We start from the raw sequence: 144,179 nt of genomic DNA on the forward strand, positions 1-144,179 counted from the left end.
GTTAACACCCCTCCCTGTTTGAGTGTGTTTCTATTATATTCTTGTCCTTGTCACTCTAAACCGCACAAGTCCTGACACTCCCTTTCAGGACAGTCGGTCCCCAAACCTTTACTAAATCCCATATCCTACCATTTCTGTGTTTTCTGACTACTCATTTGCTTAATCCATTGACCACTTCGTGTTCATAGACGTTAAATCAATAGTGACATTATCAACCACCCCCTGTTAACGACTTACTCCCATATCCCAGATGTTCACATAATCCAAACGGTTATGGTCAAAAGTAAATAATTCAGAAAACGTATTCACTCACCACAAATTCATGATCTCTAATACTTTTATTCAAACACTCATACAGTAGATACCTGTCCCTCAAGATCAGAAGTAATGCCAGATCACCGATCCTCACCTTAAGTTCCTCCTACACCTATCAATCCTGGATTCCATGGACTGTGATCTCAATACTTTCCTTGGAATAATAAAAAATTCCTTACCACTCATTTATGTTGTAAACCTCCAAACCAAGACGTTCCCAATTATCTGCCATGCCGTAGCTACTGCTGGTCTTATAACAAGCTGAAGAAAAAGCACAAAACATTATCTTTTGGTACCATTGTAAAAACAAAACCATCTGCATCAACTGGGAAGCACCCATAATGCCTGAAAATTTTGTTCTCTTTTTTTGTGTTGGGTCAATAACAAAAAGAAAAATCAATTAAAAAATGGGCAATGGACCAAAATAGACTGTTTTCCAGTGAAGACATACAAGGGACCAATAGGTGTATGAAAAGGTGTTCGGCATCACTAATCAGGGAATGCAAATCAAAACCACAATGAGCTATCACTTCACACCTGTTAAGATGGTGATTATCAAAAAAACTAAAGATGGCAAATGTTGGTGAGGATGTGGAGAAAATGAACCCTTGTGGGAATGTAAATTAGTACAGCCATTATGGAAAACAGTGAGCTTCCTCCAAAAATGAAAACTAACATATGATGCAGCAATCCCACTTCTAGTATATACCCACAGGAATTGAAATCAGGGTCTCAATGAGATACCTGCACTCTAATGTTCATTGCAGCTAATTCACAATAGCCAAGACATGGAAGTAACCTAAATGTCACTGATGGATGAATGGATAAAGAAATGCAATATTAGTCAACCTTGAAAAAAGAAGGAATTTCTGCCATTTTTGACAACATGGATGGACCTGGAAGACATTATGCTAAGTGAAATAAGGCAGACAGAGAAAGGCGAATACTCACTTATATGTGGAATCTAAAATAGTCAAACTCATACAAGCAGAGGTTAGAATGGTGGTTACCAGGGGCTGGGGGGATGGATAAATAAGGAGCTGATGGCCAAAGGATACAAAATTTCTGTTATCAAGATAAATAAGTTCTGGAGATGTAGGACAAGCATAGTGCCTACAGCTGACAAGACTGTATTGCATACGTCACATTTGCTAATAGAGTAGATATTAAGAGTTCTTACCACAGAATAATCGTACAAAAGGAGTTGAGAGAAAACTTTGGGAGGTGATGGATATGTTTGTGGCCTTGATGGTGGTGACAGTCTCAAGGGTGTATACTTAGGTCCAAATCCATCAAGCTGTATGTGGAAAAGTAAGACATAATCGTTGATTCCTCTGCACCTTGAAATACACCTTGTCCTCATCACAAGAGAAAAAAATTTGTAACTATGTATGGGGACGGATGTTAACTGGACTTATTGTGGTGATCATTTCAACATATATACAAACAATGAATCATTATGTTGTACCCCTGAAACTAATATAATGTTGTATGTCAACATTACCTCAATAAAGACAATATAACAGAGAAAACCATTTGAATATTGTAAATGAGTTCAGCGAATCCCTGAAACTGTCCCATTCCCATATGAGAGTTACTGGAAGCAGAGAGGATGAGGTAAGATGGAAGAAAGTTGTACAAAACAGTAATCAAATTAAAATCATTTAAGTTTCTATGAGCTCCTTGTGGCAAAGTTCTATGAGCACTGATCATTCACCTTTTCTTGGAAAAGCATACTTTCAGATCCAACCCATAATAGTTTCATCATTTGCTCTAATAAGAAAATTTCAACTTAATAAATAAAACCAAAAGCATCCCTTATGTATGAATAAAGTTAGTGAACTTTACAGAGAAAAGAGCATATTTGCACAATCTCAATAAAGGAAACAGAAGAACTGAATGATGATTGATTCTCATTCAAGCTTATCTTTGAAAGCCAGTAAAACCAGGTTGTCTTTTCAAGGATGTGTGTAGAGCTGTCAGCCTTGGAAGATAGAAATAGTGACCTCCTCTGGAGCAAAGGGCAGGCTTGCTTACTGCCCAGTATAATAGAAATAACACCCCTCCCTGGGGCGAAGGTCAGCAGACTTCCTGTCCATTATCAAAGATTTGAGTTCCTTAAGCTCTGAGTTCTTGCAAACCTCTGCATGTCACCCGGCCCACTGTGTATCACCCTGTAGGAAGTGGGATTTAGTGAACCGGTGCAAATGCTGATACTCTGGCCACTGATATTGCTGTGACATTAAGTCCTTTGTCTCTGACCCATGGGTCTCATGTCTTTTGCCAAGATCTATAAGACCATGGTAGGCTGACTTATTAACTTGCAGGTAAGGTAAAATATCAGGCCTTTCACAGTTCCTGACAAGCGCTTTAAGTAACTAGTAGTCCTAGGAACAGAGAGTTACCCAGAACAATATGCATGGATGGTCTTCATAGAAGACTTCATGCAACCAAAACTTTAATAAGGCTCTCTGACCTCTTTTATTTCTACCCCAATTAGAAGGAGAGGCACCAAGCTATTACAGACCTAGGGCTTGTGCAAGCCACCTGGAGACCTAGTGACCAGAAACTTCCCATGGGGAGCGAAGACAGATGGGCATATTTCCAAAATGGACCCATCTGCCTCCCTATCATCCAAAAGACAGTACATTATCTTAATTTATGATGATTTCATTCATTAAAATCTTGTGATGGGCCAAAGATACACTTCTAAGAGGAGTGAGGCACATGGCAGTTGTAAGTAGATTAACAGATTTGGTGAATATGAAACTCTAAACTAAACAGTGTTCTAATCAATTATAAGGTACAACAAATTTAATTAGATCAATTAAATGATATTTAATGGTATGCCTGATTATTACTCTGCAGTAATGATCAAGAAGCTCATATAAATAACTATAATTGGTCTTACTTTAAAATATGATAGTCAAGACTTTTTGAGATAAGCTGGAGAGAAGGAAGGGGAGAAATAGATAGCTGCTCTAAAGCCACTTTCAAGACAGCTGGATCTACATGTAACCCAGGAGATCGAGGCAGATGGCTGTGTGCCTAGATCCTCCCTGAACTGTGGTTCTCAGGGATGTCACGGGGCTGAAGCAGCTTTCTGAATCATGTTTACATGTCCATGTGTACAATACCCCTGACCATGAGGATGAAACACCATTCAATCATCCCTTACACCCCTCTAATTTACAATTAGATTTCAAAATCATTGTATCATTACATGATCATTTATTCCTCAAACCTGTAGGATGGCGAGCTAAAAGAAAATCAAATTTCAATGGCTTCTTTTCTTTCAAGGACCAAGACGTTCTTTCACAGTTGGAATACGGATTAGAGGATAAATCCAAGTCAATGGAAACAACTTAAGAAGTGAACAGAGGAATATTTCATTCCTATATATACACAGTTTTCACTGTGGCAAAAACAGAGTTACATTTTAAAAAATGAGAATTTTTTGAAATTTTATAGATATTAAAGACATTGTTTTGCTTATATTCCCTTTGGTTTACCAAATGAAACTCACTCTTTAATGGGCATTTCTAGCATTGAGTGCTAATAACAGCAGCTTTTTAAAATTCTTATTTTTCCCCGGTCAAAGACCAAGGGCAGAGGTCATCAAGAGGTCAAGTCTAATCTACCTACGGATGTGGCAGGCTTAACTATGGATGTTCAAGCCAGACATTGCCAGCAGAACCAAATCTCTTCACCCATAGGTGAGTTTTTACTAGTAATCACAGAGACTTAAGAATATCAAAGGAAATTCTGTTGGTTTTTTTGTGTGTGTGTGAGAAGGACCAGTCCTGAGCTAACATCCAATGTCAATCCCCCACTTTTTTGCTGAGGAAGACCGGCTCTGGGTTAACATCCGTGCCCATCCTCCTCTACTTTATATGGGACATTGCTACAGCATGGCTTAAGAAGCGGTGCATCGCTGTGTGCCTGGGATCTGAACCGGCAATCCCCGGGCCGCTGCAGCGGAGTGTGTGCGCTTAACCGCTTGTGCCACTGGGCAGGTCCTCAAAGGAAATTCTTTATTAAGAACCAAAGTTATAGATTCCTATCTTGGGTTCATTACTTTGAATTTTTGACCCAAATCATATATATCGATTGGACCATGCTCAATTCTATGATCTTTGGAAGATTCAGCCTACAGCCGAAGAGAAACAGATGCGACACCAATATCTTATCCTCTCTGAAGTCCAACTGAGAGCCCCTGGAGTCAGAAGTTTTCAAGACAAGAAAAAGTCATCCTTCTGAACAGAGAGAGTAGAGGCTATTCAAACATTCAACTTTAAATTGTTAACATGACTCGTTAGAATGTGATGGAGCAAGCATAATACCTTCTAAGTTTCAAGATTTTTCTCCAGAATACTGAAATGGATGACCTTGAAGGCCAGTTTCCCCATAAATGTATTTATTCAGTGATAAAATTAATTTCCCTATAAAATAATTCCCATAAAAATGTTAAAAATATATCATAGTCTCTCACTAAAAGGAAACAAAGCAAACTGAGCAGTTGAATAGCAGTGCAATAAATTCCATACAATGATCTTACTGCAGCGTTATGTACAATAGTGAAACTGGATGTAATCCCATTTCTATCAAAGAAGAAGTAAACAGATTATGATATTCCTGTTCTTTGGAATACCTCTAAAACATTTAAAATGGTAAGTTAGAATGATGTGCACTGATAACGGGAAACGTCTATGATATATGGTTTGGGAAACAGCAAATTGCAAAACGATGTAGTTATGTAATTTATGTTAAAAAACTTTATGTGTGTTTATAAATACATAGGAAATGTCCAGAAGAATAAACCCCAGCCTGTTAACAACAGTTACCTCTGAGTAGAGGAGTGAGTTTTCAGGGAAGAGGATGAAAGTGGAGGGTTTCGCTTTCTATAGATCTGTGTAATTTGACATTTTTAACAGGATGTATTTCTTTCATAATTAGAAAAATGAGTGATGTGGCCATTTTGTGCAGCGCAACAGTATGATGTTCACCAGTCTCTGTACTATATGTTACTGCACAGCACGGACTGTAGGAGAAAGCCCAGGGGAGCAATGAAGACAAAGAAGACATGACACCCGCAAAAAGAGTATTTCTACATAACAAACCTTCCAGGCGAGTGATGGTCAGTGTCCACTGCTCCAGCTCTCGCAATAAACCTAGAACCTTCCCAGGATAAGCCGGAGGACCACGCCCAACTAGTCCACTCCCTGCCCGGGGCCTGTTTGTGCAAGGTGACTGCCATCAAGCAGATAATGGACTCAGGAGGGGGTGAGAGGCGGAGTTCCAAGTGGAGATTCAAAATGTACCAAGAAATTTTGTGAAGTGAAGGAAGCTACTCGACCTCTCTGAGCCTCAGTGTCCCCCCCTGTAGAATGGGGATCACAGGTCTACTTCACAGAGCTGTTGGGGAAGATACATAAAAGTGCCTGTGACAGTCAGTGTCACATTATTAACAAAGTCGTATCCGACTTCAGAATAATCGATGGAAAGAATAATGTGATGAGACCAAAGACGAGATGCCCAGCTTCATAAGCAGCATGAGAGTGAGAGGAGCTCCGAGTAAGCAGGGTTCTTCACAGCTCCACTGGAGAGGACGAACACGGGCTACACCTGGATAAGTCAATGTTGTACAATGACTCGTGTAGTGAGGGTGGGTCCCTAAAGACACTGCGAAATACAGTTACACACAGTGGCTCCTAGGAAACAACTACAAAGCAATCAACACAGCAGATAGGAATAGGAAAGGGGCAAGCAGAGGAGGGTAAGAGCCACAAAATCTGATGGAAGACACTGAACCACGATGAGCACCCAGCTCTGTCAACAGCTGCTGTGGTTGCGCCAGGAGATCAAACTTCTGAGAAAGCCATTGTGGGGACGCTGGGAGCACAGTGGTCATTGCAGCCACACCCCAACAGCAGTGCATCGGAGCACACACACCCCAAAACTTTCCTCTCCATTAATTCTTGTTTTAAGATGATGAATATCCTCATGTTACAATGTCTCCTTCCAACCCTTGTGGACGAGTGTTGTCAGAACCCCCTGAAATATGCACAGGCCAGAGTAGGATGGAACACTGGGCACTGGGGGAGCAGCGCTGCACCTGACCACACGGACTATCACCTGGGCCTATTGAACACGAGAGAAGAATCCGAGAATGTGGTCTAATGAGAATTCCCTGTCTTGCCACATTCAGAGACACCACAGAGTTTCTCGTCCATTTTACAAAATAAAATTTTACAAAAATGTTAGAGAATTCATGTGTCATTTATTCATAAAGAGGCAAATTCTTGACAAAGTGACAGGGTCTAGTTTCCATGACCAGGTTTTTCAGTTGTTTTGATAATATCCCACATTCAGGAATCGGAAATGTAACCTACTGGGATGTGTAATATAAACAAGGACTTTTTTTCATGTAGATCAATGCCCAGATTTTTGGGGAGGACATAAGTCGTGAAAGCTGCTAACCACTCCTCCACAGGTTTCAATAGATCTTTTAAATTAATTTACCAATCTCAGGAAAAGAGATTTTGGCCATTCAAATTTTTTATTTCTGCATTCAAGTGTACAGTACAGCCAAGAGAATAAACAGAAAAAAATTGACAAGAAGATCTTGCTTGCATTTCATCTTTTGCAAATAAGCAAGCTATTTTATGCTCTGTTCCTTTCACTATTCTAATCAATTTTTAAAGAATACGGTACATCTGACTAACCCTGGGCGTGTTTATCCGGGAACTTTGCCGGAATCCAAAGCAGAGATGTTAAAGCTGACGAATTTCAAATGCTGCCCAAGTGCTGTCTACCTTACACATCCGTCTCCCAAAGGTGGACCACCGGTCTCTTCCTGAGGGATCAGAGTCGTCACCTGTGTCTCTGAGAGACTGGCCACTCAGGCCTGAGCTGAGATTAGGTGATCAATCTAAAGGGCAAAATGCTTAAGCTATTCTCATCTTAAGGATGCTGTTTCAGAGGCCTCTGCACTGGAATAGGTTGGTGAAAATGGCCTACTAGATACTTTCCTGGGAATTGGCTTGTTCTCCTCTGCTCATAGCGGATCCTGGGGAAACCAGTGATTAACCTCAAGGATGCCTCAACTTCCACATCTGCAAAAAAGGCAAGCAACAGCCAATGTTACCACCCTGCAAAGCTCTTAAGTTGTGCTTGTAAGAGGGGCCACAAGGGCGAATTTCTCCCAAAAGCTAATGAAATGTTGGCACTTTGGCTGGAGAAGGCAGAGGGCAACATGCAAAGTGGAAAGTTTCTGGGATGTCAAACCAGTTCCCATAAGCATTTTAGAGAAGCACCTGGCCCTGGACTAGGTAGGAGGCTGTGAAAAGACCCACAGGCATGCAGGTGGGAGGAATCAAGCCACGGAGGGAGGCGGTGTGGAAGAGGGATGAGTCTGGCTTCAACTTTGGACAAAAGCAGTTGCACGCTGCAGGCCCGAGGCTGCCCATGCAGCCGCCACACCCTCCTAACTCCCTGGTCCTTCTCGTCCCATCACATCCCTCCGGGGCTCAGTCCACGTGGAGCAGGTGCAGGACAAGTGTCTGCAGCCAATGACAGTTTTGCCCTCAGCCAAGAACACACCACCCTGTTCCTCCCCCTAGGGCTAGGCACCGCCCTGTGCCCAGAGCATCCTGGGAGTTGTAGTCCTACAGCCCTTCAGGCTGCCTGCTGGGAGCAGTTAAGAGACAAAAGCTCCCAGCATGCACAGCTAGGGGCCCCAATTCCTGCCTCGTCCCTCCGTCCCTGAGCCCCAATCCTCTGCTTCTCCACCCCACTCTCTACCCCGCCTCTTCTCTATACCACACCCACCCTTCATGCCCTGTGCACCCCCCAGAGTATGCGCAGTGAGGATGGACTGCATCCCTTGAGCCCGTTTCTCAGGTAGGGGTGGTGCTCACCAGACTAGCTGTTGCTGAGGATGCTTGCAGCCCTATTGGAAGCACCCTGGTCAGTATTTGAAAAGTAAATTCAATATCTAAAATGGAAATACCGGGTGCCTGGGATCCTGGAATTTGCCTTTTCAAGGCCACCTGTCCTACCATCCCCTGCATCCCTCCAGGCTGCCATGATCCTCCCTCTGGACCCCGTGGTCAGGGTCGCTGCAGAGATCCTCCTTTTGGACCCCACCCACCTGAAGGGCCCATACCTTGGTCAGGCATCTTAGAAGGACTGCCCTGAGACATGTCATAAAAAGGAGAAAACATCACAGTGCACAGCCCCAATTCCTGCATTGTACAGACAGGAAACTCAGATGCACTGGTAAGTGATCCCTAAGCCACTTTGGGTAACCACACTCATGTCCCTTGTCCGACGCTGCACACAGGCTTGTTCACTGGACTTCTTTATCCCAGTGTGGACCTCTTGGCCTCGTTAACACAGGCAACAGCACCAAAACTTCTCGTTGCTCTTTCCCACTATGTTAGGCAAGTTTGTGTAGGAAGGTAATATGCAATTTCTGCTCTACTATAGGGCTGGCTCCTTGGCAACCAGTTTTAATATCTCTTTTTAAATATACCCTCACAATCACAAAATAATTAAGCAAAATAATTTGTTGCTGTTGGGGGTTATGGTGATAATTCTCTGAAGTCATTTTTCCATTTAGCTACTCTGACTCCAAATACTACAGCACCACATGCTTCTCAGACTGGTGGATGCACAGCTCCACTTCTTTGCAGAGAGGATGCACAACAGCAGAATATCCGTGGCCCGACTTTCTGGAGCATCAGTATTACTACAAGATTTAGAAGAAGCAAAGTTATGTCATTTCCGAGGTAAGGAGTTAAAAACTTAAAACTAAGATGAGGTGGGAAAGTCATATGCCATTAATAATTGTCAGTAATCTGTGCCTGAAATGTCAGACTGTCTCTGAGAAAGAACTCTGAGACCCTATTTCCCATTGTTTTCAATAGGAAAAATTAGAAAGCATAGCAAATCTATCGAAAAACCCTACCAATTTCCTAAGTCATGATATGGCACCTAGACATAAGTTACGAACATCATGTTCTCCTCGTTTTGTTCCTCATTCAACCCAGTCCCACAGGTCTTGAGTGCATGCTGTGAACACTGCACTGTGCTAGGTGTCGAGGCCTCGGTGAGCATCATCGTGGGAGTGGAACTTGCTGGAGAAAGATGACATCATAAAATCTCAAAACCATGCCGGTTACCAAATTGAGGCAAGAATGGAAAGACCCAGGGGACCACACAGGGTGAGGGCATTAATAGATACTTGGGAGTATTAAAATCCATCTGATGATGTCATGAGTGAATGTGTTCCACTTTAAAACAAAACCCTGCTGTTATTCTGAGATATTGAGTTAGGATCTTTGTGCAAATATGCAGGATTTAAAATGTTTATTGATGTATAACATGCATACAGAAATATATGCAGAAGTCATCCATGTAAACCTCAAAGAATTATTATAAAGTGAACACACTTGTGTGACCAAGAACTAGCAGCAGCTTCACTCAGACCTGGACAATCCCTTTCTTCCTCCTTCCTCCTCAAAGGTAACCAATATCTTACCAAAAAACACTGTATATCAAGTTTGTCTTCTTATACAAGTGTTTTATTACAGAAAATTTCTGTTTTATTACAGAACAATATCTGAGAGCATTCTGCTCTGTGGATGCCAGAAAAATTTAAACAATATACAAAAAAATAAAATAGCATAGTAGGCCCATCACCCAGCTTCAACAACTACTAATCATCTGCCATTTTTGTTTCATCCACACTCCATCCCATTCCCACCTCACTTTATTATTCTTTTAGTCTTTTGTGTGTGTGTGGAGGTAAGATGTACAGTGAAAGGCACAAATCTCAATTCTACAGTTTTGGCAAATAAACATGCCCATATAACCTTCACCCCTTTAAGAATAGAATGTTTCCAACACCCCCGGAAAACTCCTTCCTGTTCATTCTCAGGCAATTTTTTCCTTCCCCTGAGGCAACCACTGTTCTGGTTTTTTCACCATAGGTTCATCTTGGCTGAAATCATCCCACGTGTATTGTTTTCTGTCCAGCTTGCATCCCTCGGCACGAGGTTGATGAGACTCACCCAGCATGTGTGTGTCAGCGTTTGCTCCTTGGCACGGCTGAGGGCGTTCTGCTCTGTGGATGCCCGCAGTGCGCTCATCTTCCTCCTGGGGACTTGCAGGTCATCTCCTGCGAACATTCTTGTACAAAAGCTTTTTGTATGCTGTTTGATTCCTTTATTAGCATTTAAGTGACACACATTTTGCACTTTTTAGTGGTTGTTCCAGATTACAATATACATCTTTAACATATCACAGCCTACCTAGACTTAATAGTGCACCAGTTTAATCAATGTAAAATATAGAAGCCTTGCTACAGAACAGTTCCACTTAACTCTGTCTGACCTTTGTTCTATTGTTTTCATAAATTTTACATCTACCCATGTTATAAATCCCACAATACAGTGCTATAATTTTTGCTTTAAATAGTCATAGGACTTTTAAATAAATTAAGAGAAAAAAGTTAAGTATTTGGAGGTAGATGCTTTGAGGTTCTGCAAATGTACTGTTTTTTCTTTAAGTTTCACCCACAGTTTTTGCATTCACCAGTCAGTCTTGCCCACAGTAATTATTACTGTGGTGTTCTAGTGGCAATTTTCTATTTCATGCTATCCAGCTGCAGTTATTATTTGGAATTCTGTGAGGAAGATTCCCCTCCTCTCTCTCCCTTCCTTCTTCCTCTCTTTCTCTCTTTCTTTCATTCTTTTTTTCCCCCTTTTTTCTTTCTTTCTTATTTAATCTTTTTTATATCAGTATAGACTCATGGATATTTATTTTATTCTCTGGGTAATAATCCAATGCTACCATTATTTATTTTGTTGCTCACAGTTTTCCAACTTGAGCCATTGGGAAGTCTTTCAGATTGATTGCTTTTGACACATCTCATCATTTTCTGTGTTTTTTTTTAAAGCACTTTCAGACATCCTGGCACTACAAGATGCTCCAGGCTTATCTTGTATTTTCCATCTCCAGCCCCAGAAGTACCCATTTCTCCAAGAAAACCTGCTTATTTTTATTGGAAAATGATATTTAGAAACCAAGATCTAGGAGCTAGGTGTGCTCATTGATACTAGGGTGTCACTGCTTCTAGACCCTCTCAGCAGAGCTTGGAAATGTATGTATGAATATAAACTCAGGTATACACATCTGTCAATCGATCTATCAGTCTATCTATCAATCTGTCTATCTGGATAGATATATTAAAAGAGACATGGATTCATACTGATAATTCCAACTCCAATCCAGCACCACAGAGTTTATTCTAGCATTCTCCTTTTGCTTATTTGTAACTTCTTTCACCAACAGTGAGAAACTTAACTCCAGTTAGCTACAATATATTTACTAATGTGTCAACTACTTTCAGAATTGCTAATCCATACCCTTATGAAAAACAAATTTACCACCTAGAGTACAGTGTTTGTGTCGAGTACATTAGTTTTACAGTATCCCATCAAAACATTGTCTTCCACAGTTACTCAGGTCAGGACCTTTCATCTCCACACCTTCAGTGTGGTTATGTCACATGCTTATAATACAGTGAGATTCATTTGTCACTTCATTCCATCTGAGTTCCCTAGCATCCTGATTGATTTTTAAAATTTGCAGAGTAAAATTCACTCTTTGTGGTGTACAGTTTATGGGTTTTGACAACTTTATGGTCGTATATCCACCCCCACAGTACCATACAGAGCTGCTTTATTCACTCCCAAATTTCTCTCATGCTGTCACTTTGTAGTCAACCCCTTCCCCCACTCCATCCGTTGGCAACCACTGATCATTTTCCATCCTTGTATTTCTGCCTTTGCTAGAATGTCATATAAATGGAATCATATACTATATAGCCTTTTGAATCTGGCTTCCTTCCCTTAGAGAAATGCATCCAAGATTCATCCATGTTGTTGTGTGAATTAAGAGTTTATCCTTTTTATTGCCAAGTAGTATTCTAATGTACCGATGCACCACAGTTTCTTTCTCCATTCACCTTATGAAGGACATTTAGTTTGTTTCCATCTTTGACAATTACGAATAAAATGGCTATGAAGATTCACACAAGGATTTTTCCTTAAACATTAGTTTTCAATTTGTTTCACTAAATACCTAGGTGTGGGATATCTGTGTCATATAATAAGTATATGTTTAACTTTATAAGAACCTGCTAAACTGTTGTCTGAATGCAACTATCACCTTGCATTCCCAGTTCTAGTTGCTCCTAGTCCTCACCAGCACTTTGTAGTTGCAATTTTATTGGTATTTGCAATTTTATTTTTTTATTTTAGCCATCTAATTGGTGTGTGGTATCTTGTTGTGGCTTCTGCTTCCTTTGTGAAAGTGAGTTCTGCTAAATATAGGATCCTGTGTTGACTTTTGGGTTTTCTTTCTGTACTTGAAAGATGTGAATTTGTTGTTGATTTGTCTATTTTTTTTTTTTTATAATATATCATCCTTCATTCACGTTATTTCTCCTTCTATGTAATGTCTTCCCTGGTATGTATGTATTTCCCTGAATGCTTTCAGGATTTTCTTTTTATCTTTGGATTTTAGCAGCTTGACTATCATGTGCCGAGGTATGGTTTTATTTTGTATTTTATTTTGTGGGTTTGTTAACTTTCTTAGATCTAAAATTTTAGATTTTCCACCAAATTTTGGAAGTTTTATGTTATTACTTATTGATTTGCCTTTCTGTCTCATTTAATTTTTCTGTCATTCCTCTCTCTGCTGGGGACTCAATCATCTCACAGGTTGTAAGGCTCTCTTCATTTTCCTTCAAAAATTTTACATTCTTTTCTTCAGACTGGATAATTTCTATTGCTCTGTCTTCATGTTTCTTCTACTGTTTCTAATCTACTGGTAAACTCGAAAGTACTTTTTTTTTATTTCATCTTCCTATTTGGTTCGTTTTTATAATTCCCATTTCTCTGCTGAGTTTCCACATCTGTTCATTCATTATGAGAATATTTTTCTTTACCACCATTATCATCTTTATAAAAGCTAATTTCTTATCCTTGTCTGCTAATTGCAACAACTTGGGGATAGTTTCTACTGCCTGCTTTTGGTCATATATGGATTACATTTTCCTATTTCTTCAAATCTCATGCTTTTTTAAATTGTGTACTGGAAATCATGTATGATAGTTATAGAGACTTTGGATTCTATTGTATTCCTCTGAAGAGTGTTGTTATTTTTCTAGCAGGGAGTTAACTTGGCTGGACTGAAACTCCAATCCTATCTCCTTTACAGTGGGCATAGCTGAAATCTTCAATCAGATCTTTCATCTTCCAACTGCTGTTTTTACAATAGTCCCTCTGGGACCTACCCTGCATGTGTGTTGTTCAAAGATCTGCCAATTTGGTGTGTGTGTGGGGGAGACTTTCATACATATTTTGAGATTTTCCTCTTAGTGGCTCCCTCCTTTCCAGAATTTCTCCCCTAACTTTCCAGCTACTCTGGCAGCCCCAAAATACATCCTCTAACATTACAAGTAAGACTGTAGTTTCTCCCCTGTCTGGGCCACGTACAGATTTTGGAATGCTTTGAGTTAAAAGCCTCAAGCTTGCAAATATCTCCTGGTGCAATTCCCATCATTCAAGGGAAGACTCCCTCTCAGTTCTGCTTGCTTTGGAAGAGATTTATACATACACACATATACACATTTATTGTATGTATATTACATATAGATACATGAGTCTATGTAAATATATATATATAAAGTATATATATATACTATATATATACAATATGTATATACTATATATATATATACAATATGTATATACAATAAATATATAAAATATTTTATGCAGATTTTATCACTGTTATCTGTGAGAGTGTTAGTTCAACAAGCTACTCCACCATTACTGGAAGCCAGACCTCGGTTTTGTTTCTTTTTTGGATTTTATATAAATGGAATTATACAATACATAGCCTTTTGAATATAATTTCTTTTATGTATCATTATGGTTGTGATATTCATCCATGCTATTGCATGTAGCTAGTGTTCGTTCATTTGTTGAAAATAATTAATTATTTAATGGTCATAAAATATGCATAACATAAAATTGACCATTTTAACCATTTTTATGTGTACAGTTCAGTGATATTCAGTACATTCACATTATTGTGTAGCCATAACTTCCAACCATCCACAGAACTATTTTCACCTTGCACTGAAACTCTGTGCCCATTAAGCAACAACTCCCTGTTATCCCTCCCTCTTGCCACTGGGAACCACCATTGTCCTCTCTATTCCTATGAATTTGACTTCTCTAAGTACCTTATATGAGTGGAATCATACAGTATTTTTCCTTTTGTGGCTGGCTTTATTTCACTTAGAATAAAGTCTTCAAGGTTCATCCATGTCATAGCATACGTCAGAATTCCTTCCTGTTTTTTTTTTGGTTTTTGGTGAGGACTATCGGCCCTGAGTTAACATCTGCCAATCCTCCTCTTTTTGCTGAGGAAGACTGGCCATGGACTAACATCCATGTCCATCTTCCTCCACTTTATATGGGAAGCCGCCACAGCATGGCTTGCCAAGCAGTGCATCAGTGTGTGTCCATTATCCAAACCGGTGAACCCCTGGCCACCGCAGCAGAGCGCACACACTTAACCGCATGCACAACCGGGCTGGACCCAGAATTCCTTCCTTTTTCAGGGTGATTGGTATTCCATTATGTTATAAACCACATTTTTTTTTTTTTTGTCAATTCATCCTTTGATGGACACCTGGCTTACTTCAAGCTTCTGGTTATTTTGAGTAATGCTGTTAAGAACACGGGTGTACATATATGTCTTTATACCTCTGCATTCACTTCTTTTGGATGTATACCCATAAATGGTGTTCGAGATTCATTTTTTCACATGTGGGAGGGTTCCCCACACCTCCAACAAGAAATACTTGGAATGGCAACTGGTCATCAGATAATTCAACTCAATTTGATGCTGTCAACCCAGAGATACATCCGATTCCACAGGTTGAGGGCTCAGTCCTATAAGACTGCACACCCACCCAACCTCACTTCAACTTCATATGTTAGTTAGAAGCCCAGGCTGTTTCCTGTACTTCTGACTGACTGGCTGTAAACCAGAGCTTCCCACAACCTCCTCCTTGGGTTTGATTAATTTGCTAGAGTGGCTCACAAAACTCAGAGAAACATTTACTAGATCACCAGTTTATTATACAAGGATATAACTCAAGAACAGCCTGATGGAAGTGGTGCATAGGAAAAGGTATGTGAGAAGGGACACAGAGCTTTCATGCAATCTCCAGATGCACCACTCTCCAAGCACTCCTTGTCATTGTCAACCTGGAAGCTCTCTGAACCTCCTTCTATTGGGATTTTTATGGAGGCTCCCTCATGTAGGCATGATCAATTATTAACTCAGTTTCCAGCCCCTCTACCTTCTCTGGAGGATATGGGGTAGGGCTAAAAATTCCAAGCTTCTAATGAGGGCTTGGTCTTTCTGGTGACCAGCCCCCATCCAAGAGCCCACCCAGAGTTGCCTCAATAGAACAAAAGATTCTCCTAGTGTTCTTATCACTTAGGAAATTACAAGAGTTTTAGGAGCTCTGTGTCAGGGAATGGGTCAAAGACAAATATTAGAACAAGAGATGCTCTTAGTGTTCTTATTGTTTAGGAAAGTAAAAGGTTTTCAGTAGCTCTGTGCCAGGAATTGGAGGCAGACACCAATAAATATATTTTCTATTATTTCAGAACCCATAAGTGGAAATTCTAGATCATATGGTAATTCTATTTTTAATTTTTGAAAGAACTGCCATACTGTTTTCCAGTTTTATATTCTCACCATCAAAGTATAAGGGTTCCAATTTCTCAACATCCTTACCAACACATGTTATTTTCTTATTTTGTGATAGTAACTATCCTAATGGGTGTGAAGAGGTATCTCATTGTGGTTTTATTTTTGCATTTTCCTGATACTTTGTGATGTTGAGCATCTTTTCATGTGTTTATTGGCCGTTTTATATCTTCTTTGGAGAAATGTGTATTCAAGTCCTTTGTGCATTTTTAAATTGGTTTTTTTTTAATTGTTGAGTTGTAGGAGTTCTTTATATATTCTAGTTATTAATCCCTTATCAGATATGTGATTTGCAAATATTTTCAGCCATTCTGTGTGTTACCTTTTTACTCTGTTGATTTTATCTTGTGATACAGAAAACCTTTGCATTTTAATGAAGTCCAATTTGTTTTTTTGTTGTTGTTGCTTATGTCTTTGGTGTCATAGTAAAGAAATCATTGTTGGCAATGGCATTTGGACCCAATGACATGCAGCTTTTTCTCTGTGTTTTCTTCTAAAGATTTTATAGCTTCAACTCTAACATTTATATCTTTGATCCATTTTGAGTTAATTTTTAGATATCGTGTGAGATAAGGGTCCAACCTCATTCTTTTGCATGTGGGTATCCAGTTTTCCCAGCACCATTTGTTGAAAAACTTATCCTTTCTCCAATGAATAGTCTTTGCACTCTTGTCAAAAATCATTTGACCGTATATGTAAAAGTTTATTTCAGGGCTCTGTATACTACTTCGTTAGTATATTGTGTTTATTTATGCGAGTACTACACTGTTTTGATTACTTTGTAGTAAGTTTTGAAATCAGAAAGTGCGAGTTCTCCAAATTTGTTCTTCTTTTTCTAGATTGTTTTGTCTATTCAGGGTCCCTTGAGAGTCCATATGAATTTTAGGATAGATTTTTCTATTTTTGTAAAAAACATCATTGGAATTTTTACCTCCTTGTGTAAGTTGATTCTTAAGTATTTTACTCTTTCTGATGTTATTGTAAATAAAAATATAATGATTGTAAATTTCTTTTTCAGATTACTTATTATTAATGTATAGAAGAACAACTAATTTTTTCATGTTGATTTTGTGTTCCACTAGTCTGCAGAATTTATTAGTTCTAACAATTTTTTTTGTGGAATTTTTAGGGGTTTCAATGTATAAGATATTATTTGTAAACAAATATAATATTACTTCTTCCTTTCCAATTTGGATGTTATTTCTTTTTTTATCTTGCCTAATTGCTTTGGCTAGATCTTCTAATATCATGTTGAATAGAAGTGGTGAAAGTGGGCATTCTTGCCTTTTTCCTGATCTTAGAGAAAAAGCTTTCAGTCTTCGCCCATGAGTTCGATGTTATCTGTGGATTTCTATATATGGCTTTTATTATGTTGAAGTAACTTCCTTTTACTCTGAGGGTTTTTTAGTGTTTTTAACATGAAAGCGTGTTTACTTTTGTCAAACACTTTTTCTGCATCCATCGAGATGATCAGGTGTTTTTTTCCTTCATTCTGTTAATGTGGTTTATTACATTGATTCATTTTCGTATATTGAAACATCCTTGCATTCCAGGAATAAATCTCACTTCAAAATGATGTATAATCCTTTCAATATGCTGCTGAATTTGGTTTGTTAATGTTTTATTGAGGATTTTTGTATCACTATTCATCAAAGATATTGACATGTAGTTTTCTTTTCTCTTAGTGTCTTTGGCTTTGATGTCAGGGTAGTGCTAACACCCTAGGGTGACTTTAGAAGCATTCTCTCTTCTTCAACTTTTTGGCATAGTTTGAAAAGGATTGGTGTTAGTGAATTAAAAGAAAGTCTTTGGGCCCAGGAATAAATTCAACATAAAGTAATATAAATATTTTTTTATTGTGAAAAATTTTTTTCTTAAAAAAATTAAAAATTAAGCAAGAACATCACTTATCACTTTATTTCTAAAAAGATTTTTTAACCTAATAGTAAGCATAAACAAATCGTTAGAATTAAAATGACTCGTGTTAATTTTCTTCATTGCAAATTTTCTGACAGGAGTATATGATGCCATCATGTATGACATCTTTTACGAAAAAATGGTCATTTTTTTGTAGTATTTGAGAACACTATGAATTTTCCCAGTGGCCTCTGACAATACTCTGATATGCAAAGTTATCTTTTCAACATGTCATATCATCATCCTTACCAAATTAACAAACTCTGTCAGGTGGTAATTAATCAACTACTTTTCATATGATTCAGGTTCTCTGCCATCAACTTCCCCAACCAACCAGGAAATTCTACAACTTCTGCAAGATTAACAATTTCAGCTTACACTGTATTTGTCTCATATTGTTCAAAACATCCAAAAATCATTGATAAACTGACCCTGCCCAAACTAATGCATGGTGAATTATAAAAGATGGTCTCTGTTAAGTGGGGAGGGATTTCAGGTTGAACTTAATTTTATAAGTGGTCAATTTATGACAGTGTATTGTTCTGTTATGTATTTCACTTTTTTAAAAAGAGTGATAGGGCCGGCCCCGTGGCTCAGTGGTTAAGTGCGCGCGCTCCACTGCTGGCGGCCCGGGTTTGGATCCCGGGCGCGCACCAACGCACCGCTTCTCCGGCCATGCTGAGGCCGCATCCCACGTGCAGCGACTAGAGGGATGTGCGGCTATGACATACAACTATCTACTGGGTCTTTGGGGGGAAAAATAAATAAATAAAATTATAAAAAGAAAAGAGTGATAGTTGAGGCCACTTAGATAATCAAAAGTTGAGAAAATAAGGAACTGATATACTCTGTAAGCTTCAAATATTTTCAAGTATAAGATACAATAAGAACTAAAACTAACAAAATGGTAGAGGAGATAGAGATAAGAGGATGAAATTGCAAAACTGAATCTATGATAATATCACAATGGCTAGCGTTGCGGTGCCAAGAAGGTGGTGAAGTCAAAGAATTCGTAAAGATGATAATAAACAGACTGCAAAGAAAAAGACTAAAATTTTTATAGAGAGAATTTTACAGCGATATTACAGATAGAGAACAGGGAAGAGAAGTTCGATTAAGAGACAATCTGCTTCTTAAATTACTTCCACTGTAGAGAACAAAAAATCAATTTGCTGAAATATTTATTCCCCTCTATGACCCTATCTTTATCTGCAAAATCTCAGCCCTGGATCAATGTCACAATCCTCCTTTTCCATCCCTGTGGAACAGAGCAATTAAGCTCATCTGAAACCTCAACTGCCCAGCCTGTGAAATAAGGCCGGCCATCCATTCTCACAGAGAAGCCAACTGGAGGTAGGATTTTTGCTTCTGAATTCAGCTAAACATCTTCAAAGAATTGTATCTGACCTTCCTTATCCAGGACTATCAGTGAAGGGCTGGCTGGCTTTCAGAGAAGAGCAATTCACAGTCAGCTGGGACATTTTCTGGTGAGGTCTCCAGAGAAGGCTGTGGGGCTTGTCAGTAAGAGTTGATTTCTATACAGGTTATAATTTTTATTTATTCAGAGATTAATAAAGAAATTTACATGGTAAGTATTACTTGTTATAAAGAACAAATGTTGTCTGTTCTCTGGTCAGTTAAGCAAAATCCTCCTCTCAGGGCCCACCCATGGACAAAGCCCAGATTTAATCTCCAACTGTCTGCCAGGCACTCTGTGGCCCGTGGGAAGGCCTCAAGTTGGCAGCCTCTTCCCTTGTGTCCCATGCTGGTGTTTAATCTTCCATCTCTTCAGGGTGAAACTAGACAGAGGCCTATCAGATCCTCAAGGGACTTGACATTGGAGAAATGTACTTTTCATTATCTTTAGATTTCTACACTTTTCAAAAAGACTCAGCATTTCCAGTAATTGTGCAGCAGTTTACCCAACACTAAGGTTCTCACTATTGAAAATTAAAATAAATAAATTTTGTAAAGCAAAAAAATGATCTTTGCAATTTTGTACAGAATCTATGTAATGGGTGCATCCTTACAAATGGAGGAAAGATAACAAATTTAACTATTTTGGTTAGTTAACACAGTAAGTAATATACTTTATATATTATCAATTTTGAGATTATTTGTATTTAAAAATACTGCTTCAAACCCCTAAATCATTGTAAGTTGTAGAGTCTGCCATCTGCTTTGGCTGAACAGTTATATACAACAAGTCAGCCAAAATTCCTCCATTCCTGTATAATCTTGTATGTGGGTGGTAATGGTTAGTTCTTATAGATTGTTCGAACACGTGCATATCACAAAACACAAGTGCCCATTAAAAATTAAAATATTCACCAAATACAAGGTTATCTGATTCTCAGAAAAAGAAAATATTACTGTAACATTAAGGCTAAAACTGTCAAAAAGGAAGCCAAGATACACTCAAGTAAAGCTTTTGCTGAAAAGTTAATTGTCTCATCTTTGAAACTTTATCATGTTTATTATGTAAGCAAGATACTTTCAGAGCTTAGAATATAGAAAATCATTATTGGTAAGTCAACATTGTGATTATTTATTTTGTAAATGTTAATGTGAGAGATGTAATTCATTTTCTACTATATTAGGATTATCAAGTTCCGCTAAATCTGAGGCCATGTTACTGGCAAGTTGGGATACCTCTAGACCTGAAAAATCTGAAAAATATGAATCCTACACAGAAGCTTATACATTCTTTATTCATCAGGTTCTAAATTCTAAAACCTTCTAAGGTTTTGGAACAAACCAATGGCATTCCAAATTGACAGTAGGGCATACATGATCCTATAGGAAGAGAAATTCAGATTTTGTTTTTTTTTTAATTTTATTTATTTCTTCATTTTTCCCCCAAAGCCCAAGTAGATAGTTGTATATCATAGCTGCACATCCTTCCAGTTGCTGCATGTGGGAAGCAGCATCAGCATGGCCGGACAAGTGGTGTGTCGGTGTGCACCTGGGATCAGAACCTGGGCCACCAGCAGCAGAACACGCGCACTTAACTGCTAAGACACGGGGCCGGCCCAAAAATCCAGATTTTAAATAGAGGAGCTTGTGCACAAAAATAAAGTACGTATTCAAGTCTGAAAGGGGATTTCAAGAAGGAAGGGACTCTCAGAACATGTGGCAAGTGGTAAATAACTTACCAAGGGCTCTCTAAAGGAGAACATATTGTAAACAAAACAGCTTCACAGGCAGAGAGCTAAAATGGCATCTCTGGAACCCTTAAAATGAAACAGACGCTAAACTATTTTTTCCTAAAACTTAAAATGCGTCTTATCCTCCAAACAAATACCACCTCCCTGCCTTGCGGCTTACCTGGGCATGGTGACGTGTTGGAATCATTTCTTTAATTCCCTGGCTCTTAAACTTGATGGACACCAGAAGCACTGGGAGGCCTTGTTGAAACCCAGATTGCCAGGCCCCACCCCAGAGTTTCCAGTTCTGCAGGTCTGCAGCAGCACCTGAGAATTTGCATTTCTACCCAGTTCCCAGGTGATGCTGATGCTGCTGGTCCAGGGACCCCACTTTGAGAACCACAGCCTAACTTACACCCTATATATGGTTACCAAATCCATTATTTCATCCTTTGGCTGCTACTTTTCATTTATCACATCAACACCTTAGCTCTGAATCTCCTCACCTAGCAATGGGAATACTTGGAGAGTTTCACAGCTGGTTCTCCTTCCTGGCTCAGTTCTCCCTCTTCCTCTCAATACTACATTCTCTTGCCAGGTAATTGTTCCTTAAACATCAGTTCATCATAGTTCTTCTTTGCTCAAAAACTCATGGCTAGGGGCCAGCCCCGTGGCGTAGCAGTTATGTGCTCACGCTCTGCTGCTGGCAGCCCAGGTTCGGATCCCAGGTGCACACCAATGCACGCTTGTCAGGCCATGCTGTGGCGGCGTCCCATATAAAATGGAGGAAGATAGGCACAGATGTTAACCCAGGGTCAGTCTTCCTCAGCAAAAAGAGGAGGATTGGCCATAGATGTTAGCTCAGGGCTGATCTTCCTAACCAAAAAAAAAGAAAAAATTCATGGCTCTTATGGTGAGCACAAGACATTTTAAATTCTCTACTTGGCTCATAAGGTCTTTAATAGCCTTACTTGAATAGTAAAATGTGGACACCCTGTTCCCTACCTATCTACTATAAAGGAGTATGTGAGGATTACATAAGATACAGTCAGTTCTCATTATGCACAGTGTGACATTCTATAAATTCACTAAATTCACTGTGAACACTGAATCAGTGAATATGACACACTGCTCCTACGGGAAATGCAGGGTTAGGTTCCTGCAAGCTTTAGTCACATTTTCTTCAACTGATCAATACATAACTTTGTTTTCTGTGTTTCTCTTTAAAGTCACCTTATTTAATATATATTGTTGATATATTAACATTGAACTCACACCAACAGCACTGTAACTCGTGACTGAAAGAAGCTTGTCTAACACACATACTTTCTCTGTAAAGGCACGTCACACCCTCTTGCCCTGAGGAACACCAGGCAGCATTGCAGCACTACACATGGGGGACATATTAAATAGCAAAGTCACCAACACAACGCACAAAAAGATAAGAAATGGGGCACTAAATAGACTGCAAGAAGGACACTTGTTTACCGTATGGGCTGAAACAAGAGGGCAGAGCGTCACCTTGTTCCCCTCAGCTGGGAACATGCACGTCGAGTGAATCAAATTTTTCAACACATTGTGCATATCTACAAATGGACATGAAAGCCCTGAGAGTGTTGATTTGGGGGCTGCCAGTTCATTTTAGCTAGTGGGCAAGTGTGCAAACCCGGAATCCACAAATAATGAGGATCAACTATATTATGAAAGCATCTTTTCAAAACCAGAGTATTGCTCAGAAATAAGAGCAATAATGATAACATAACAGCTAACATTTAAGTGCCTACTATGTGCCAGGAGCTCTTCTAAGCACTTTATATTAGTTAATGCATGTAAATCTCACTAAAACCCTATGAGACAGGAGTTATCAGTAGCCCCATTTTATAGATGAGGAAACTAACGCTCAGAGAGTAAATATTTTGCACAGATTCCCCAGTTAAAAGTGGAATAACTGGGATTGGTGCCCAGACAAACTAGTCCAAAGCCCACAGCCTCAACTACTATGGTAGGAATGTGAGCGAATTTTCTACCACTCCCCAAAAAGCCCCTTCTGCTCCACCAAGTGTGGTCTCCCACATACTTATTCACTCATCAAACATTTTCTGAGTGCCCCAAATGTGTCAGGTACTGTGTTTAGATACGGGAGGGACAAATAGAATGTCAATGCAAATAATCTATAACCAATATATAAATCAAAATTGGGTTGAGTTTATTATGAGCCAACCTTTGAGAACCATATAGCCCAGGGGAGTCCTTTCATGAAGAATGGGAGCACTCCAAAGAAGTGGGGTGTACAGAGTGCTTATATACCATCAAAGAGTGTGTACCACATGTGATTGCAATGTCCCTTTTACAATAGCCACGACATTGACCTGTTGGCACGTTGATTGATGGACACAGTGGGTATCAGGTCTGCTGTCTCCATGGGCGTGGCTGTTGTCTCAAGTTGGGTGGTCAAAAGATGAGCACAGCAATCAAATCCTAGCCTAGGGAGAAATGCTTATCCTTAAGGAAATGCCAATGTGGGTGAAGTTGCATTTACATCTTAAGGGCATTGTTCTTGTCTTTGGGACATGTTAATTGTTTAAAGTGGGTATATAATGGATGAACAGAGGCTACAGGCCCCTTTTGGAAAAAAAAAATGGTCAAGCCCAAATAGTTTTACACTAAATTGTTTCCTCATGTGCTCCAATATATCCTATCACTGGCCATTTATTTATCATTTTCCCCCTTTTGATGTATAATCTTTCAATAGAAAGCATTGATGATCAAAATATTGTCCCTCAGAGCCAGGGTGGTTCCTGCATGCCCTGGGTCTATCATATCCCTCAGTGCCAGGCTTTTATCTCGTCTATTTGCCCAGTTGTTCACGTTGGGTGGAATTAGTTGGATATTGTGGACAAGCAAAGAGGTATATATATATATATATATATATATATATATATATATACATAAACAGAGGAAGCATTTCATGGGTTTTGGATTACTTTTAGGTTGTTGCATAAACATTGTATATGCACTTTTTAAAAATATTTTTTATATTTTATATTATATTTATTTTTATTTTATATTAAAAAAATATATGTTTTTAAATATATATAGCCCCTTATGTTACATTGTGCACAATTATAGAACAAGTATGGTAACAATGATAATAATTAAACATTTTTTTAAAAGATTAGTTTAAAATGAGTTTTTAGGCATAGTCCTTATCAGAAAAGGATATTTGTCCAGGGTTATAAGATTGATTGGCCATCTCAAGTCACTGAGCCACCATTACTCTAGTTTGCATGCCAGTCTTACAACACTAAGTAAAGAAAACAATAATCAGTTTGAATATTATGATTAGTACAAGAATTCCAAGAAGTAATAGAAATAGGAATTGCAATCCAGTTCGAAAAAGGGAACCAATACCAGGAGGGAGCCAACCAAACAAATCAAGGCTGGGTATAGGATCGCTTAAAGCATTCACCTGTTTTTTCATGTGCTTTAGTAGAGATGACACATTGGAAGACTCGTCAGGTATAAACATACAGCATTCAGTTTGAATGATCGCACGTGTACCACCTTGGGTTGCTGTAAGAATATCTAAGGCCATTCTATTTTGAAGGACGGCTTTTCTCATTAAAGACATTTCAGTATTTAAGAAAGCTATTCTTGCCTGACTATCGTTAAGGGCTTGTTGAGTAAATTTTGTCAGAGCCTCTATATGTGATATGACGTCTTCCAGCACCAAGGAAGGAGCAAATATAGATGCTAGGTGGTCATACCAGTGGAACACTGAATGAGCCAATCTGGCCTTAAGGAAAGGCAGATTGGCCACAGATATTAGCTCTGGTCGAATCTTTCCCTGTATCCAAGAGAAGCCAAGAATGCAGCGCCCTAGCCATCCTGGTGGCAGCCAAGGCTAGAGATTTGTTCCACATAACCATTGAGTTCCATTAGGAGCCATCCAATAGACGCCTGGTCTTCGAGACCAGTCTGTTCCAAACCAATCACTTTTTTTATGTATAATAGTATTCTGACATTACTCGGGGGATATCCAGCCCATCTTTAGAGTGTAATTTGGTAGATTTTGTTTGGAATGATTTCTCTGTTCCCAACATAAAGGTGCTGGTATGTTTAAAGATCCATGGCTAGGAGTAAGCCAAACATACCCATCCAAATTTGTGTGAAACCTTCCATAGTTTTTACTGTAATGTCTGGTTTCTTTTGTTTATCTGCAATTTGTTCGGATAATTGGATGGTTTGAGTAACAGAAAAAGAATAACCGTGTCCTGTATTATTAATAGTATGGGCTATTGACCATGTTTCAGGATCATAATTAGTAATATCAGATGAACTGTGAACATTAGAACTAGATCTTTCTATCACAATAAATTGCTTTAGAGCTTTCCAATCTGTGCCTCGAAAGGGAAAGACCCACCAAGGCAACCCAGAGGTGTTAGAAAGCGGAAGTTGGCCACATAGCCAACAATTGGACTGATTTTTGTGTGTAGCAAAGAAATGTGCCCATTGCAGAAAAACATTGCCATCAGAGGGCCATTCAGATGTAGACTGGAAAAACAAAGAAGTAGGGAAACCTTGAATGGCATATTTTTTTTTTTTGTAATCAACAAAAGGTTTTGTAATTAGGTTCTGATCTATCTTATAAAGTTGAAGCGTAAAGCATTGGTGTAGGAAAATGGTAAGGCAATCTAGAAATTGATTATTTTAGCAATTACATAAAGCTTAAACACTACAAGGGTTTAAATGAGGAGATATAAGGTTAGGAATACGGGCCTGGTCCAGAGTCTCGAGACAGCTGTCTTCAGCAGATGTCATCTTCTTCTCATCATGGTTTGGAGATATTCGTCTTGCTCAGTCGAAGTTGGGTGTCAGAGACTGGAGTTGAAGTCCATTCAGGTGGAGAAGACTATGTTAAATGAGAAATGTGAATCCATGAGTCTATGCCTTTTAATTTTGCAACACATGGATTGGTTAAAAGCACCTGACATGGTCCTTTCCAACGGGGCTGCAAAGAGTCCTTTATCAGGTGTATTTTCCAATAAAGAAAATCTCCAGGTTGTAATCCATGATCCTTAAGGTCTTCGTCTCCCGGGAGCTTACTGTGAAAAGAATTAGCTACCAGTTTCTCATTTCTTTTAAGACCCTCAATGAGACCTTGACAATAATGTAAAATAGCTCCTTTAAGTAAAGTTGGTTCATACATTTCTTCATCTAATTGCATAGGTCGTCCAGTTATTATTTCAAAAGGAGACAGTCGATATTTACCAAATGATGTAGATCTAAGACTGAGGAGCACTAACGGAAGACCTTTTGGCCATGAGAGATTAAATGCTTCTGAAAGCTTTGCCAATTGAAGTTTGATCGTGCTATTAGTTCTTTCCACCAATCCTGAGGATTGGGGATGGTAAACGCAGTGGAAATGCTGCATTATTGGCCAAATATTACAAATAGATTTAATTATTTGTCCAGTGAAATGAGTTCCCTTGTCACTATGTAACTCGGTAGGAATTCCTCAAGCAGGAATTATTCTCTCTAATAGTAATTTACCTACTGTTAGAGCCGTTGCTCTTCTGCAAGGAAGGGCCTCAACCCAATGTGAGAACATACAGATCATTACCAAGATGTATTTATATCCTTGAGGTGGTGGCATTTAGACAAAGTCCAATTGCCATACCTCAAAGGGTCCCTTAGGAAGGGGAAAGTGACCTTGTGACCCATGAAGTGGTTTCCCTGGATTCTACTTTGGGCATATAACACAACGAATATAAGTTTTATGGGCCACTGTGGGAGAAAGTTTCCAAAAGTATTGTTTTCCCCATAAAATCATCTTTTCAGGTGCCGAGTGGGTTAGTTGGTGTATATGTTGGAGCAGGGGCAATTGTGCTCCAACAGGTACTATGGGTTTCCTATTGGGCCCAAACCACATCTGTGAGGGGGTGTCAAAATTTCCCCCTTTCGACTGCCATATCTGTTTTTCTTCTTACGTGGCCACTTCTTACACCTGTAGAAGGAAGTCTTTTACTGGGTTAGCAGAGTTACTAGGAAGCAGCAGGCATTCTCGAGGCTGGGTAGGGCAAGACTTCAAGGCTGCTTGTTTAGCAGCTACATCAGCAAGCCTGTTTCCTTTAGCTTCCAAAGTATCAGATTTGGAATGCCCTAGTATTTTAATAATCGCTAGTTGTCTCGGCAGCTGTATAGAATGTAACAATTCTGCAACCTGTTTCTCCGTCTTTATAGGCTGATCTGAAGAGGTTAAAAACCCTCGTTGTTTCCACAGCATTCCAAAGTCATGTGTTACTCCGAAAGCATAACGGCTGTCAGTGTCGATATTTGTTACCTGGTCTCTGGCCAATTGACAAGCTCGAGTTAAAGCAATTGACTCGCCTTGCTGTGCTGACTTTATCTCTGGTAAATTACGTCTACTGAGGACGTTACTGCATATCCAGCTCGATAACACCCTTGTTCATCCTTTGAGTAAGATCCATCTGTAAACCAAATTAGATCAGCGTTATCAATGGGAGTTTCTTGCAAATCATTCCTAGGAGTAAGTAGGTAATTAGTTAATAAATGTTGTAGTGGGCATCTTCTTCTTGTGATGCTGGAAGTAAAGTTGCAGGGTTAAGATTATTACACCGGGCTAAGGTAATATTAGAAGCAGAGAGCAACAGAGCTTCATAGGAGGCTAGTCAGCTGACAGAGTAATGCTGAGTGTGATGAGATTTTAGGAGAGATTAGACTGAGTGAGGAACATAGATAGTCAAAGGAGACCCCATCACTATTTCTTCAGCGGTCTTGCATAAGAGCGCTGCTGCTGATATGGCTCTCATACAAGGCGGAAGCCCTTTTGCCACTGAGTCTAACTGCTGACTATAATACCCTATAGGTCGACGTCGACCTCCGTGTTTTTGAGTTAAGATACCTAAAACATTTCCTTTATCTTCATGTACGAAGAGGAAAAATGGCAAGCTGTAATTAGGATGTCCTAAGGCTGGTGCTTGGGCCAAAACAGACTTAAAGGTAGTTACTGCCTTCTCTCCTTCTGGTGTCCATTCAATTACATCAGGCTGGTCAGACTTTAGTAATGTATATAAGGGCTGGGCAATAAGTGAAAAGTTAGGTACCCAGTTCCTGCAATATCCAGTTAGTCCTAGGAATCCTCAACTGTTTCTTTGTCTTAGGGAGAGAAAAAGCCAGGATTCCTTTAATCCTTTCAAAATCAATCAACAGTCCATCCTTAGATATCAAGTGTCTAGATATTTTGCAACAGGCAGACAAAAATGCAATTTGTCCTTGGACACTTTATGCTCCTTAGATGCTAGCTGTTGCAACAGATAAATTGTGTCCTTCTCAGAATCCAACTTAGTGTTTGAACACAAGAGAAATCATCCACATATTGAATTAAAGTGGAGTCATTAGGGTATTCTATATTCACTAAATCAGCCTGGCTTATCCGGGAAAAATAAGTGGGCGTCTCAGTATAGCCCTGTGGCATAACTGTCTAGGTATACTGGCGATCTTCCCACGTGAAGGCAAAAAGATATTGACTATTATTTTCTACGGGAATGCTGAAGAAGGCACTGCATAAATCAGTGACTGAGAAATAGCGGCTGTTAGTTGGAATGGCCGAGAGCAAAGTGTGTGGGTTAGGAACCACAGGATGTCGGGGAATCACGATGTTATTTATAGCTCTCGGATCTTGAACAAATCTCCAGCCTTTCCCATTTGGCTTTTTACAGGCAAGATAGGTGTATTACAGGGACTAGTACAAGGAATTATAAGTCTCTTTTCAAGAAATCCTGAATGATAGGGTTTATCCCACTTAATGCCTCTGGTCTAAGTGGATATTGCCGAATATTAGATAGAGGCTTAGGGTTGTCAACAGTCACCTTAATAGGAGTGGCTGATTTAATTTTCCCAATATCTGAAGAGGATGATGACCAAAATTCTCTAGGCACTTGTAATAACAGGTCATCAATTTTCTCTTTTATTTGAGTCATTGATTTCACAATCATCAACCTTTCAGCAATTACAGTCTGGTCAGCATCCCGATTTTCTGAATCTAGAATCATTTTGCCCTTTTGTGAAAAGGCAATATGGACGTTGTATGGTTCTAGAAGATCTCGTCCAATCAAATGAATTGGAGCACATTTAACCAGGAGAAACACATTTTTCCTGTGATGGTTCTTAATTGAAAAATTATTGGTTCTGATTTAAAAACCTACATTGGAAAAGTCGAAACCTCTACCATTTCAACTGCCCGTTTACTCCGAGGGAGAGGGCAATGAATAAGGGTAGGGTTGAGGACAGATAAGGTAGCCCCGGTATCTACAAGGACCTTTAAAGTTTCTCCTCCATTATTTATCTAATTTCCCCTAAGGCATTTGTGAGGAGGAGGGGAAATGCCCTCTCGTAATCCTTGGAGCAGCCCTATTCCTGTGTTTTGTTGTCACCCCCTAAATCCCATTTGAGTTTATGGCAGTGTTGTTTGAAATGACCAGGATTTTTGCAATAGTAACAAAAACGGTGATTTCGTTTCTGGTCAGATTTTAAAAGGATGGCGTTTGTTGGGCCACTAAGCTGTTGTAGCTGTATACTCATAACCTTAGTGGCCTTTTTTTTTTGCTGGAGGCTTTTAAAGATTTTATTTATTTATTTTTTCCCTCCAAAGCCCCAGTAGATAGTTTATGTCATAGCTGCACATCCTTCCAGTTGCTGTATGTGGGATGCATCCCCAGCATGTTCCGGAGAAGCGGTGTGCGCCTGGGATCCGAACCCGGGCTGCCAGCAGCGGAGCGCGTGCCCTTAACCGCTAAGCCACGGGGCCGGCCCTCTGGAGGGTTTTAGATAGTTTATCTGTAATAGTGACAAGAGCACTAGTGTGCATTAAAGTCCAATCCAGTTCATGTCTCTTAACTAATTTTGCTAATTCCTCATCTAATCCTTCCAAGGAAATTGAATTGAAAATTGAATCATTTTAATGATCCTCAAAACATTCGGGAGCCGCCCCAGAGTGCTGTTTGAAGGCTTTCTCAAGCCTTTCGAAATAATCAAAGATAGAGTCCTCGGGTCTGTGCTTACATTGATGGACTTTAGCCCACTCTATCCTCCTGGGAAAAACTACTGGACTGGCTTTGTGTAAGTTTCGAGCAATATTCCTACACTCCTTAAGGTGGTGAGCCTCATGCTTATGGAAATCCTCCAGGGGGTCTCTCCAATCTGCCCCTTTTATCCATTCATTTGCTTTGTTCTCAGACACCAGCAAATGCACATGCTGATATAAATCTTAATATCCTGTGCATATGTTCTAACAATAAAATCAAATTCTTGAGCAAACTCTAAAGGATCTTGCAAAGGGCCTGGGAAGTCCTTCGTCAAATTCTTAAATTCAGTTCTAGTCCAAGGAGTATACACAGAGCAGGCTCACCTCACCCAGTGACAGTTTTCTCCTTAAAGGCAGCCACTATAACTTTAGGACTTTCAGTATCTGCTCCCTGAGAGTTACTTCTTGTTTTCTCTAGGGGTGGAGGAGGAGGGGAAGGTGAAGGAGGAGGAGGAGGTGAAGGAGGAGGAGAAGGTGACAGAGGAGGAGTAGGTGAGGGAGGAGGAGGAGAGGAAGGAGGAGGAGGTGTGGGAGGAGAGAGAGGAGGAGGAGGTGAGGGAGGAGGAGGAGGTGAGGGAGGAGGAGGTGAGGGAGGAGGAGGTGAGGGAGGAGGAGGAGGTGAGGGAGGAGGAGGAGGTGAGGGAGGAGGAGGTGAGGGAGGAGGAGGAGGTGAGGGAGGAGGAGGAGGTGAGGGAGGAGGAGGAGGTGAGAGAGGAGGAGGTGAGGGAGGAGGAGGTGAGGGAGGAGGAGGAGGTGAGAGAGGAGGAGGTGAGGGAGGAGGAGGTGAGGGAGGAGGAGGAGAAGGAGGAGGAGGTGAGGGAGGAGGAGGAGGTGAGGGAGGAGTAGGAGGTGAGGGAGGAGGAGGAGGTGAGGGAGGAGGAGGTGAAGTGGATAGGTCAGGGTACGGAAGCTCAGAAAGGAAAGGATACACGGGTGCTGAGGGAGAAGGAGATGAGCTCTGAGGTGCTGAAAGCGGCGGTGGTGGAGGAGGTAGAGGAGGTGAAGGGGGTGGACAGCTTCTGACTTCTTATCTCTCTTTAATTCAGAAATATTCTCAGTCAGTTTATGGTTAGTCTCCTGTAAAGAGGTCATTTTATCATTATTACACTTTGAAGCCTCTAAATGCCAATCGTAATAATCTTCCCCTTCTTTTGTTTTGGTTTTATCGCCGGCTTTTTCAACATGGGCGCGCAAATACAGTAGTTTTCAGAGGTCAAACGTTCCCCATTTTGGCCATTTACGACCTAAGTCATCCTTAGTTAACCTTTCCCATTTAGTTAAATACTTGCAAGCATTGTTTCCGTCTGCAGTATACGTGAAACCCGCGGGAGTCCCCGTCGGGGGTTGTCCATCTGGAAGCTGGCAGGCTTTTGAAGCACAGTTTCCCATTTTTAGTTCCGTTTGTTCGTTTGTTTTTTCTAAAGTCTGAACAACTTCTCGAACTGTGTAGTGGGTCACAGGTGTGCTGCTTTGAGTGTTATTCCCTAAAGGAATGTCGTAATCACTGTCTTATTTGTCTAGGTTTCTCCCGCTGGCAGTCTAGGACCACTGTGGCGGTTCGGAGCTCGGGTGACCAACCCTCATGCGCGCATCCCCGGACGAAGCTATAATTAATTAACGTGAATGATAATGGAATGCCTCATAGGACGGCTACACATCGTGAGGTTCACCTCTGACACGCCTACTGAGGTTTTCCAGTCACCTGTAAAACGCCTTTTCAGCCGGGAGGAGCCATGTCTCTTTTCTTCATAGCTGAACAAGATCAGACTCTCATTTCTCTATCAAGCAGTTTTGTTCAGACCTTATAAAGATAATTCTTTCCAATTTTAAAGCCAAATTAAAAGGACAACCAACCCAGTTTACTCCAAGCTTCCCCTAAAGTTCCTTGGCCTGGGAAATTCCCCCTAGGTTTTTCTCCACCTAGGAAATGTACTGGTACCCTTCAAAGCCTCTAGTCTTAATATCTTAAAACAGCTCAAATAAACTCTTGGACTATCAACTTAAAATAAAGAGGTCCAGGATTCAGGAGAACTCACCAGGGTCACCTGAAGAATGCAGTGATCTGGGTGGGGCTCAAAGTGCCCCTGCGGTACCAACTGTCTGTTCAGTGTAGATTCCAGGTGGTATCCAGTGGGTTTCTCTGAGATCCTGCCGCAATTACACCAAGAAATGTCAATGCAAACAACCCATAACCAATCTATAAATCAAAATTGGGGTGAGTTTCTTACGAGCCAACCTTTGAAGACCATATAGCCCGGGAGAGTCCTTTCATGATGAAATGGAGCACTCTGAAGAAGTGAGGTGTACACAGTGGTTATATACTATCAAAGAGCATGTATCACATGTGATTGCAATGTCCCTTTTACAATAGCCGTGACATTGACCTGTCAGCACTTCAATTGATGGACACAGTGGGTATCAGGTCTGCTGTCTCCATGGGCGTGCCTGTTGTCTCAAGTTGGGTGGTCACAGGATGAGCACAGCAATCAAATCCTAGCCTAGGGAGAAATGCTTATCCTTAAGGAAATGCCAATGTGGGGGAAGTTGCATTTACATCTTAAGGGCATTGTTCTTGTCTTTGGGACATGTTAATTGCTTAAAGTGGATGTACAATGGATGAACAGTGGCTACAGGCCCCTTTTGGAAAAAAGTTATAAAAAAATAGGTCAGGCCCAATTAGGTTTACACCAAATGGCTTCCTCATATGCTCCAATGTATCCCACTGTATGCCATTTACTTATCAAGAAGAAGGATAGTCTCAGCTTGAAGGAGCTCACTGTCTATGAGACATGAATAAAACAGCAGTTATGGAAAAGCAGATAAGTACAGGGTCCCAGAGTGAGGACATCAAAAGGAGTCTCTAGATGGAGACCTCTCAGGAAAAGTGTCCAAGAGGAAGGAACATTTGATATGAGTTTAGATTAAGAAATAGGAATTAAGTTGATTAAACAAGGGGTAGGAGTGCAGTAGACACACATAAAAAAGGCAGATATAATGGATGCTAAAGCTTTCAGAATATGGGGGTATTTTTAAGGCTGGAACAAAGCGAACATGTAGGAAACAGTGGGTGATGAGGCTAAAGATGAGGACAGCAAGGGAAAGCCTGTGTGTCCAGCTCAGGAGTCTGAATGTTCTCTCCAATGCTCTGAGCAGTCATTGAAATAGTATAAGCAGATGTCACATTTAAACAAATTTAGATTCTAGAAGGTAACTCTGGAGGCATTGTGGAGGAAAGATTAGAAGAAATTAAGACTGGAAGTAAAGGGTCCTGTTGGGAGATTAGGCAGTGATCCAGATAAGATAGGCCTTGGCTTAGGCGTGGGGTCTGCAGGTGGAGGAGGCCAGGAGGTGGGAAGCAGTGCTGGGCTCCTGAAGGAGGAAACTGAGCTCCCTCTCAGTCACGGGAAAACTGTGCCTGTCATGGCCTCCCCACCCCCGTGCCCAAATGCCATGTTCCTTTCTATGTCTGTACCTTTCCTCTCTTCCCCCATCTGAAATCCTCACACTTTCTTCCCTCCACCTGCCCAAAAGTGGTCCCTTTGAGGACTTGATGTATTCCACCTCTCCTAAGAAGCTGTCCTTAATTACAATTTCTCGATAACATTCCCATTTTTTTTAGGTTCTCTAATACAACATACACTAAATACCTTGACAGAATCAAGTGACATCTTGCAAGCCGTGTCATGTATGTGGAGGAGCTTGGAACCTTATAATTCTTTGTATTTCCTTCAATACCTACCACAAATACCTTGCACATATAGGTCATGCTTTTAGATTAGCTGCTTGAACCATTTGTCTTTCTCCGCAGGTCAACAGTGTTGCCCAGAACAAATGAATTTTACACCTTCTCAAACTCAATAGAGCCAAGATGGAACTTCATTCCCCCCGCAAGTCTTACTGCTCTAGATAAAAGCAAAAACAACTTGTGACATCTAATTCTTTCTCCACATTCTGATCTCAAATTGCAACTGTTTTCCAGATGCTAACTGGTTTTCATTCCTAAAACTGACAGAAAATTTTCTCATTATTTCCTTTTCTTTCTTTTTTTGTGAGGAAGATCAGCCCTGAGCTAACTTCTGATGCCAACCTTCCTCTTTTTGCTGAGGGAGAATGGTCCTGGATTAACATCTGTGCCCATCTCCCTCTAATTTATATGGGATGTTACCACAGCATGGTTTGACAAGCGGTATGTCGGTGCGCACCAGGATCCGAACCTGTGAACCGGGGCTGTCACAGTGGAGCACGGGCACTTAACCGCTGTGCCACAGGGCTGGCCCCTCTCTTTATTTCTAAAGCTGAAATGTCTCAATCGTTTTCTGGGCTAGTTGGAGTTTCCATAAAATGAAAATGTACATTCCAGAAAAATCCTTAACTTTCCAGAATAATCCATAATATATTATGGTAAACACCTTGGCAAAATGTCACTGATTTTCAATGTCAGTGCCTCCACAAGGGTATCCTTGCATTGTCTCCCCTCCCAACCACCTCTCACTTTGCCCCTCCCCAGGCTCATGGGCTCAAAGTGTTTACTGAGCACTAAGAATGATCAGAGTCTGAGGGAGACTTCAAGGATGACTCAGCCATGTTTTCTGACCCCAACCATCTCTCTCCATCTCTTCTTTAACCTCTATTTTTCTTATTTTGGTTTCTACTTTAGTTGTTTACTTGTCTTGTGAATTGTTGTTTTGTGGTTTATAATTACCATGTAAATTCATATTACATTTGTCTTAGAGTTTAGAAAGAACTTACATTAAACAAGGTTTTCTCCCAGCCCTTTGATGTGTCTAATATCTTCCAATGCAATTCAAGTGGCTTCTTGTTTTTACGTCTCCATCATTATTCCTTCAGAATTATGTTCACCCCACACTTTTGATCTGACCAATGCTGCTTTACTCTTTAAACTTTTCTATGCTGAGACACGTGAAGAATCCCTCAAGCACCATCAATTAGGCGAACCCACATTCCTCACATCTGTTTCCTTGATTTGTTCCTAAAGATGTTTCTCTTTTTTTGTGAGGAAGATCAGCCCTGAGCTAACATCCATGCTAATCCTCCTCTTTTTTTGTGTGAGGAAGACCAGATCTGAGCTAACATCTATTGCCAATCCTCCTCCTTTTTTTTCCCCCAAAGCCCCACTAGATAGTTGTATGTCATAGTTGCACATCCTTCTAGGTGCTGTATGTGGGATGCAGCCTCAGCATGGCCAGAGAAGCGGTACGTCAGTGCGCGCCCGAGATCAGAACTCAGGCTGCCAGTAGTGCAACGTGCACACTTAACCGCTAAGCCACAAGGCCGGCCAAAGATGTTTCTGAAACTCATAATAAATTGTACCAAGTGGTCATTGTATAAAAAGCACTATCACAGATACCTTATAGAGAACAAATGGAAAAGAATATTCAATTCCTCAGATAGGTTTGCAATCAAATGAGACATTGAGGGGACCAGGGCGCACTGATCAGAGCAGAATCCTAAGAGAAGAGTTTTAAGTCAATTTCAAATGAGGTTCAAACTGGAATGAGATAGTATTTTACCAGTTAGCTGAAATCATAAGCATTTTCCTGACCTTTGAGAGTTTATTTGCATATAAACTGTACATGTGGGGTAAGAGAAGGCTGATATTGTTTAATTTCTTTTTATTATTCAGCACTTTGTAATAGATGTGGCTATTCACAATTAATAAATATCATAATGTGGAGAGACCCAACTTTCAACTGCTTGATATTATCAATTCTTACACAAAGCTAGAGTTTTAAAGATCAAATTTCATTCTAGTTACCTGTCAACTAGTCTATTTATATCGGAAATTTGCTGAGTTTTAGGAAAATACTTCAAAACACAAATTTTATATGTAATTTCAAAAGCAAAAAATTAGTTAAAAACTGGGTGGTAACCCGTTTTGCTACCATATATTAATCTTTAACATGGGAGCAAACATTTTTAGAGAATATAATTGATATTTGCTTGTTTGTATATTGTAGAATGTTAAAGGAGTTACAGTTTTAATAGTATTTCAAATACCAGAGAATAAAAAACAGAATTGTTTCAGTTTTATGAAATAGTTTCTTAGACATAGCAGATTTTCACAGCATATTACTTGAAAATAAAATAATCAGTTAGTGAAGTTTAAGCAAAGTGGTTTTATTTTAAACTTGCTCATTCCATAGGAGCATCAATAAAAGCGCTTCAGGTGTAGCTGACTCTCTTTCCCTCCATATGAGCACCAGCTGCGTTTGCTTTAAGCATCAGACTCTCGGGCAGCACCATAGGCCTCAACTCCATTTAGTTGAGAAAAGGCTTTATGAGTCGTGTGTTTTTCTAGGGGTATGGATCTCCCAGACTTATTAACTAGAGGGTGAGAGTAAGAGTCAGAACGCATTCAATAAACTCCAGTGTGCTCAGGTGAGAGGGTAAGTGCCTGAACTCACATCTGAAGAAGAACTTAGAGGATGCTTTCTGACTCTGCTTCATGCCTCTGACTAAGCAGTCCTGGACATCCCAGTTTCGGTCACAGAATAACACAGGCAGCCTTGATGGACCAGAAATCCTCCTATGTCCATCATTTGTACAGAGCAAACTGGTTTAAGACCTCTTGTTTCCTGCTGCAGTGGTAATTTACAGACATACAGAACTGCCATCTAGTCACTAAGAAGAAAACAGCAAGGTGTTTTACATGGAAAATTAAATTGTGTTTTAAAAAAGAACAGTGAAGCACTAAAGTTGGTAAAGTTGACACAATGTGGCACAACAAAGTTATAATAAAACTGAAAAATGTGTAGGAGAAGTAATCAGTTGTTCTCTATGCCTCTAAAATATGACTTGACATTTGACTCATAAATAGTATAGTTTAAATATAATAGAATAACTTTGGAAGTAAACTTCTCATCTCATCTCATCCAATGATGTTGGCAGGAGCTGGTATTAAATAGCCAGATGGTGAGTACCCATGTTGAAGTACCATTTTTATCACAGTGGAGAGAATAGAGGCATAAAACCCAACAGACTGATGTTCAGATCTTCCCTCTACCCTTGATCAATTTTGTAAACATGGTCTTTTTTATTTTTTTTTGTGAGGAAGATCAGCCCTGTGCTAACTTCTGCCAATCCTCCTCTTTTTTTGCTGAGAAAGACCGACCCTGGGCTAGCATCCGTGCCCATCTTCCTCCACTTTATACGGGACGCCGCCACAGCATGTCTGGCCAAGCAGTGCATTGGCGCGCGCCCAGGATCAGAACTGGTGAACCCCAGGCTGGCGCAGCAGAGTGCATGTGCTTAACCGCTTGCGCCACAGGGCAGGTCCCTAAACATGGTTTTGTTTATCAGTTAAATATGAATTATAATAGTTACTTTAAAGGATTACTGTAAGAATTGCATGAGGTAATATATATCACTCCACAACCGGTGTGGAGTGATAGTTAATTCTCCTGCCCTGTCTCTCTTCTATGAAACATACACAAATCATCTAAGGAGAGAACTCGTCTATACAATAAACTTATGACAAAGAGTCAATGGCTCCAGAAGTAAGGGCCACCATTGTTGAGGGCTTAACCTCAACTGCTTCCAAATACTCTTAACTCTCAATTAATTTTATGTGCTTTCGGTCTTCCAGACACTTCACTGGCTACAAGGAAAGCAGAAGGTGTGAAATTTAAATTGATCTATTTCAACCTTGATTGGCCAAGCTGTAACATCAGGTGTTTTAAATCACCTAGTTCATCAGGTTTTCTGCTTATTACTATATATTTTACCATGGTTCACGGCCTGAGAAAAATAGAAATTCATTATAATTTTACTCACATGAATATATATCTTAACTATTACAGCTGGAATCTTAATATATAGAGCAATGTTGTACATGTTTTGTCCTTGTTGATAGTACAGAATACTTTTGTCCAGGTTTTCTTTGGCATTATCTTATTTAATGAAGAACTCAGTAATATATGTCCTGGAGATAAGGATTTAGAAAAATCTAACATACTATCCTAGTTATGCCTCAAAAAAAATGCTATAAAAATAATGAGAGGATATTTTGAAGGCACTATTTTTCCTAATTATTTCCAACTTTATGTCCCTTTAACTCTTTTTAATCATTCTGCATCTTATTTGCTATTGGCTAATCATCTCACAGTAATTAAATAGCCCTCAGCTGAGTCCACCATGCCTCTTCAAGTGCCCCAGGCTGATGTCACTCTCATAGTTGACAAAAAGAAGCTGGGAAAACCTGTTTTGTGGCACTATTCTTAAGGATATCTTTACTCTTACAATAATAAAGCTATATTTTTGAAAGGCACCAGTGGATTATAAAATCAAGTACTTGACCAATGTTGTATCCTCATTTTCCCTCCAGGGGGAGCACAACTTTCATGTGTAATGCAGGGCTGCTGCTTTATTGTTTTTTCCTTTCAAGATATTACTTGTAAAACATGTCGACGTAAATAATCTATAATCAATCTATAAATCAAATTGGGGTGAGTTTATTAGGAACCAACTTTTGAGGACCATGGCCCAGGGCCTTCCTTCCCTAAAGAAGGAAGGGTACCAAAGAAGTGGAGTGTACAGAGCTGTTATATACCATGAAAGAGCATGTATCACATCAGATTGCAATGTCCCTTTCACAATAACCACAAGATCGCCCTGCCAGATTGCCCTGCCAGAATAGCTATTGATGGACACAGTGGGGAGGGCGTGGCTGGTGTCAGGTCTGTTGTCTGGAGCTGGGTGGTCACAGGATCAGTGCAGCAGTCAAATCCCAGCCTAGGGAGAAATGCTTATCCTTAAGGAAATGCCAAGGAGGGGGAAGTTGAATCCTTATCTTAAGGGCATTTATTCTTCTCTTTGGGACATGGCAAAGCAGATACACAACGCAGGTGACAGGCCCTTCTGGAAAAACAAACCCAGGCCAAATTTGTTTTACCCCAAACGGCTTCCTCATATGTTCCAATATATCCTATTGCTTGCCATTTATTTATCATTTTCTCCCTTTTGATCTATAATCTTTTGATAGAAAGCATTGATGATCAAAATATTGTCCCTTGGCCCCAGAGTGGTTGCTGCCTGCCCTGGGTCCCTCATGTCCCTCGGTGCCAGGCTTTTATCTCATTTATTTGCCCAATTGTCCACCTTGGGGGGAATTAATTGGATATAGTGGACAAGCAAAGAGGTATATATATATTAATAGAGGAAGCATTTCAAGGGTTTTGGATTAATTTTAGGTTGTTGCACAAACATTGTGTATGTGCTTTTTATGAATCCTTGTATTTACACTATTCACAATTCTAGAACAAGTACAGTAACAATGATAATAATTTAACATCTTTGAAAAGATTAGTGTAAAATGAGTTCTTAGGCATAGTCCCTATGAAAAAAGGAAGTTGGTCCAAGGTTATAAGATCAATCGACCACCTCAGCTTTCATTACTCCAGCTTACATGACAGTCTTACAGCACTGAGTATAGAAAACAGCAATTAGTTTAAATATTATGGCTAGTACAAGAATTCCAAGAAGTAATAGAAATAGGAATTGCAATGCAGATGGAAAAAGGGAACCAATACCAGAAGGGAGCCAACCAAACAACTCAAGACCGGGTGCAGGATCGCTTAGGGCATTCACCTGCTTTTTCATGGGCTTTAGCAGAGACGACACATTAGAAGACTCGTCAGGTATGAAAACACAGCATTCAGTTTGAATGATTGTACATGTACCACCTTGGGATGTAGTTAAAATATCTAAGGCCATTCTATTTTGAAGGACAGTGTTTTTATTAAAGACATTTTAGTATTTAATAAGGCAATTCCTGCTTGACTGTCATTAAGGGCTTCTGTATGTGATGTGACACCATTTAGCCTTAAAAAAGGAACAAATATAGCTAGCTGCTCGGTGGTCATACCAGGGGAACACTCAATGAGCCCGTCTGGCCTTAAGCAGCGGCAGGTTGGCAGCAATTGTCACTGTGAATCCTTCGCTGCATTTAAGGGAAGATCGGGTGCAGAGTTTTAGCCATCAGGCCAGTAGTCAAGGCCAGAGATTTGTTCTATATAACCATTAAGTTCTATTAGGAGCCACCCGATAAATGCCTGGACTTTAAGACCAGTCTGTTCCAAATCAATCACTTTCCTTAAGTATGATAGTATTCTGAAAATCTTAAATGTAACAATTATAAAATAGGTATACAGTTTAAGCATAACAAAGGTTTAAATGAGTGGATGTAAAGTTGGGAATACAGTCCTGGTCTGGAGTCTTGGGACAGCTGTCTACAACTGATGTTGTCTTCTTCTCATCCTATTTTGGAGATATTTGCTCTCTTCCTATAAGGAGGAAGATACTAAACTTATTAGGCTTACTCAGTATGTTAAACTACATGGGAAGCATTGTCAGACAAGTGATGATAAACCTGCTTAGGTGGTAGTTTGGGGGTAAATGTTATTGATATAGGCGTTTTAAAATTGTATAACATTACTGAAATTCTGATCTGTCCTGGTTATCAGTCATAATTCTGGTTATTATTATTTTAAAGTGTCGTATGTCACAAAATTAACCAAATTTCTTTGTCAATTACCATTTTGAGGTCTTGTTTGCAGACTTATTTCTTTGCTCTAATGCTTTTGCAAAATGTTTCAACTTCAGAAAAATTCATGGAAAGGACTGTGACAGTTACACTGGAGTACAGGCTTCTGATAAACTTGCTGATCATAAAACTGAATTGGGTAAGAAATTACAGAAATATGATGGAGAAACTGATGACTTCATGAGGCCACTAACAAAAAGATTGGGATCAAAAATGGATTACACAGGACTGAATGAACTGATAAGGATGATTATAATTTTTATGATTTTTTATTTGAAGTATTGTGGAATTTTTAATGTTTTTTCAAATTTAAGGAAAACTTTTTCTCTTTTCTCCTGAGCTAGCTATGACTTATAGCAATTTGCTAAATGATACTTTTGTAAGCAATATTAAATATTTCTCTTTTTCTCTCTACCTGATCCCTCCAGAATTTAAAAACTCTTAGTAAGTAAGTATTGTTGTTTTCATGGCAATATAGTTATTCGCATAAGTTCAATAAGAATCTGTTCTCCTTGTAACAGGACACAATTGGAAACACTGGTTATATTACCAAGGCTGTGACTGGAACATCATATTTGCGATATAGCCATACAGTTTAGAGGAATGAAGATTGGACTTTATGGAATAAAGCCATGTGGAAATATTGGCCTGGTACCTTATGTTCAATGTTCCAAGCAGCATTTACTGGATAAGTAAAGAATGTCACTTATGTAGCAGGTACAAGGAACCTCGAAATATTTTGGGGGAATCTCGGAAGAGAGGAATTCACCCAAATGTGTAGGTATTGCAGGTGTGGGGAGAGAGGGAGAATCTCCCTCTGCCCTTTTCCTTAAGGATTTTATGGCTGCCCAAATAATCAACAAGACAGGTTAGCAGGAGAAAATAATACCAAGTTTAATAACATGTATACATGGGAGAAAGCAGGGACACTGCGTCTCTCAACACAATAGCAGAAATTCTCGTTTTACATACCATATTGAGCTAATGACAAAGGAGGATGTTGGGGGTGGGGGGAGTCAGTTACAGGAGATTACCACTAAAGCACAGTAAACAAGAGTAAGGCTGTTATGCAGATTTAAGGCCTCACTTTTCACATTGATAAGTTTCTAGGAATGAGTTCATCTCCCCTCTTCCCAAATACAGAGAGGGAGACACCTTTACAAATGGAGATTTCCCTTATAAATGTAAATGTCTGTCTGGCAACTCCTTGCAGGGCCATACAAAGAGACAGTTCTGGAGACAGAACTTCTGATAAGATGGGCTTGTTGGTGCCTTTTCTATTGTAACATCTATTTTACAATATATTACAGCCATCAGATAGAAGATCTGTTCCAGGAAGGAGTTACCACGTCAAATTCTTTAGGCAGTTAGTGGGGGAGGTCAAATGTTCTCAGAGAAAACAACCAAGGTAAAGAGATAGATTTCAGGGTGGCCAAATCTTGATCTCTCACATTATGAACTACAGTCCCTAGATTAAGCGTCACTCTTTATGTTGTACAGTTCCATGGGTTTTGACACACATATAGTGACACGTAGCCACCATTATGTACAGAACAATCTCACCACCCTAAAAATCCTCTGAGCATCAGATTAGCTCTTAGTGGCTTTTTAAAATATTAACAGTTGTCAGAATGACGTAAATTTTTACGACGAAAAATGTTCCACAGGTGTTAAGTTTTGTTAGTCTCACTATTATGATCACTATTAGAAATAATGAAAAAAATGAACCCCTATATAAATAGCAAAAATCACAGAATTTTAAAGATAAAAAAGATCTGGAAGTTTAGGAAATCCTACATTCTTCAAGACCCTGCCCTCCAGTCTCTCAGCTTTCTGTGTCATTTATCTGCTGACTCCGCTGAGCAGAAAGAAAGAAATCGATAAAGAAAAACAAAGCAAAAAACAAATTTTGGTTCTAAGAAGTCCTCTTGAGCCCAAGTTAATCAAGCATGGATTCTTTTTTACTTCCTATTTGCATCAGGAACATAATTACTAGCTAGAGCCTAATTTGAGAATATTCATTAGAAATGAAAGATGTCATATTTAAGAACAGAATGGAATTCACTGAGGCTTTATTCTTGGGATATTTGTAGGATTAAGTCAGGACATGCTGCGAGAGTGATAAATAAGTTCTATATATTTTTCTTCTCCAAGACCATGGATTTCAGACACATTTTATACCCATGTACTTTGCAACAATGAAAAACAATTGAACACTGACCTTGAATATTTTGCCCTCAGATTCATTAGTCTTTAAAATATAAATTGAGCAATTTTATCTAGATGAGTGAAAGACTATGGAGACTTCTAGAATGTCACGTTAGGTCCTTTAGAAGTGAAGAATTGACTTTATAAAGCATTTCTATTCCTTCTCATACCTTGACAATACTGCTACTGTGACTCTGTTTTAAAGAGGATAATGGCAGGCTTTACTTTGATTTGCACCTTTTTGTTTTAAGTACATTTACTTAACATTTCTCAGCCTCTTTAAAACTTTTATCATTAAGCTCAACCTTCATTTAAATCACCAGACCTATTTGATGAAGGTGTCGGGGGAAGAGGGAGAATCTCCCTCTGCCCTTTCCCTTAAGGTTCTTCTGGCTGGCCAAATAATCAACAAGACAGGTTAGCAGGAGAAAATAATACCAAGTTTAATAACATGTATACATGGGAGAAAGCAGGGACACTGTGTTTCTCCACACAATAGCAGAAATTCTCATCTTAAATATCATTTTCAGCCAATGACAAAGGAGGATTTTGGGGGTGGGGGAGTCAATTACAGGAGATTACCACTAAAGCACAGTAAACAAGAGTAAGGTTTATTATACAGCCCCAAGGCCTCATCTTCCACATTGATAAGTTACTAGAAATGAGCTCACCCTCCCTCTCTTCTCCAAACAGAGAGGGAGATACCTTTACAAATGGAGATTTCCCTTATAAATGTAAATGATTGTCTGGCAACTCCTGCAGGGCCATCCAAAGAATGTGGCCAGAGAGACAGGACTCCGGATAAGATGGGCTTGTTGGTGCCTTTTCTATTGTAACCTCTATCCTAAATTATCTTTTATAGCAGTCATGATAATAACCCCTTCCTAAAACAGATTTTTTTTTGGTTTTAAATTCTTTAGGCAGTTTGGGAGGGGAAACTCAAATATTTTTCCTGAGCTCTCTGAGTCCTTATTGTCTTCAGCTCGAAATAATCCGCATACCAGAGTGGTGCTTCCTGGGGCAGCTTGCCCTGAGCACCATCAAAGGCGACGTGAATATTTACTTGCAAACTCCTCAGAAATTACTGATTTAACCTTACTTCAGACGATCCATTGTCAAACTCAAACTGGATTTCCCAGGCCCCTCAGAACAGCTCATAACTGTGTGTTTGTACATTTATGTGGGAAGATATTATCCAAGGGTAATTGTTCTTCCCAAATGCTTTCTTTACCTCAAACAGCAATACTTCCAAAGTTTTAATGAAAATGTGGCCAATTTGGTGAAAACCAAGTGACTTGTTTGTTTTAGCATGCCAATGAGATTAAGAAAATAAGTATTTTAACTATTGTTATTGATTACTAAAATCAGATATTAAGAAAACAAACTTCTTTGTCCAAAGACATTTCTGCAAGTGAAATCGTCGGCAAAACAGACAGCTAGCCTCCCGTTTTAACCACTCAATCATAAGAAATGTAATATGGTGGGCAAACATGTGAGCGTTGTCACCTGCACGAGTCCCCAAAGCTGTGTCCCCATCACGGGCACAGATCAGGGGAAGGAGCCAGCAGAGGGGAGACAGCTGTGCCCTCAGTGTCCTTCCTTCCTAGGTCAGAACTCAGTCCCAGTTGCTCGCTGTCTAGTCTTCTGGGGAAGCAGAGAATTCTTCTGGGGACACGACACGACACATCAGGTGTTAAGGATGTCATTCTTTTTTAAACAAATGTTAGATCGTGTAACGTGCTTCTCAGGACAGGAGGAGCCGCCTCAAGGGAAGGCAGATTTTCTCCAGGAGCTGATGGTCATCTAGGGAGAGCAGAGTCAAGGACTGCAGAGAGCCAGCCCGCTCCCGCTCTCCCTCTCAGGGACACCTTGGACCCCACACCCCCACCCCCCTCCCGGTGCCCCCCAGAGGTTCCCATTGTATCCTTGGAGGCTGCGCATGCGCAGGACTGGCTCTCAGAGCGGCAGAGGGGATGGCGAGCTGGAGAGCCCCGGGGAACGTGCACTGGAGGCGGGGTCCCTGGTGCGGAGGTGGCCTCCTCGGAGGTTTGTGTGGGGGGATGGGCGGCTTCTGGATCCTTCCTCCAGGATTTTCAGCGCTGGGGAGCTCTCCTTTCTGCAGTGTGGAGGAGCGCTGGGCAGGAGGCAGCGCTGAGGTAGGCGGTGGGCGGCGGGCTCGGCGTGGAGATCTCCGCCGCAGATGGCGGGAGCGCGGTGGGGGGTCGGCGGATGGGGCCGGGGGCCGGGGCTGCTGGCGGGCTGCCCCAGGTGGGGGAGCCCAACTCTGTCCCTTGGAGGAGCAGAGGAACGCCGCCTGGCCGGCGGGCCCCTCTGCCTTGGCGGGGCCCCACCCCGGCGGGGCCTCCTGCCCACCCAGCGGAGGTGCAGGGGGCGGCAGGGAGTCGCCAGCCCTCTGCTCGCGCCCTTGAGTTCGTGCCCCCGGGGGCCCGTCTAGGCCAGGTCTCCGTATCCCCGGGTGAACACTTTCCTTCAGAAGATGGACTGTGGTCTGCGATCCTCTGCCTGACTCAGCTCAGGCTATTCGACTCCTCATTGCGTTCTTTAAACAAATAAACGTTCCTGCTTCCTTGGGACCACCTTTATAGAAAAGCCTAATCCCATTAATGGTTTCTGATAATTGACTCTATATTTGCAAGGCGAACTTTGAAGCCTGTGAATTGTTGTAAACTGCATTTAATGAAAGGAGCTTTAAACAGTCTTTGGTGAAAATTATGTAGCTTCCTAATAATAACTCACCATATGTTAACATAGACTGATGACTGATCAATTGATGATTGACATAATGTGTACGGAATTTTGTTTTCAGTGGAAAGGTTTTTCTTGGCAGTTGGTGCTAAATTTAAAATCGGATAAGGAGGAGGTTTTTAGAAGTAGTATATAGTGTGTGTTTTGTCTCCATACTCATTTAGAATTGTAAGAATTTAGATTTGGAAAGCTCATAGAACAAGAATTTTCAAATTTTGATTTGGCTGAGAGGGTGAAAGGTTAAAAGGCCAAATACGGTAGGATTTCATTTATGTGATATTCTAGAAAAGATAAACCATAGGGAAAGACAACAGATCGTTAGTTGCCATTAGTTTTAATATTTAGTTAATCATTTAGTTTAATAGTTTAATCATTAGTTTTAATATCTCTGATTAATAAAATACATTTTATTGATAGCAGCCTAATTATAGTTTTGGATGATACCAGAATTTAACAACCTATTAAATTCTGCAGTAGGAACAAATGACATGTTGGTTATAGGTGTCTTTGAAGTGTAAGTATTGTTGGTAATGAATCTAAATAAGCATTTTTGGATTGTGAACTACTGATTTTTTTACTAGATCCTGTTGTACATGGCATATTACAAGTTTCAAAAGGCTCTTTAAATTACTGTAGCAGGCTGAAGCTATTAAATTGTAATGTAAGATCTTTATAGATGAAACAGGCAAAAATACAAAAAGCCATTTATCTTTTTATCTTTGTTAAAAAATCAAGTAAATCTTACCATATACATGAATGACTTTTGGCTAGACAGACCTGAACTTGACAAGATGGACTCATTAGTATGGTGAATTTGTTTTGGAATGTTAAAGTGGGAGAGGACATATGTTTTTCCTGAGGGTGACCCAAGTCAATATGGTAGGTTTCGCTGTTTATATGCTCTTTCTGAGTTACAATCTTGATTAAACAGCTTGTCATAGACATACCAAGAAATTTGGGCCATTTTATGTATCAATATTTTAAGATATCCTATTTCCCTGATAGTTTCCAGTTTCAGGGTATCTGGGAAAAACAGTTTCTGAACATAGGTACTTTGGAATATAATTTTTGATTGTTGACTTATTGAATCATAGAATTGTGGAGTTGGAAATAATTTTAGTGGTTGTCGAGCCTAACCTCTTCATTTTCCAGGAAATGGAAAGTGAGGTTTCTCAAGTTAAGTTGTCCATAGTCTGACTGCTACTTAGTGGCAGAGTTGGAACTATGTGCTCAGATGCTTGTCTCCAGATTCCTAGTACAGTGCTGTCTGTGCTACGTACTATTAAGTAGACAAACCAGTGAGTTACCTTCCCAGATCACATATGTAGCCAGCAGGGTTGATTCTTTCCCATATGCATATTTCCTTTCTTTTTTAAATAACTACTAACCACAATTAACTCATTCCCATACCATGTTTAATGACTATACTTGTGTGTGTCTCCTCGAGCACACGTGGATTCCCTAGAATGGAAACCTGCCTGTGAGTGGATTGCTGGACAAGGGGCTGATGTGAATCTGCAACTTGACGAGCTGCAGCCAAATCATCCTCTGAAGTTTTAACAATTTCCATTCCCGCCAACAGTGTCTGAGTCATCCTTGCCCTGGGAATTGTCAGATCGGGATTGTCAGATTTTTAAAGTTTTGCCAATCTGATGAGTGAGAAATGATGTATTTGTTTTCCTCTTTGTACAACTGTTTTGACAAAAGCATAGAGCTGTGCAACTACCAAAATCAAGACACAGAACAGTTCCAGCACCCAGAACTCCCTTCAGCTGCTCTTTTGTAGTCAACTCTTCCCCCACCCTTAACCCCTGGCAACTGATGATCTGTTGTCTTTCCCTATGGTTTGTCTTTTCTAGAATATCATATAAATGGAATCCTACAGTATTTGGCCTTTTGAGTCTGGATTCTTTCATGTAGCACAATACATTCATTTTAGTGTTCATCCATGTTGTTGTCTGTATCAGCAGTTCCTTGTGTTTTATTGCTGAATGTAGTATCGTGTGAATGTACCACAGTTTATCCATCCAGCAGTTGTAGGACATTTGAGTTATTTTCAGTTTTGTCTTTTTTGACTATGAATAAAGCTGCTATAAATCTTTGCAAACAAGTTTTTGTGTGAGCATTAGTCTTCTCCTCTTGGGTAAGCACATAGAAGTGGAATTGCTGGGTCACATGGTATGTGTATGTTTAACTTTATTTTAAAAACTGTTTGTGGTAGCAAAGTCATGGCCCACAAAGATGTCCTAATCCCTGGAACCTGGGAATACATTAGTTTACTTGGCAAAGGTGAATTAAGTTTGCAGATGGAATTAAGGTTGCTAATCAACTGACTTCAAAATAGGGAGATTATCCTGGATTATCCAGGTGGGCCCAGTGCATCACAAAGGCCCTTAAAAGGGAAAGAGAAGCAGGCGAGTAGAAAAAAGATGCAACAAGGGAGGCAGGGCAAGAGAGGTGCAGAGTTCTTGGTCTTGAGGGTGGAGGAGGGGGGGCCATAGGCTAAGGAACGTGGTGGTCTCTAGAAGCTTGAAAAGGCTAGGAAATTGATTAACATTTACAGTCCCCCCAAAAGAACCTAGCTCTGCCAACACCTTGATTTTAGTCCAAGGAGACCCGTGTCAGACTGCTACCCTACAGAACTGTAAAACAATAAATCTGAGTTGTTTTAAGCCATGAAATTTGTGTTGATTTGTTACAGCAGCATAACAAACTCCACTTTAAAACTGTTTTCCAGGGGCCGGCCCCGTTGGTTAGTGGTTAAGTGCGTCCGCTCCAATACTGGCGGCCCAGGTTCGGATCCCGGGCATGCACTGATGCACCGCTTCTCCGCCCATGCTGAGGCCGCATCCCACATAAAGCAAATATAAAGATGTGCAACTATGACATACAACTATCTACTGGGGCTTTGGGGAAAAAAAGAGGAGGATTGGCATGGATGTTAGCTCAGGGTTGATCTTCCTCACAAAAAATAAATAAAACTGTTTTCCAAAGAGGCTGAACCACTTTGTCTTCCCACCAGCAATGTAGGAGTGTTCCAGTTACTTTCCACCCTAAATTAACACTTGGTATGTTCATCCTCTTTAATTCTAGTCATTCCAATAGGTACGTAGCAGTATCTCAATGTGGTTTTTATGTGCATTTTTCTCACGATTAATGACGTTGAGCATCTTTTCATGTGCTTATTTGCCATCTGTGTATCTTCTTTGGTGAAGTGTCCAAATCTGTGCCCATTTTAAACTTGGATTGTCTTATTGCCGAGTTTTGAGAGTTCTTTATAGTCCTGTCAGATATGTGATTTGCAAAGGTCTTCTCCCAGTCTGTGGCTTGCCTTCTCCATCCTCTCGCCAGTGTCTGTGGAAGGTCTGTGTAACGTAACTCGAGAGGCTCCACATGACCTTATTGTCCTTCGTTGAGAAACAGAGTGAGGTTGGATCACCTGAGTCCAATCAGACGTTGATCAGAGTTGGGGCTGGGTCTCACTTTTAGTAAACCCAGCCCTTCCGCTTTCCCCGGTTCCTGTTTGCTGTGCTCCCCTCCCCCGCACAGGGGTCTGGTTCTAAGTCTGGTAGATCTCTCTCTCTTCAGGTTTGGGAGCCCACAGAAAATTCAGCTACATCCTTCAGACAACTCAGCGCAGCTCTGCAGCCTCCTACCTTACATCGCTTCACAAAATGGCAAATTCCCTGAAGGTCAGACTAGCAGTATGTTTGACTTAGGCCACTTCCACCACTTCTGGAGGTTTCACTTTGTTTTGTGGAAGCTTTTGGCCTAGATCCCCAGATTCCTGTGTGGCACCAAAACTTAGTACAGGTGCTGTGATAAGAGCAGTTGTGTGTCTGAAAGCCCTCGGGTTTCCTCTGCCACACCAATCCTGCAGAATCACTGCAAGTTTGGTTAGTTTCTCTTTTCCCTAGCCGAGGCTCTGACTGAGCAAACCAGATCCTCAGCAGGCACCCAGAATCAGAAAACGCCTGCAGGGGAAAGAAAGATAAAAATCCTTGCCCACATAAAAGACTTTTTCTTCTTTTTGGAATTTTAGTTGGTTGATTCTGAAGTTCTCTGATGCTCTGAAAATATATTTATGATTTATCTGGCTTTGTCCAGTTTTGCAGCAAGAATGCTTTCCTGTCCTAGTCTCCTCTAAAACAGAAGTTCTCTTGTCATTAGTTTTTAACTCCATCAGTTATACATTGTCAATATTATTATTGTTTCATTAAGTCATGCTTTCAATGATTTATTCAGATGTGTAACCGTTTTTATCCTCATCATCCATTTTTACCTCTTAGCATTTCTTCTTCTATCAATTTCTTTCTCCTTAAAGTACATTCTTTTATAATTTTTAAGTTTTCTCCTTGAGGAAGATTAGCCCTGGGCTAACATCTTTGCCAATCTTCCTTTATTTTGTATCTGGGTCGCCACTATGGCATGGCTGATGAGTGGTGTAGGTCCACACCTGGGATCCAAACCCACAAACTCAGACCTTGGAAGTGGAGTGTGCTGAACTTAAACCACTACACCAGGTGGCTGACCCCCTTAAAGTACATTCTTTAGAAGATCCTTAATGAGCATTTGTTGGTGGTAATACTCTTAGTAAGTGTTCCCATAAAAATATCTTTAAGTCACCCTAGTCCTTGAGATATGGTTTGATTGGATATACACTGAAATTTATTTTCTCTCTGTACCTTGAATATTTAATCCAACTCTCTCTTGTCTTCCACTGTTAAGAAATGTATGATATGTCTAAATGTAAGTCTCCGTAAGTGTTCTGTTCCTCTGTGGGGCTTTGAGTATCTTCTTTTTTATTTAGTGTTCTTTGCTTTCCCTGGATGGATCTGGCTCTAGATATTTTTTTTTTAATTGTTCTTGAGATGTATTCAGCTTCCTGAACCTAGAGTAGAAGTCTTTTAGGAATTCTGTAAATTTCTGTTATTATGTGTCAATATTCCTTTAAATCATATATATATTTATATTATTTAATTCAAAAATATATAAACATACACATTCATTATATATTCATTAAATATATATTTAATTCAATATATTATTCAATATACTGATTTGTATTATTCAAAAAATATACATATATTATTTATATATGTAGTTTCCTGTACTTGACCAAACTCAAGCCAGGCTCCTTTGAGCCCTATTCTTGTCTAGGCCTCGATCTTGGCCTATAATATCTACAGCCTCTCAGCACAAATGATTTCACCTCCCCACACACAATTTATAAGACTTAAAAACTGACATAGTTTCTAACAGCTCAAATCCACATCCTTAGGATGACCACTGCCCCCTTAAAGTGCCTGCCTGAGAAAGCTCAAGGCAGCCATAAGAATTGACTGTTCTGGCCGACACTCGATCATTGGACCCTGACATTCCTTTCTTAGAGCATTTACCCAAAAGTGCTTACAACTGTGAATCTTTCCTCTGTCCTTTTGAGTTGTATGTGTGTCTCCTATAACTCAGGAGTGCATTTCTCAATGTCCTGAGAGCCATTGGAGGACAGGGTGTCTGTCTCCCAGACTCTGTGAGAGCAGAGAAGTGAAACTTTGATCATTTCCAACTAGCAGACACAACTGGCCAGATCACATTGCACTGACCAACACTCTGTAACTTTCCCCTCCCTGACTCTACTGAGCCCCTGCTCACTCCTCTGCCTGCTTCCTCATTCTCCCTTTCAAATGCCCAGTCACCTCTGTACAAATCAAAGTGAATTCAGTTCATCCTGTTCCTTCTTCCCTATTGCAGTGGTATATGCCTGATTAAAATCTGTCCTGACCACTTTAACTAGAGCCTGGCTTTGTGTATACTGTACATTTAACACACATACAGATAATCCCATGCATATGCATACATGTGCATATACAAACACAACCTTGGGCCCTCCAGGACCAGTTAAACTGACCCCATCTTATCAACAGAGTATTTAAGAGTTTTCTTTCAGGAACTGAGACCCCTCGTCCAGTTCAGACCAGTTGGGACCACCAACTCATCAACTGGGAGTTCACAAATGCTTTATATGTGACGTTTTTGACATCAAGGAGCTAAAAACTCCATTCTCTGATCATGGTAACACTGCCAATTTGTGAACACACATCCGATGAAGAGCCATGAAGCTTGACTTTGCTTGTGCAGATCATCAATTCCCTCACTTCTCCTTACTTCCAATCATGTACCTCCACATGTCAGACCACCCTGCCCTTCATCCCATAAATTGTGCCCCAAGCCCTGGATCAGGGCTTGAGATCTGAGACAGACACATGCCCCCTGTCTCCTTGCAGATCAATCTCACAAAATAAAGCTACACTTCATTTCCCAAAAGCTGATGCCAGAATAATTGGCTTTTTTAATGTGCATTGGGCAAAAGAACCCCAATATTGTGCAGTAACATCAATACATATATATACACTTACTGGTTGTTTTCTCTTTTTTATTTTCTTTGCTGAGGAGGATTCACCCTGAGCTAACATCTGTTGCCAATCTTCTTCTTTTTGCTGAGGAAGATTCACCCTGAGCTCACATCTGTGCCAGCCTTCCTCTATTTTGTATGTGGGTTGCCACCACAGCCTGGCCACTGATGGGTGGTGTAGGTCCACGCCCAGGAACTGCACCTGGACCCCTGAAGTGAAGTTCTCTGAACTTAACCACTAGGCCATGGGACTGGCCCATCTCTAATTGTTTTGAAGATGTTACTAGATATGCAGTTGAAGTTTCACTATGATCTCTGGATTTCCTTGCTGCTCCTTTAGTCCCTCACTTCAGTGTATGTGTTTTTTGCTCCATCTTTCATGCTAGAGAAATTCCTCAAATATCAAGTGGTCCTTGGCTACCTGTTCATATGTTTGTGATGGGAAGAAAACAGCTGAGTAGGATCTCTGTGGGTCTGATGGAGCCTGTGAATGTCTGGACTCAATGTTTCTTCAGGAGTGTTGAGTGTTGAACTAGTAACAGGCAAACAATGTTGGTGCCCACACTGATCTCTAACAACGTACTTATTCCACACATTCCCACAATGACAGACATCCTCTGAACATGTGGAAATGCTGACAACACACACCCACACCCACATACACACTATTTGCAAATGACCAGCAGCATTCAGACTGTAAACTACACGATAATGAACACTGATACTCAGAAGACACACACAAACACAGACACATACAGACCACTCACTGTCTCAGAGACCACAGTGACTTGAACTCTCTAAACACACACACATCAACAAAACACACTTTCACATAGATGCCATAATAGCCATGCACCCTGTGACCATACAGAATTGCTGAACACACACACATCCACACAACAAGGAACGTGGTTGTGCACGAGTGGGCTTGATCAAGAGGTTTTTCACACCTCAGCATCAACATGGACACCCCAGGGCGAGAGAGAGAGGCAGAGGGCACAGGGAAAAAATGTGGGGAGCTGTCAGGAGGCACTTGCATAAAGCAAATATGATACCTACAAAGCTGGTTGCTAAATGACATATGACTCAAGGGTATGAGGACCCAAAAGGATCTGAAATGGTACAAAAAAGGTGACTGATACAAACCCATCACAAGATATTTAAATGTAAGGAACAGTGATATTTTAAAAGGCACTGAAGAGAGTGCATCAAAGCTTAGATATAATTCCAAACAATTAATGACATGGTATTCTGGCCAAAGAACAGCCATTATTGCTGTTAAAATTCCTATTTAAATGTTTCTTATAAAATTATAGAAATATTCCTTGAAAAATGACAAATATTCATTGGTTTAAAATATTTAAAACATTTCAGGATAAAATTACTGCAGGTTCCACTTTTTTTTTTTTAAAGATTTTATTTATTTATTTTTTCCCCCCAAAGCCCCAGTAGATAGTTGTATGTCATAGCTGCACATCCTTCCAGTTGCTGTATGTGGGACGCGGCCCCAGCATAGCCGGAGAAGTGGTGCGCCCCCGGGATCCGAACCCGGGCTGCCAGCAGCGGAGCTCATGCACTTAACCACTAAGCCACGGGGCCGGCCCCAGGTTCCACTTTTATTGAGTAGCTTTTCTTGGGCAGCTATAAGAGCTGGACAAAGCACACAACAGCTGTTTGGAGGGTTGTAGAACATCCTGTGCAAACAGGACTTGGGGGTCTACAATCTCTGAGACAAAGGAAACACAAGATTGTGAGCACCAGCTCCATGCGGCTTCTCCCCTAAGGCATTTGCTATTTCAATGGCGAGAGAAGAGAGTCTGAGCAGAAAGAGGAGGAAAAATGAACTGAAATTTGGTTCCAGCCAAGTCCAGTAACTTCTGCTTCCAGTCAGATGTGGTAAAGGCAGAGCAACAGTTAAACATTGATTTAATAAATACTATATGTTTGAAAACACCAAAGGGATGTGGAAGCAAACAGGACTAGATGAAATAAAATTTCAAAAAGGAAAGAGCCTTTTTAGGTGAGATTGCCAGACATGCCCTCACCCGGGGGAATTTGCTTAATCTGGACTCTGATAATCAGACCTGTCTTACCAAAAGACAATTGTAAGTACAGTCTGTCAGAATTGATCTATGTTAGCTTTTAAATAGCACAAGTTTTCTTTGACTGTTAATTTTTACTGCCTCCACTAGGAGACTCTATGAAGGGAAAGACATTGTATCATTTGCCACATGATCTCCAGAACATTCTTCAGTTTGGGCTGTATGACTTCTATAAATATTTGTTAATTGTTGGTTTCATGAATGCTATGGACTGAATGTCTATGTAATCCAATTTCATAAGTTAAAATCCTAATCCCCGACGTGATGGTATTTGGAAGTGGGGCCTTTGTGAGTTAATTAGCTTAGATGAGGCCATGAGTGTGATGCCCCCATGATGAGATTAGTGCCCTTACAAGGAGATGGAGGGCCAGAGCTCTCTCTGCCAGATGAGGGTAGAGCAAGAAGCTGTCCTTCTGCAAAACAGGAAGAGAGCTATCACCAAAAGCCACTCAGCTTGAACCTAGATCTTGAACATCCCAGTCTTCAGAACTGTGAGGAATGCACTTCTCTTGTTAAGAGTGCCCAGTCTAGGGATGGCCCGGTGGTGCAGTGGCTAAGTGTGGGTGCTCTGCTTCGTGGCCCCAGGGTTCATAGGTTCAGATCCCGGGCATGCACTGATGCACTTCTTCTCAAACCATGATGTGGCAGCGTCCCATATAAAAAGTAGAGGAAGATGGGCAAATACGTTAGCTCAGGGCCAATCTTCCTCAGCAAAAAAGAGGAGGATTGGCATCAGATGTTAGCTCAGGGCTGATCTTCCTCACACACACACACACAAACACACACACACACACACACACACACACACACACACACACACACAAAAGCCAAAGATGCCCAGTCTAGGGGTCTGCCCCATGGCCTAATGTTTAAGTTCAATGAGCTCCTCTTCGGTGGCCTGAGTTCGGTTCCTGGACACAGACCTATACCACTCATCAGCAGCCATGCTGTGGGCGTGACCCATATACAAAATAGAGGAAGACTGGCACGGATGTTAGCTCATGGTGAATCTTCCTCAGAAAAATATAAATAAATAAAGTGCCCAGTCTATGATATTTTTGTTACAGCATCCCATACTGACTAGGACACTGACTGTGTGAATAAGTTCATTTAGATTGACGATCCTTCTTCTACATGACACGTTATTGTCAATCATTCCTAAATTGATGTGAGTCAAATTTCCCTTAAGGATCATAAAGATGTTAAGGCCCTTCTCCCTAGTTATGCACATATTGATACACATGAAAACATGTTGCGTCAAGTGCTTTATTGACAACTTAGTCTCACACTAGATCTTATTGGCCTTCAGTGAACCTCAGTGTTACAGTCAGTGTATTCCCCAAAGGGCAATAAAGGAAAGTCCCTGGACTGAAGAGGAGTCGGTATCCATCGTGCAGCTCCTGCCCTCTGCCCAGTCAGCTCCAGGGCAGGGTCAATTTACAAGATAGGCTTTTTTCCAGGCAGCTCTGTGTTTCTCCCAGCCTGTTCTCATTTAGGATGATCTCCCCAGGAGGAATGAGTGGAAATTTGGAGGGAAGAGCTACAGAAGGCATCTCCCAGGGGAAATTCTTTGTGGTTACATGACCTAGAATATGGACACCTGACTGCTCTAAGGTGTCCTGAAAATGGAACCCTTCCCATGTCTGCAATATCCTTCCATGTCCTCTTTCCCCTCCATCTCTCTGTTCTTGGTGGAAAAATTCCCTTGGCAACGACAATAAAAAAATGAAGGTAGGGAATGGCCCATTTCCAGTCTCAGAATTCTGTGAAATTTTACTGCCTATCCCCAGTCTCCCAGGACTGACACTCTTTTTATTCTTTTAAGATTAGATTACATTTTAATCTCCTTTAATCAGAGTTTTCTCTCATCCTTGTTATGTATATACATGTTCTAATACATAATATTGAAAACATTATTTTTGGCCCTACAATTTCCAGATTCACTCATAGTTGTTTTCTGATGGAAGCATGCATTTGTAATTATGTTTATAACTCCATTAACTATAGAAATGACTAAATGATGAGTAGTAATGTACTAATACAGGAAAATGGTCCATTTTTATTCAACATAAAGTTTCATGTTTTCATCAAGACAAATACATGAATACTTAATTGTTCAGCAAAAACTCTTACTGTGTACAAGTAAGCAATTATAAATCTATTGGAGTTGGTTTACCTTGTCGATTATTCCTTGTTTCCGAATTGTGCATTCAGCATTTCCAAGAACCCATTAGAATCCTGCATCTTTATCCTACCATTTTATTTTTTTTGTTATAATTTTTATTTATTTATTTTTTCCCCCAAAGCCCCAGTAGATAGTTGTATGTCATAGCTGCACATCCTTCTAGTTGCTGTATGTGGGACTTGGCCTCAGCATGGCCGGAGAAGCGATGTGTCGGTGTGCGCCTAGGATCCGAATCCGGGCCACCAGCAGCGTAGCTCTCGCACTTACCACTCAGCCATGGGGCCAGCCCTATCCTCCCGTTTTAAATATTAGGTAATTGACAAAAGTCCACATGACTTGTTCAGTTGTGTGCTAGTGGATCCTTTGTAGGGTGTCTTCCCAGTTACGTTTTCAAATGATCATCGACAAAAGTCTACATTACTTGTTCAGTTGTGTGCTAATGGGTCCTCCGTAGGGTGTCTTCCCGGGTACGTTTTCCAATGTGAACTCCAGCTGATGGCCTTGTGATATTGATATAAATACTGGTGTCTCCACAGATCATGGGGCCAATGATGTGTGGTCCTTTACATAGTCATATATAACCTAATACTTTTCATCCTATTAGTGTAAGGAATTCTATGGAAGGTAGATTGGTGACAATTAACAAAAGATGATTGATTATGAACATGCTGTTAGGGAGAAAAATTGAACCTCTGGGTATAAAGGTTTACTTTTTATGCAATTAATCAGCCACCCTAACAAACCCTGTTTATAGGCAGGTCTATATACATATATATATTAGATTAAGATTATGTCACCTATTAGTTTGTGCTTTTGTAAAGTATGCCTTGTTTCTCTTGCCCTTTTGTACTGGGAGAAATATGGAATAGCTAGAAACTGACTGGATTACTCTGGTCTGAACTCAGATCATGTAGGGCTTGAATCGTTTAACAAATGAGCGATTAATGGCGGCTACACCACTGGGATCTCCTGATCCAACATCGCGGTCATACACCCTATAGTGGATATGGACAGTAAAATAGGACTGTGCTGTTTTCCCGAGGGTAACTTGTTCTGTTGATCAATATTTTGGATCAATAAGTGATAAAATATTTTGACTAGCTGGTCTAGATTTTAATCACTCAGAGGTTATTTTATTCTCTGAGGTCACCCCAACCAAAATTGTTAGTCCCTTTAAGTTTTGTTATCCCTTGATTTGGCTTACCTTTGATTTTTTTAAATTAATTGGAGCTCCATAGGGTCTTCTCGTCTTACTTTGTCATTCCCGCCTCTTCAGGGAAAGGTCAATTTCACTGATTAAAAGTAAGAGAGAGTAAAACCCTTGAGTGCCCGTTCATACAAGTCCTCATTTAGACAACAAATGATGATGCTGCCTTAGCAGGGTCCAGTCACTGTGGCCTTTACACCGTGTCACTGGGCAAGCAGTGCCTGTAACACCAGAAATGCCAGAGGAGATGCTTTTGGTAAACAGGTGGGGGTTGTGTTTGCCGAGTTTCTTTTACTTTTTTAAATCTTTGCTTGAATGCCTACCTGTGTTGGGTTAACAGTTAATGTAATAAATAATTATTGGGTTGAATTTATTTTATTGTTAACTTTCGGTGATTATCTATCTGTTCTAAGATTATGCAAGGAGAAATAATTCTTGTTCCTCATAGTAACAGTACTACTTCTATGAATTAACAGATTAATGCAGTATTAGATTAGGAGTTAGTTTCTGAGATTGAAATTAAGATAAGTATATTGTTGCACCTGAAGGCTTTCTTAATTGGTGGCTGAATTTAGGCCAACTAGTGTATTGTTTGTACTCCCTCTCTAAGGAAGGTTGTATCCTGTATCTAAAAGGCTGTACCTCTTTAGGGCTGAGTCTGGGGAAGGCAGGAGGCTGGACAAGTGTGGAGCTGGCTCTGGCCCAGAGGGATGAGCAAGAGACACAGGACACCTGCTGCCACACACAGCCACAGCAGACATCACCAATCAGTCACGACATGCTGGGCTGCAGAGCCCAGAGAGCCCACCAGTCCTCAACAAGTTGCACACGGAAGCCACTCCCGGGCAGAGCAGGGGGCAGTGATGAACCCATTTGCCATCCCAGCTCCCCTAAGACGTGCTCCAGGCCTCCTTTCCCCACTTACTCCGCCAGCTCCTCACTGTCCTCGGGACTCAGGCCTTCAAGGCCCGCCAGCAGGCTGCTCCAGCACTTCTCCTTCCTTACCATCGCCTCCCCTCTCTGCTCCCACTCTAGTTCCAGGGCAAGTTACCTGTGGCTCCTGAGTGCTGCTCTTTGGCCTGGAAGGGCCTTCCTTCACGCCATCCACCCTGTGCATGCCTACTTACCCTTCAAGACTCGACTCCAGTGATGCCTCCTCAGGAAGCCCTCCCTGACACTCCATCTCCCTAGGCCTGCTCTGGGCCACCACTCTGCCTCCTGCCCACGTCTGTCACTGCCTGGAACCTTGCTGGGGCCCATTCTCTGGTCTTCACGTGTACCCCAGCCCCTCAGGTGGGAAGGAAATTCTTAGGCTCAGGGCAATGGAGCAGATTCCTGGACTGTGGTGACACTGCCCACCCCAGGAGAGGTCATTCTTTGGGCCTTTTCCAGCTTTGGCCCATTGCAGCTCAGCTGGAGCCAGGACACAGGGAGGCTGGCTCTGGGCCCAGCAGATCACAGCGTCGGCTTAGGGAAAAGTTACAGGGGGCCACACAGAGGGGCTCGGGACAAAACTCCAAGTCGATGATACCCTTGCTAAGGGCAGCAGGGGCCAAAGGCAGCTGCACAGGCCACAGGAAGTGCTGGCGAGCTTTTCGTCTGCTCAGAGAGTCCCAGGGCTGGATAGAAGGAACTCAGGAGGCCCATCTGAGGTGGAGGTCACCTCGGGGGCATGCAAGCAGAAGCTGAGGGTCCCACAGCAAGTGGAATCTGAAGAGGTGACCCTCAAACTCCTTGCGGCACTAACGTCTCTGAGTTGGAAGTCAGTCCCCTCAGTCACAGCCTCTAGCTGCCCCCTCACAGGGTTGTGCCTCTCAAACACCGCTCCCAAGGAGAGTGGAGGCTGAGGGTGAAGGCAACCTCCTACCCGTGAGAACCGCTGTGATCACGGCCTCCCACAAGGGGCTAAGGATGATGAGCAAGGGACAGAGGGACTGACCCACATGACTTCCCCTCGGATGCTGAACATGCTTGTGATTCACCAGGCCAATCAGTATCTATCCTTCTCCTCCACTCCTCTCTCCCCAAAAGGACATGTCAGTGTTTACTATGACATCCACAGACACATCAAGGGCATCTGGGAAGAATCATGTGTACATCTGGAGAGAAGGGAACTGTGAAAACCAGTAATATCTGCATCCATGTGTGCAGATACCGACATCTACATACAGCTGTCACATTCCTCCAGCAGCCCTGGAATACTCCACAATCATGCTGGCAGGTTTTGGCACATAGTAGCCAAACGAACTGGTGGTGTCCCCAAGTGTCACCACTGCTGGGGTCTACCTTGAGATTTGGGGGAGGCAGGGTGCCATGCCCCATCTCACAAAAGTCTGGCTGGTGTCCAGGAGGGTCTCACAGCCTTCGACAATCATGCCCTCCATGGCTATGTTTTCCTGGATGCTCTTTGTCTTGTTTACTTCATTGTACATTATCCTGTCAGGACAGAAAATGTCAGAGACAGGCTGCCCCCGTCTCTCAGGGAGAAGGGAATGCCGGGCCTCTGGCCAGACCTAGGAAGAAGGCCTGGCACCCAGGATTCTCAGGTGGAGCCTGTGGTCACAAAGGGGGAGAGAGCATACATATTGAATGCCCGCTCTGCCGGGCACTCTATGGGCGTGGTATCACATCATCCTTCTCATAGCCCAAGGAGACAGATGTTGGAAATGGAAATGGAGATTAACAGCTAGAAAGCAGGTCTGATTTAAAAGTTTGAACCACGTGGAACTGAGACGGCAAAACTGGGAGGACAGGAGTATAGGAAACAACCTTTCTTCATTACTCTGCCCCCCACACCACTACTGGCCTTATCTCCATCCATAGAACTCCACCCACCCATCCTTCCTCAGAGCCTTTGCATTTACTGTCTCCACCCCTCCCTCAATGCATGTTATATAGCTGCTTCCTTAATGTTCAGGTCCTGGAATGGCTTAGTTTTGGAGCACCTGGCAATCCAGCTGGCTCAATGAAAGTCTGACTCCCGTAGGCTCCAGCATGTTTGGTGGGAGCAAGACACACCTTGTCCCTTAATGTGAGAATAAGGACAACTCTCCTATTTGTCCTGTTATGACTGCCGCAACACCCCTCCTCCAGGAGGTGGCGCCATTTAACTGCTTTTTAAAAATAGCATTGGTGATGGGGCCGGCCCCGTGGCTTAGCGGTTAAGTGTGCACGCTCCATTACTGGCGGCCCGGGTTCGGATCCCGGGCGCGCACCGACACGCTGCTTCTCCGGCCATGCTGAGGCCACGTCCCACATACAGCAACTAGAAGGATGTGCAACTATGACACACAACTATCTACTGGGGCTTTGGGGAAAAAAAGGAGGAGGATTGGCAATAGATGTTAGCTCAGAGCCGGTCTTCCTCAGCCAAAAAAAAAAAAAAGGATTAACATGGATGTTAGCTCAGGGCTGATCTTCCTCACACACAAACAAATAGCATTGGTTGGAAAAGAGGCCTGTGAGTTGCCAACTTTGTTAAGAGCCTTGGTGGGTTTTCAGGAGTCTTAGGAAGATAGTAATTTTGTGGGGATGAGCATCTGGAGAAAGTACCCCACTTACTCCAAGAAAAGCACAAATGTCTTATTTGTCTGCTATGCCTCAAATTCTACAACCACGACCAGATCACCAAGAGGGCTGCTTAATATGCATGGCTTCCAAAGTTCTCTAGTAGACACTGTCCAATTTAACCCTCCCAGCAAAGAGAGATGACACTGGTCGAGCTGGATCGGTGATTAACGAACTCAGCGATGAGCCAATTACTGGGCCCCTCTGACCCTCAGTGTGCTCACCTGTAGAATGTCAGAGTGAGGATGGAAAAGAATGCATTTCACGTGCTGACCTCAGGCCCAGCACACACGGCAGGTGCTTGAGTAAAGGGCCGTGATCACTGTTGCTGGTATCACTGGTTGCAAAGGTGTTATTATCCAACTATTATTACCCGTTGTTTTCTGGCTATCAGACTGTGGCATGGAGACGGAGTCTCTTCCTTAGAATCCTCAGTCCCTCCCTCCCAGCAATGCTCTTCTCAGCAGCCCAGTCCTTAGCCCTCTTCTGGAAGGGTCGGGGCACAGAGAGGCACCATTCCAGGATATGCTAGTTCCCTGGATAGGGATTCATTTTTGGAAGTTAGCAAAGGTAAGCAGAACCATTTCTTTTGGCGAGGGTGGGGATTTTGCTGAGGAGGGCTGTATTTGCTACAAACAAAGGGGTGATCCCACAGTAGCAACACTAGTTTCACTGTTAGACAAGTGCCAGCTGCAGCTGCTCAGGACCCCTGCCAGCCCCGGCTGGGTTTTGTGCTGAAAGCCACAACGTCCACGCAGCTGGGGAGGAGTTCCCAGGGCCGCAGTCTACCGGGGCAGCTGGAATTGACAACCTGGGTTACAGTGAGCCCAAGAGATGAGATTCAGGAGAAAAAGCGGGACAAAGGCCAGAGGTAGGAGAGAGTCAGCCCCAGGGCAGGAGTGTTTCTGAGCACAGCCAGGGAGGGTTTGTTATCTGATGGCTTCCTGCAGGGCTGGGAGCTTTCCTCAGTTCCCCAAGGGAGAGAGAGAGGAGGATGAAAGGGCTGCTGTCAGGGCTATAGGAAAACCCTCTTCTGTGCCACTAGGGCTGTGTTCAGGCCAGATGCAGGTGATCAGGTGATCAGATGAGTAGGCTTCGGGAAAGGGGATCGGGATCTTAGGATAAATGCCTTGGCACTCATGTGCCTTCCTTGCTATGGCCCGCACCGGTACAGGGCATGCCACAGGGATGAGGAGCCTCTTTGGAGTCCCAAGTCTTCTCCTTGGGGAAGTGTGCGGGATTTGGCTCCTTGGGTCATGAGAGGACTGGGGTCTCCACCCCACAATGGTTTTTGTTAGTCTACAAACACACTCTGATTACATCTGCTCCCTGAATGAACCCCCACTCCGCGGCCTGTGCCCTGCCCTAGTCCAGCCTGGTCCTCCCTCTGCCCAGCTGGGAGACGTGGCCCTACTGGCTGCCTTTTGCTGGACTCGGTAAGCCATTTAGGGCACTGAGTGGTTGGCAGGGCTGGGTACTGGATCCTACATGCTGCAGACCGACCCTCCTTTGCAGATTCTGACAGCCCATCGTTGAGTACAAGGCTGCTCATCATCTCTTAGCCTCCATAAGGTGCAGACCCCAGGGCTCAGCTCTTGGTATGCACCTCGTTCCTGCCTAAACCTACTCCCTTGGTGATCTCACCAGTCTTGTGACTTTAAATACCATCTCGAGCTGATGGTTCCTGAATGGCTCACTCCCTTACACTTCAGACTCAAACGCCCTCCTCCATCTTGTCCCCTCCACCACTGTTGTCCATCTCAAGCTCAACATGTCCCCAGTCAAGATCCAGTGAAGCAGGAAAGATTTCCCCTCCACACCTGCCCATCCTGCCAGTTTTTCCATCTTGGTTAGCAGCAACTCCAACCTTCTGCTTGCTCAGCCAAAAACTGTCGAATCACTCTTGCCTCCCATCTTCTCTCTCCCCACATCTAATGCATCAGAAACTCCTGTTGGTTCCATCTTCAAAACACACCCCGAATCTGAACCTCCTCCTCACCTCTACTGCCACCACCTGGTGCAGGCCACCGTCAACTGCTGCCTGGGCTGTTGTAGGCGCCTCCACCCTGGTCCCTCTGCTTCTGCCCTGGCAGAGGAAGGATCCCCCTGGGCTTTGGAGACTGAATGAGGGGCAGCGGAGGGGCCTTGACCAGAGGGCTGGGGCCTCTGACACTGGAAAAGTCAGGCGTTTGTCCATCCATGACACTGCCTGCTGTGACTGCACCCTTGGGCACATGAAGGCCCATCAGCCAGGACCCCCTCTGGGGCTCCTATACCACAGGTTGTGAGACACTGACACTGGAGAACAGGGGAAGTTGGCAGAGTGCCTGCGAGTCCCTGGGCGGATCCCTGTTCTGGCAGATGGGCCCGCGTGAGTGCCCAGGGCCCTTCCTCGAACCCCATCTGTGCCAGGGACAGCACACCACCCACACCATCCCACCAACTGCCCCCTGAGCTTGAGCTGTGAAAAACTCAGATTGCTCCGGAGACCCTGCTTCCAGGTGGGGCAAGCTGGGGGTGCCCCAACACCCACCCCTTGGGATCCTAACCTGAACATGATATTTTAGCATCTGGGGCTCAGGAAACTCCTGCTGGGGAGCATCCTTAGCCCTGGCCTTTCCACTGATGGGGGCTCCCCGGAGCCGGGCTCACCCAGACAGCTCCCCCAGTTTAGCCCTGGCATCGTCCAGTCTGTTGGCTCTATGTGCTCGTGAAAAGTAGGCCAGGAGCTCGTGCAGTGTCAGAATGTGGCCTGGGAATCTGCGGCAGGGAGAGGCAGGGGGACAGGGACAGAGGCAAGGAGAGAGACAGTGATGAAGTAAGTCAGAGAGAAAACAGCAATGTAGAGAGGGAGAGAGAGTGACCAAGTGGACGGAGAATGGTTCTCTCAGCAACCAGCACTCCCATGAGCAGGGATGAGGACGGACACCCACAGCACTTCTGATCTCAACTCTAATGTGGAGGATCTTCCAGGGTCTTGTTTGGGGCAAGAGCCCAGATCTTGATGCTCTAAGCCAGCAGGAGAAAGGGCCTGGAGGTGGGCTCAGTACCAAGAGCTCCCACTCACCTTCCCACACTGCATGCTCTGTGGAGCTGGACAACCCTGCGGTCTGCTGGGTCAAGGGCTGGCTCTAACCCCATTCTCCAGGCAGCTCAGAGCTGGGGCCTGTTAGGGTCTGGGCTCTCCCGGCCATGGCTCCATGGTGCCCCCAGCTGTGGCTTGCTCCCAGCTGGGGCCCTCACTGCCATGGACCCCCAGAAGGCTCCCAAGGCATGTGCCCTCAAGGACAGGGCTAGGTGTCAGCTGGAACATGGGGTCAGTGAGGAAGATCTCCAGAACTCTCTCCTTGCAGTCAGTTTGGCCTCATAGTGCTCCAGCAGCTTGTCAAAGTCACTGTTCTGCTTGCAGTGGGCCAGGATCTGCAGGCTGTACTGGTAGCTGGAGACCAACTCCTGATAGAAATTGACCATGGGCAGCAGGATGTCTAATGGGTCTGCACGAGGAGTGGCTCCACAAGCCCTTGGTCACCCAACCCCACCCACAGAGGTCAAGACCTAGTTCAGAGCTCCCACCCAGAGACACCCTTGCCTTTGAGGATGACTCTGGCACCACTGCCCTATCCAGGGCCAGATAGTTGGCCCCAGGCATCAGGACACCATCAGAGTCACAGATCTTTATAGAGATGGGGCCCCATCTTGTCTGACATCTGTGTATTGGAAGGCCGGAGAGGGCTGTTGCGGGTGCTGTGGTGTGCCTCGCCGCCTGAAGGGTCTGAAGGGCTACCCAGCTCCGGAGTTTTGGGGGTTCAGCTGAGGCCTCTGTGGTCACTGAATTGCAGCTCCACATCCCCCTCAGCCCTGGCTCCCCCAAGAGGCCTCCCTCCCAGAGTGCCCCACCAGTGACAGAAGTGACTCATCCGAGGTCATAAGGTGAGTCAGTAGCTGGCCTGGAACCAGGTCTCCTGAGTCCTCCATTCCAGGGCTTCCCTCCACAAGACATGCCCTCCCGAGTCACGTCCCTTCACCTGTCTGTCCCTTTATCCATTTGTCCCTGTCCTTCCACACCTCCCCAGGCTCAGCAACTTGGGTCTGCTGCTGGCCTGCTCTGTCCCAACCTCTTGGAAACACAATACCCTGCCTTCCAGCTCCCGAAAGCCCAGCCAATCTCCCCAAACCTGCCCTTCAGTACTTGATTGGCAGGGATGGGTCCACTGAAACCTCTGCTTATAAACTCCATTAAAGAAAAACATGCCTCCTTTGCAATAAACTCTAAGTGGGAGCTTACACAGGGCATTCCACTACCCATGGGACGGCACCATCACCCACGCAACTACAGGAAGTGCAGACCTCGTCTTTCTAGGGCCGCTTCCCATTGTGACCTTGGGGGAAAAGCGGGGCTCTCTGACTTAGGGAAGTGAACAAGAAAATGTCACACTCAGTGTGGGAGAGGCGCGATGCAGGTGGTCCTACTGTGCAGCCCTCGGGGCCGTCAGGGCGGTGCAGTCAGCTCAGAGAGCAGTGACGCACGGTGGAAGGAGTGGGAGCCTTGACCGTGCTTCTACCTTTTGTTTCAGTCATTCTACTTTTGGAAACCTGTCCCAAGGAGACGCTCTCTCATATGAACATTTCAGTTGGAGAGATGAGTGTTTCTAGTAACAAAAATTTGCAACAACTTTAAGAGCCAATGATGAGAGATGGCTGCATGGATGATGGCATGCTCACAGGTACTGGAGGATCATACAGCCATCAAAAAGCATACTTTCAGCATGAGAAAACACTTGTGCTATAATGTTAAGTAAAAAAACAAACACATCAAGATTCAAATTCAACATTCATATATGTGATATTATGTAAATAAAGCGGGGGGAACATCCCAAGGTCTGTGCATAGAAAAAAATTTGAAGAAAACACAACAAAGTGTTTACAGTGGTTATCTTTGGGAAGGAGAACTATGGTTGATATAGCTTTGAACATTTTCTGATTCTCTAGATTGTCAAATTTTCTCAAATGGGTTTATATATATAATTTTTAAAAGGGAAAAGTAGATAAGGAACTAAAAATATATCACTTCCTCCTAGAAAAACAGCTTTTGCCAACTTGTCTTTCCTCTTCTGCTCCCTCTGAGGGATTCTGTGTGTTTTAAGGTGTGTTTTACACCCCGGGAGGATGGAAGAGCTGCCAGCCTGGAGGAGTGGGCCCTGGAGAGGGACTTCTCAGGTGGATTTTGGTGCAGGTGGGGCTGGGGACCTCTACCAGGGCTGCCTGCTCACCCAGATCCCAGAGGGCCAGCTGGAGATGCAGGTCTTCAGGCCTTGGTCAAGATCTGGTGCAAACACACGATGGCCTCACTGACAGAGGAACCACAGGGTAAGCTCTGGCCACGGAGTTCCTGCCCCTCCAAGGCCTCGCCCACAAGTCCAGCAGAGCTGAGGGGACTAGTGAGAGGGCAGGGGCTGCCACCACCGGTGGGACTCGAGCAGCCTTTCTCAAGTGACACCTTATGTGAAAACCCCATCAGCGGGATGGACTATGTAACTTGTGGCCCAGTGCAGAGAAAATATGCAGGACCCCTTCTTAAAAAATGACAAAATTTCAAGATGGTGACAGCAGAGCACTAAACCAAACATAGACTTTTCTAAACATGGATCACACGCCCCAGAAGCTGGCAGAGGACGGGAGCTGCTCTTGCTACCAGCCTTCCTGGCACCCTCAGTGTCCACCTGCTGCGGTGACCCCAAGGGATCTTAGAGGAACTCAGGGCTCTGGAGAATTCAGAGGAAATGCCACTGATGATGTGAAGAGAGCTAGGGCTTGAGACCCACACAGATCAGGCTCAAATCCACCTTATTCTGCTTCTCAGCTGTGTGACCTCCAGCAAGATGCCTAATATCTCTGAACCTCGGGTCTTTCCTGTAAAATATGAAGGTGAAATGACGTCACTCCTGTAAGTAATGGGACAATTTGAGGGCCTGGTACAGAGAAGTTGCTCAGTAAAGACTACCTCTCGACCACCCCCTTTTGTGGGGACAACTTAGAAAAGCAAAAACACCCAGATTCTCCCAAGCACGTGCCCTGTCACCACCTAAAGAGCCCTGGGGATCATGCCTCCTCACTGGCAGCTTAGCACCAGGTTGGGTAATGGGCCTCTGAGCACCCCTGGCAGCCACATTTGCCGTGGCTCCCCTCCCAGCACCCTCTTCCCCGCCCATGCTCCCCAGCCAGCCAGCTCCAGAACACAGCCCGAGTCTCCTCTCTCAGGATGAGCTGTAAGGATACCAGAGAGACTTCCTGCAGCCCCCTCCCCTCCCAACTGTTCCTCTTCTGTTCTTGTTCATCACCCTCAGCTCCTACCACCCTGGAGACCTGGGAACCACCCCAATGTGTCTGGTGTTTGAGCTGAACGACAGAGGGGAAGCCAAAGGGACTCTGTCGTGCACCCCATTTGTAGACAGGAAAACAGACCCAGAGAGAAAGAGTGAAGCCCCCGGGAGTCAGGGCAGCCCCAGCGTAGGAGCCTGTCCTCATATCCCTGCAGTGGTCTCTGTCTTTCTCTGCCACATCAGATGCCCCTCCCTAGTCCCATTCTCCACGTGTGCTCTCTGCTCCCTCCCTCTATGATGACCCAGCACTTTGGCTGTTGGAGTCCCCTGGTGCTTTCCTCTTCTGTGAGCTGCCACGGGGCTGTCTCCTCTCCCAGCAGTTTGTGCCCTGAGGGCAAACCCCCACCCTGGGGTCTCACTCTCTCAGTACAACAAGAGCAGGGGTGGAACGTGCTTAGTGGGCACAGAGACACCCTTGAGCTGTGTGGCACACGTCCAAAGATAGTAGCTCAGGAAATCACAAACATGCCACAGAGCCAGCTCCCCTCCCTTTCCAGGGCATGTGGCTTTGTCCCCTCAAGGCCACTTGCTGAAGCACAGGATGAATGGGCTCTGACAATTGACGGAATGGAGCACTTTGAATGCAAAATGGGACAGTTAGCCACTCTCCACTTCCGGGTTGCTAAAACTACACCAGCCTGTGCTTGAAGAGCGGCTGAAAATATCTAATGGAGAAATATTCAGTGTCAATGCAGGCTTTTCTATTTTTTCCATTCTCTGAGGACATGGCACATGAAATAATGGCTGTTCTTGGATCTGAACTCTAAAGAGCTAAGGGACTCACACACAGGCTCATGGAGAGCTCAGAGACACGTGGATGCCCAGTCAGCACCCTCACTGCCCTGATGTCATCACCCCCATGCCAGTCTGCTCTCTTTGCCAGTTGTGGGGTTTGCACGTGGTAGCCTTTTCTCTTTAGGATTGTGGGGTATGCGTGTGGGTGTGGGTGTGTGGGTAAATGTAGTCTGTATGTAAAACTGATGGCGCTCTTCTCAGAGGCATCTACAGGACATCTACTCCCCAGGGACCAGAGCAAAAACCAGATGCAGTCAGGTCAGATGCTCTGCTCCCTACACAGGCAACACTGGCAGTCTGGGATTTTGATTTAAGGATTGTGCTGGGTGGGCAATGCTCTGGAGAGCTGTGAGCTTGGAGACCTTGCAGAAGCCTTGGGCCACGGCCCACCCCTGCTAGGAGCCAATGTCAGGATGGCCGCAGGAACCCCAGCCCCTCTGAGATCACAGAGACAGCCTTTCTCTTATCCTGAAGGTTCCTTTTGAGGATGCATTTGCTTTGGATCCAGGTTGGCTTGGCTGACGTCCAAGGCCTGCTCAGTTGACCCTTGTCAACGATGACCACGGAGAGTTGGGACTTCGGCTTATTATCCCAACTCGCTGGCTAGAGTCCAGCTCTGGCTACCCAACCTGGCTCAATGTCTGGCGTCTCAGCTGAGCCCTGCCCACTTGCCATCCCACAGTCTGGCCTTCTTGGCCCATCAGAGGCAAACCCTCATTTGCCGCATCCCTCGGCGGCACTGCTCGTTCGCTCCTGCCCCACCACAGTCCCCTCTCTGGAGACAGTGTCTTTAATCCAGAATGCATTTAGTCGGTGCAGTCATTGATGGAGGAATTAGTCCATGGTTTTCTCTCTTTTGTTAGCAGTCAAGGTTTTGCTAAAGATCTCTGTACTTCCTGTTTTTCAAACAGCTGCCACACAACTCAGTTCTCTCTCCTTCCTTCTCCATTCCCTCTGGCCTCTTCCAAGCCTAAGAGATGCCCATCTCTGTCTCCCTTTGTGCCAATGCTGTCAGCATGTCCTGATGGAGTTCGTGTGGTGGCACCATGCTGGGCATGGGTGAGACAGCCAGAGGGGGATAAGTCAGATCCCTTCACTGGAGGAGCTTCCAGCCTAAGAAAAGGGTCAGAAACCCACAGAGGTAACTTATACTCCAACAAGGTGAGGCCAGAACAGAGGTGGGCCCCTAATGCAGTGGGAGGGTCTCACCATGGAATCCACAAGTGCTACCCAGAGGTTTTGAAGGACAAAACAGGAGCCCAATTGGGCTGGCCCCGTGCTGTGGCAGTTAAGTGCATGAGCTCCGCTGCTGGCGGCCCGGGATCCAAACTGATGCACCGCTTGTCAGGCCATGCTGTGGTTGTATCCCATATAAAAATGGAGGAAAATGGGCACAGATATTATCCCATGGCCAGTCTTCCTCAGCAAAAAGTGGAAGATTGGCATGGATGTTAGCTCAGGGCTGATCTTCCTCACAAAAAAAAAAAAAAAGAAACTCAACATGTGTGCTAGAGTATAGAAGGAATTGGAGCAGAAGGGATGATGTGAACAAAGATGCAGAGCACAACAGCGTGTTGAGTTCAGGGCAGCAGGGGTAGGGATGGCAGGAGGAACATGGAAAACAGGACTCAAGGCATGGAGTGGGCCCTGCAGAGAGGCTGCCTGGGGAGGGGTCAAGGTGGCCCTCTCCATGTCAAATTTGGTTTGTAAACATGATCCCAAGGCTACAGTTTTACCACAAACCCTGAACTAAAGATCTGTGCAGTTTCTTGCAGAGTCAGCCTTCCAGGATTCTGAGTGCTCCCAAGCCAGGAAAATACCATGACCACCTCTAAATTCCTACCCTTCCTTTTGGGCTGCCTGAGCCGTCCCAACTTACTTCCAATCATAAATGGGAGAAAAATAACTATTAAAACAATGAAATGGTGCCAAACTGAGGATTCTAGAGGAGGGAAGGATTCTTCTCAGAAGAGGATGTTCCCTTTGTTTTAGATGGTCCTTGTAGCTTTTTGGTTACAAAAGATGAAGCCCAAGAGGACTCTTTAGATGGGAGAGAAGAGACTGAGCAGAGCTGGACAGTTTTGCTTAATAACTTTGCTTTTGTTTGGGTGTGATCTCCCGTTACCTCTAGGGAGAGTTGGCTGCTGGTGGGGGCTCTGAGTGTAGAGGGTATAGAGGGAATAGAGACAGGGCCAGTGTCCTCGATGTCTGACCTGTGCACAGCCTGCTAAGAAGGGTCTAATGCCTGGTTTAAGGCTCTGCTGTTGTTGCCTTGAAATTCTTAAGAGCCCTGCATTTTCAATTTGCACTGGGCCCAGCAAAGTATTTAGCTGATCCTGAAAAAAGGTGTAGACAAGGGTATATTGGTAAAGGATTAATGACCAGCTCTCTGAAAGAAAAACTCTGACTGGTAGCACTGGCCAATTTCCATGCTGTAAACATTCCTACCTTGGCCCATTTTAAGCTACCAAAGAGTGACTAACAAGCTTGCAAGATTCTTGAAAATTTCACAACCGACTTGCAAGTTGGTGTGAGCCAGCTCCAGCACATCACTGGATGTAAGGCGAGGGTCTTGGCAGATAAAGGGATTATGAACACCCCCGCACCACCACCAAAATGGCAGTTGGGAGAGTGTGGAGAGAGGCCAGCGTGAGGAGAGGAGGTCAGCAAGAAATCCCTGTAGCAGGAAAGGCTGAGTGACAGGAGGGCAAGGATGTCTTCTATTCAGCTTTCAGCTGTTTTCTGTTTCAGTACTGGAAACCCCCTCGAGTGCATCTAAGCCTTTCAGAAATTCTGGTCCATACTTGGCCCATGTTGAGGGCTTGGGGAGTGAAGGAGGAGCCAGCTGGGTGTCATTAGGGCTTTCCTGGATACTCTGGTTCTCCTCCTGGGTCAGGGCAGGACTGTACTGCCCAGGGCCCTGAAGTCGGGTGCGGTCATGTGACTCGCTGTGTCCAATAAAACTTGAGCAGAGTTGTCAGGCATCATTTGCCACATTCCTTCCCCTGCCCTGGGACTGGTGAATTTCCTGATGGTGGGAGCCCCATCAGCCTGTGTCCCTGACTCTGAGTGAGAATGTTGTGGAGCAGAACACACAATGGACACACAGTGTGAGAGAGAAAGCATTCTTTGTTGTTTTAAGCCTCTGAGACTTGGGGGCTGTTTGTAATTGCAGCAGAATCTAGCTCCACCTGACGGACACATGGAGCGACCACAAGGGGGTAAGGAGCAGTCAAGACTGAGTGGAGACGCACTGTGAGAAGTGATACAAGAAGCCAGGAGAGCAGAATTGGAAGCCAGATGTGGCCAGGAAAATGGAAGACCCTGAAAATCCTCAGGAATACGTGGGAGGGGGCTTGAGGAAGTTTTCTGGCTATCAGGTGACACAGTGTTTCCTGAATATGCACCTTTTATATGGCCCGTCTCCCCAGCAAGGAAGGAATAACGTGTGTGGCAGGCACAGGCCACGGATCTACAGCCAGGAGACGCAAAGTTAAGCCTGGATTCCAGCGCTGGAAGTGACCTTGGAGTGACCTTGGATAAGTCCTTTCCTCTTCTGTGGACCTCTCAGTTCTCAGATCCCTCCCAGCTCTGACATTCTATGACCCTCTGTCTTTGTCACGGGCATCATTCATCACTTACTTGGCTCCTCAGCACCTCCTGCCTACCTGATGGCCTACTTCTTGGGAAATGGGCTCTGTTTCAACTTCCTGGAGCCCCTCCAGAACATACAAGTGCCCTCTGCTCTGCAGGGTGTGTGTGTGTGTGTGTGTGTGTGTGTGAGAGAGAGAGAGAGTGAGAGTGAGAGAGTGAGGGAGTGAGAGAGAGAGAGAGAGAGAAAGACTACAGCCAGAAAGGTTTACCAAGCTGATCTTGCAAAGTCTTACTTAGGGGCAGGCTACATGGCTTAGTGGTTAAGTGCACCCGCTGCGCTACTGGTGGCCCGGGTTCGGATCCCGGGCGCGCACTGACGCACCGTTCGTCCAGCCATGATGAGGCGGCGTCCCACATACGACAACTAGATGGATGTGCAACTGTGATATACACTTATGTACTGGGGCTTTAGGGAGAAAAAGGAGGACTGGCAATATATGTTAGCTCACGGCCCGTCTTCCTCAGCAAAAAGAGGAAGACTGGCATGAATGTTAGCTCAGGGCTTATCTTCCTCACACACACACAAAAAAAACCTTACTTTAAAATATCGTTTTCCCTGGAGAGTAATATACTCAGTTGCAAACGTTGCTCCTAATTCCCACCACAAAGGCCTCTGCTGCCACGCTGACACAAACACACACACACACACTTTCACCAAAACTGACCAGTTTTGTGCTCTCCAGCACCAGAGAGGGCCCTGCCCTTTGCACCCACCCCTTCTCTTGCCTACCAACCCCCGAAACCTTTCAAGGCCATATGCGACATGAACCCATACCTTCTTTGGCCATAAAATGACTCGTTTTCTACCTGGGTTCACATTGCAAGCTCTATTATGGTGCCAATCACACTCTACCACAATCAGACTTTAAGGCTAGAAGCTTCCATCTCTTTACTGCCTCCCACAGAACCTGATGTCCATTCATTCATCAAGTCCTTACAGAGTACCTACTATGTGCGAGGCAGAAGGGACAGAGTGATAAAGGACACCCCTGCCTTCAAGGAAGTCCCACCAGACCAGGTGAGGGACAGACACCTGAGGAGCCGGCTCTGCCATGGCATGCTGAGGGTGGGAAAGCTGTGGGAGCAGGGGTCATGGAGCACATTCTGGGATGAGAGTCCCCAGGAGGAGGCATTTGAGCTTGGTAGGATTCCACCAGGCAGGGAAGCGTGGGGGTGGAAGGGGCACTCCATACAGAAGCCCCAGCATATGCAAAGGCCAAGGTGTGCACAGCTCATGACCAGGGACACTGGCTGGAGCCCCGAGTGATGGGGTAAGAGGAGCCTGGGGAAGAGGATGAGGCAGTGGTCAGCAGATTTTAGGCAGTTAGTGAACGAGTGAGTGAGTGAATGACACCCTTGATCATGAAGCCACTAACCTGGTACTGGTCCTTAGACCTATTCCTTCGTCCTTAGTAAGGACTCAGCTTGGTTTCAGGGATATGTATAGGGCTAGGATAGATCTCAGAATGAACTAGATGGTTTAGACACGGGACAAGCCCCGATCCCGGGACCCACAAGTAGAGTGGCAAGACTGGCAAGTAGACACACAGACCTGGGTTCTAGTCCTGGCTCTGCCACCTCCCAGCTGTGTGAGCTTGGTCAGGTGCCTTGAGTTCTCTGAGCCTGCTTCCTCATTCCAACCTATGAGGATGGTTATGGGGACTGACTAAGAAAGCATCTCTGACAGTGCCTGCTGCAGTGTAGAGGAGGTGTGTGGAATCTGAAACTTTTGTTCAAGCTCAAGTTTCAAGCTGATGTGATCATTAGTTCAGAGCTTGGCAGCGGCACCATAAGGTGGAATTAGCAACTTCAGAGCGTTGAACATTCCAGGCAGAGCTGGCTTCAAGGGCGTGTGATGGGGTCTTGTGCTCAGAAGGCCCCATGCTTGGGGCTTCAAGTTCTGCAGTTGCAACCTTGAAGTTATTATTTCTCTTTGAATTTGTTTTCATGAGAAACATCTGATGGAACAATGGAGCACACCCCAGGGGCGTGGAGCCTCAGCCCTCATGTGTTCCTGCCTACTGTTGCCTCCCTGGGATGGTGTCTCAGCTGCTTGCTCCCCACATGCTGGCACCCCCAGAACCCATGACCTCCTCTATCCTCTGTCTGGGAGCAAATGGGTGGAGTCAACCAGGAAGACTCACATTCCACAGTGAGTCACCCTCCACCCTCTGCACGGGCCTTGGGGTAGGTGCAGAAATGGCTGGTGCAGTGAACACCTGATCCTGTCTCAGGGCAAGGCAAGGAGACAATGCCTGGGCACTAGGTGGGTGACTCAGCAGGGGCATCTTGTCCACCCCTCATCTAGGTACCAAGTGTATCATGGCACAGAGTTTAGCGGAGGTTGAAGGTTGAAATTGGGGGGTCGCCTGTCTGCCATGGGTGGGTTGGTGGGCTGTGAGAAGGAGAGGTCGACTTCCCCGACTCCACCCAGGGCCTTGCATTTTTCCCTTGCATCAGGCCCTACAAATCATGCAGCCAACCCTGGTTAGAATCTGTTTCCATTTTCCCATCCTCAGCTCAGAGTCCACGGTCCTCGTGTGATGTGGCCAAATGGCTCTGAACATCTGGTGAGCATGGTGAGATGAGGGGGGAGAGGCAATCCCATCATTCGGCGCTGGGGTAGACAGCTGGTGAGGGGCGTCTAAGGGACAGAGAGCCAGCGCCTCCCAAGCTTTAATGTAAATGGCAATCGACTGGGCTGTTGTGAAAGTGCAGACTCTGATTCTGGAGGTCTGGGCAGGGCCTGAGATTCTGCATTTCTAACATGCTCTTGCTTCATGGACCACATTTTGAGTAGTGAAGTTCTAGAGGCCTTAACCTAGGAACAGCGTGGCCTCCAGACCAATGCCCGGCAAGCCCCTGTAGGAGCTCTTATGACAGGCAGAGGGAACGACTGCTTAGAACTTAGCCAGCAGCCCACACTATGATGACTCACCAGTAACTCTGTGTCCCCGGACACTTCAGCTTAGTCAATGTGGTCATCAGCAGAGTAATTAAAAACTCGCCCATAAATAACCTCACTCAATCCTCACAACTTTGTCAGGCAAGTATAAAAAGGCTGTTTTATAGATGAAGGAATTGAGGCACAGATGATGGGGGGATGTACTCTAGGTTGCAACCGTCAAGTGGCAGAGGTAGGATCTGAACTCAGATCTGGCTAAGGCCCTTCCCACTCTGCCAGCATCACTAAATTTAAGTTCCTAGGCTGGCATAGCTGTGGCTGGAAGCTGGTCCCCCTGCCGGTCATGTGCCCCCCCGATCCTGCAGGAGCCCAGAGTGTGAGGTGTTTGGCCTGTGCCCTGGGCCCCCTGGCCAGCCTCCTCTGCACCCCTAGCCAGCAGTCACCTCTGCCTTCAGCCACTCGATATTGATCTCCCCATCCTCGATCTGCTGCCGTAGCTGCTTGGCCACTGTCTTCTCGCCTCCACGATCTGCAGCAGGTGCAGGTACTTCTGCATCAGCACTTCACACTCCCTGGCCAGGGTCTGGTAGATGTGGACAGACAGATGTGGTAAGACACTGCCTTCTTGTCCCCCAAGAGATCCAACCAGAAATGGGGGTCCCCCACTGACTGCGATTAGGAGATGGTCCTGACTCCCAGATATGGTGTGGGGGGCATTGACCTGGCTGCTGTGCTGTTACTGACTGCTCTGGCTCCTTCTCCAAATCCTGTCTCACATTCTGACCTCTGGTCCTCTAACTGATCCTGTTGTCTCCCCTCTCCCTCCGATCCACACCCTAGGGCCTTTGTACAGGCTCACTCTCTTGTTATACATAATGCATCTGCTGGCTTTAAGTTAAAGTCACTGCCCAAATTGAACAACAAAGCTTGGATGACAGCACATCTGTTTACAACATCGTTCACTGAATATTTTGAGTCCACTGTTGAGACCTACCACTCAGAGAAAGAGATTCCTTTCAAAATATGACTGCTCACTGGCAAATGCTGTGCTTCCCATGGAGAGACTGATGCTGGTGTGTGCCCCCCTCCACACACGCACCAAAGTTAGGAAAAGTCTTATGACTCGCATAATAGAGGTCTCTGAGGAGAGCAGGGCCAGAATCTGAAGTAGCTCTGAAATGGCTTGAGGGAGCAAGGAAAGGAGCCTGGTCTGGTTTTTTGTTGTGGTTGGAGGTTTTAAAGAAAAATTATTTAATGACACCTGTCAAAGATGGTAAGCCATATTTTATTCAGAACCACTGTGATACGTAGGGACCACCGTGATGGGATTCACAGCGGGGGAGAAATGAGATTGGACTCTACTCTGAATGCAGCATGGGCAAGTGGGATTTCATGACCAGGCAGCATGGTGGGGGTCACAGGATGGACAATTACTAAGAGAAAAAACAAGTGTTGGGGTTTCTGGCTAACCTGTCCTAAGAGGATTCTTACCAAAGAGAGGCCAGAGTGATCAGACACCACCTGAGGGATGGTGGAGGAGGAGGAGGAGCCTGAGCAGATCTCGATGGTGTTCAGACATACGGGTGGCTGTTCTGGTTAAACTGACTTAGCAAGGTTCTTGCTAAAACTGGATTTTACAAGGAAGTGCACAGACAGGCCTACAAGAAGGTTCAGGAGCCTGACTAAAGTTTGGTCAAAGCAAGAAATCTTTGCCAGGGGTGAGACCAGGGCAAGAGTTCTGCACACAGACAGGGATTGTGTGGTTGGATCCGAAGCCAGTTCCAGAGAAGGGACTTCTTAATCCTGGCGGGGAAGGAAAAAGCCTCCCAAGAACCATTGCCCCAGCCCCGCCCAGCACGCCCCTCCCCTCCTTGACTCCCTGCTGCCCCTCCTGCCCCAGCAGCCATGGGCTTGTCAGGCCAGCGCCAGAGCACCGAGGGTGGATGGAAAGAGCGTCCAGACCCGCAGGGACCTGGTTGTCAGACCCACCGGTCTCACTATGGGAGCTGCCCCCACCCGCTCCACCTGAGGAGCTGCTGCCCCCGACGGCCCCGCCCCAAACCATGCCAGCCAGTCCCAGCGGCTAAGAGTCCAGGCGAGCACAGTCTTCCATGCCGACCGGTGCAGGTGCCCCTACCCGCGTCCCTCTCCCCGCTGCCCAGGAGAATGAGCAGAATGTGATGCTCAACCACTGGGGCCAATCCAGGTGAGCAACCTGGGCAGGGCCAGAAGTGTGGGCGGAAGTGCATCGGTCATCATCTTGGCGTCCGGTGGGGCCCCTCTCGGAGGGCCGGCCACATTGTCCCTCCCCCCTCGGTCTGGGTCATTTGCTATGAACACCGCAGCAGTGACCCATCAGGGCAGCGGAACAGACGCGTTTTGGCAGCGCTCCCCCAGGGTGGGTGCATCAGGCGTCAGTTTGCCTAGGCCCACAGATGTGGCCATCTTGCTTTACGGAGGACAGATGGGCACGCGCCGCCATCTTGCCATCCTGCGGGGCTTGGGGACCAGCTCCCATTTGCTGCACATTGTCACTTCGAGCCCTACTCTTGTGGCAGTCCCACTGTGGGGCGGAGAAGAGGGGGCCGGAGCCTGGCAGCATGACAGCCTGAGGCCCGGGATGGTGATCACTGCACTGCCGCAAACTGCTCCCACCACTGGGCAACGAGGAGAAACAGCCATCTCCTTCCACAGGTAACCGGTCATTGCCGCCCAGTCAACCACCCTGGCGGTCCAGCCCGAGGCAGGCAGCACTCTGTGCTTGGGGCCTCGGGGCCGGTCCAGAAGGTGAGTGAGTGCCAGGCGCTTTGTGGCCTTGGTCTGTGCCACTGTTTCTACTCTGGGCACCTCGGGCCACTGCGGCCATCCCATGGCCACTGGCACCCACCTTATGGCCTCCACCACACTGTCACCCCCACCCCCTAGCCACTCTGCTCTCCACTGATTCAGGCTGGGGCCAACAATGTCAAGAAACAGGGTATTCTGGAAACGTTCTTTCTTAGGTCACTATCTTCTTGCATTTGCCGTGACTTTTCTGCTCTTTTGATGGTAGGGAGCCTGCCTTGATCTCTGCGATCAGGAATGTGGCTGAGCAAATGCAGCTTCTACCTCCAAATTGACACTCCTCTCAGATGCTCTGTTGCTAGAAGGGTCCTGGCAGTGCAGGGAAAGGTGGCTCTGCACTGGAGGTGAGTCCTGGAGAGGCGTCTGACTCTGCAGACTCTGCATGTGACAGCATCCTGGGTGGAGGAGGTTGCAGCCCACTCCTCACTGGGAGGCTTACCCTGGGGACTCAGGGAAGGGGCTCCTCTCTTCACTTCTTCCTTGGGATCTCACAGCAGGATGAGGGGTTTGCCTTCCCCTTGGCCTGGCTCCCTTCATGAGGGCTTCTGGAATTCAGCCAGTTGAGTGAGTCCTTTCTTGCGGACTCTGCAATGGAGGTCCCAGAACAGTGCACTGAAGACATTCTACTTTGAAAACCTCCTGGCAGATCCTTTTGTTTCATGTTGCAGGTTGTTATTGAATTTTTCAAGACCTGAATGCCACTTGTTGTCTTTAGTCTTATTCAAAGTTAACAGTGGTTTGTTTTAAGTCGGAAGTTGTTACAATCTATCTAAAGAACTAGTAATGTGAGCTTGTTTCAGAGATCAGACAACATGCTTTCTTGACAGTTTCCTTCAGAGTCTGTGTCCCAAAAGTTTTGTTACTGTTTTTGAGAATGATGCAAAACACTGCAGAGAAGGTTGCTTTTGGCATGTGTCATTGTTTAACGTGGTATGGGGGCAAAGGAAGTGGGGGTCCTTTCGTAACTTGTCACAAAGCATTGAGAAATGTTAGAAGGTCATGTTGCTTGGAACTCCCTGAGGACCTAGTATCCACCCGGCCTCATGGGGGTTAGATGAACTCAGGAGGAGAAGAAAGCCTCGAGAGAGACCCCCTTCCTCCCCATGTGCATAGTTTTCTCTAAATAGAGATTTTACCTTAATGAGGAGAAAAGATTATGAAGTGTCTTGGTCAGTACATTTCAGGGGCTGGTTGCTTGGTACAGGAAGCAGCTTTCCTCCTGGTAGTGGAAGGACAGGAGGAACACGGAACTGCAGCTCTTGGGGCTGACCTCCTCTTGGCGGCAGTCCTGCATCCTCAGCTGCTTGAGTAGAGCTGGGGCCAGGCGCCCTGCTGAGTGCCTGGGAGGCTCTGCTGGCCGACACCTGGCCTGGCTTTGAAATAGGGGGACCAACTCTCCCCGTTTTAGCACCCAAAGTCCTGCATCCCAGGGACAGCAGGAAGGTTGGACAGCCATGAGCTTCTAGGAACTATTTCTGAGGCTTCCTGAAGCCTTTCCTGTTGTTTTGGTGTCATCCTGTGCTCTCTGCCCAAGCATCTTTGTTCCTACAGGGCACTTACCACAGCCTGGGAGGAGGTCTTCACTTTCTTTCCTTCTCTGCCCTACAGATGGTCAGCTCCTTAAGGTAGACAGTGGGTCTTTCATCTTTCTATTCCAGTAATAAGTTGCAAGCAGAAGGTGTTCCTTAAATCTCTACTAAAAGTTTAAATGGGCAAAAATCCTAAGTGTGGGTGTTCCCAAAAACACTTGTTTTGCTTTTATAATTGATTATTTTAGGGGGAGACATTTAATTCTTTCTTTTTAATTACTTTTTCATGTATCCTTGCAGGCTCCACATAAAGGACTCAAAAACGTCTTGTCCAGTTGCTAAAAGCTGTTAACAGGGATGACTGGACCCTACTAAGTATTCTTTCATCTGTAGTGACCATTTCACCAAAAAAACCTCTGGGACAGGCTGGAAAGTCAGTACTGTGTGCTCAAGCCCATGGCCTTGCCCTCCATCTTCCACCTGATTGAGAAGGAGGGGCTGAAGGCCGTGGCCGCCCCAGGAGAAATGACACCAAGGTAGCCACCGGGGACAAGAGGAACATGCGAGTGAAGCAGATGGGAAAGGAGCTTCAGGTTCATCCTCATCCTCGAGGGAAAACCTGAGGGCCCAGCCAAGGTCCCACAAGTTGATGCAAGCCCCTCTGCAGGGCGAACCTGCACTCAGTGCCACCCAGGAAGCCACCAGTCAGGAGCGGGCACAGAGTCTCTGGAAGGAACTCCAGGAGACAGTGTGGCCTCCACAGTGTGAGGCAGCCAGGGAGATGCAAACAGGTCTGCTGTAGATGCTGGCGATGAGACCCCCTCTGCCCAGCCAGGGCCTGCTGGATAAGTGTGGCATTTCCGTGGGTGACTTTATCCCTCAGGATCTGAGGCGTGCAGATTTATTGGCTGGCTTCCTTCTTACAGTTTCTCCTCAGCACACACTCAAGAGATGCTATCTGTCCCTCGAGAGGCTGTTGACCGAAAGAGGCTGAAGAGAGATGTGGAGCCCACCTACAGTGGGACCAGCCTTGGGCCTGATGAGAGCTTGGCCCAGATCCCCCAAGTTCATCATTCACAATGATGCCTCAGAAACCCTCCCAGAGCCCCTCACCCTCCAACAGATGTCACCCTGGAGCCAGCCGTGGAAGATGTGCAAGGTGAACACAGCGACACCGGCCCCCGGTCCCTCAGCGGGGTCATCCTGTCAGCGCTGGGGCCCAAGAACTCCTCGACTCGCTGCACTCCTACTGCTTCTGCTCCCCGGGGAACAGGAGCACAGGTGCCGCCTGCGGGAGCAGGTGGAGAAGGACAGCAAGCTGAAGAGGGGCAGCTGCCGACAGCCAGGTGCGCACTCTGCAGGAGGAGCTGGACGAGCTGAAGGGAGGGGGCTCCCTGCCTTAGCAGCCTGCTGCCCCCAGCCGAGGTCAGCCCTGGGGCTCGGGGCTCCCCCACTGCCTGCTCCTCATGAGGAGTTTCCTGCTCCACAGCAGAAGGCCTCTGAGCACTTCTGTGTGCAGCATGCCTGCTGCTGTCTTGGGAGAAGGCTCTGCTGGTAGCCGCCCCTCACAGACAGGGAGCCCAGGTTGCAGAGCTCACCCCGTTTGCTCTAGGGCCCTCTAGAGGCAGCGGTAGTTGTCAGAGTTAAGCAGGTGGGAAAGGAGGCATTGCAGGTCACCTGGGAAAGCCAGACCTACCCAATGAATGGTACCTGGATCGTTGGTTTTCCACTTGAACAGGAGAAAATCAGCTTCTGTTGCATCCCTCACACAAATGTAAATTCCAATGAGTTTGAATCTAAATGTGAAATAAAATCGACATAGTAAACTATTGGAAAAGTTATAGGAGACTCTTAAAGTCATGGCGAGGTGTTTTCCATACATGTTTTAATGAATATCCTTGAACTGAAGTCATTTTGAACATTTTAATAATTTCTTTAAAATTTGAAACATCTTTTTGAGTAGAATACATTCTCTTTTGTAAAAATTAAAACATTAGAGAAATACATAAGCTAAGAAGTGGTAAAAACTCCTATTTCTCACCTACCTCCCAACTTTTATTCCTTGTCGGAAGTAAAATTTGGTGTGCAATCTCCTCCACTGTTTCCTGTGCTTTACCTACATATTTCTCCACCTGTGCTAATAGGTTCGATATATTTTTGGTGTGTTTCTTGGCTATGTTTCTGATTTTCCTGCTCTCTTACAGTTTAGTAGTTGTAAACATTGGTTTCTCGATATTCCTTACATATTGAGGGTACCATCTTTTGCCTGTTATACATCCATGGAAAACATTTTCCTACTACATTGTTCATTTAATCTGGATCAGTGCTTGTCTTCCCAGATGTCAGTAACACTTCAAGAGGGAAACGGGTCTATGTGACAGGATGTTCAGGATCTCCGGGACCCCAGGGGCAACAACCAGTAGAACAACCCAAAACAAGAAACAAAACCCATCCCGCGTGTTTCCAGATGCATCCTAGGGGAAGGACAGCTCCAGTTGAGTACCACTGATGTCCTGGTCAGAGTTATCCACTATGTTCTCCTATCACGTTAAAGCTGTTTCTGTAGTTTCTCGTACCTGATGGTACAATTTGGTGCCTTTGTCTGTTCCTCTTGGTGCCTTTGTCTGTTCTTCTTGGTCAGACTGCCCAAGGTTTCTCACTGTTACAGGTCTTTCCAGACAGCCAGCCCTTGACTCCATTGTTCAGGTCTATGTTGTTATTCCTGCCTGGTGAATTCTCCCTTCATTCTGCTGTCATTGGTTTTATTGTGGTGTTGTTCTGGCTTTGGAGGGAAGTGCTCAGCTTCTTCGTGTAGAGTTGATATTCCCTGATACCTGCAGTGGAGGCTGTGTCCCTTCTTCTGTCCCCTTGTCCCCATGTCATGGATTTGCCTCATGCTGCTCTCATTGCTGTTCATTTCTAAAGAGTTTCTCCTGTCTGTCTGGATTCCCTCTTTAACCTGAGAGATTTAGAAGGGTGTGGACAGATTTTCAAGTGGATAGGTTGGGGGAGGGGAGCCAATATTTTGTGATTATTTTTTACTTTTATTGCTTTAAGTTCCAGTAATATGGTCACTTATAGATTTCTGCTTTTTGGACTCTTTAGAGATTTCATTGTGGCTTAGCACACAGTCCATTGTGGTGACTGTTTCATTGTGGTTTGAGGAGAATGTTCGCTCTCCACTAGATGCTTACGTTGTCCCTGGGGCTGAGGCTAGATCTAGCTTTTTTGTGTTTGTCAGCAGATCTGTTTCCTAACTTACTGTATCACTTGACCTGTGGCTTTTTAAGAGAGGTAAGGTAGGTTTCCCTGTGGAAAGGGAAGTCACCTCCCTTGGGGTGCCTGTGTCTTCTTGTTTGTCCAATTTTGCTTTATGTTTCAAGACCATATTGTTAGGTGCATAAGTGTCCCTGACAGTTATCAACACAGAAAACCCCTGTTTGTCCCATTTAAAGTCTTATTTCTTTATCTCCTTATTTTGAACCATATTATATCCCTTTATTTTATAACAATATTTTAACTCAACTTGAGAGCCTTCATGTTTTTATAGAGCAATTTGATCCATTTACAATTGTGATTATTGATAAATTGGAATGTGAGTCTACCATTTAATTTAATTTTTAATTTCTTAGGTTTTCTCATGATTTTTCTCTTCTTTTAGTGGGTGTCTTTCAGCTTTTAGGAACAACCGTTTCTGCCTCTCTTTCTGTAAATGCTTAGAGTTGATCAGTTCCTGTGTTCTACACTCCCAACTCATCACCTTCCGGTCCCCAGCTTGAGAATATCTGATCTTAGTTCTGTGTTCTTATTTTCCCCATCAAGCAACCATGATTGGATGTAAGTATACCTTTTATTGGTTACTTTCTTCACAACTGTTTATTGTATCAAAATTTTTCCTCCTTTGGAAAGATTTGATGCTATTTTGGAACTCATATGACAGTGAAATTTTGAGACGAATCGAGTCTGAGATAGTCCTTAGGTGCTGATGCTGGGGAGCTAGCACCTAACCTCTTAAAGTTGCATCAGTGTGTCAGCAGAGTTGGGATGAGGTCAGAGATATTTAAAACCGTGGAATTGAATGAGGTTTCCTGGAGACACTGTAGCTGTAGAAGGGACCAGGGCCCAGCCTAGGAGCAGGCAGTGTTTGCAGAGGTGCAGCTGAAGAGGGTCCAGGAAAGGGGCCTGAAATGGTGGAGCATGAAGTTGCAGGAACCATGAGGGGAAAGGGTATTGCAGAAAGGAGGGGTGCTCAGCTGGGTGGGATACAGCTCTGATCAGAATGGAGAGAAGATGGCTGGACTCGGCCACAGGGGATCACTGGTGACCTCAGTCTCCTTGAGAGGGTGGGAATGAAGCTGGGTCTAGATTGAGTGAAGGGGGTCCATGGGAGGGCAGTAGGTATGAGGCACTTTATTTAAGAGGTTTAGCCATGAAGGGGAGTTGGGAAAGTGGACAATAACCAAAAGAGAGCATGGGTCCAAGGGAGAGTTTTGTTTGTAAGGCGGAGATTAGCTAGCAGGTGTCTGTGCTGCAGGTAGGACCAGATGGGGAGGAGGAGTCTGCTGGGCCCTGAGGAGGTGCCGGGCTGGGCTCCTGTTATGAGAGGTTTGGGGATTCGATTGGAGACGTAAAAGAAACTTTCCACTCCAAACAAATGGACTGAAGGTATATTTTATTATAGAGAGGATGGTAAAGGTCCGCAAACAGATCTGAATAGGTCAAATAATAAGAGGGAAAAAACACCAGCTCAACTGGAAAGGGAAAACATCCACATCGGCTGAGATAGCAGCACATTTGAATAGGTCATATAATAAGAGGGAAAAACATCAGATCTATCGGATAAGGAAACACCAGATCGACTGAAGTGAAATGACACAAGTCAACCAGAAAGAGAAACACCAGGTTGACTGAAAAGAGAACACATCAGATCAATTACTTCACAATAAATCAATTACTCACAACATCCATGCCCCACTGCTGGGAGAGTCCTGTCAATTGACACTGCTGGGCGGGAATCACACGTCCTGGGCAAGGCGTCCCGTCCACAGGTGGAACTCTCACCGGGTCTCAGTCTCCAGCAGTTTATATAAGCAGTTACAGAGTTTACAGAGAAAGCATTCAATGTTCCCCTGCACAAATGGTTATCACTGGCATACATGCACTGAGCCCCACCCTCTGGCTATCGTCCCAGCCCAGTAGTTGTGTACGTGCATTGTTTACCCTGCTTATCCTCCCAGCCTAGCTCAGATGGCCAGTCTGCCCCAGGCTGCGGCGCCCGAAGGGCCTTGAATTTTTTACACATTGCAACTATATCCATGGGAGAAGGGCCAGTTCCCACCATGCAGAAAGCAGCTTTTATATTTCTTTTTGTGCTGATGACTGTAGGTCAATGGAGCGGCCAAACATGGCTGTACTAATGTCAAGAGAGCTCCGCTGCCTGGCGAGAGCAAGAGGACAGATGTGTTTGTGGAAAGGGCGCCCTGTGCCTCTGCTCCTGTATTGCTGGAGCGTGAGGTGGGCAGTGGTTGGGAGTGGAGGGGCGATGCAGAAGGTGTTAGGTGAACGGCAGGGGGAGGAGGGAGAGGGAGAGAGGACACCCTGGCTTGGTCTTCATGGCTCACATGGAGCTCCCCACTGGGATCTCTGATCACCAACTGTTGACTCTCTTCGATGTTTTCATCAAAATGTCGGCTCTCTTGATTGTTCCCAAGGCTATTATGAATTTGTTCATCAATGAAGGAATCTTTGGGTCATTTTTAAGGGATTCTATGTCAAAGGGGCTCTACATGTGTTTATTCAGTCCATCATCTGTACCCAATCCCTTTGTTTTTGGACAGATTCCATACAACAGAGCAGCCGGGCCAGTGGCCTGCAGGTTCCAGGGTTCGAGAGATTTGCCCTCCAGAAAGCCGATGCTGATTGGCATTCTCACAGGACGTGGTGCTCTGTCCCTGAGCCCGCTCTAATTCTGGGTGTCATGACATTGTAAATCCTGGGGCAGTTCTGTCAGGGCCCATGGTTGGCATTTCTGTGATTAGTGAGGGCAAACATTTTTCTGTGATCATCATCTGTCACTTCCCTGACTGTGCTGTCACCTGCCTTGCTCACTGAGCTCTGAACCTTCCTGGTAGAACCAGGACGTTCACTCTCTATCCAGTGTGATTGCATGTTCCCTCAGTGTACTTGCTTCAAAAATATCTGTTTTCTTCACATTCTTTGATTCCTTGTACATATAATCTAGATTTAATCTGGAGCTTTAAAAATGTTTTATTGTGGAAAACCTTGAACATACACAAATTAAAGAGAAAAGTGTGATAGCTCCCCATGTCTCTATTACTCAGCTTCAACATTTATTAATATACTGATATTCCTGTTTCGTCCATATTTCTACCCACTCCCTACCTTCCATTGATTATTTTTTAATTAATAGATTGTTTTTTAGGAAAGTTTTAGATGGACAGAGAAATTCAGCAGAGAGTGCAGAGCATTTCTCCCTCCTCCCCCACAGTTTCCCCTACGGTTAACATCCTGCGTGACCACCTGTGTTAGTGCAGTCCATTCCTTACAAGTGAGGAGCTGAGGCTCATACAGCGTTCATAACCAAGTCCGTAGTTTACGTTAAGGTTCATTGTCTTGCTGTCATGTACTTGGATTTTGACAAATGCATAATCTCATGTATCCACCACGACAGTATCCTATGGAAGAGTTGGATTGCCCTAAAATCCCTGTGCTTTACCTCTTCGTCCCTTGCCCCCCAACTCCTGGCAACACTGATCTTTATACTGTTTCTATAGTTTTGCCTTTTCTGGAATGTCGTGTAATTGGAATATATGAAAACTATGGAACAGTGTATATAGCCTTTTCCGGTTGGCTTCTTTCACTTAGCAGTATGTATTTAAGTGTCCACTATGTCTTTTTGTGACTTGATAGCTCATTTCTTTTTTTTTCCTTTTTGTATATTGAGTCAAAATATACATAACAAAAAGTGTTTCATCTTAACCATTTTTAAGTGTATACTTCAATGGCGTTAAATACATTTCCACAGTTGTACAGTCATCACCACTATTCATCCCCATAACTCTTGTAAATCTGAAACTCTATACCTATTAAACAATAACCCTCCCTTCTCCCCTCCCCCAGCCCTTGGCAGCCACCATTCTACTTACTCTCTCTATGATTTGACTACTCTCAGTTCATACAGTATTTGTCTTTTTGTGACTGGCTTATTTCAGTTAGCATAATGTCTCCAAGGTTAATCCATGTATAGCGTATTGGAGAATTTGCTTCCTTTTTAAGACTGAATAATATTCCATTGTATGGATATACTACATTTTGTGTATCCACTCGTGTCAATAAACACTTGGGTTGCTTCCACGTTTTAGCTATTGTAAATAATACTGCTATGAACATGGGTGTACAAATATCTCTTCAAGGCTCTGCTTTCAAATCTTTTGGGTGTATATGCAGAAGTGGAATTGCTGGATCACATGATAATTCTATGTTCAATTTTTTTTTTTTTTTTTTTTTTTTTTTTTACATTTTTATTGATATTTTAATGGTTTCTAACATTGTGAGATTTTGGGTTGTACATTTTTGTTTGTCCTTCACCCCATATATGACTCCCTTCACCCCTTGTGCCCACCCCCCACCCCCCACCCCCACTTCCCGGGTAACCACAGTCCAGTTTTCTCTGTCCATGTGTTTGTTTATATTCCACATATGAGTGAGATCATACAGTGTTTGTCTTTCTCTTTCTGGCTTATTTCACTTAACATAATACGCTCCAGACCCATCCATGTTGTTGCAAATGGGACGATTTTGTCTTTTTTTACGGCTGAGTAGTATTCCATTGTATATATATACCACATTTTCTTAATCCAATCGTCAGTCGAGGGACACTTAGGTTGCTTCCACTTCTTGGCTATGGTGAATAATGCTGCAATGAACATAGGGGTGCATAAGCCTCTTTGGATTGTTGATTTCAGGTGCGTTGGATAGATTCCCAGTAGTGGGATGGCTGGATCATAGGGCATCTCTATTTTTAATTCTTTGAGGAATCTCCATACCGTTTTCCATAGAGGCTGCACCAATTTGCATTCCCACCAGCTGTGTATGAGGGTTCCTGTTTCTCCACATCCTCTCCAACATTTGTTGTTTTTTGTCTTGGTGATTATAGCCATTCTAACGGGCGTGAGGTGGTATCTTAGTGTTGTTTTGATTTGCATTTCCCTGATGATTAGTGATGTTGAGCATCTTTTCATGTGCCTATTGGCCATCTGTATATCTTCCTTGGAGAAGTGTCTGTTCATTTCCTCTGCCCATTTTTTGATCGGGTTGTTTGTTTTTTTGTTGTTCAATTGTGTGAGTTCTTTATATATTATGGAGATCAACCCCTTGTCAGATGTATGTTTTGCAAATATTCTCTCCCAGCTGGTTGGTTGTTTGTTCATCTTGATTCTGATTTCATTTGTCTTATAAAAGCTCTTTAGTCTGATAAAGTCCCACTTGTTTATTTTTTCTTTAGTTTCCCTAGTCTGGGTAGGCATGTCATCCGAAAAGATTCCTTTAAAACCAATGTCAAATAGTGTGTTGCCTATATTTTCTTCTATGAGTTTTATAGTTTCAGGTCTCACCTTCAGGTCTTTGATCCATTTTGAGTTAATTTTTGTGTATGGCGATAGCACATGGTCCACTTTCATTCTTTTGCATGTGGATGTCCAGTTTTCCCAACACCATTTATTGAAGAGACTTTCCTTTCTCCATTGCATGTCCTTAGCACCTTTGTCGAAAATTAGCTGTCCGTATATGTGTGGTTTTATTTCTGGGCTTTCAATTCTGTTCCATTGATCTGTGTGTCTGTTTTTGTACCAGTACCATGCTGTTTTGATTACTATTGCTTTGTAGTATGTTTTGAAGTCAGGAATTGTGATGCCTCCTGCTTTGTTCTTTTTCTTTAGGATTTCTTTAGCTATTCGGGGTCTTTTGTTGCCCCATATAAATTTTAGTATTCTTTTTTCTATTTCTGTGAAGAATGTCATTGGGATTCTGATTGGGATTGCATTGAATCTGTAGATTGCTTTAGGTAATATAGACATTTTAACTATGTTTATTCTTCCAATCCACGTGCATGGGATATCTTTCCATTTCTTTATGTCATCGTTGATTTCCCTCAATAATGTCTTGTAGTTCTCATTGTATAGGTCCTTCACCTCCTTGGTAAGATTTATTCCTAGGTATTTTATTCTTTTTGATGCAATTGTAAATGGTATTATCTTTTTGAGCTCTCTTTCTGTTAGTTCATTATTAGCATATAGAAATGCAACTGATTTTTGTAGATTGATTTTGTACCCTGCAACTTTGCTGTAGTTGTTGATTGTTTCTAACAGTTTTCCAACAGATTCTTTAGGGTTTTCTATATATACAATCATGTCATCTGCAAATAGTGAGAGTTTCACTTCTTCGTTACCTATTTGGATTCCTTTTATTCCTTTTTCTTGCCTAATTGCTCTGGCCAAAACCTCCAGTACTATGTTGAACAGGAGTGGTGAGAGTGGGCAGCCCTGCCTCGTTCCTGTTCTCAGAGGAATGGCTTTCAGTCTTTCCCCGTTGAGTATGATGTTAGCTGTGGGTTTGTCATATATGGCCTTTATTATGTTGAGGTACTTTCCTTCTATTCCCAATTTATTGAGAGTTTTTATCATAAATGGATGTTGTATCTTGTCAAATGCCTTCTCTGCGTCTATTGAGATGATCATGTGGTTTTTATTCTTTGTTTTGTTGATGTGATGTATCACGTTGATTGATTTGCGGATGTTGAACCATCCCTGCGTCTCTGGTATAAATCCCACTTGATCATGGTGTATGATCTTTTTAATATATTGTTGTATTCGGTTTGCCAATATTTTGTTGAGGATTTTTGCATCAATGTTCATCAGCGATATTGGCCTGTAATTTTCTTTCTTTGTATTGTCTTTGTCTGGTTTCGGTATCAGGGTGATGTTGGCCTCGTAGAATGATTCAGGAAGTGTTCCATCTTCCTCTATTTTTTGGAATAGTTTGAGGAGGATGGGTATTAAATCTTCTTTGAATGTTTGGTAAAATTCACTGGAGAAGCCATCTGGTCCTGGACTTTTATTTTTTGGGAGGTTTTTGATTACTATTTCAATCTCTTTACTTGTGATTGGTCTATTCAGATTCTCCATTTCTTCTTGGTTCAATTTTGGGAGGTTGTATAAGTCTAAGAATTTATCCATTTCTTCTAGATTGTCCGATTTGTTGGCATATAATTTCTCATAGTATTCTCTTATAATCCTCTGTATTTCCATGGTATCCGTTGTAATTTCTCCTCTTTCATTTCTAATTTTATTTACTTGAGCCTTTTCTCTTTTTTTCTTAGTTAGCCTGGCTAAGGGTTTGTCTATTTTGTTTATCTTCTCGAAGAACCAACTCTTTGTTTCATTAATCCTTTCTACTGTTTTTTTGGTCTCAATATCATTTATTTCTGCTCTGATTTTTATTATTTCTCTCCTTCTGCTGGCTTTGGGCTTTGTTTGTTCTTCTTTTTCTAGTTCTGTTAGGTGTAATTTAAGGTTGCCTATTAGGGCTTTTTCTTGTTTGTTAAGGTGGGCTTGTATCGCTATGAGTTTCCCTCTCAGGACCGCTTTTGCTGCATCCCATATGGTTTGATATGGCATGTTATCATTTTCGTTTGTTTCCAGATAGTTTTTGATTTCTCCTTTAATTTCATCAATGATCCATTGGTTGTTCAGTAGCATGTTGTTTAATCTCCACATTTTTGTCACTTTCCCAGTTTTTTTTTCCTGGTTCATTTCCAGTTTCATAGCCTTATGGTCTGAAAAGATGCTTGTTATGATTTCAATCCTCTTAAATTTATTGAGGCTTGCTTTGTTTCCCATCATATGGTCTATCCTAGAGAATGTTCCATGCGCGCTTGAGAAGAATGTGTAGTCAGCTGTTTTTGGGTGGAGTGCTCTGTATATGTCTACTAGGTCCATCTCGTCCAGTTTTTCATTTAAGTCTAATATTTCTTTATTAACTTTTTGTCTGGATGATCTATCCATTGCTGTAAGTGGGGTGTTAAGATCCCCTACTATTATTGTGTTGTTGTTGATTTCTCCTTTTAGGTTTGTTAATAGTTGTTTTATGTACATTGGTGCTCCTATGTTGGGTGCATATATATTTATAAGTGATATGTCTTCTTGATGGAGTGTCCCGTTTATCATTATATATTTCCCTTCTTTGTCTTTCTTAACCTGTTTTATCTTGAAGTCTACTTTGTCTGATATGAGTATGGCAACACCTGCTTTCTTTTGTTTGCCATTAGCTTGGAGTATTGTCTTCCATCCTTTCACTCTGAGCCTGTGCTTGTCTTTAGTGCTAAGATGTGTTTCCTGAAGGCAGCATATTGTTGGGTCTTGCTTTTTAATCCATCCTGCCACTCTGTATCTTTTGATTGGAGAGTTCAATCCATTTACATTTAGGGTAATTATTGAAATATGAGGGTTGAATGTTGCTGTTTTGTCACTTATTTTCTGGTTCTTTTGCATTTCCTTTGTTTCTTGTCCCATTTGTTTTGGACTGCCAATTCAGTTTGGTTGTTCTGTCTTATGATTCTTCTAGTTTTCTCTTTGTTTATCATATGTGGTTTTAATTTGATTATTTGTTTAGTGGTTACCTTGAGGTTTGGGCAAAAAATCTTCTGTATGAGATAGTCCATTATCTGATAGCCTCCTATTTCCTTATACTAAGTCAATTCAGTCACTTTCCTCTTCCCCTTCTAAGTTGCTCTTGTTATACCTTATTCTATCTTGTGTTGTGGCTGTGTGTTTACAGTGATGAGGTTAAATTTATTTTTGGTGAATTTCTTCCTTTGATCTTTGAGTTTAGTATTTAAGTGGTTGCTAACCTATTCCGGTAAAGATCTACTATTTCTCTGATTTTGTCTGCCTACTTTTCTCCTTACTCCAAGCTTTGTGTTCCCTTTCTCTTCTTGTTTTCGGGCCTGAGGGCCTTCTTGAGTATTTCCTGTAGTGGCGGTCTCGTGGCCATGAACTCCCTTAGCTTTTGTTTATCTGGGAGAGTTACTATTTCTCCATCATATTTGAAGGATATTTTTGCTGGATAGAGTATTCTTGGCTGAAAGTTTTTGTCTTTTAGTATTTTGAATATATCATTCCAGTCTCTTCTAGCCTGAAAAGTTTCTGTTGAGAAATCCGCTGAGAGCCTGATGGGAGTTCCTTTGTACGTTATTTTTTGTTTTTGTCTAGCTGCCCTTAATATTGTTTCTTTGTCGTTGACCCTGGCTAGCCTTACCACTAGGTGTCGTGGTGAAGGCCTTTGTCTGTTAATATATATAGGAGTCCTGTTGGCTTCGCTTACTGGTATTTCCTGCTCCTTCCCCAGATTTGGGAAATTTTCAGCTATTATTTCCTTGAATAGGCTCTCTGTTCCTCTTTCCCTCTCCTCTCCCTCAGGAATACCTATAATTCTTATGTTACATTTTCTAATAGAGTCCGATATTTCTCGGAGTCTTTCTTCATTTCTTTTTAGTCTTAGTTCTCTCTCTTCTTCCATCTGGAGTATATCTGTATTCCTATCCTCTAAAGTACTAATTCTTTCCTCCATATTGTCAGCTCTGTTCTTTAAAGATTCCAGATTCTCCTTTATCTCCTCCATTGTGTTCTTCATCTCCATCAGCCCTGATAGGTTTTTCTTTATGATTTCAATCTCTTTTGTGAAGAAACTCCTAATCTCATTGAATTGTTTGTCTGTGTTGTCTCGTATTTCGTTGAGTGTTTTTATGATAGCTATTTTGAAATCTCTGTCATTTAGTTTATGGATTTCTGTGTCTTCGGGGTTGATTTCTGGTTGCTTGTCATTTTGTTTCTGGTCTGGTGATTTCATATATTTTTGCATTGTGGTTCCTGTGTTGGTTTTGGTTTTCCTCATCCTGGAAGTCTCTGGTTGCACTTTCCACCTGCCGCCACTGTGTGGTGGTGAAGGGCTGTGTAGTCTAAGCCCCCTGCGCTCTGCCCCAGTTTTTCTGCTGCGATCCGCAGTTTTGTTTTGTTTTGTTTTGTTTCTTTTCCCCACTGCGATCCACGGGTCCAGTCCAATTTATTCAGGTCTGCCTCGGACCGCTAGATCTGGTCGAGCTGCAGACTCCGGGTTGTGGGGAGGGGGGAGCTCTCTCTTTTGCCCTCTGGGTCCCTGACGTGGGAGGCTTCTCGTTTGCCCCTCTTTATCCGCTCTCTGGGTTGCTCAGATGTTGATGGTAGCCCTGTGGCTCCTCTGAGCCCTCTGTGCGGGAGTTTCCCACTGGTTGAGAGCGCCCGAAGAGCTGCAGTTTCCCGCCGAGGGCCGCCCCTCCCCCCTCTCTGGGAGCCGCGCGGACCGGATCGCTGATCTGATGGGGAGGGAGCGGAGTTCTCCTTACCTCTCCCCACTTCCTCCGGGGGCCCAGCACGTTCCGCTCTCAGATGTGCGGCAGTGTGGATCCCTCCGCTCCAGCTTTTGACTGTCTGGGATTCCGTTGTTTGTCTGTGGCTGTTACTTTTGTTGTATTTTGTGGGGGAAGAATTCACGGGAAAGCTCACTCCGCCATGATGCTGACGTCACTCTCTATGTTCAATTTTTTGGAGGAACATCTACACTGTTTTCCATAGCAGCTGCACCATTTTATGTTCCTATCAACAGTGTACAAGGGTTCCCATTTCACCGCATCTTAGCCAACACTTGCTGTTTTGTCTTTTTGATAGCACTCAACTTAGTGGGTGTGAGGTGGTTTTGTGGTTTTGATGTGCATTTCCCTAATGATTAGTGGTGTTGAGCATCTTTTCATGTGCTCATATGCTATTTCTAAGTCTTCTTTCGCAAAGGAGTCTTCAAATCCATGCCCATTTTTTAATTGGCTTGTTTTTTAGTTGTTTAATTTAGGACTTCTCTGTATAGTCTGGATACCAGTCTCTTGTCAGAAATATGATTTGCGAATAATTTCTCCCACTCTGTGGGTGCCTTTTGATGTACCAACTTATAAAATTTTCATGGAGTCCAATTTTTCCATTGTTTTTCTTTTGTTACCTGTGCCTTTGGTGTCATATCCAAGAAATCATTGCCAAGTCTGGTGTCATGAAGATTTAATCTCATGTTTTCTTCTAAGAATTTTCTTGTTTGAGGTCTTACATTTATGTCCTTGATCCATTTTGAGTTAATTTTTGTATATAGTGTTGGATGGGGTCCAGCTTCAAGATTTTGCAAGGGGATATCCAGTTTTCCCAGCACCATTTGTTGAAAAGAAACCTTTCTCCATTCCACGGTCTTGGCACACTTGTCAAAAATCACTTGACCATATATGTGAGGGTTTGTTTCTGGGCTCGCTATTCTATGCTATTGGTCTCTATGTTTGTCTTTATGACAATACCATACTATTGATTACTGTAGCTTTGTAGTAAGTTTTGAAATCAGGAAGTGTGAGTCCTCCAGTTTTGTTCTTCTTTTGCAAGATTGTTGTTGGCTATTCTGAGTCCCTTGAGATTCCATGTGAATTTTAGGAAGGGTTTTTCTATTTCTGCAAAAAATATCATTAGGATTTGGATAGGGAATACATTGAATCTGTAGACTGCTTTGGGTAATACTGACACTTTAACAATAGTAAGCCTTCCAATCCATGAACATGGGATGTGTGTCCATTTATGAATGTCTTCTTTAATTTCTTTCTGAAATGTTTTGTAGTTTTTATGGTGTAAGTCTTTCACCTCCTTGGTTAAGTTAATTCCTAAGCATGTTATTCTTTCTGATACTATTATAAATGAATTGTTTTTGTAATTTCCTTTCCAGAGAGCTCATGGTTCGTGTATGGAAATGCTGCCGATTTTTGTGTGTTGACTTTGTATCCTGCTACTTTTCTGAATTCATTTGTTAGATGAAACGTCTTTTTTGTGGAGTCTTTTGGATTTTCTACATAGGACATGATATCATCTTCAAACAGAGACCATTTTACTTATTTCTTTCCAATTTAGATGTCTTTTATTTATTTATTTATTTTTATTGCCTCATGGTTCTGGCTTGAACTTTCAATACTGTGTTGAATAGAAGTGGTGAAAGTGAGCATCCTTGCCTTGTTCCTGATCTTAGAGGAAAAGCTTTCAGTCTTCCATCATTGAGTAATATGTTTGCTGTGTGTTTTTCATATATGGCTTATGTTATGTTGAGGCACTTTCCTTCTATTCCTAGTTTGTTGAGTGTTTTATCATGAAAGGGCGTTGAATTTTGTCAAATGGTTTTTCTGCATCAATTGAGTTGGTCATTTTTTTCCCCTTCATTTTCTGGATGTGGCTTATTACATTGATCGATTTTTGTATATTGAACTCCCCTTGTATACCAGGAATAAATTTCACTTGGTGGTAGTGTATAATTCTTTTAATATGCTATCGAATTCATTTTTAATTTGCTAGTATTTTGTTGAGGATTTTTGCATCTATGTTCATCAGGGATAATAGTCTGTAATTTTATTTTCTTTTAGTGTCCTTGTCTAGTGTTGGTATCAGGGTAATGCTGGCCTCGTAAAGTGAGCTTGGAAGTGTTCCCTCTTTTTCAATATTTGACAGAGTGTAAGAAGTCTTGTTTTTAATACTTCTTTAAATGTTTGGTAGAATTCACCAGTGCAGTCATCTGGTCCTGGGTTTTACTTTTGAGAGATTTTTTTTTTAATTTCTTTAAATATTGGTGACATATAACATATGTAAGTTTTAGGTGTCCAAGATGGTGATTTGTGAAAGGATTACCACGATACCGTGAGTTAACATCTCCATTCCCTCACATAATTAACTTGGTTTTTCTAGTGATCACTTTCAAGATCTACTCTCTTAACAACTTTCAAGTCTATAAGAATATAGTATTGTTAATTATGGTCACCATGCTGTACATTAGATCCCCAAAACTTGTTCATTTTACAGCTAGAAATTTGTGCACTTTGACTCACATCTCCCCATTTACCCTAACCCTGGGACCCTGGGAAACCCATTCTTGTCTCTATTCCTTTGAGTTGGGCTTTTTTCGATTTCACATATGAGTGAGAATATATAGTATTTGTCTTTCTCTGTCTGACTTATATCACTTAGCGCAATGCCTCAAGGTCCATCCACGGTATCTCAAAATGCAGGATTTCATTCTCCTGCATGGCTGAATAATATCCCATTATATATTACATGTATACATATATCTCACATTTTCTTTATCTGTTTATCCATTGATGGACACCTGGATTGTGTCCATGTTCTCTGTTTGTGAATAATGTTGAAATGAACATGGGGATGCAGATATCTCTTCAGAATAGTGACTTCATTTCCTTTGGATATACAAGCAGAAGTGGAATTGCTCATTTATATATATTTCTATTTTTACTTTTTTGGAAAAATTCCATATTTTTTCCATAGTGACTGTAGCAATTTACATTCATACCATCAGTGCACAAGGTTCTCTCTTCTATATAGCTTCGCCAATACTTATTTTCTGTTGTCTCTTTGAGAATAACCATTCTAGCAGGTGTGAGGTGATATCTCATTGTAGTTTTGATTTCATTTCACTGATGATGAGTGATTACGAGCATCTTTTCATGTACCTGTTGACCATTTTTATGTCTTCTTTGGAAAAGTATCTATTCAGGTCCTTTGACCATTTTTATATTGTTTTGTTGGTTTCTTTGCTGTTGAGTTGTAAGAGTTTCTTATATACTGTGGATATTAACCCCTTTAGTTTGCCGATTGTTTCATTTGCTATGCAGAAGCTTTTTAGATTGATGTCATCCCACTTGTTAAGTTTTGCATTTGTTGCTTGTACTTTTGATATTATATCCAAAAAACTCGTTGTCAAGACCAGTTTCATGGGGCTTTTTTCTCTATATTTTCTTCTAGTTGTTTTATATTTGGTGTCTTACATTTGTCTTTAATTCAATTTGGGATCATTTTTAGAGTGGTGTAAAATAGGGGTCCAATTTCAGTTTTCTGCATGTGGTTATCCAGTTTTCCCAACAGCATTTGTTGTAGAAACTATCCATTCCCCATGGAGACTTCTTAGCTGACTTGTCAACTGTTAGCAAACTGTATGTGTGTGGTTTTATTTCTGGGTCCTTGATTCTGTTCTATTGGTCTAGGTGTCTCATTTTATACCTGTATCATACTGTTTTTATTACTATAGATTTGTAATAAAGTTTGAAATCAGAAATTGTGATGCCTTCAGCTTTTTCTTTCTCGGGGTTCCTTTGGTTATTGGAGGTCTTTTGTGGATCCACATGAATATTAGGATTATTTGTTCTATTTCTCTGAAAAATGCCATGGGAATTTTAATAGGAATTGCATTGAATCTTGAGATGGCATTGAGTAGCATGAACATTTTAACAATACTAATTCTTCTGATCCATGAGCATAAGATATCTTTTCATTTCTTTGTGTCTTTGATTTCTTTCATCTGTGTCTTATAGTTGTTAGTTTCTAGATCTTTCACCTTCTTGGTTAAATTTATTCATGAGTATTTTACTGTTTTTGATGGTATTGTAAATAGGATTTTTTTCTTTATATCATTTTTTTTATAATTTTTATTTATTTATTTTTTCCCCCAAAGCCCCAGTAGATAGTTGTATGTCATAGCTCCACGTCCTTCTAGTTGCTGTATGTGGGACTCAGCCTCAGCATGGCCGGAGAAGCGGTGCGTCAGTGCGCGCCCGGGATCCGAACCCCTGCCGCCAGCAGCGGAGCTCGCACACTTAACAGCTAAGCCACGGGGCCGGCCCTTTATATCATTTTTAAATAGTTCATTGTTAGTGTAGAGAAAGGCAAGAGATTTCTATATGTTGATTTTGTCTCCTGCAGCTTGAGTGAATTTGTTTATTAGTCCTAACAGTTTGGGGAGGAGTCTTTAAGTATTTCTCTACATAAAATCATATCTGCAAACAGAGACCACTTTGTTTCTTCATTTCCAATTTAGATGCTTTATATTTCTCTCTCTGGCCAAATGTCTCTGGTTAAGACTTGCAGCAGTATGTTGAAGAGTGGTGTTGAGACTGGGCTCCCTTGTCTTGTTCTTTGTCTTAGCAAGAAAGCTTTCAACCTTTCACTGTTCAATATGATGTTAGCTGTGGGTTTGTCATGTAAACCTTTTATTATGTTCAGGTATGTTCCTTCTGTAACCCTTTCTTGAGAGTTTTTATCATGAAGGGGCGTTGAATTTGTCAAACTGCTTTTTCTGCATTGAGAGATTATTTTAGGATTTTTATCTTTCATTCTATCAATGCGGTGTATCACATTCATTGATTTGCATCATGTTGAACTTGATCATGTTGTTTGATCTTTTTTTTGAGTTTAGATAGTTTTGTTACAATGTCTTGGAGAAGAATGTTTTAGTTTGAAATTTTAGGGTGACTGATCAGCTTCAGGACCTTGGATGTCTACATCTCTCCCCAGATTTGGGAAGGTGTCAGCTGCTACTTTTTTAAGTCAACTTTCTTTTTCTTTCTCCCTGTCTTCTCCTCTGGTACTTTAATAATGCTTATCTATTTCTTTTCATGGTATCCCATAATTCACATTGCCTTTCCCCAATCCTATCTGTTCCTTTTTTTCTTTTTGCTCCTTTGACTCGATGATTTCAGATGACACATCTTCTAGTGCACTGATTATTTCTTGTACATGGTTGAATCTGATTTAGAAGGTCTCTATTGAATTCTTCAGTTCAGTCATTGTGTTCTTCAACTCTAGGATTTCTGTTTGTTTTTCCTTAATGATTTCTGTTTCTATGTTGAACTTCTCACTTGTTCATGCACTATTTCCTTATTTCATTTAGTAGTCTATCTGTGTTTCCTTAGAGTTTTATGAATTTCTCAAAGAGCATTGTTCTGAAGTCTTTGTCACATAGTTCCTATATCTCCATTTCTTGGTCGGTCATTGGAGTTTTATTCTTTTTCTTTGGTGGTGTCGTGGATCTTTGATTATTCATGATCCTTGTGACCTTCCATTGGTGTCTGCAAATTTGGGGAAGTAGGCATTTCTTCCACTTATTACAGACTGGCTTTAGTAAACCAAAGCCTTCACATTCAGCCCATCTAGGGGTCCTGGGTAGGACATCTGGTGGTGTCCAGGGGCAGGCTTGCTGCTGGAGTCCTTGAGCAGCCTGGTACTGGGATGAGTGGAAAGCTTGGGTCCATGGTATTGTGTCTGGCCCTGGGCACAGCTGGGACCCTGAGTTCACGAGTAACCCCATTGGACCCTGGTTTGGCAGGTCCTCATTGAGAGCCTGTGACCACAGGAGTCATCCAGGGCCATGAGAGTTGGCCAGAGTTGGGATGATCTGAGAGTCTTGGCTCACGGAAGCCTGCCAGAAGCCTGTGCCATGAGACAGTTTGTGCTGTGGTAGGCCAGAAGTCTGGATTCCTGGAAGCCTGGGGCCACAGGAGCTACCTGACATTGCAGGAGCCAGCAGGCTCTGGGTCAAGATGGAAGACTGGGTTCATGGGAACCTGCCGGTGCCTGGTGCCATGGGAGCTGCCTGGGGCCGCCTGAGTCAGCAAGCACCTCGGTGGGCTGGGGGCTTGGTTCTGTAGAAGCCTGTCAGAAGCTTGGTTCCATGAGAGCTGTCTATGGCTGCTGGAACTGGCAGGTGGTGTGGTGAGCCATGGGCCTGAGTTCCTAGTAGCCCCCGGGAAGCCTGGAGCCATGGAATCTACCTGGGGTAGATCTCTTAGAACTCAATTATAAAAAACAAAGAAGTTTGAAATGAAACTTCATTCAAAGAAATTTGAAATGAAGCTATTTTCATTGGTTACCCAATGAAAATGGGTAACTAGCTGCAATGGACATGTCTCCAGGAGAAACACAGATGGCCAATAAGCACTAAATAGATGCTCAGTATCATAAATCATTAGGAAAATGCAAATTCAAAGCATAGTGTGATACTATCAAAATGAAAGCTATACTCAACATAATGGAAAGTAACAAGTGTTAGTAAAGATATGGAGAATGGGAAACCCACATACATTACTGGTGGGAAAGTAATTTGATGCATCCACTGCAGAAAACAGTTTGCCATTTTTAATAATCTTAAACCTAGAATTACCATGGACCAGGAGAGTCACAAGGTTGGTATGTCCAAAAGACCATTGGAAACATATGTTCAAAGAAAAACTTTTCCATGATATTCAAAGCAACATTATTCACAGTGGTCCAAAAGTGGAACAAACCCAAATTTCTATCCAGTTATGACTGCATAAACCAAATGTGCCCTATTCATAATATAGGACATTATGGAGCCATAAAAAGGAATAAGCTACTGCTACATGCTCGGCCATGGATGAACCTTGAAACATGTGTGCTCACTGAAGTCGTCCACAAAAGCCACAGATAGCATGATGCCATTTGAATGAACTGTCCAGAATAGGCAAATCAATAGGGGGAGAAAACAGATGAGTTGTTTTCATGGGCTTGGGTTAGGAGAAAATACTCATTGTATGGGTTTGTTTGGGGGTGTTGAAAATGTTCTGGAATTAGTTAGTGGTGATAACCACACGACATAATCATTGTACTAAATGGCACTGAACTGTATACTTTAAATTCTTACAACAGTGTATTCTGTGTTAAGTAGCTTCTCCATAAAAATTTTGAATTTTTTAAATTAATCAGGGTACTGATTAATTTTAATTTAGTTAATTTAAAGTTGGTTGGGATAGTTAATAAGGGTAATTAATAGAGTTATTAGGGATAGGGCACATTGTAGCCAAGAGAGTAAATATCCGATGATGGCTATAGTAACAGATCCTATAATTGTACAAACAACAGTCTAAAATCCAGTCTGTTTCCATTGTCTCCAACTTGGAAAGACCAGCCATGAAAATAGGTCAGTGATCTCGGGGGCCTTGGGTATCTTTTAAAAGATTTAGGTAACATTACGCAATATTTTAACCTCTTGGGCCATCTGGTGGAGGTAGGTTTGAACTTGTGTGTTGATGTACATTCAGCAAGTGGTTCTAAGAAAGGCAAAAACCCCTCCTTCGTTGGTTGGTATAGACAGTCTAGGGCCAGGCCATTCTCTAAAACCATTTAGGCAAGAGACTCATGAGACTGTTCCACAAGGGCTAGGATAGGGTCTTATGGAGTTGTTGTCGATGTTGGGTTAAGGTTTTCGATACTTCTTGGTTGCCTCAGTTACCTGATTTTGCGTGGGTAGGGCCACCGCACCTGTGTCCAGTCCACTCAGTCAGTCCTAGTAGAACTGAACACCCAGTCCTATAGGACTGACAGTGTCTCTATGGGTTGGTGGTAGCCAGTCAGAGCAGGAATCTCAGGGGACCTGCAACCTGAGGGAAGCAGGCTGAGATAGAGACAATGATGTATTGCAGAATATAGTTTGGAGAAATCTGCTCAGAGGGCTGGGGAAGAGAGAACCTCACTGGGTGAGAGCCTTGTGATATCATCCTACAGTAAAACCCAAAAGTGGATGTTCCTAGTGTGAAATATTCATTACGGCCTTTGGCAGTAAAACCAGTAATTTGCACCCATTCACTAGTTACCTATGCTATATGATTTCAGGGGGTATGGTTAAAGTGTTTGTGGGCCAAGATCTGTTTGGGCCTGAGCACAAAATCACCAAGGTGGCCTCGAAGGCTACCCCAAAATGACTCCTCAAGGAGCAGTTGGGGCAGAAAGTGGGTGGAGCATTTTGAAGGAAGCCTGGGGCAAAGATGTTGTTGTGCGATTGAGTTGGGTACAACTGAGTGTCTCCCCAGGGTAAGCCCTTCAGCTGGGGTACAATAGGTGATTGGAGGCCAACTGACAGACCCTGCAACTCCTGATTCCCAGTGCACGGGCAGGCCTCTCAGCCCATTGGACATAAATGGTGGTGGTGTTTGTGAAGCGTCTTGATGGCAGTGTGGAAAGTATAGGCGACATGTGGTGGGAGACGTCATGATAGTGTCGGGAGGAGCTGTGTGTGAGATTACGGTGTTGAAGGGAAAGGACTGGAGGCAGGTGCAGTGGGTGTGTGACCAACAATGGTCAGTGAAGGGACAGCTGGGGTGTAACTGGGGAAAGCAGGGACCAGCAGAAGTCATGTGTTTAAAACAAGACACCAGGCCCAAATGGAGCCGCTTAGGCTATGCCTCACATAAACAAGTCGAGACTTAATTAGACTTTTGGCCCTCCCAGGAATAGAATCTTAAACCAGTCAATCAGGAATCACCTCATGCGCAGCAGGTAGGTCATCTTCCTGATAGAGCCCTGCCATCCTCTAAAGGAAAGTAACCTTGCAGTAACCAACCCGCTTTTTTATCTAGTGTAACTTCCTTGTTCTTGCTCCCTTCTGCCTATAAAATCTTTCATTTTGTAGAACTCCTTGGAGATCCTTTCTCTCTGCTAGACTGGATGCTGCCTGATTCATGAACTGTTGAATAAAGCCAATTAGATGTTTAAAATTTACTGAATTTTATTTTGTTTTGTACCAGTTTGGTGGCAGCAGTGGGATCCAAAGGAGACGCCTGATGGCTTCGAGGATGAGAAACACAGTCATTGGTACCCGCAAAACCTTTGAGTTCTCCATCTTTTTCGCTGTTTCTGAGGGCTGTGGGTAAATTCCTCTTGGATCTGAGATCCACTCTGTTTGCCTTGAGCTCCTGATCTAACTGGCTTTCCAGTCCAGGGTCAGTGGGTCAGTCTAGACTGACAGGATGCTCTAAGAGAGCATCAGTCTTAGCACTTGGTTAGTCAGCAGTGCCAGGCAAAAGCTTAGTGGTTCAGCTTGAGCTGCCAGATGGTTCTGCCAGGAACCCGAGTCCCTGGCCCTTAGTTAGTCCACAGTCCCCATTTGTTGGGGTCTGCTGGGTGAGTCTGCAGTCTCCATGTGTTAGGGTCTGCTACTTCAGTCCATGGTTCTTGCTAATGGAGAGGAGTGGAAGAAATGTGTGTTCCATGCACATCCAATCTTTGAAAACTTCCTGCGTGCATTTTACATGCATTTTGCCCTCTGTTGACTGTCGATGGGTTCTAAGGAAATGGTGAAGGCTCAGTGAGGAGGAACTGTGGGTTTCTGCATGACTACCTCGAGGAGTGCCGCCCCCTCAACCTGAACAGCCATCCGGCACTATTAGAAATGAAAGACATCCGATCACCGTGGATTGGAAGACTCCTTATTGTGACGGTGTCAACATTATCCAAAGAGATCAATAAATGCAGTGCAGTCCTTATCAAAATCCCAAGGGCGTTTTGTGCTGAAATAGAAAAAAAACCATCCTAAGATTCTTATGGAATCTCAAATAAGCCCAGATACCAAAAATAATCTTGAAAGGAGATACTAAGTTGGAGGACTGATTCTTCCTGATTGAAAACTTACTATAAATCTACAGTATCAAAACAGCATTGTCATGGCATAAAGACAGACATATTGAGCAATGGAAAAAGAATTGAGAGCCCAGAAATTAACCCTCACCCATGCGATCAAATGATGTTTGACAAGGGTGCCAAGATTATTAAATGGGGAAAAGTCTTTTCAACAAGTTGTGCTGGAAATAGTGGATATCTACATGCAAAGGAATCAACTTGGACATTTACCTAACACTGTATACATAACTTGATTCCCAGTGAATCAAATACCTAAGTGTAAGAGCTAATACTATAATACTCTTAGAAGAAAACATAAGGCAAAACTTGACAAGATAGGATTTGGTAATGATTTCATGGTTCTGACACCCAAGAGCAGCCAATAAAATAGGAAAATACATATGCTGGACTTCATGGATATTAAAAAGTTTTGTGCCTCAAAAGTCATTATCAACAGAGTAAAAGCACAACCCATAGGATGGGCGACCATATTTGCAAACCATGTATCTGACAAAGGCTTAATATCCAGAATAGATAGAGAACTCCTAAATTCAACAACAAAAAACAAACAACTCAAATCAAAAGTGAACAATGTATATAAGTAGACATTTGCTTAAAGAAGATCTGCAAATAGCCAATAAGCATATGAAAAGATGCTCATCATCAGTAATCATTAGGGACATGCAAATCAGAAACAGTGAGAGACCACTTCACATTCATTAGGATGGCATCTATCAAAAAAAAAAAAAAAAAAGAAGAAGAAAAAGAATAGAACCACTGTTGGCCAAGATGTGGAGAAGTTGGAACCCTTGTATACTGTGGTGGGAATATATAGTTGCTGTAGAAATCAGTATAACAATTCTTAAAAAAAATTAAAAATATAATTATATAGGACCCAGCAATTCCTCTTCTGGGTGTATACCCCACCAAGGAGTTGAAAGCACGTTCTCAAAGACATATTTCAACACCCATGTTCATGGCATCATTATTCATAATAGCTAAAACATGGAAGCCACCCAAGTATTGTAATCAAGGAAGGGCTCACAGCCCAATGCACCCATTAGCTAAACAGGATACCCGCTCTTGTAGAAGGGGAAAAAGCTTCATTACGAGGTTGGTCAGCAAAGAGACGAAGGTTAAATCTTTCTCCCCAATGGGCTGTTGAAAAGGGCTTGAAAAGGGCAAAGGAGCGGGTGCAGTAAGTTTGGGAGCAGTCCTAGGCATTTTGTGCAAGCACAGATTTTCATGTTCTGTCACACATCCCACGTTCAAAAGACAATGTCCTTAACATGATTGTCAGGGGAGTTCTTGGTCCCCCAGTTCATCCTCCAATCACTTATGCAGTTGCAGTTTGAGTCTTGCAAGCCGTCTTGTTGTCTCATTGGCTCAAAGTAGTTGAAACTTGCTTAAGGAAGAGAAATGGAGTTTCTGAAAAGCAACTCTCGGCCCAAGATTAGATCCTTAGTAAATATCATATGGGATATGGCTTAAGAAAGTAGTCTCCAGGGTACTGTTGAGAAAAATCTGGCTGGGGCCCCATTTTATTTTGGGCTTGGTTGTGGGCCTTGCTATGGTATCTGTCCAGGGATGTATGGATGAGAAAAATGTGCTATATACATACAATGGCATATTATTCATCCTTGAAAAAGGAAGGAAAGTCTAATATACAGCACACCATGGATGAACCTTCAAGATATTACTCTAAATGAAATAAGCTAGTCACAAAAATACAACCTTGTGTGATTTCCCTTCTAGAGCTTCCTGAAATCACCGGATTCAGAGAGACAGAAAGTAGAATGGTGTTTGCCAGTGGGTGGGAGGAGGGGGAATGGGGGATTATTCATGAATGGGTATAGAGTTTCAGTTTTGTAAGATGAGAAGTGTTCTGAAGATGGATCGTGGTGATGATTGCACAGCAATATTAACGTCTTCAATACACTTAAAACATACTTAATGTATCTATGGGGCCTGATAACTTGTCCTGGCTGAGCACAAGCTTGTGCTGTTGCACATCTTACCCCTCACTGTACAGTTGGGAAACTGGCCTAGAAAGAGGCAGGTACTGTCCCAGACCACACGAGGTGGTCAGAGTCCTGAAGACTAGAGAGAGCTCCAGCTTACTTGGCCAAGGCTCCACCGCTTCCCTCAGGTTTCCTTTGGCAATGAGTGGCGTTAAGATCCTAGAGGATTGCTGCCCACCCCTCTCCATATGGGGTCATTTTCCTCTCCTCATCATCACACCTGCACAGGCACACTCCCTCAAACTTGACTTCTCATATGGAGAACACTGAGGTGCAGTCAAGAAAGAGCTGACACCGGGGAAGTGACAAGAGGCATGAGGGAGAGAGGTTGGAGGCAGCTCTCCCATGGGGCAGTAGCATCCGTTCTCCTAGATTCGTGCACAGGGGCCCAGAGATGGGAAGAGGAATCCCTAAGGTTCCTAGGTGTCTACCTGTTCCAGATCCATCCCTGGCCCAGCCTGGGGATCACAGGACTGGGGTCCTGCAGTCCACCTCTGTGGGCACCCAGAACTGTGATGAGCCCATCCTCCCTTTGTGTAGGCATTGGGAACAGGAGAGAAGATCTCAGTGAGGGTCCTCCTGTATAAAGTGGAGTGCATCCAGCGAGTGACTCCAAGTATTCCATGCACTCACAACATGTCTGTTGGACTAGGTTCTCTGTTGATGACCTACTGTGCTCTGAAACCCTGAGAAAATGATTTCCAGCCCCTGGAGATCCTTTAGAACTGAGGAGGCTAGGGGGCTTGGGTGGATGAGAACTGAGGATAAGGAAGAAGATGGCAGAGCACTGGACACCAAGTCCAGAGTCCAGGGAGAAGACTAATCCTTGTTGGACCCTTGCGGTCCTCATCTGGAAGTAGGGGCAATCATTGTCATGGCTGCAGTTAGGATGCCTTAGGAGTGAAGAGGACACCTGGTGGGGAACAGCAAGAGAGGTGCACGGTAGGCTCCCGAGATTCCTCCCACTCCCTCGAAGCTGACAGATCCTGCTGCTTTACCCCTGGGACCCTGGAGAGCCTCTGCCTTGAGGACACCTAAAGAAAGATTCCTTTCTGTTTGGAGTTCCTGCCTGGGCAGCAGTGCTAGTTCTGGCCACGAGGGGGCGGGCAGCCTCTTGTGTCAGTGGTGGCCAGTGAGTTTTTGCTTTTATTTTTTTTCAGTTGTATTGAGATATACTTGATATACAGCACTAAGTTAACATTGCTGTGTGGTATATTTGAAACTTGCTAAGAGAGTAGATCCTAAAACGTCTCATCATCAGGAAACAATCTTTTTTTTCTGTTTGGTGATTGATGTTAACTAAACTTATTTTGGTAACCATTACATAATATATATATATCAAGTCATTCTGCTGTAATCCTGGAATTTACTTGGTGTCCACTGAACTTTTCTTGAGCTCCTGGAGCAGCGAAGAGTCAACCAGAGGTCTTTCTGGCTATCCCCCTGCCTCAGAAACAACTTGTACCTCCTATTACTAGTGTTCATCTCCACAATGAAAGTTGGTCAAAAGCAGGGGGTGGGGTGCAAGATCTACCCATGTACTCATTCAGCAGCTGTGCCCTGAGCACTCACCCTGTGCCAGGTGCCCTGGTGGGCTGAAGTGCAGGATGAAAATGACCAAGTGGTCCCTGCCTGCCGGGAGCTCACAGTCTAGAGCGGAAATGGACAAAAGCAAAGACATGAGAAAGAAAAGAGCAAGTGCTGTAGAGAAACACATCAGGGGGCTGTGAGGGAGGGCTGAGCGTCACTGGGTAGGAGGGTCTGAAAGACCTCTCTAGGGTGATATTTTCTGGGACCAGAATGACAAGAGGGAGTCAGCCTTGCACAAGTCTGGGAGCAGTGTGTCAGGGAGATGGCACCACTGGTCCTGAGTCTCACAGGCAGAAGTGAGTTTGGCCACAGGAGGTTAGAAAGGTGGCCAATGCAACTGGAGGGAGGCTGGGAGAAGAGAACAGGAGCTAGGGTGGAAGGTACGGCCAGGGCCTGGTAGGCTGTATTCGTTACCTTTCCCTCTCTGACTTCATTGCCCCTAACCTTGCATTTCAAAACAACAAATGTTGACAATCTCACAATTTTTGTGGATCAGCAATCAGGCATGTTTTAGCTGGGTGCCTCTGTCTCAGTGAGTTTAACAGATTGGGGCTGTGGCCTCAACTGAGGCTCGACTAGGGGAGGACTGGCCCACAAGTTCACTCTCAGCCTTCAGGATTCATTTTGGATTGAGAGCCTGAGTTCCTTTCTGTCTGTTGGCCCAGGCACGCCCTGCTTCTCTCCTCAATGTGCCTCCACATTGGGCAGCCCCAATACACCGCTATTTGATTCCTCACTTCCAGGGATTTGACAGAGTGAGAGAGAGATGGCACATGAGAGAGGGAGTAAGAGAAAGTGAGAGACCTTTTTAGTTAAAGTTTAGAAAAGACATCCCATCACTTTGGCTCTTATTCTGTTCAGAAGCCAGTTACTAACCACTTTGTGGTTCCACGGGGATGTGTATAACATGGGTGGGGCTTACTGGGTACCACTGTGGAGGCTGCCCACCTCATAGGCCAAGATGAGGCACTTCGGTCTCATTCTCCATAAAACAGGAAACAATTGAATGGTTTTATGCCACAGGATGGCAATATCTGAATTTCCATTAGTTGCAACCCCCTCATGGTGTTGACCTGAAAATGAGGCCAAGTTGGAAGTGACTGTCCCAATATCACATTCTTGGAGCCCAGGCCTGTTTTGAGTGGTGTTCTGTACTACATCCCACCCCTCCTTGTTATTCTTCCATCTCTAAGTTTGTGCCTTAGGTACATGTGACACTAGCCCACAGGGGTAATAGATATTATCTCATATACACCGGGTGATGTCCCTAGGAAGTAGATTCTAGCCTGATTCCCATGGTGCAGGTTTAGAGACTTTGGAGGACCTGAGAGGCACAGGGACTATCCCAGGATGAAGAAATAGTAAGGAAAAGGAGGTCTGCATTCATCTCTGTCTCCTCAAAGCTAGGTCCCTAGTTAGGTTTCCAGGGAGCTGTGGGTAGGGCTATGTGGGCTCATTGTGTACAGTTCAAGAGATGACGTGGGGTCATAGACCTCAATAGATCTTAGAACTCTGGTAACCAGGCACCCACAGTGCCCCGTCCAGCTCACTTGATTGGAGACAGTCAACAGGTAAAGATGTTTTGTTGTTGTTTCCCAACTTTTGGAGGATCTGGGCTCAAAAAATCCCAGAAAGAGAATCTTTTTGGTAGTTGGCGATGTTGGCTCAGCCTTAATTCTTGACGCCTCTGGGCATCTGGCAGGAGGCAGTGAAAGGTAACACGGGGCAGCCCAGGAGAGGCTAGTGCAGGCCAGGGCACAGCTGTGATCCCACCTGATCAGCCCCACACCCCTTGCCCCTCTTTGTGTGTGTGTGCATGTGTCTGTGAGGAGGGGAGAAGGCAGGACATAAGGGGCGGGTCATTCCTGAGCAGGAGCTGGTTGTTAGGTGTCGGAAACCTAACACCTAGGTCATGTTCATACCTCAGGCCATGCCTGGAAGCATGAGAAGGTGAGCTCCTCTACTCATATTGTTACCGAGCACTAGAGGATTCATCTCCTTCCCTCCCTGACCAGAGTTCTTTGCAGGGATGCCCCTCTGTGCCTGAACTGAGGAACAGATATTCTCTTGGCGATTGGCCCCAGTGGCAGTGTGCAGGCAGCCCCTGATTCCTTCTGGCCCAGTTCCCAGGCAGTCTTTGCAGAACTCCACTCAAGAGGTTGTCGAGTAGCTGCCCAATGGTTTCAAATCCACCAACTCACTAGACAAGGGGCAGGTACATGAGGCCATCCACACTTTCCAGTGCTGCTCTGAGATGAGAGCAGGAGCAGAGGGTCTCCACACTCAGGAGCTTGAGATGACGGGGTTGGACTAGAACTAGGGAGAGACCAGACTCGGGCTGTCCCTTTTTTAAGCTAAAGGGGATGTACATGAATGTCACCTTGCCTGGTTAGGAGATGAGCTGCCGTGACCCTCTTACCCTTGTCCAGTGTGAGCTTCTGGAGGCCACTGAGGCAGAGCCAGATGGTAAGGGGGACTGCAGGCTGGGTATTCCTAGAAGGGAGTGGGATCTTTCCTGTGTTTAGAAGGACACATGGAAAGTCAGCTATGTGGGTGAATCTTTCTTTTTATCCCACTCCAGCGTCAGCTGCAGAGCTCCAGCCAGCGGCAGAAGAAGAGCAGTGGGCAGTGGTGGAGGTAGAGCTGGCTCCAGCTCTGTTGACACCACCCCCCCTAGCACTGGAGCCAGTGTCCCCTCCACCAGCAGTGTTGGAGGTGGAGCAAGGGCCAACATGGGCTCCAGCAGGAGTGGGAGCTGCTGAGCTGGAGTCACCTGGACCATCATTTCTAGTGAGAAGTCCATCTCCACCTGTGGCTCTTAAGGAGCGTGAGAAGCTTAATCTCACGGCCTTCCTTCCTAAGCTGGTGGTGGAGCAGTTGACCATGATGGATGCGGTGAGCAGCTGGGCTTTCAGGGTGGTGTGGGGCAGGCCTTCCCTCTGCTATCGTTGCCCCAGACCTGATCCAGACTCCTATGATCTGGGCCCAAATCCAGGCTCCACTCTTTACCAACCATAAGACCTGGGCAACTTTCTGAACACCCAAGACTTTGCTGTCCACCTGCAGACCGTGGAGGTGGACATTAAGAGGATCTGTTACACAGAGTGACTGTGCCAACTCCATGAGGTAGAAGAGACGGAAAGCTGGGTGGGCCCTGGCCCATCTGTGCAGGGAAGGGCTCACTGTGTACAGCCTGGACCCTGGTGGCCCAACCGTCTGCTCAGGAGGCTCAACAGCCTCAGGACTTATTAGACGCCTGATGTGTACTCCACTACAAGGGAGACAGACAAGTCCTGTGGGTGTAGTTGCCACGCGGGGATGTGCATCAGAATGTGGAGTGGGACCAGACGGGGGATCAGGGTATTGGAAGATGCCCCCTTGGGATGAGCCGAGTTGAGCCACCATCTGGAGCTTGGAGTTAGCCAGGACAGGCTGGGTTCAAATGCCCCTCTCCCTTCCCTGCCAGTATTGGGTCCTGGGTCATCCTGTGCTGGGTGTCCTCGGGGGACAGAGAAGAAAAGCCAGGGACTCTCACAAGGCTCAGGCCACATCCTGAGCTTTCTGAGCTCCAGCTCTAAACTGTGACTCCTGTGTGGGACTTTGGGGGCTGTAGACACAGACCTGGGGTGTGGCAGGTCTCGGTGACACTCCCCCTGTTCTCCAGGAGCTCTTCCAGAAGGTGGTGCCCTCTCCGTGCCTGGGCTCCACCTGGGGCAAGAGGAAGAAGCCGGGCAATGAGCACCAGACACCCAACGTCCAGGCCACCGTCGACCAAGTCAGAAGGGTGGCCAGCTTCGTCATCACGCCCTGCCTCGGGGACCCGAGCATGACAGCCCAGGACAGGGTGAGGGTGGTGGAGCGCTGGATCCAGTTGGCCCAGGTGTGCTGTGGGAGGCCCAGTGGAGCCCCTCTCTGAAGACTTGGGAACTGCCTCTCCACCTTTATCAGCTCCCAGGATTGCAGTATGTGGTCTAAGCCCCTGCACAGTCCCTAGGCCCTTCCTGCCAGGGGCCCGCTGAATTTAACTCCAGGTCCCAGTGAGAGGATGCTCACTTCCTACCTGGCTCCTTCCCTGGGTTGAGCTAAAATCCTGCTCCCTGTGAGTGTTACTCTTTGGGTCCTAAATGTGCCCTTCTGGGGCTCCCTGAGCATCTGTCTCATCCAGGAGGCGAGATTTAAATAGAAGGGGACTGAAGCTAGAGCAAGCGGGGCTACCGTGCCCCACCTCACAGCTCATTCTCTTCCCTTCCCCAGGAGTGCAAGATCCTGAAGAACTTCTCCTCGCCCTGCACTGTAATCTCTGCTCTGCAGAAAACCTCCACAAGCCACCTGAAGAACACACGGGGGAAGTTTCCCGGTGGGTAGGCCTCTCTCCATAGGAGGATCAGGGTGGATGGCGGATCTCTTGTATGTCTGCCATTGGCCCCTCAGTCAGCTGGGAACTCCTGGGAGGCAGCAAATGCTGGGGACAGGGCCTGGGCCTCGGCAGGGGGTCTCTAAACCTCCCGGGGTCCTCAGTGCACCAGTTCTGCTTCAGAACTTGGTTTCCCTGAGTGTCAGGTACTAAGTTGAGCCAAATTGGAGATTTTCAAGTGTTTATAGCAACAGAACTCTATGCCCAGTTGAAACTCAAAGCAGTCAAAACAGAGCTGCTCTGTAGAGCTGGGGAGTGGAGACCCCAGTGACCAACAGGAGAGCCCCCTCCCAGTACCATGAGACCTTAGCGCTCAGAGGAGCCCGGTGAGAACATTCCTTCAGGCCGTTTGAATCTCTCGGGTTTGCAAAGAAAAGGGATTTGCATTCAGACCCCTCACATTATTCCTAAATTTATCCCTCGTTCTTTCCCCTCCCCTGAGAGACAGCCCTGAAAATCTTAAGGAACTCAATAGTCAAGACAAGTCCTTGAGCAGAGACCTGATGATCAAGGTAGAGTGGAGGCTGGGGGTCTGGAAAGAGAGGAGGGGTGCGGAGGAGGGACACTGGGCAGGCTGTGGTTTTGATAGTTTCTCCCTTGAACTTTCTCTGAAACATTCCCGTCTATCTCATCCAGATTAACAAGCAGAGGGATCTGTTTGGCCCATGGGCAGGTGGGGTGCCATTTGTGGGCGGGAGGCCCTGGTCATGGGACACAATGGTGTTGGCTGGCCTGTTCCAGGAGGAGTTGCCGAGCTGGCGCCATCAACAGGTCTCTGGCTTCCATGTATGTCCATCCTGCTGGATGTAGCTTCTTCCAGGTGGTTGGGTGGTTGGGGTGGGTTTAGCCCTCAGCCTAAACCTATCCTCAGGAAGCCAGGCCCCTGCTGCTCCTTCTATCTTCACCACATCTCTAAGGGGCTGCACCCTGCCTGCCCCAGGGATGTGTGTGGCAGAGGATTCCCATGGCCCAGGTGGAAAAACAGGGTGCTCATCCTCAGGTGAGAGATGTGTGTGCATTCTGGGACTCCCCACTGGACCCCTAGAGCAGTCACTTCACTTGAGTCAACCACAGGAGTCTAACCTGAGTGCCTGGTTGGCAATGACATATGCCCCCGGTGGCTTATGAGAAGCGTCTAGGCAACTGATGGATTCTTAGTGGATCCTGCTGAAAGGACCTTAGGAGCTTCATGTAAACGGGGAATCAAAATGTCCTGTCATCCCCTTCTCTGTTGATCAGAGGTGGCACCTTGGGTGTCCAGTTCCTGAGTGGATAAAGAAAGAGTTCAGGGGCCATCCCTGTGGCGCAAGCGGTTAAGTGCGCGCACTCCGCTGCGGCAGCTCAGGGTTTCCCGGTTCGGATCCCGGGTGCGCACCGACGCACCGCTTGTCGACCTATGATGTGGCAACGTCCCATATAAAGTGGAGGAAGATGGGCATGGATGTTAGCCCAGGACCAGTCTTCCTCAGCAAAAAAAGAGGAGGATTGGCAGATGTTAGCACAAGGCTGATCTCCTCACAAAAAAAAAAAATTCAGTGCAGGGGAATGTCCTGAGGGGTTCCTTGGGGAGGAGAAGTCTTTGGCATGTTCTCTGGCCCAGCCTGGGGGCCAGACACTCCACATGACTGGGCCAGGCAGGAGGCACTCAACCAGACTCCCAAGACACCCCTTCCTCTCCATCCATGACTCAGCCCAGGACCAAGCTTTGAGAGCTCAGGGGACAGGACTCTTGTCAGTGGTGGGGCTGGGGGTTAGGCGAGGATGTTGGAACAGGGCCTCTGGCTGAGAAGGGCAAGCGGCCTCTCCTCTGTGGGCTCCTGAGCAACACACTGCCCGTGTTTGGGCCTCTGTCTCCTCATCAGGGAAATGGAGGGATGGTGATTGTGTGGAGCAGGCCTCACAGGGTGCTGTTGAGGTAAGAGGGAGGAAAGGAATGTGGGAGCTTTCTGCCTACTCCATCTGGAGGGGTGAGGGCCAGAACAATGATGACAGTCTTGTGACACTGAGTCCTCATGAGAACCTGTGTGGTAGCCGGAGTTCTCACACTTTCCAGATGAGGAAACAGGCTCAAGGAGGCCAGGCCACAAGCCCAAGCTCACACCCAGAGTGAGAGTTGGAGCTGGTCTTGTTCTGGAATCACAAGACCTTAGAGGATGAAATGGCATTGGTACCAGTTGACTCAAGTCAGATGTCCAATATCGGAGGCCAGTAGTGCTGGAGAGAAATGGGTTGAGGGGAGTATGGCCTCACTGACACTGTCCTCGACCCTGACAAGAGGGGCCCTCCACGTTTGCTCCCCCAGAGAGCAACCCCCAGAGAGTGCAGGAGAAACAGCAGCAGCAGCAGGTAAGTGTGCCTGTGGGGGAGGGTCTCTGTGCTCCCAGCTGGAGGCCTCAAATCAAGAGAGGAGGGCCCTTCCTCTTGGTGCCACAGTGTCTGAATCCCCCAGTAGAAGTGACCAAGAGGAGGGCCTGGAAGAGCTGGTGCAGGATGAGTTTGTTGTGGGGAGGGCAAGGGACTGCACACCCTGTGATTTGCCAGAAGCCGGCCCTGGGAGGTGAGGAGGAGGAGTGTGGTGTTCTTGGGGTGTGAAGGGAATAGGAATTGAGGGGAGGCTGCTGAGGGTCCTAGGCTGCTCCTCGTGGGAACCCTGGGGTGGGCCAGGGAGCTGAGGGTGGGGACTTTTCAGGAGAGGGTCTACATGGGGTTGACTTGAGAGCAAACGTTCATCCCACCCACACCCCGATGTCACAGGGTGTTGTCCCCTATCTTGGCACTCTGCTCAGTGACCTGCTGATGCTGCACCTGGTGATGGGTGACTATTTCGAGGTGGGTGCACCTGAGGACTAGGCAGGAAGGACCAGGATTCTGAGCTTTGGGATGCGGGATCCCCCGAACTGAGCTCTGAGTTCTCAGCACTTGTCACATCTCCTCTCATGAGAGCCTCGCAGCCACCCCTGGGAGCTGGGGCATCAGGCCTATCTTAGTGATGAGTGAACAGAGTTTCCGCCAGAGAAACCCATTCCGGTTCCTCAGGCTGGGGAAGCTCAGAGTTGCCTGATGGCAGAGCTGCGTGAGGTTTTATCTGAGCTGGACTCAGCCTGTAACTCCCATGTTGCCCATGAAGGGAGAAAGAAGTCGGGCCCCCCCAAGTCAGGCAGCACATAAGTGCCTGAGCAATCCCCTCTGCCTGAGGCCTCAGCCTCCAAGTCTGTCATCAGAGAGAGTTGTGCTGCCAGGTCCCTCAGTTACATCCCCATGTCCTCCTACTCTGGAGCCCAGAGCCAAGCCTAGGTCCAAGTCCTCTTTTCTCTGCATGCCCGGCCCCCTCTGGGGACCTGGCAGTAGTGCAACATGAGAAGGGGTGGGCATAGGGGGCTAGTCAGGCTAGGGGTCTTTGTCTGATGGACTCTGGCTGTCTACCTTCCAGGGGAATGGGATCAACCTTGAGAAGAGGACTGAGGAGCAGCAGTGGCACTCCCTGCAGGGGAGAAGAAAGAGGTGGAAATCAGAGACCTTCTGGGCAGAACAGTCCTTGGCTCCACCCGCTGTATCTTACATTGAATGGAAGAGTTTGATATCAGAGAAGTGGGAGACCCATCCAATTGGCGGGTGCGTTGAGGGGAGGATGGCATCAAGGAAATCTTCCTGGAGGAGGGGCTGATTATTCCCATTCTGAGAACTGGTAGATCCTGGATGGAACTGGAGGGAAGGAGGGTTTCCAGGACTGGTCCCCGGCCCCACTCCTCACCTCCAACAAGACCCCTGCAGCATCCCCCACCCAGGCCCTGTCTGCATCTTCTCCTTCCCTCTGGTCCCAGGAATACCGAGTCATGAGTAAGATCTTGCTGCTCCAGGAGGCTGCAAAGAATTACAACCTAGAACCCGAGGGAGTGATTTGGGGCCTCGCTCCAGGGCATGGAGTTGCTCAACGAGAATGAGAGGTGAGGCCGGGCAGGAGTTGGGTGAGGGCAGGGGTGGACTCTCCCTGTTGGCCAGTCCAGAGAGCCTGTCTCCATGGTCCCCCACTCATCCCCCGGCCTTATTACATGGCGACCTCTGGGACACCCAGACTCCAGCTGCTGGGCAGGCAGTGGGGGGACACCTGAGGTGTGGTTCCTGGTAGGCTCACAGGTGTATCTCTGTCCTGTAGCTACAACCTGTCCTGCCAGCCAGATCCCTAGACCTAGTTGGCCTGCAGAATATGCAAGGCCAAGAAGAACCGGCCATCATCAAGGTCAGGGGTGAGTGAGTATCTGGGCCGGGGTGACTGACTCCTGGGGGTTCAGTAAGGCTTCGGGCTAAGCGTGGCTTTGGCAAGTCGGTTAGCTGGCACTGGGATCCCAGCTCCACTATTGACCAGTCCTGCGACTGGGGTGACTCTCTTCAGCTTCCTGAGACTCCGTTTCCTGCTCTGTGAAATAGGTGATACTAAATGATCGCTCACGTGGCAGGGAAAAATGGGGGTACTGGTGACTGACAGCACTGAGCACAGGGTCTGAAGCACCCAGTGCAGTGGGGACAGGGTGGGGGGCCATGATTCTGAGGGAGGCCACGCAAGATAACCCGACTCTTCTACTCAGCCCCCAGGCCCCAACCCCAAACCCCATACCAGTGGCCGATCACAGCGCCATCCTCAGCAGCGGGGACACAACTGGGATGCTTGCGATGCACAGGGCCAGCTCCTCCCACTTGATGGGAAGGGGAGCATTGTAAGCTGATTCCTGGGGTCCCCTGAAGCCCAAGAGAGAAGGGACGACCCCATCCCAGCTCCCTGACATCTCTACCTCAGCACCTACTCACCCATTGGGGAGGGTCAGTGGTTATTTGTTGTAAATAATAAATGACATATTTGAATATTATATTAAAGTCCTGTTCCCTTTACAGCTTGGGAGTTGTGGTGTGGTTCTGTCGCTTTCTGTAGGCATGTGAGTGAGACACAGAATCTCACATTTCTCCTTGAATCAAGAACTCTTCTGAGTCATCAACTTATTGTATGTTGGAGAAGGGAGAAGGGCCAGCACCTTTTTTGGCTAGTGACGTCACTCCCAATTCCCCCTAACTCCGAGGACAAGTTCATTTCAGTATCATTCAGATGCTCCAGGGGCGGACAGGCTCCCTGGCCCGTTCTCTTGGGATTTAAAAGTTGATGGTGCTTTCACAGGCAAAGCAACAACCACTGAAATGTGGGTGTCTTTAAAACAGCACTACCCAGGACCAGGTCGTGCCATAGGCAGGGGCTGCCTTCCTAATTCTGGAGGAAGAGGGAATGTTTTCTGCTTCTCTTGTTGAGGTTTCTTTTGACCAAATTTTAGGAACTTGTAGTTTTCTAGTTCAATCTCTGGAATTGCATCAGCTTTAAGTGGGGAAAACAATGTAAAAAGATCAAAACATGCAAGTGGAGAGGACAAGGCCCGAAAAGGTGATTTGCAAATGGACTAAAGGCAGACAGGATTTTCCCTCCTGAGACCTCTCTAGTGCCTCCATGTTCACTACTGACCTAGAATTGAATCCTGCTGGGATCCTTTTCCAGGACTCTGAATTCTGTTACCTGCTGTTTTGTATCCAATGGGAAAGATTTGTGATGCAGCTTTAAGGCTACCACTGGGCCTCATTCCATAAACACGACCGCTCTCTGTGAACCAGGATTTTCAGCACCCCTGCCTTCCTTATGCAATTCCCTTTAGGGCAGAAATTCCCTAGAAGGCCCCCAGCCTCCTCCCTGGCTTGGCCTGATGGATCCCGGGTGAGCTCTGCTTTACAAGGATAAGGGACCATAATCCTGACCAGTGAGTGACCCCACACTGTCCCTTGCTGTCCAAGGTGACTTCTGAGGCGTGTCATTCTGAGGTCCATGGTCTTGGTCAGTCCTCCAGTTTACACACTCAGTGTTGATGTTGCCAACTTGTCCAAATGGGGAAATTGGGCCCAAGACATTAAAGTGTGTCACCCCTGGGTGGTTGTGTTTTTTTCCCCAGTCTTGTGCTGTGGTTACATTACAACCACCTGATGGGGTGTGAACCTTGTTTGGAGCTTTGAAAGATGAGGCATGACAGGGGTGTGGGGTCGTCCAGCAGGAAATGCCACGGAACTGATGATCCATGGTCGTGCATGAACACAGCCTTAGCAATTAAAATACTGAAATGCTTCCCATCTGGTGGTGAATAGACACTGCTCTGAGCTCACACCGAGAACCCACCCCACGACCAGGAGCTTTCAAAGCATTACCAAGTGGCGTTTTGAACCTCATCCCTTGGAAACACCCTGTAAGACAAGGGCCAGATAAATCACTTGGCACTTGTGAGTTATCGCCTTCTATCTGATGGCTGCAAGTGTCACCCAGACACACAGGCTGGACTCTGCCAGGGAAGCCTTCTCAGGACAGCTAGAAAGCTGAGGATGAATCCTGGTTCCCAGCATCCCAGGCCCTTCCTGACATGGCACAGCCACCCAGGAAACTGGTTTGGTAATGGAAAGACTGGGAAGGCGATACTTTGCCTCCAAAGAGAAAGAGAAGTGCCAATAGCGAAAGCTTGATCCTTCAAATAGTCAATTAAATCTCAACAAGCAGTGAGTTCTTGTCAGATTACTGATGCCGAAATGGTCTCTTTTGATAGTAGTATGATCCCCCAGCTGCCATGTCCATCTTCATGAATCAAATTTCCAACACATATGGATCTAAAAAACTGAGGGAAATCTGGTATTTCCTTAGATGCAACTCTGAAGTAGCATGCAAGAAGGAACACAAAAATGGAGACCAAAAGTAAATATCTAATTTGAGAACATAGACATCGAGGTGCTTTTGAAATAATACTTTGGAATCTATTGGAATATTATACAAAAAGAATAATCCACTTTAAGTAGGTTTTACTGTGACTGTGAGGGGAATAACTGAATCATCTCGTGACGTTGATAACTCGCTGCTGACTTGAAAGTACAAATAAATAACATACATAGTAAAGGAAAATGAGAGAACAGCATGAAAAAGGAAGATCTTTCACTCCTCACTTGAAACTCAACCTCTCACCTCAGAAAGAAACCACTGTCTATATTTTCTGTCATGCAGCAGAGTTTAATAAAAGAAACGTATTGTTATATTTCAAAGTTTCAAGAGCTCAAAGCACAAAAACATTAGAGACGCTGCCAAGAGACCTCACTGAGGTGCCTGCTCCATTTCATCTGCAGTCAAGACGGCCTTCTTGGCCCCTCACTTTCTCTGCCTCACTAGCAAGTCTGTCCACCATCAGTGCTATCACCAGTCTCTCTCCTGTGCTCTTCACTGCCCTTTCCTCCTTCCTGATACCTTCCTCAGTTGCCAGAAATTGTTGGCAGTGGAACTGTGGAATGCCCAGATCAGCTCCTGGAATCATCTCTGCCAAATCTGAAGACCGGCAGGAGTGGGCATGGAACCTGGAGTGCAGACCACCTGCCAGCACACCTGGCAGGGATTCACCTGTGTGACTAGGTGCAAGTTTTTCCAACGCTTTGGCAAGCTTGAAAGGATTTACTAGTTGTCCTGCACTTCTGCAGGCCTGGAGTCCTTGTGGTCTCTCGGGCCAGCATACCTGGTGGGGCTGGTCCAACGTGTCCTCCCAGAGACCCTTCATTGCCAGGATGGGATGGAATTCTAGTAACCGGCCTCTTGAATATGTCACTAGACATCCTCAAAGGGATGGAGATGTTTAAACCAGGCTTTGGTTTGGACTGGTTCCCCCAGTTATGCTGCTTCCTCTGTGAAGACGTGGCTATCATCCTTCTTTTCCTCTTACCCTACAAAAATAAATCATGAAATTGGGTCAAATGATAAAGGAAGCCTGCCTTTTTAGGACAATTATCCTGGCTGTTTTGTACTTCCACCCTCCCTCTATCCTCTGGGGATAGACCTGACCTGTGTCCTGGGATGTCATCAGGCAAATTTGCATCAAGAACAGAAAGCTCAAGGTCAAAACTCAAGGCTACTCCAGATCATTTCTCCCCCTCCATCCTATTAACACACCCTCCTTATTTAAGTGTGTTTCTATTCTTTTCTTGTCCTTGTCACTCTCAACCTCATAAGTCCTGGCATTCGCTCTCAGGACAGTCGGTCCCCAGTCCTTTACTAGTTCCCAAATCCTAACATTTCTGTGTTTTCTGACTACTCATTTGCTTAGTCCATTGACCACTTGGTGTTCATAGAAGTTAAATCAATAGTGACATTATCAACCACCCCTTTGTTAATGACTTACTTCCATATCCCAGATGTTCACATAATCCAAATGCTTATGTTCAAAAGTAAATAATTCAGAAAACATATTCACCCACGACAAATTCCTGATCTCTAATATATTTTTTTATTGATGTTTTAATGGTTTCTAACATTGTGAAATTTTGGGTTGTACATTTTTGTTTGTCCATCACCATATATATGACTCCCTTCACTCCTTGTGCCCACCCCCCACCCCCACTGCCCCTGATAACCACAGTCCAGTTTTCTCTGTCCATGTGTTGGTTTATATTCCACATATGAGTGAGATCATACAGTGTTTGTCTTTCTCTTTCTGGCTTATTTCACTTAACATAATGTGCACCAGGCCCATCCATGTTGTTGTAAATGGGACGATTTTCTCTTTTTTTATGGCTGAGTAGTATTCCATTGTATATATATACCACATTTTCCTAATCCATTCGTCAGTCGAGGGACACTTAGGTTGCTTCCACTTCTTGGCTATGGTGAATAATGCTGCAATGAACATAGGGGTGCATAAGCCTCTTTGGATTGTTGATTTCAGGTTCGTTGGATAGATTCCCAGTAGTGGGATGGCTGGATCATAGGGCATCTCTATTTTTAATTCTTTGAGGAATCTCCATACCGTGTTCCATAGAGGCTGCACCAATTTGCATTCCCACCAGCTGTGTGTGAGTGTTCTTGTTTCTCCACATCCTCTCCAACATTTGTTGTTTTTTGTCTTGGTGATTATAGCCATTCTAACAGGTGTGAGGTGGTATCTTAGTGTTGTTTTGATTTGCATTTCCCTGATGATTAGTGATGTTGAGCATCTTTTCATGTGCCTATTGGCCATCTGTATATCTTCCTTGGAGAATTGTCTCTTCATTTCCTCTGCCCATTTTTTGATCGGGTTGTTTGTTTTTTTGTTGTTCAGTTGTGTGAGTTCTTTATGTATTATGGAGATCAACCCCTTGTCAGATGTATGTTTTGCAAATATTCTCTCCCAGCTGGTTGGTTGTCTGTTCATCTTGATTCTGGTTTCATTAGTCTTATAAAAGCTCTTTAATCTGATAAAGTCCCACTTGTTTATTTTTTCTTTAGTTTCCCTAGTCTGGGTAGGCATGTCATCCGAAAAGATTCCTTTAAACCCAATGTCAAATAGTGTGTTGCCTATATTTTCTTCTATGAGTTTTATAGTTTCAGGTCTCACCTTCAGGTCTTTGATCCATTTTGAGTTAATTTTTGTGAATGGCGATAGCACATGGTCCACTTTCATTCTTTTGCATGTGGCTGTCCAGTTTTCCCAACACCATTTATTGAAGAGACTTTCCTTTCTCCATTGCATGTTCTTAGCACCTTTGTCGAAAATTAGCTGTCCGTATATGTGTGGTTTTATTTCTGGGCTTTCAATTCTGTTCCATTGCTGATCTCTAATATTTTTATTCAAACACTCATACAGTAGATACCTGTGGCTCATGATCAGAAGTAATGCTAGATCACCGATCCTCACCTTAATTTCCTCCTCCATCTATCAATCCTGAATTCCATGGACTATGATCTCAATAATTTCCTTGGAATAATAAAAAATTCATTACCACTCATTTATGTTGTAAACCTCCAAACCCAGACGATCCCGATTATCTGCCATGCCGCAGCTACTGCTGGTCTTATAACAAGCTGAAGAAAAAGCATGAAACATGATCTTTTGGTACCACTGTAAATACAAAACCATCTGCATCAACTGGGAAGCATCCATAATGCCTGGAAATTTTGTTCTCTTGTTTTGTGTTGGCTCAATAAAAAGAAGACAAATCAATTTGAAAAATGGGTAAGGGACCAGAGTAGACTTTTTCTAATGAAGACATACAAGTGGTCAACAGGTGTATGAAAAGGTGTTCAGCATCACTAATCATCAGGGAATGCAAATCAAAACCACAATGAGCTATCACTTCACACCTGTTAAGATGGCCATTATCAAAAAAACTAAAGATGGCAAATGTTGGTGAGGATGTGGAGAAAAGGAACCCTTGTGGGAATGTAAACTAGTACAACCATTATGGAAAACAGTATGGAGCTTACTCCAAAAATGAAAACTAGCATATGATCCAGCAATCCCACTTCTGGTATACGCCCACAGGATTGAACTCAGGGTCTCAAAGAAATACCTGCACTCTAATGTTCATTGTAGCTAATTCACGATAGCCAAGATATGGAAGTAACCTAAATGTCACTGATGGATGAATGGATAAAGAAATGGAATATTAGTCAACCTTGAAAAAAGAAGGAGTTCCTGCCATTTTTGACAACATGGATGGACCTAGAAGACATTATGCTAAGCGAAATAAGGCAGACAGAGAAAGGCAAATACTCACTTATATGTGGAATCTTAAATAGTCAAACTCATACAAGCAGAGGTTAGAATGGTGGTTACCAGGGGTTGAGGGGATGGAGAAATGGGGAGCTGATGTTCAAAGGATACAGAGTTTCAGTAATCAAGATAAATAAGTTCTGGAGATCTAGGATATGGCATAGTGCTTACAGCTAACAAGACTGTCTTGCATTCATCACATTTGTTAATAGTGTAGATATTAAGAGTTCTTACCACAGAATAATAGTAATAAAGGAGGTGAGAGAAAACTTTGGGAGGTGATGGATATGTTTGTGGCCTTGATGGTGGTGACAGTCTCAAGGGTGTATGCTTATGTCCAAATTCATCAAGCTGTGTATGGAAAAGTATGACATCATCATTGATTCTTCTGCACCTTGAAATACGCCGTGTCCTCATCATAAGAGAAAAAAATTTGTAACTATGTATGGGGACGGATGTTAACTGGACTTATTGTGGTGATCATTTCAACATTTATACAAACATTGAATCATTATGTTGTACCGCTGAAACTAATTTAATGTTGTATGTTAACATTACCTCAATAAAAAAAAAGCACACAACAGAAAAAACCATTTGAATATTGTAAATGAGTTCAGTGAATCCCTGAAACTGCCCCATTCCCATATGAGAGTTACAGGAAGCAGTGAGGATGAAGTAAGATGGAAGAAAGTTGTACAAAACAGTATTCAAATTAAAATCATTTAAGTTGTTATCAGCTCCTTGTCGCAAAGTTCTGTGAGCACCAATCTTCTTTCACATTTTTCCTGGAAAAACATACCTTCAGATCCAACCCATAATAGTTTCCTCATTTGCTCTAATAAGAAAATTTTAACTTAATAAATAAAACCAAAAGCATCCCTTATGTATGAATAAAGTTAGTGAACTTTACAGAGAAAAGAGCATATTTGGACAATCTCAATAAAGGAAACAGAAGAGCGGAATGATGATGAAGTCTCATTCAAGCTTATCTTTGAAAGCCAGTAAAACCAGGTTATCTTTTCAAGAATGTGTGTAAAGCTGTCAACCTTGGAAAATAGAAATAGTGGCCTCCTCTGCAGCAAAGGGCAGGCTTGCTTACTGCCCAGTATAATAAAAATAACATCCCTCCCCAGGCAAAGGTCAGCAGGCTTCCTGCCTGTTATCAAAGCTTTGAGTTCCTTAAGCTCTGAGTTCTTGCAACCCTCTGCATGTCTCCTGGCCCACTGTGTATCATCCTGTAGGAAGTGGGATTTAGTGAACCAGTGCAAATGTTGATACTCTGGCCACTGCCATTGCTGTGTCATTAAGTCCTGTGTCTCTTACCCATGGGTCTCCTGTCTTTTGCCAGCATCTGTAAGACCATGGTAGGCTAACTTATTGGCTTGCAGGTAAGGTAAAATATCAGACCATTCACAGTTCCTGACAAGCCCTTAAAGTAACTAGTAGTCTTAGGAACAGAGAGCTATCCAGAACAATATGCATGGATGGTCTTCATAGAAGACTTCATGCAACCAAAACTTTAATATGTCTCTCTGACCTCTTTTATTTCTACCTCAATTAGAAGGAGAGGCACCAAGCTTTATAGACCTAGGGTTTGTGCAAGCCACCTGGAGACCCAGTGACCAGAAACTTCCCATGGGGAGCAAAGACAGATGGGCATATTTCCAAAATGGACCCATATGCCTCCCGATCATCCAAAAGACAGTACATTATCTTAATTTATGATTATTTGATTCATTAAAATCTTGTGATGGGCCAAAGATACACTTCTAAGAGGAATGAGGCACATGGCAGTTGTAAGCAGATTAACACATTTGGTGAATATCAAACTCTGAACTAACTTTAGTGTTCTAATCAATCAAAAGGTACAACAAATTTAATTAGGTAGATTAAGTGATATTTAATGGTATGCCTGATTATTACTCTGCAATAATTAACAAGCAGCTTATGTAAATAACTACAATTGGTCTTTAAAATATGATAGTCAGGACTGTTTGAGATAAGCTGGAGAGAAGGAAGGGGAGAAATAGATAAAAGCTAGCTGCTCTGACGCCACTCTGAAGACCCCTGGATCTACATGTAACCCAGGAGATCGAGGCAGATGGCTGTGTGCCTAGATCCTCCTGCACTGTGGTTCTCAGGGATGTCACAGGGCTGAAGCAGCTTCCTGAATCGTGTTTACATGTCCATGTGTACAATACCTTTGACCATGGGGATGAACCACCATTCAATCATCCCTTATACCCCTCTAATTAACAATTAGATTTCAGAATCATTGTACCATTACATGATAATTTAATCCTCAAACCTGTAGGATGGCGAGCTAAAAGAAAATCAAATTTCAATGGCTTCTTTTCTTTGAAGGACCAAGATGTTCTTTCACACTTAGAATCTGGATTAGAGGATAAATCCATTAAGTCAATGGAAAGAAGAAATGGACAGAGGGATATTTCATTCATATATACACAGTTTGCACTGTGGCAAAAATAGAGTTATATTTTAAAAAATTAGAATTTTTTGAAATTTTATAGATATTACAGACTTTGTTCTGCTTATACTCCCTTTGGTTTACCAAATCAAACTCACTCTTTAATGGGCATTTCTAGCATTGAGTGCTAATAACAGCAGCTTTTTTAAATTCTTATTTTTCCCAGGTCAAAGACCAAGGGAAGAGGTCGTGAAGAGGTCAAGTCTAATCTACCTATGGATGTGACAGCCTTAACTATGGATGTTCAAACCAAACATTGCCAGCAGAACCACATATCTTCACCCATAGGTGAGTTTTTACTAGTAATCACAGAGACTTGAGGATATCAAAGGAAATTCTTTATTAAGAACCAAAGTTATAGATTCCTATCTTGGGTTCATTACTTTCAATTTTTGACCCAAATCATATGCATTTATTGGACCATGTTCAATTCTATGATCTTTAGAAGATGCAGCCTACAGCTGAAGAGAAACAGATATGACACCAATATCTTACCCTCTCTGAAGCCCAACTGAGAGCCCCTGGAGTCAGAAGTTTTCAAGACAAGAAAATGTCATTCTTCTTCTGAACAGAGAGAGTAGAGGCTATTCAAACATTCAACTTTAAATTGTTAACATGACTTGTTAGATTGTGATGGAGCAAGCCTCATACCTTCTAAGTTTCATGATTTTTCTCCAGAATACTGAGATGGATGACCTTAAAGTCCAGTTTCCCCATAAATGTCTTTATTCAGTGATAAAATTAAATTCCCTATAAAATAATTCCCATAGGGCTGGCCCCGTGGCTTAGTGGTTAAGTGCTCCGCTACTGGTGGCCCGGGTTCAGATCCGACATGCACTAACACGCCGCTTCTCCGGCCATGCTGAGGCCACATCCCACATACAGCAACTAGAAGGATGTGCACCTATGATGTACAACTATTTACTGGGGCTTTGGGGGAAAAAAAGGAGAAGGATTGGCAACAGATGTTAACTCAGAGCCGGTCTGCCTAGGCAAAAAGAGGAGTATTGGCATGGATGTTACCTCAGGGCTGATCTTCCTCACACACACAAAAATAATAATAATAATAATAATAATAATAGTAATAAGAATACCCATAAAATTGTTAAAAATATATCATAGTCTCTGACCAAGAGGAAACAAGGCAAATTGAGCAGTTGAATAGCAGTGTAATAAACTCCATACAAGGATCTTACTGCAGCATTGTGTATAATAGTGAAACTGGACATAATCCCATCTCTATCAAAGAAGAGATAAACAGATCACGGTATTCCTGTTCTTTGGAGTACCTCTAAAACTTCTAAAAAGCTAAGTTAATGTGGCAAGCACTGATAAGGAGAGACAGTTATGATATATGGTTTGGGAAACAGCAAATTGCAAAATGATGTAGTTATGACATTTATGTTAAAAAAAAATTTATGTGTATTTATAAATTCATAGGAAATGTCCAGAACAATAAGCTGCAATCTCTTAACTATAGTTCCTTCTGAGTAGGGGAGTGAGTTTGCAGGGAAAGAGATGGATGGAGGAGGTTTCACTTTACTCTACATAGATCTGGGTAATTTGACTTTTTTTATAGTACGTAATTCTTTCATAATTAGAAAAATGAGTGATGTGACCATTTGGTGCAGGACAACAGTATTATGTTCTCCAGTCTCTGTACTGTATGTTACTGCACAGCGCAGAATGCAGAAGAAAGCCCAGAGGAGCAATGAAGACAAAGAAGACATGACACCTGAAAAAAGTCAGTGAAGTATTTCTACATAACCAAACTTCCAGGTGAGTGACGGTCAGTATCTTCCACTGCTCCAGCTCTCGCAATAAACCTAGAACCTGCCCAGGGTAAGCTGGAGGACCACACCTGACTAGTCCACTCCCTGCATGGGGCCGGTTTGTGCAGGGTGACTGCCATCAAGCAGGAAAATGGACTCAGGATGGGGCATGTGCCTTTGGAGGGGATGGCAGAGAGGCACAAATTGGAACGCCAGCTAAGTGCACACACCTGAGAGGCGGAGTTCCAAGTGGAGACTCAAAATGTACCAAGAAACTGTGTGAAGTGAAGGAAGCTACTCGACCTCTCTGAGCCTCAGTGTCCCCCCCTGTAAAATGGGGATCACAGGCCAACTTCACAGAGCTGTTGGGGAAGATACATAAAAGTGCCTGTGACAGTCAGTGTCACATTATTAACAAAGTCGTCTCCGACTTCAGAAAATCAATGAAAAGAATAATGTTGATGACACCAAAGACGAGATGCCCAGCTTCATAAGCAGCCCCAGCAGCATGAGAATGAGAGGAGCTCCGAGTAAGCAGGGTTCTTCGCAGCTCCACTGGAGACGATGAACATGGGCTACACCACGATAAGGGGCTGTTGTACAGTGACACGTGTAGTGAGAGTGGGTCCCTAAAGACACTGTGAAATAGAGTTACACACAGTGGCTCCTAGGAAACAACTACAAAGCAATGAACGCAGCAGATAGGAGTGAGAATGGGGCAAGCAGAGGAGGGTCAGAGCTACAAAATCTGACGGAAGACACTGAACCAAGACGAGTGCCCAGCTCTGTCAACAGCTGCTGTGGTTGCGCCAGGAGATCAAACGTTTGAGACAGCCATTGTGGGGACTGCTGGGAGCACAGTTGTCACTGCGGCCACACTTCAACAGCAGTGCATCGGAGCACACACACCCGGAGACTTTCCTCTCCATTAATCCTTGTTTTAAGATGATGAATATCCTCATGTTACAATGTTTCCTTCCAACACTTGTGGACAAGTGTCATCAGAACCCCCTGAAGAGGGCACAGGCCAGAATAGGATGGAACACTGGGGGCTGGGGGAGCGGCGCTGCACCTGACTACACGGACTATCACCTGGGCCTATTGAACACAAGAGAAGAACCCGAGGATGTGGTCTAATGAGACTTCCCTGTCTTGCCACATTCAGGGACACTACACACTTTCTCATCATTTCTTTACAAAAATGTTAAAGAATTCTTGTGTCATTAATTCATACAGAGGCAAATTCTTGACAAAGTGACAGGGTCCAGTTTCCATGACCAGGTTTTTCAGTTGTTTTGATAATATCCCACAGTCAGGAATCGGAAATGTAACCTATTGGGATGTGTAATATAAACAGGGACTTTTTTTCCTGTAGGTCAACGCCCAGGTTTTTAGGGACGACATAAATCATGAAAGCTGCACAGGTTTTAATAAGACTTTTAAGTTAATTTACCAATCTCAGGAAAAGAGAATTTGGCAATTCAAGTTTTTTGTTTCTGCATTCAAACGTACAGTACAGCCAAGAGAATGAGCAGAAAAAAATTAACAGGAAGGTCTTGCTTGCATTTTATCTTTTGCAAATAAGCAGGATATTTTATATTCTATTCCTTTCACCACTCTAATCAATTTTTAAAGAATATGGTACCTCTGACTATCCCTAGGCATGTTTATCCGGGAACCTTGTCAGAATCCAAAGCAGAGATGTTAAAGCTGACGGGTTTCAAGTGCTGTCTACCTTGAACGTCCCTCTCCCAAAGCTGGACGACTGGTCTCTTACTGAATGATCAGAGTCACCACCTGTGTCCCTGAGAGACTGGCCACTCATGCCTGAGCTGAGATTAGGTGATCAATCTAAAGGGCAAAATGCTTAAGCTATTCTCGTCTTAAGGTTGCTGTTTTGGAGGCCACTGCACTGGAATGCGTTGGTGAAAACGGCCTACTAGATACTTGCCTGGGAATTGGGTTGTTCTCCTCTGCTCTTAGCGGATCCTGGGGAAACCAATGATTAACCTCACAGATGCCTCAACTTCCACATCTGCAAAAAAAGCAAGCAACAGCCAATGTTACCACTCTGCAAAGCTCTTAAGTTGTACTTGCAAGAGCGGCCACAAGAGCGAATCTCTCTCAAAAGCTGATGAAAGGATGGCACTTTGGCTGGAGAAGGCAGAGGGCATCAGGCAAAGTGGAAAGTTTCTGGGATGTCAAACCAGTTCCCATAAGCAGTTTAGAGAAGCACCTGGCCCTGGACTTGGTAGGAGGCTGTGGAAAGACCCACAGGCACGCAGGTGGGAGGAGGAATCAAGCAATGGAGGGAGGCGGTGTGGAAGAGGCACAAGTCCGACTTCTATTTTGGACAAAACCAGTTGCACGCTGCAGGCCCTGGGCTGCCCATGCAGCTGCCACATCCTCCTAACTCCCTGGTCCTACTCCTCCCGTCACATCCCTCCGGGACTCAGCCTACATGCAGCAGGTGCAGGACCAGAGTCCTGAGTCAAGGGCAGTTTGGCCCTCGGCCAAGCGCACACAGCCCTGCTCCTCCCTCCAGGGTTAGGCACAGCCCCATGCCCACAGCCTCCTGGGATTTGTAGTGCTGCGGTCCTGCAAGATCCCAGCTGGGAGCGGTTAAGAGACAAAAGCTCCCAGCATACACAGCTAGGGGCCCCAACTCCCACCTTGTCCCCCCGCCCTTGGTCCCCATCCCTCTGCTTCTCCACCCCACCCTCTACCCCGCCTCTTCTCTATACCATGACCACTCTCTATGCCCTGCCCACCCCCCAGAGTATGCGCAGTGTGGTTGGGCTGCATCCCTTGAGGCCGGCACTCAGGTAGGGGTGGGGCTCACCAGCCTGGCTATTGCTGAGGATGCTTGCAGCCCTCGTGGAAACTTCCTGGCCAGTATTTGAAGTGTAAATTCAATATCTAAAATGGAAATACTGGGTGCCTGGGATTCTGGAATTTGCCTTTTCAAGGCCACCTGTCCTACCATCCCCTCCATCCCTCCAGGTTGCCATGATCCTCCCTCTGGCTCCCGTGGTCAAGGTCGCTGCAGAGATCCTTCCCTTGGACCTCGCCCACCTGAAGGGCCCATACCCATCATAAAAACTCAAAGCCATGACACTTGCCAAATTGAGCCAAAAATGGAAAGATCCAGGGGGCCACGCAAGGGCGAGGGCATTAATAGATACTTGGAAGTATTAAAATCCATCTGATGATGCCATGAGTGAACGTGTTCCACTTTAAAATAAAACACTGTTGTTATTCTGAGATATTGAGTTAGGATCTTTGTGCAAATATGCAGGATTTAAAATGTTTATTGATGTATAACATGCGTACAGAAATATATACAGAAGTCATCCATGTAAACCTCAAAGAATTTTTACAAAGTGAACACACTTGTGTGACCAAGAACTAGCACCAGCTTAAGTCAGGCGCTGACAATCCCTTTCTCCCTCCTTCCTCCCAAAAGGTAACCGATATCTTACCAGCAAACACTGTATATCGAGTTTGTCTTCTTATACGAGCGTTTTATTACAGAACAATTTAAACAATATACAAAATAAACAAAATAGCATAGTAGGCCCATCACCCAGGTTCAACAACTGCTAATTGTCTGCCAATTTTGTTTCATCCACACTCCATCCCATTCCCACCTCACTTTATTATTCTTTTAGTCCTTTGTGTGTGAGGATGTAAGATGTACGCACACTGAAAAGCACAACTCTCAACTGTACAGTTTTGGCAAATAAACATGCCCATATAACCTTCACCCCTTTAAGAATAGAATAGTTCCATCACCCCCAGAAAACTCCTTCCTGTTCCTTCCCAGGCAATTTTTTCTTTCCCCCGAGGCAACCACTGATCTGGTTTTTTCATCATAGGTTCATCTTGGCTGAAATCATCCCACGTGTTTTGTTTTCTGTCCAGCTTGCCTCCCTCGGCACGAGGTTGATGAGACTCACCCAGCAAGTGTGTGTCAGCGTTTGCTCCTTGGCAGGGCTGAGGGCGTTCTGCTCTGTGGTTGCCCTACAGTGTGCTCGTCTTTCTCCTGGGGACGTGCAGGTCATCTCCTGTGAACATTCTTGTACAAACCCTTTTTTTTGCTGCTTAATTCCTTTATTAACATTTAAGTGACACACCTTTGCATTTTATAGTGGTTGGTCCAGATTACAATATGCATCTTTAACATATCACAGCCTACCTAGACTTAATAGTGCACCAGTTTAACCAATGTAAAATATGGAAGCCTTGCTACAGAATAGTTCCATTTACCTATGTCTGTCCCTTATGTTATTGTTGTCATAAATTTTACATCTACCCATGTTATAAATCCCACAGTACGGTGTTATAATTTTTGCTTTAAATAGTCATAGGTCTTTTAAAGAAATTAAGAGAAAAAATTTAAGTATTTGGAGGGAGATGCTTTGAGGCTCTGCAAATGTACTGTTTCTTCTTTAAGTTTCACCCACAGTTTTTGCATTCATCAGTCACTCTTGCTCATGGTAATTTTTTTTTTTTTTTTTTTTTTTGTGAGGGAGATCAGCCCTGAGATAACATCCGTGCTAATCCTCCTCTTTTTGCTGAGGAAGACCGGCTCTGAGCTAACATCTATTGCCAATCCTTCTCCTTTATTTTTTGCCCCAAAGCCCCAGTAGATAGATGTATGTCATAGTTGCACATCCTTCTAGTTGCTGTATGTGGGACAAGGCCTCAGCATGGCCAGAGAAGTGGTGCGTCAGTGTGCGCCCAGGATCCAAACCCGGGCCGCCAGTAGCGGAGTGCGCGCACTTAACCGCTAAGCCACCAGGCCGGCCCTTGCTCACAGTATTATTACTGTGGTGTTTTAGTGGCGATTTTCTATTTCATGCTATCCAGCCACGTTTATTATTTGGAATTCTGTAAGGAAGATTCTGCTCCTCCTTCTCCCTTCCTTCTTCCTCTCTTTCTCTCTTTCTCTCATTCTTTTTTTTTCTCTTTCTTTCTTCCTTTCTTATTTAATCTATTTTATATCAGTATAGACACATGGATATTTATTTTATTCTCTGGGTAATAATCCAATGCTACCATTATTTATTTTGTTGCTCACAATTTTCCAGCTTGAGCCACTGGGAAGTCTTTCAGATTGATTCCTTTTGACACATCTCATCATTTTCTGTGTTTTGTTAAAGCACTTTCCTACTTTCTGGCACTACAAGATGTTCCAGGTTCATCTTGTATTTTCCATCTCCAGCCCTAGAATTAGCCACTTCTCCAAGAAAACCTGCTTCTTTTAATTGGAGAATGATATAAACCCAGATCTGGGAGCTAGGTGTGCTCATTGATACTAGAGTGTCACTGCTTCTAGACCCACTGAGCAGAGCTTGGAAATGTATGTATAAATAGAAACTCAGGTATACACATCTATCTATTGATCTATCAATCTATCTATCAATCTAACTATCTATCTGGATAGATATATTAAAAGAGACATGGATTCATACTGATACTTCCAACTCCACTCCAGCACCACAGAGTTTATTCTAGCATTCTCCTTTTGTTTATATGTAACTTCTTTTACCAACAGTGAGAAACTTAACTCCAGTTATCTACAATATATTTACTAATGTGTCAACTAGTTTCAGAATTGCTAATCCATACCCTTATGAAAAACACATTTATCACCTAGTGTACAGTGTTTGTGTCCAGTACTTTAGTTTTACAGTATCCCATCAAAGCACTGTCTTCCCAAGTTACTTAGGTCAGGACTTTTCATCCCCACCCCTTCTGTGTGGTTATGTCACATGCTTGTAATACAGTGAGATTCATTTGTCACTGCATTCCATCTGAGTTCCCCAGCATCCTGATTGATTTTTAAAATTTGCAGAGTAAAATTCACTCTTTGCGGTGTACACTTCTATGGGTTTTGACAACTTTATGGTCGTGTATCCACCTCCACAGTACCATACAGAGCTGTTTTTTCACCCCTAAAATTCTCTCATACTGTCTCTTTGTAGTCAACCACTTCCCCCACTCCATCCCTTGGCAACCACTGATCACTTTCCATCCCTGTAATTCTGCCTTTTCTAGAAAGTCATATAAATGGAATTATATACCATATAGCCTTTTGAATCTGGCTTCCTTCACTTAGAGAAATGCATCCAAGATTCATCCATCTTGTTGTGTGAATCAAGAGTTTATCCTTTTTATTGTCAAGTACTATTCTAATGTCTCGATGCACCACAGTTTCTTTCTCCATTCACCTGATGAAGGACATTCAGTTTATTTCCAGCTTTTGGCAATTATGAATAAAATGGCTATAAAGATTCACACAAAGGTTTTTGTTTAAACATGAGTTTTCAATTTGTGTCAGTAAATCTCTAGGAGTGGGATATCTGAGTCATATAATAAGTGTATGTTTAACTTTATAAGAACCTGCTCAACTGTTTTCCGAATGCAACTATCATGTTGCATTCCCAGTTCTAGTTGCTCCTAGTCCTCACCAGCACTTGGTATTTGCAATTTTATTTTTTATTTTAACCACTAATAAGTGTGTGGTATTTTATTGTGGCTTCTGCTTCCTTTATGAAAGTGAGTTCTGCTAAATATAGAATCCTGTGTTGACTTTTGGGTTTTCTTTCTGCACTTCAAAGATGTTATTTTGTTATTGATTTGTCCCTTTTGTTTTTGATAATGTATCATCCATCATTCACACTATTTCTCCCTGTATGTAATGCCTTCCCCTGTATATATCTATTTCCCTGACTGCTTTCAAGACTTCCCTTTTATCTTTGGATTTTAGCAGCTTGACTATCACGTGCCTAGGTATGGTTTTAACTGTATTTTATTTTGTGTGTTTCCTGACTTTCTTGGATCTAAAATTTAAGATTTTCCACCAAATTTTGGAAATTATGTTATTACTTATTGATTTGCCTTTCAGCCTCATTTAATTTTTCTGTCTCTCCCCTCTCTGCTGGGGACTCAATCATCTCACAGGTTGTAAGGCTCTCTTCATTTTTCTTCAAAATTTTTACATTCTTTTCTTCAGACTGGATAATTTCTATTGCCCTGTCTTCATGTTTTTTCTACTGTTTCTAATCTAATGGTAAACTCAAAGGTATTTTTTTTATTTCATCTTCCTATTTGGTTCTCTTTTGTAATTTCCATTTCTCTGCTGAGTTTCCACATCTGTTCATTCATTATGAGAATATTTTTGTTTATCACCATGATCATCTTTATAATAGCTACTTTCTTATGCTTGTTTGCTAATTGCAACACCTTGAGGATAGCTTATACTGCCTGCTTTTGCTCATATATGGATTGCACTTTCCTATTTCTTCAAATCTCCTGATTTTTTAAATTGTGTACTGGAAACCATGAATGATAGTTAAAGAGCCTCTGGAGTCTATTGTATTCCTTTGAAGAGTGTTGTTGTTTTTCTAGCAGGGAGTTAACTTGGCTGGACTGAAACTCCAATCCTATTTCTTTTACAGTGAGCATAGCTGAAATCCTGATTCAGTTCTTTCATCTTCCAACTGTTTTTACACTACGCCCTCTAGGGCCTACCCTGCATATGTGTTGTTCAAAGATCTACTGATTTGGTGTGTGTAGGGGGGAGACTTTCATACATATTTTGAGATTTTCCTCTTTGTGGGTCCCTCTCTTCCTGAATTTCTCCCCTAACTTTCCAGCTACTCTGCCAGCCCCAAAATACATCCTCTAACATTACAAGTAAGACTGTAGTTTCTCCCCTGTCTGGGTCATGTACAGATTTTGGAATGCTTTGAGGCAAAAGACACAACCTTGCAAATATCTCCTGGTGCAATTCCCATCATTTAAGGGAAGACTCCCTCTCAGTTCTGCTTGCTTTGGAAGAGATTTATACATACACACATATTCACATCTATTATATGTGTATTACATATATCTATATCATGTATAGAATACATGATTCTCTATAAATATATATAATATTTTATGCAGATTTTATCATTGTTATCTGTGAGAGTGTTAGTTCAACGTGCTACTCCACCATTACTGGAAGCCAGACCTCAGTTTTGTTTCTTTTTTGGATTTTATATATGTGGAATTATAAAATATATGGCCTTTTGAATATAATTTCTTTTATGCCACATTATGGTTTTGATGTTTATCCATGCTATTGCATGTAGCTATTGTTTGTTTATTTGTTGAAAATAATTAATTTTTTTAAATGGTCATAAAATATGCATAACATAAAATTGACCATTTTAACCATTTTTAAGTGTACAGTTCAGTGACATTCAGTACATTCACATTATTGTGTAGTTATAACCTCCAACCATCCACAGATCTATTTTCACATTGCACTGAAACTTTGTGCCCATTAAGCAACAACTCCCTGTTCTCCCTCCCTCTTGCCCATGGGAACCAACATTCTCCTTTCTATTCCTATGAATTTGACTACTTTAAGTGCCTTATATGAGTGGAATCATACAGTATTTTTCCTTTTGTGGCTGGCTTTATTTCACTTAGCATAAAGTCCTTAAGGTTCACCCATGTCATAGCTTGTGTCAGAATTCCTTCCTTTTTAAGGGTGAATGGTATTCCACTGTCTGTATCCACCACATTTTTTTTGTCAATTCATCCGTTGATGGACACCTGGCTTGCTTCCAGCTTCTGGCTATTTTGAATAACACTGTTAACAACATGGGTGTATGTATATGTCTGTATACCTCTGCATTGAGTTCTTTTGGTTGTATACCTAAAAATGGTATTCTGAGATTCATTTTCTCCCATGTGGGAGGGTTCCCCACATCTCCAACAAGCAATTCTTGGGATGTCAGCTGGTCGTCAGATAATTCAACTCAATTTGATGCTGTCAACCCAGAGATACATCCGATTCCACAGGTTGAGGGCTCAGTCCTATAAGACTGCACACCCACCCAACCTCACCTCAACTTCAGATGTCAGTTAGAAGCCCAGGCTGTTACCTGTACTTCTGACTGACTGGCTATAAACCAGAGGTTCCCACAACCTCCTCCTTGGGTTTGATTAATTTTCTAGAGTGGCTCACAATACTCAGAGAAACATTTACTAGATCACTAGTTTATTATAAAAGGATATAACTCAAGAACAGCCTGATAGAAGTGGCTCATAGGGAAAGGTATGTGAGAAAGGGAACAGAGCTTTTATGCCATCTCCAGGTGCACCACTCTCCAGGCACTCCTTGTCATTGGCAACCTGGAAGCTCTCTGAACCTCCTTCTATTGGGATTTTTATGGAGGATCCCACATGTAGGCATGATCAATTATTAACTCAGTGTCCAACCCCTCTCCCCTCTCTGGAGGATAAGGAGTAGAGCTAAATATTCCAAGCTTCTAATCAGGGCTTGGTCTTTCTGGTGACCAGCCCCCATCCAGGAGCCATCTAGGAGCCTACCCATAGTTGCCTCAATAGAACAAAAGATTCTCCTAGTGTTCTTATCACTTAGGAAATTACAAGGGTTTTAGGAGTTCTGTGCCAGGAACTGGAGGCAGAAACCAATAAATATATTTTCTATTATTTCAGAACCCATAAGTGGAATTGCTAGATCATATGGTAATTCTATTTTTAATTTTTGAAGGAACTACCATACTGTTTTCCACAGTTTTATATTCTCACCATCAGAGTACAAGGGTTCCAATTTCTCAACATTCTTGCCAACATGTTATTTTCTGATTTTGTGATAGTAACTATCCTAATGGGTATGAAGATGTATCTCATTGTGGTTTTATTTTGCAATTTCCTGATACTTAGTGACGTTGAGCATCTTTTCATGTGTGTACTGGCCATTTAATATCTTCTTTGGAGAAATCTCTATTCAAGTCCTTTGTGCATTTTTAAATTGGGTTGTTATTTTATTGTTGAGTTTTGGGAGTTCTTTATATATTCTAGATATTAATCCCTTATCAGATATGTGATTTGCAAATATTCTCAACCATTCTGTGGGTGGCCTTTTTACTCTGTTGATAGTATCTTGTGATACAGAAAACTTTTGCATTTTGATGAAGTCCAATTTGTTATTTTTTTTGTTGCTTATGTCTTTGGTGTCATATTAAAGAAATCACTGTTGGCAATGGCATTTGGACACAATGACACACAGATTTTACCCTGTGTTTTCTTTTAAGGATTTTATAGCTTCAACTCTAACATTCAAATCTTTGATCTATTTTGACTTAATTTTTGTATATGGTGTAAGGTAAGCATCCAACCTCATTCTTTTGCATGTGGGTATCCAGTTTTCCCAGCACCATTTGTTGAAAAACTTATCCTTTCTCCAATGAATGGTCTTTGCACCCTTGTCAAAAATCATTTGACCATATATGCAAAGGTTTATTTCTGGGCTCTCTATACTATTTCATTAGTATATTGTGTGTATTTATGCCAGTACTACACTGTTTTGATTACTTTGTAGTAAGTTTTGAAATCAGGAAGTATGAGTTCTCTAACTTTCTTCTTCTTTTTCTAGATTGTTTTGGCTATTCAGGGTCCCTGGAGAGTCCATAGGCATCTTAGGACAGATTTTTCTATTTTTGCAAAATCATCATTGGAACTTTTACCTTTTTGAATAAGTTGATTCTAAGTATTTTACTCTTTTTGATGATATTGTAAATAAAAGTGTAAAGTTTGTAGATTTTTTTTTCAGGTTACTTATTATTAATATATAGAAGAACAACTAATTTTTGCATGTTGATTTTGTATCCCACTACTCTACGGAATTTATTAGTTCTAACAATTTTTTTGTGTGGAATTTTTAGGGGTTTCAACATATAAGATAATATTTGTAAACAAATATAATATTACTTCTTCCTTTCCAATTTGGATGCTATTTCTTTCTTTTTCTTGCCTAATTGCTTTGTCTGGAACTTCTAATACCATGTTGAATAGAAGTGGTGAATGTGGGCCTTCTTGCCATGTTCCTGATCTTAGAGGAAAAGCTTTCAGTCTTGCACCCTTGAATATGATGTTCTGTGTGAATTTCTATATATGGCTTTTATTATGTTGAAGTAGCTTCCTTTAACCTTGAGGTATTTTTAGTGTTTTAACATGAAAGCATGTTTAGTTTTGTCAAACGCTTTTTCTGCATCCATCGAGATGATCTTTTTATTTTTTTCCTTCATTTTGTTAATGTGGTTTATTACATTGATTCATTTTCATATATTGAAACATCCTTGCATTCCAGGAATAAATCTCACCTAAAAATGATGTATAATCCTTTTAATATGCTGCTGAATTTGGTTTGTTACTATTTTATTGAGGATTTTTGTATCAATATTCATCAAAGATATTGTAGTTTTCTACAATAGAAATTGTACTTTTCTCTTCTATTGTATTCTATTGCAGTTTTCCATTTCTGTAGTTTCAAAGATGTGTCATTTTATTTTCTCTTAGCGTCTTTGGCTCTGATATCAGGATAGTGCTAAGCCCACAGGATGACTTTAGAAGTAGTCTCTCCTCTTCAACTTTTTGAAAGAGTTTTAAAAGAATTGGTGTTATTTAATTAAAAAAAAATGCTTTGTGCCCAGGAATAAATTCAGCATAAAATAAATACAAATAAATATTTTTTAAAAATGTGAAAAAGTTGTTTTCCTAAAATAAATTAAAAATTAAGCAAGTACATCATTTACCACTTTGTTTCTTAAAAAAATTTTTAACCTAGTAATAGGCATGACCAAATTGTTAGAATTAAAATGACTCAAGTGTTAATTTTCTTCATTGCAAATTTTCTGACAGAAGTATGTGATGCCATCATGTATGACATCTTTTATGAAAAAATAGTCATTTTTTGTAGTATTTGAGAACATTATGAATTTTCCCAGTGGCCTCTGATATGCAAAGTTATCTTTTCAACATATATGTCTTATCATCATCCTTACCAAATTAACAAACTCTGTCAGGTGCTAATTAATCAACTACTTTTCATATGATTCAGGTTCTCCACCATTAATTTCCCTAACCATCAGGAAATTCAACAACTTCTCAAGATTAAGAATTTTACCTTACACTGTATTTCTCTCATGTGGTTTAAAACATCCAAAAATCATTGATAAACTGACCCTGCCCAAACTAAAGCATGGTGAATTATAAAAGATGGTCTCCATTAAGTGGGGAGGGATTTCAGGTTGAACTTAATTTTATAAGTCTTCAATTTATTACAGTGTATTGTTCTCTTATGTATTTCAATTCTTTTTTTAAAAAAGTGATAGTTGAGGGCACTTAGATAATAAAAAGTTGAGAAAATAAGGAACTGATATACTTTGTAAGCTTCAAATGTTTTCAAGCATAAGATACAATAAGAACTAAAACTAAGAAATGGCAGAGGAAATAGAGAAAAGAGGATTAAATTGCAAAACTGAATCTATAATAATATCTCAATGGCTAGCGTTGTGGTGCCAAGAAGGTGGTGAAGTCAAAGAATTCGTAAAGATGATAATAAACAGACTGCAAAGAAAAAAGATGGAAATTTTTATAGAGAGAATTTTTACAGCGATATTACAGATCGAGAACAGGGAAGAGAAGTTGGAGTGAGAGACTATCTGCTTCTTAAATTACTCCCACTGTAGAGAACAAAAAACCAATTTGCGGAAATCTTTGTTTCCCTCTATGACCCTATCTTTATCTGTGAAATCTCAGCTCTGAATCAAAGTCACAATCCAGCTTTTCCATCGCTGAGGAACAGAGCATTTAAGCTCATCTGAAACCTCATCTGCCCAGCCTGTGAAAGAAGGCTGGTCATCCATTCTCACAGAGGAGCCAACTGGAGGTAGGATTTTTGGTTCTGAATTCAGCTAAACATCTTCAAAGAATTGTATCTGGCCTTCCTCATCCAAGGCTATCAGTGAAGGGCTGGCTGGCTTTCAGAGAAGACCAATTCACAGTCAGCTGAGACATTTTCTGTTGAGCTTTCTAGAGAAGGCTGTGGGGCTTGTCAGTAAGAGTTGATTTCTGTACAGGTTATATTTTTAAAATTTTATTCAGAGATTTATAAAGAAATTTATATGGTATTACTTATTATCAAGAAAAAATGTTGTCTATTCTCTGGTCATTTAAGCAAAATCCTCCTCTCAGGGCCCACCCATGGACAAAGCCCAGATTTAATCTCCAAGCATCTGCCAGGCACACTGTGGTCAGTGGGAAGGTCTCAAGTTGGGAACCTGTTCTCTTGTGCCCTGTGCTGGTACTTAATCTTCCATCTCTTCAGTGTACAACTAGACAGAGGCTCAAAGGACTTGATATTGGAGAAATGTACTTTCATTGTCTTTAGACTTCCACACTTTTCAAAAAGACTCTCAGCATTTCCAGTAATTGTGTAGCAGTTTACCCAACACTAAGGTTCTTACTTTAAAAATTAAAATAAATAAACTTTGAAAAGGAAAAAAATGATTTCTGCAATTTTGTACAGAACCTAGATAATGGGTGTATCCTTATAAATGGAGGAAAGATAAAAAAAATTAACTCTTTTGGTTAGTTAACACAGAATTATATTTTATATATTACCAATTTTGAGATTATTTGTATTTAAAAATACTGCTTCAAACTTCTAAATCATTGTAAGTGGTACAGTCTGCCATCTGCTTTGGCTGAACAATTATATACAATAAGTCAGCCAAAACTCTTCCATTCCTGTATAATCTTATATGTGGGTAGTAATGGTTGGTTCTTATAGATTGTTTGAACATGTACATATCACAAAATACAAGTGGCCATTAAAAATTAAAATGTTCACCAAATATAAGATTATCTGATTCCTAGAAAAAGAAAACAATACTGTAACATTAAGGCTAAAACTGTCAAAAAGGAAGCCAAGATACACTCAAGTAAAGCTTTTGCTGAAAAGTTAATTGGCTCATCTTTGAAACTTTGTCATGGTTATTGTGTAAGCAAGATACTTTCAGAGCCGAGAATATAGAAAGTGCTTATTGGTAAGTTAACATTGTGATCATTTATTTTGTAAATGTTAATATGAGAGATGTAATTCATTTTCTACTATATTCAGATTTTGAAGTTCTGCTACATCTAAGGCCACATTACTGGCAAGTTGGGATACCTCTAGACATCTGAAAAATATGAGTCCTACACAGAAGCATATAAATTCTCTATTCATCAGGTTCTAAATTCTAAAACATTCTAAGGTTTTGGAACAAACCAATGGCATTCGACGTTTACAGTAAGGCTGCATGTGCAATACATGATCCTATAGGAAGAGAAATCCAGATTTTAAATAAAAGAGATTGTGAACAAAAAATAAAGTATATTTTCACGTCTGAAAGGGGATTTCAAGAAAGAAGGGACTCTCAGAACATGTGGTAAGTGGTAAATAAGTTACCAACGGGTCTCTAAAAGAGAATATATTGTGGAAAAAAGAGCCTAAACGCAGAGAGCTAAAATGGCATCTCTGGAATCCTTATGATGAAACAGACGCTGAACTACTTCTTCCTAAAATTTAAAATGCATCTTATCCTCTAAACAAATACCACCTCCCTGCCAGGCAGCTTACCTGGGCACGGTGACGTGTTGGAATCATTTCTTTAATTCCCTGGCTCTTAAACTTGATGGGCACCAGAAGCACCTGGAGGCCTTGTTGAAACCCAGATTGCCGGGCCCCACCCCAGAGTTTCCAGTTCTGCAGGTCTGTGGCGGCACCGCAGAATTTGCATTTCTACCCAGTTCCCAGGTGATGCTGATGCTGCTGGTCCAGGGACCCCACTTTGAGAACCACAGCCTAACTTGCACCATATATATGGTTACCAAATCCATTATTTCATCCTTTGGCTGCTACTTTTCCTTTATCACATCAGCACCTTAGATCCGAATCTCCTCACGTAACAATGGGAATACTTGGAGAGTTTAACAGCCAGTCCTCCTTTCCAGCTCAGTTCTCCCTCTTCCTCTCAAAACTACATTTTCTTGCCAGATAATTGTTCCTTAAACATCAGTTCATCATAGATCTTCCTTGCTCAAAAACTCATAGATCTTATGCTGAGCACAAGACATTTTAAATTCTCTACTTGGCTCATAAGGTTTGTAATAGCCTGTAGAATGTGGACACCCTGTTCCCTACCCTGCCTACTATAAAGAAGTACGTGAGGATTACATAAGATACAGTCAGTTCTCGTTATGCACAGTGTGACATTCTATAAAGTCGCTGTGAACACTGAATCGGTGAATATGACCCACTGCTACTACAGGAAATGCAGGGTTAGGTTGCTGCAAGCCTTAGTCACAATTTCTTCAACTGATCAATACATAACCTTGTTCTCTGTGTGTTTCTCTTTAAAGTCACCTTATTTAATATATATTGTTGATATATTAACATTGAACTCACACCAACAGCACTGTACCTCGTCTGAAAGAAGATTGTCCAACACACATACTTTCTCTGTAAAGGTACGTCACAGCCTCCTGCCCTGAGGAACACCAGGCAGCATTGCAGTACTACACATGGGGGACATATTAAACAGCAAAATCACCAACACAACGCACAAAAAGATAAGAAATGAGGCACTAAATAGACTGCAAGAAGGACACTTGTTTACAGTATGGGCTGAAACGAGGGCAGAACGTCACCTGGTTCCCCCTCAGCTGGGAACATGCACGTCCAGTGAATCAAATTTTTCACCACTTTGTGCATATCTGCAAATGGACATGAAAGCCCTGAGAGTGTTGATTTGGGGGCTGTCAGTACATTTTAGCTAGTGGGCAAGTGTGCAAACACGGAATCCACAAATAATGAGGATCAACTATATTATGAAAGCATCTTTTCAAAACCAGAGTATTGCTCAGATATAAGAGCAATAAGGATAACTTAAGGTAGCTAACATTTTAGTGCCTACTATGTTCCAGGAGCTCTTCTAAGTACTTTACATAAGTTAATGTATTTAAATCTCACTAAAACACTATGAGATGAGTTATCAGTAGCCGCATTTTGGAGATGAGGAAACTAAGGCTCAGAGAGTAAATACTTTGCACCTGTTCCCCAGTTAAACGTAGAATAACCGGGATTGGTGCCCAGACAAACTGGTCCAAAGCCCACAGCCTCAACCACTATGGTAGGAATGTGAGCGGATTTTCTACCACTCCCTGAAAAGCCCCTCCTGCTCCAGTCAGGGTGGTCTCCCATATACTTATTCACTCATCAAACATTTTCTGAGTGCCCCAAAGGTGTCAGGTACTGTGTTCAGATACTGGAAGGACTAATAGGATGTCGACGCAAATAATCCAACCAATCTATAAATCAAAATTGGGTTGAGTTTATGATGAGCCAACCTTTGAGGGCCATAAAGCCCAGGAGAGTCCTTTCACAAAGAAATGGAGGCCCAAAGAAGTGAGGTGTACAGAGTGGTTATATACCATCAAAGACCATGTATCACATGTGATTGCAATGTCCCTTTTACAGTAGTCATGACGTCGACGTGTCAGCACGTCGATTGATGGACACAGTGGGTATCACGTCTGCTGTCTCCATGTGCGTGGCTGTTGTCTCGAGTTGGGTGGTCACAGGATGAGCATAGCAATCAAATCCTAGCCTAGGGAGAAATGCTTATCCTTAAGGAAATGCCAATGTGGGGGAAGTTGCATTTACATCTTAAGGACATTGCTTTTGTCTTTGGGACATGTTAATTGCTTAAAGCGGATATACAATGGATGAACAGAGGCTACAGGCCCCTTTTGGGGAAAAGAAAAAAAACAAGTTCAGGCCCAATTAGTTTTACACCAAATGGCTTCCTCATGTGCTCCAATATATCCTATTGCTTGCCATTTATTCATCAAGAAGAAGGATAGTCTCAGCTTTAGGGAGCTCACTGTCTATGAGACATGAATAAAACTACAGTTATGGAAATGTAGATAAGTACAGGGTCCCAGAGTGGGGACATCAAAAGTGGTCTCTAGATGGAGACCTCTCAGGAAAAGTGTCCAAGAGGAAGGAACAATTGACATGAGTTTAGATTAAGAAATAGGAATTAAGTTGATCAAAAAAGGGAGTAGGAGGACAGAAGAAACACATATAAAAAGACAGATGTAAAGGATGCTAAAGCTTTCAGAAAATGGGAGTATTTTTAAGGCTGGAACAAAGTGAACATGTAGGAGACAGTGAGTGATGAGGCCAAAGATGAGGACAGCAAGGCAAAGCCTGCGTGTCCAGCTCAGGAGTCTGAATGATCTCACGGATGCTCTAAGCAGTCATTGAAAGAGTCTAAGCAGATGTCAGATTTAAGCAAATTTGGATTCCAGAAGGTAACTTTGGAGGCACTGGGGAGGAAAGATTAGAAGAAATTAAGACTGGAAGTAAAGGGACCTGTTGGGAGACTAGGCAGTAATCCAGATAAGATGGGCCTTGGCTCAGGCAGGGGGTCTGCAGGTGGAGGAGGCCAGGAGGTGGGAAGCAGTGCTGGGCTCCTGGAGGAGGAAACTGAGCCACCTCTCAGTCATGGGAAGACTTTGCCTGTCATGGCTTCCCCACCCCATGCCAAAATGCCATGTTCCTTTCTACGTCTGTACTTTCCCCTCTTCCCCCATCTGAAATCCTCACTCTTTCTTCCCTCCATTGTCCAACAGTGGTCCCTTTGAGGACTTGATCTAGTCCACCTCTCCTAAGAGGCTGTCCTTAATTACAATTTCTCAATAACATTTCCATTTTTTTAAGTTCTGTAATACAACATACACTAAATACCTTGGCAGAATCTAAATACATCTTGCAAACCATTTCATGTATGTGGAGGAGCTTGGAACCTTATAATTCTTTGTATTTCCTTCAATACCTACCACAAATACCTTGGACATATAGGTCAATGGATGTCCCATAAAATTCAATAAAGAAGAAACACCTTTCATTAGCTAAGAACTTTTATGAGCTCAGTTATTCCTTTAGATCAGCTGCTTGAATCATTTGTGTTTCTCCACAGGTCAACAGTGTTGCCCAGCACCAATGAATTTTACATCTTCTCAAACTCAATAGAGCAAAGATGGAACTTCATTTCCTCTGCAAGCCTTGCTGCCCTACAGAAAAGCAAAAACAACGTGTGACATCTAATTCTTTCTCCACATTCTCATCCTAAATTGCAACTGTTTCCCAGATGCTAACCGGTTTTCATTCTTAAAACTGACAGAAAATTTTCTCATTATTTCCTTTTCTTTCTTTTTTTGTGAGGAAGATCAGCCCTGAGCTAACTTCCGATGTCAATCTTCCTCTTTTTGCTGAGGAAGATTGGCCCTGGATTAACATCTGTGCCTATCTTCCCCTACTTTATATGGGATGCTACCACAGCATGGTTTGACAAGCAGTGCATCGGTGCGCGCCAGGATCCGAACCTGTGAACCCGGGGCCGCCGCAGCGGAGCATGTGCATTTAACCGCTGTGCCACAGGGCTGGCCCCTCTCTTTATTTCTAAAGCTGAAATGTCTAAATTGTTCTCTGGGCTAGTTGGAGTTTCCATAAAATGAAAACGCACATTCCAGAAAAATCCTTAACTTTCCAGGATAATACTTAA

General features: G+C 43.4%; 1 protein-coding gene and 1 pseudogene across 5 annotated transcripts; one reads left to right on the forward strand and one right to left on the reverse strand.

Moving 5' to 3' along the window:
• Positions 1-3,906: 3,906 nt before the first annotated feature.
• Positions 3,907-115,174, forward strand: LOC131405007 (ral guanine nucleotide dissociation stimulator-like). Of its 5 annotated transcripts, none has more exons than XM_058540313.1 (9): positions 3,907-4,031; positions 101,968-102,089; positions 108,843-108,915; positions 109,031-109,344; positions 110,114-110,329; positions 110,704-110,806; positions 114,294-114,475; positions 114,685-114,807; positions 115,017-115,174. In XM_058540313.1, the coding sequence occupies exons 3-7, from the start codon at positions 108,846-108,848 to the stop codon at positions 114,311-114,313; spliced, it is 723 nt and encodes a 240-aa protein (XP_058396296.1). In that variant the 5' UTR covers positions 3,907-4,031; positions 101,968-102,089; positions 108,843-108,845; the 3' UTR covers positions 114,314-114,475; positions 114,685-114,807; positions 115,017-115,174. The 5 variants fall into 5 exon arrangements, 4 of the variants coding, with proteins under 4 accessions (XP_058396296.1, XP_058396292.1, XP_058396295.1 ...); XM_058540309.1 differs by lacking the exon at positions 3,907-4,031 and adding an exon at positions 45,044-45,276; XM_058540312.1 differs by lacking the exon at positions 3,907-4,031 and adding an exon at positions 101,549-101,719.
• Positions 115,175-118,007: 2,833 nt separating this feature from the next.
• LOC131402023 (methyl-CpG-binding domain protein 3-like 1) lies at positions 118,008-120,597 on the reverse strand (annotated as a pseudogene).
• Between the last annotated feature and the right edge of the window lie 23,582 nt (positions 120,598-144,179).

This window comes from Diceros bicornis, chromosome 4 (assembly GCF_020826845.1).
Source record: "Diceros bicornis minor isolate mBicDic1 chromosome 4, mDicBic1.mat.cur, whole genome shotgun sequence".
In the NCBI taxonomy this organism is placed as follows: Eukaryota; Metazoa; Chordata; class Mammalia; order Perissodactyla; family Rhinocerotidae; genus Diceros; species Diceros bicornis.

Coding starts and splice junctions, on each gene's coding strand:
- LOC131405007 (XM_058540313.1), top strand. CDS start 108,846: ATGAGCTGCCGTGACCCTCTTACCCTTGTCCAGTGTGAGCTTCTGGAG. Junction 109,345..110,113: donor AGTTGACCATGATGGATGCG/GTGAGCAGCTGG, acceptor CCTGTTCTCCAG/GAGCTCTTCCAGAAGGTGGT. Junction 110,807..114,293: donor CACACGGGGGAAGTTTCCCG/GTGGGTAGGCCT, acceptor TCTACCTTCCAG/GGGAATGGGATCAACCTTGA.